The following is a 144,179-nucleotide window of genomic DNA, read 5'->3' as shown; positions in this document are numbered from 1 at the left end:
ATATGTGTGTGTGGGGGACTCTGGCTACAATATGTGTGTGGGGGGGGGGGGCTCTGGCTGCAATATGTGTGGGGGGGAATCTGGCTGCAATATGTGTGGGGGGGGACTCTGGCTGCAATATGTGTGGGGGGGGGCTCTGGCTGCAATATGTGTGGGGGGGGGACTCTGGCTGCAATATGTGTGTGGGGGGGGGGCTCTGGCTGCAATATGTGTGGGGGGGACTCTGGCTGCAATATGTGTGGGGGGAGGACTCTGGCTGCAATATGTGGGGGGGGGGACTCTGGCTGCAATATGTGTGTGGGGGGGGGGGACTCTGGCTGCAATATGTGTGGGGGGGGACTCTGGCTGCAATATATGTGTGGGGGGAGACTCTGGCTGCAATATGTGTGTGGGGGGGGGACTCTGGCTGCAATATGTGTGGGGGGGGGACTCTGGCTGCAATATATGTGTGGGGGGAGACTCTGGCTGCAATATGTGTGGGGGGGGGGAGACTCTGGCTGCAATATGTGTGTGGGGGGGAGACTCTGGCTGCAATATGTGTGGGGGGGGACTCTGGCTGCAATATGTGTGGGGGGGGACTCTGGCTGCAATATGTGTGTGGGGGGGAGACTCTGGCTGCAATATGTGTGGGGGGGGACTCTGGCTGCAATATGTGTGGGGGGGGACTCTGGCTGCAATATGTGTGTGGGGGGGGACTCTGGCTGCAATATGTGTGTGGGGGGGGACTCTGGCTGCAATATGTGTGTGAGGGGGACTCTGGCTGCAATATGTGTGTAGGGGGGGGACTCTGGCTGCAATATATGTGTGGGGGGGACTCTGGCTGCAATATGTGTGGGGGGGGGACTCTGGCTGCAATATGTGTGGGGGGGGGGACTCTGGCTGCAATATGTGTGGGGGGACTCTGGCTGGAAAATGGGGACATTTTGCTGCATTGGTAGACATGGGCAGGCTGAATTTTTGGGCACGGATTAAGTTGTTGTTAATATTTATTACTTAATTATACATAAAACATTTAAGTGTCATTTCATGAGATAATTTATGAGGGCGTGTCTAGGGGCGGGATTAGGGGCGGGACATGGTAGGGGTTGGGCGGGGCAACTGGTGGTGAGTATGCCTTGAGGCCTGGCTAGTAGCTCAGGACTTGAAATGTTGAGCCCTGGTGTATGGTCAGCCTTAGATTTACGAAAAGTATATAATATAAAGACAGAGAAGCAATCTACTCAAATTGTATCCAGGCAGACCCTTCCACTACATACAGGAGTTGATGGCAGATCTGTAACAGATTGTACATTCAGATTGTATGTTAGGGGTTATAATCAGCTTAGGGGGTATATTAATGTTGGGGGTTAGGATTGAAGTTGAGCAGTTATTACATTAGAGGGACCGAGCGAAAAGTATAAATGTATTTAAATTAAAGGGGTTGTAAAGATTTGTTTTTTTTATTTTCTAAATAGGTTCCTTTAACAACTTGCTTACTGGGCACATACACCCCCTTCCTGCCCAGCCGAAATTTCAGCTATCGGCACTGTCACGCTTTGAATGACAATTGCGCGGTCGTTGCGACGTGGCTCCCAAACAAAATTGACGTCCTTTTTTCCCCAAAATAGAGCTTTCTTTTGGTGGTATTTGATCACCTCTGCGGTTTTTAGTTTTTGCGCTATAAACAAAAATTCGAGCGACAATTTTGAAAAAAATGCAATATTTTTTTTACTTTTTGCTATAATAAATATCCCCCAAAAACATATATAACATTTTTTTTCCCTTAGTTTACGTATTATTCTACCTATTTTTGGTCAAAAAAATCGCAATAAGCGTTTATCGATTGGTTTGCGCAAAATTTATAGCGTTTACAAAATAGGGGATATTTTTATTGCATTTTTATTCATTTTTTTTTTTTACTACTAAAGGCGGCAATCAGCGATTTTTTTCGTGACTGCGACATTATGGCGGACACATCGGACAATTTTGACACATTTTTGGGACCATTGTCATTTTCACAGCAAAAAATGCATTGGCCTAAACTGAGGGAAAAAAAATGTTATATATGTTTTTGGGGGATATTTATTATAGCAAAAAGTAAAAAATATTGCATTTTTTTCAAAATTCTCGCTCTATTTTTGCATTGTTTATTGTGAAAATGACAGTTGCAGTTTGGGAGTTAACCACAAGGGGGCGCTGTAGGAGTTAGGGTTCACCTAGTGTGTGTTTACAACTGTAGGGGGGTGTGGCTGTAGGTCTGACATCATCGATCGAGTCTCCCTATAAAAGGTATGACACGATCGATGCAGCCGCCACAGTGAAGAACGGGGAAGCCGCGTTTACATACGGCTCTCCCCGTTCTTCAGCTCCGGGGAGCGATCGCGAGGGGGCGGCTAGAAACGAATAGCCGCCCCCTCATCCCGGATCGCTCCCCGCGGGCGACAATTTTGAAAAAAACACAATATTTTTTAGTTTTTGCTATAATAAATATCCCATTTAAAAAAAATATATATATTTTTTTCAGTTTAGTCTTCTTCTACATATTTTTGGTGAAAAAAATATATAACAATAAGCGTATAGTGATTGGTTTGCGCAAACGTTATAGCGCCTACAAAATAGGGGATAGAACTTTTACTTTTTTATTTATTTATTTATTTATTTTTATTTTTACTAGTAATGGCGGCGATCTGCGATTTCTGTCACGACTGTGACATTGCGGCGGACGTATCGGACACTTTTGACACATTTTTGGGACCATTCACATTTATACAGCGAACAGTGCTATAAAACTGCACTGGTTACTGTATAAATGTGACTGGCAGGGAAGGGGTTAACACTAGGGGGCGAGGAAGGGGTTAAGTATGTACCCTGGGAGTGATTCTTACTGTGGGGGGAGGGGACTGACTGGGGGAGGTGACCGATGGTTGTCCCTGTGTACAAGGGACACACCATTGGTCTCCTCTCCGTGACAGGACGTGGAGCTCTGTGTTTACACACACAGATCCACGTCCCTGGCTCTGTGACTGCCGATTGCGGGTGCCTGGCGGACATTGCGGCCGCCAGGCACGCGCATCCGCACTTTGAGCAGCCATAGAGAAGATAAGACTGCAGATAAACAGGAACACCTTATGTAGGAGGATTTGTTTCCTCCCTGTGTATTACCTGAGGATTGTCACATCGCTGGGTATATGGAGAGTTTACATCCATGTTAAAGATTCTAAACACAAGAATGTTTTTTATGACCTTTTACCCGTCTGACGGCTAAACAGCAGAGATGATGCCGGGTGATTATTCATTTATGTGTTAAAAATGTCATCTGGAAAAGTCCAAATATTTTATTACTTAAAGACCGGACATTTTCTTTACCTCAAAGCGGTATTAATCCCAAAAGTCAGACATTTATTACACGGCAGCTCACCAATTCTTAGATGTGACGGCTGCATTAGTTTTCTTTTATTTATTTGGTGATCTGGCCGGCAAGTCTGTTTTTCAAAAGAACCAATTCTCCTCCGGATGTATCAGTTAGGCCGAGTACTCACGGCAGGACATGTCCGATGAAAACGGTCTGCAGACCGTTTCCATCGGACATGTCTGGCCGGGGACTGCCCGGGGACTTCTGTTCGATGGCTATACACACCATCGAACAGAAGTCCGCGCGTAAACAATACGCGGGGCGTGTCCGCGGTGTCGACGCGGTGTCGCCGCGACAATGACGCGCCGGCGTGGGCGGCGTGCCTTGAAAATGCTTCCACGCATGCGTCGAAGTCATCCGACGCATGCGAGGGATGGCGGGCGGCCGGACATGTACGGTAGGTCTGTACTGACGACCGTACATGTCCGGGCGGACAGGTTTCCAGCGGACTGTTTTAAAGCAAGTCCGGGAAACAGTTGTCCGCTCAGAAACGGTCTGTCAGACAATTGTTTGCTGGAATCCTGTCCGCGCGGCTGTACACACGACGGAACATGTCTGCTGAAATTGGTCTGCGGACCAGTTTCAGCAGACATGTTTGGTCGTGAGTACGGGGCCTCAGAGGGATGAGACAAACCGTTTACTACTGACAGGGGTGCTTACAATGATCAGCTTTTATTTGTGTAAAACCTTTATCCCAGAAGGGGGAAAAAAACTGTTTGCTGTAACTGATTATAAAATATGAGCTGGAGTTTGGCTTCAGTTTGTTAGTGTATCTAATCTGCTAATACAGTTCACACTCCCCCTCCCCCAGACTAACAATGCTGCCGTCCAAAAGTGCCCCCTGTGCACCTTCATCCAGAGTGGGGAGGGGTGCTCTAATACAGGAGGCGTGTTACTAGCCAGATCACCAGGTGAAAACAGAGGGAATAAGGTCTAAAAAAAAGAAAACGAATGCAGCCGCCACATCTAATGATTGGTAAGCAGCAATATGATATATTTTTGGTTTTGGGGTTGATACCGCTTTTATTCATTCTCTACATTAAAGGGTAAGTTCACCTTTACAGAAATATCTACACAGGGCTCCCTCCTCGATTTTTCTGTAAAGGTGAACTTCCCCTTTAAGGTAAAAAAATGTGCCAGTAGTTGTACCTCCCCCTCACCTCCCTATATACTTACCTGAGTCCTCTCTCCATCCAGCGCTGTGCCTGTCTACAGCGGCTCCGCTTTGTGCTCTCTCCTCACAGGACTCAGTGAGAGCAAGAAGAGCCATTGGCTGCTGCTAATCCAATCCTGTGAGGAGGGAGTGGTGAGGGCGGGACCAAGCTGCGCTGTGTGTATCTATGGACGCACACAGTCCGGCTCAGGAGCAAACCCACAGACGTGCCCCCCCATAGCAAGCCACTTTCTCTGGAGCTGACACAAAAGAGGAGGAGCCGAAAGTGGGGGGACCCCAGAAGAGGAGGTTCAATTATATTTTATCCTTTAAATGTGTTATTTTATATATTCAATGTAGTTTAAGGTTTTAGATTTCACTTTTCTGTATTTTATCTTGTCTCTATTTTTTATGCCATTTTATGTCTTGTGATGGGAATATTTTGTGCTGACATTTTATTGTTAAACTTTTATCTTTGGCATTTCAATAAAATTTTCTTGAAACCTTTAAATGTTCAGTTTAGTATTTTGAAGCGTTCATTTTCAGGATTTGGTTACAATAGATCTAAAGTCTTTGGGGTAGATTCAGGTACCTGCGCGCCTAGTTACGGCGGCGCAGCATATTGTATTTACGCTACGCCGACGCAACTTACAGGAGCAAGTGCAGTATTCACAAAGCACTTTCTCCGTAAGTTGCGGCGGCGTAGCGTAAATGGGGCTGGTGTAAGCCCGCGTAATTCAAATGTGGATGAGGGGGCGTGTTTTATGCTAATATGTGATGACCTGACGTGATTGATGTGCTTTACGATGCATGCGCCGTCCGTGTACAAATCCCAGTGTGCATTGCTTCAAATGACGTTGAAAGGACGTCATTGGTTTCGACGTGAACGTAAATTACGTCCAGCCCTATTCGCGAACGACTTACGCAAACGATCAAATTTCGAAGCGGGAACGACGTCCATACTTAACATTGGCTGCGCCACCTAATAGCAGGAGCAACGTTACGCCGAAAAAGCCTTACGCAAACGACGTAAAAAACTACCGCCGGGCGCACGTACGTTTGTGAATCGGCGTAACTAGGTAATTTGCATACTCTACGCCGAAAACGACGGAAGCGCCACCTAGCGGCCAGCGTGAGAATGCACCCTTAGATACGACGGCGTAAGAGTCGTATCTTAGGCTAATGTCGGCGTATCTAGCTTTCTGAATACAGAAAGAAGATACGCCGGCGCAGATTTGAATTTACGCGGCGTATCTATAGATACGCCACGTAAATTCTCTCTGAATCCGGGCCTTTTTTTTTTTTTCAGTTTGGATAGAGTAGGGAAGGGTTAGAACCTTGGTCAGTTTTTACCGTCTGTGCCCCAAACTTTAATTTCCAGTCCCCAGAGACACAGGAAGTGAGAGGAAATCTCTCCATCTCTTAGATCGGTGTCACCGGAACTCATGGTGACATTGGAAGGTTTCCCTCATGTCCTGTTCCAATGGCAGCCATGAAATGTTTGATTTCCAACACTTTCTGTGTCAGTGTCAGTGGTCACCAGGAGAAATAAAGAAGGGGACACTGATAGCAATAAAAACCTGACAGGGGTTCTAACCCATTACCCCCTATTCAATACTATAAACAGTTTGGAGTTTAGATTTAGGGGGCAGAGACACTTAATGTGAACCTGTGGTCAGGCTAGGGACAGCCAATGTTCTTATATATTCCCAACAAGCAGGAAATAGGCCATAAAACAAAACCTCACTGATCTCTGTAGCTGCAGGGACTGTGGGACAATTCATCCTCAAAGTTCATGTAGCCACCCTGCCATATGCAGGAGTGCCTCCTAAATCTGGTCTGCATGGCCAGTGCTGATTTGTAGTTTTATCTTGCTCAGTTACCCCTAGGTGCAATCTGGCTGCCAGTTCTCCCTCCGGCCACTAGGTGTCACCAGTACCTCTGGCACAAGTAGGAGGGATCACTGGGAGTCTGACACCAATAAAAACCTGTTCCAACCCATTCAAAACATAGCCTGGGGCCTAGAACAGCAGGGTCCTAGTCCTGGTGGAAGAGACCCAGCCTGGAGGGGGCTGTATGCCCCTCTGGGCAGATTACCTGTAGACTGTAGGAGGTTTAACAAGGTCTTCGCTCAGGGAGAAGTGGGGGGCCTAGTGCTAAAGCTGCTGAGAACAGTTGGGAGAGAGTCTGCTGAGGATCTGGACTGGAGGCTCACAGGGTCTGGCTGACACTGGAAGGAGGGATCCATGTACACAGGAACACAATGGGCCAGATTCAGAAAGGAGATACGACGGCGTATCTCCAGGATACGCCGTCGTATCTCTGAGTGTGCGTGGTCGTAACTATGTGTCTTACACCGTCGTATCTTAGGCTGCATATTTACGCTGGCCGCTAGGTGGCGCTTCCGTATAGTTACGCGATGAATATGCTAATTAGTTAGATACGCAGATTCAGAAACGTACGTCCGGCCGAGGCATTTTTTTACGTCGTTTGCGTTCGGCTTTTTCCGGCGTAAAGTTACCCCTGCTATATGAGGCGTAGCTAATGTTAAGTATGGACGTCGTTCCCGCGTCGAGTTTTGAAAATTTTACGTCGTTTGCGTAAGTCGTTCGCCAATAGGGCTGTACGTAAGTTACGTTCACGTCAAAAGCAATGACGATTTGTGGCGTAATTTCGAGCATGCGCACTGGGATTTTTCACGAACGGCGCATGCGCCGTTCGTAAAATACGTCAAATACGCGGGGTCACCATTAATTTAAATAAAACACGCCCACATCATCCACATTTGAATTAGGCGGGCTTACGCCGGACAACATACGTTACGCCGCCGTAACTAAGGGCGCAAGTTCTTTCTGCATACGGAACTTGCACCCAAAGTTACGGCGGCGTAACGTATCTGAGATACGTTACGCCCGCCAATAGATAGACAATTCTAAGTAGAGGCCTGGGAGAGAGAGATCCTGGAGAGACTGGGCTGGATTCAGGTAGGGGCGCACATAGTTACGGCAGCGCAGCGTATTGTATTTACGCTACGCCGACGCAACTTACAGGAGCAAGTGCAGTATTCACAAAGCACTTGTTCCGTAAGTTGCGGCGGCGTAGATGGGGTCGGCGTAATCGCGCGTAATTCAAATGTGGAAGGGGGGGCGTGTTTTATGTAAATATATGATGACCTGATGTGATTGACGTTTTTTACGGACGGCGCATGTGCCGTCCGTGTACATATCCAGCCCTATTCGTGAACGACTTACGCAAACAACGTAAAAAATTAAAATTTTGAAGCGGGAACAACGTCCATACTTAACATTGGCTGCGACTCCTAATAGCAGGAACAACTTTACGCTGAAAAAGCCTAACGTAAACGACGTAAATAAATTGCGCCGGGCGTACGTACGTTTGTGAATCGGCGTATCTAGGTAATTTGCATATTCTACGCCAACAACAAAGGAAGCGCCCCTAGCGGCCAGCGTCAGAATGCACCCTAAGATACGACGGCGTAAGAGACTTATGCCAGTCGTATCTTAGGCTAATGTCGGAGTATCTAGCTTTCTGAATACAGAAAGTAGATACGCCGGCGCAGCTCTGAAATTACGCGGCGTATCTATGGATACGCCGGCGTAATTCTTTTCTGAATCTACCCCACTGTTGATGCTTAACTTCTGTTTGAGAGACTGTTCCAGAGTTGCTGTCTCAGGGCTGCTTCCAAGGTGAGAGTCCCATGACTTGAATGTCCAATGTTCAGGCCTATCCTGAAGAGTTTACCTACTACCAGAGAGTGTCTTCTGTTAAAGTTTGCACTGGAGCGTCCATAAAGGGCGGAGTAGCGCCGCCCCCCTCTCCTGTCACTCTCTAATGCATTGCATGAATCTATCTATGGTCGTGCCGACACCCCCTATTCAGGTGTCCGGCCCCTTTTCGGTCACCAGGCACCCGAATTACAGTGCTGGGGGTGTTTTTTGGAAGCACTTTATTATAGCCTTTCGCTCTAATAGGCATCCAAAAAAGTGAGAAGCGGGCACAACGCTGTGCGTTCCTTCTCACTCAGCTCAATGTTAGCAAAGCCGAAGGAATTTGCTTTGCTAACATTGACCCGCCTCTCAACCAGGTTGCTACCAGTCACCTGCTACAGTAAGAAGAACCAGGAAATCATCTGCCAGGGGATGAACATGACATCTTAAGTAGAGGTCGACCGATATGGGTTTTTCTCTGGCCGATGCCGATATTTAGAAATCAGGGCGGCCGGTGGCCGATATATAACAGATGACAGATGGCACTGGTTGGCACTGGCATATGGCACTGATTGGCACATGGCACTGGCAGGTGGCACCAACAGGTGACACTGGCAAGTGCCACTGGTTGGCACTGACTGGCAGGTGGCACTAATTGGCACTGGATGGCAATAGTTATCACTGGTCGGCATTGGCAGGTGGCACTGATGGCTTTAGTTGGCACTGGTAGGTGGCACTGGATGGCACTGGCAGGTGGCACTGGATGGAAGGTGGCACTAATTGGCACTGGATGTGGCACTGGTATTGGCACTGGCAGGTGGCATTGGCAGATGGCACTGGATGGAAGGTGGCACTAATTGGCACTGGATGGTGGCACTGGTATTGGCACTGGCAGGTAGCATTGGCAGATGGCACTGGGTGGCAAGTGGCACTAATTGGCACTGGCAATTAGTGCCACTAATTGGCACTGGCAAATAGTATCACCCCCCTCAGTACAGACCCCCTCTCCCTCCAGTATAGACACCCCCCCTCCTCAGTACAGACCCCCCTGCCCCTGTAGTACAGACACCAGAGAGCGGTGTGTGTCCCACGAGCGTGGGCCCCTCCTCCTCTGTGGGTGTAAACAGAGAGGAGGGCCGCCGCGCTGGGTGTACCAAGATGGCCGCAGCTCCGGAGCTCGGCTGAAGCCACGGCCTTTCCTGATGCTGTGACCGCGGTCACAGCATCAGGAAAGGCCACGGCTTCGGCCTAGCTCCGGATCCGTGGCAGCGCTAGCGGCCATGTTAAATATCGGCCTAATCTGGATAAAAATCGGCTGATGCCGATTTCTCCAAAACGGGCAAATATCGCCCGATATATCGGCCTGCCGATATATCGGTCGACCTCTAGTCTTAAGATTGACACATAACAGGAGCCATGATGGTCCATCTGAGAAGGTTTATTAACTGATTTAGGTCAATATTTTAACCTTTTATATTTCCTTCTCTTTTTGGTGTATTATATAAAGAATATGTCAGTAAATCTCAGTGATGGTCCATATATCTGTATAAATTCACCAATACAAATATCAGAAGAGATTGGGCGCAATTCATAAAAGATACTGGAGGCCATATTTGCATCACATGACACATTTTTTTCAAAATATCTCATTCCATACTGAAAATGTCAATTCACTATTCCTCAAAAAACAAAGGCGCTTGGTAAATACCACATAAAGCGGTGTTTTAACCATTTGACCTCCGGAAGGTTTTACCTCCTTCATGACCAGGGCATTTTTTGTTATTCAGCACGGCGCTGCTTTAACTGTCAATTGCACGGTCATGGGACGATGTACCCAAATGACATTTACAGTGGGTGACCACGATATTCTGTCAATCTCGCTCCCTTTCTCGGCGAGATTGACCACCTAGAAGCCCCATCGCGGGAGCCAGCGCCGAGCCTGCTCGCCGCGATGGGGAAAAAGCCGTCATAGAAGCGACGGGGATCCGACTTGGATTCCCGCCAATTCTAGCCGTGGTGTTTGGTATGAATCATGAGGGGGAACTCCACGCTGAATTTTAAATAAAAAAACGGCATGGGTTTCCCCCCAGGGGCATACCAGGCCCTTAAGTCTGGTATGGGTTATAAGGAGAACCCCCCCTACACCGAAAAAACGGCGTGGGGGTCCCCCTACAATCCATACCAGACCCGTATTCAAAGCACGCCACCCGGTTGGTCAGGAAAGGAGTGGGGATGAGCGAGCGCCCCCCCTTCTGAGCCGTACCAGGTCGTATGCCCTTAACATGGCGGGTTGGGTGCTCTGGGGCAGGGGGGCGCACTCTGGCCCCCCCACCCCAGAGCACCCTGTCCCCATGTTGATAAGGACAGGGCCTCTTCCCGACAACCCTGGCCGTTGGTTGTCGGGGTCTGCGGGCGGGAGGCTTATCGGAATCTGGGAGCCCCAGATACCGGCCCCCCACCCTAGGTAAATGAATATGGGGTACATCGTACCCCTACCCATTCACCTGGAGGCAAAGTGTCAATAAAAATAAACACACGACACAGGGTTTTTAAAATAATTATTTAGTCAGCTCCGGGGGTCCTTTCCGCTCTCCAGGGGGGTCTTCTTTCATCTTCTCCTCTCTCCGCTGTCGTCTCGGCGCTCCCCGGTTCTTCTCCTGCTCGCTCTCCGGTGCCTTCTTCGGGGCTGGCCGCCGATATCTTCTTTTTAGCTCAATTAGTAGCGGCGGCGCAAGCCCGCTCTTCTTTGCCGTCTTCTGCCTTCTTCTCTTCTTCCGATGTTGACGCAACGCATCTTCCTGCTGTAATGCCAGGTGCGCGGCTCGCACCGATTTATATAGGCCTCTTATGATGTCACAGTCCCATCATGCTCCGGTGGGTACCCACATGGTGTCATGTGACTCTTTAGTGTTACAAGGTCTCAGGTGTGAATGGGGAGCAGGTGTTAAATTTGAAGTTATCGCTCTCACTCTCTCATACTGGTCACTTGAAGTACAACATGGCCCCTCATGGCAAAGAACTCTCTGAGGATCTGAACAAAAAGAATTGTTGCTCTACATGTAGATGGCCTAGGCAGTGGCGGAATTATCAGTGTCGCCGTTGCGACTGGGCCCTTTAATTCCGCCAAGTACGGGGGGGGCCCGCCACCCGCCCGTGTGAGGTGCCCAACCGCCGCTGGTGCGTGCTGTTCGTTCCAGGGATCGGGTGCTGGCCGAGTTGGATGAAGGGAGTCCCGGCCGTCATGCTCCTCCAGCCTGGTGGCAGAGCAGGCCCCGTTGGCTGGGAAGGCAGCAGGGGGTGGTGCTTCTGCCTCCTCAGCCAATCGCTACACAAAGTGCACTCAAATTAATCCGAGGGCTTCCAGACGCATGAGAAGTTCCTGCAATGATCGAGGTGAGAGAGGAGAAAAGTTACGTTCACTTTCTTCTGATGCATCTTTCACCCCAGCTTTACTTCCCTTCCCTCCGTGTACTACATGCTCCACTGCCTACACATGTTCCCCGTAAGACTAGTGATCAGACACTCACACACCGATCCCCACCCCCTCTCCTTTCCAGTTCACTATCTCCTGTTACTTTCTGCTCTCCCCTCACATAAATCTGCACTGAACACATCCTGCAGCCTCCAGTCTCAGATTTGGGAATTACAAACTAGTAGTCCACACACTGACTGTCTGCCTGACACCCTTTCCATCCCAGCCTCAGTCCAACTGTTCTGCAGCCTGATACATTGGGCCAGATTCAAGAAGCACTTGCGCCCGTGCAACCATAGGTTGCGCGGCGCAAGGGCTTACTTGCTCCGGTGTAACGAGTGCTCCTGATTCAGGAACCTCGTTACACCGACTGCAGCCTAGGATGTGACAGACATAAGCCTCCTTATGCCTTCACATCCCAGGCTGCATTCTTGCGTTGGCCGCTAGGGGGCGCGGCCTTTGTGATCGGCGTATAGTATGCAAATTGCATACTACCACCGATTCACAAAAGTTGCGCGGGCCCTGCGCACGCAAGGTACGGAGTTTCCGTACGGCGACTTTAGCATAAGGCTGCTCCTGCTAATAGCAGGCGCAACCAATGCTAAAGTATAGCTGCGCTTCCCGCTCGCGACGTTCAAATTTAACGTCGTTTACGTAAGTGAACCGTGAATGGCGCTGGACGCCATTCACGTTCACTTAGAAGCAAATGACGTCCTTGCGACGTCATTTGCCGCAATGCACGTCGGGAAAGTTTCCCGACGGAGCATGCGCTGTTCGCTCGGCGCGGGAGCGCGCCTAATTTAAATGATTCCCGCCCCCGGCGGGATCATTTACATTAGGCAGCCTTAGGCACGGCTGATTAACATATCGCCCGCGCAATTTACGGAGCAATTGCTCCGTGAATCGCGGGCAAAGCGCAATATTTGCGTGGGCGCAGAGAAAAATATTTGCTCTTTGCCCACGCAAATATTGCGCGATTCTACCTGAATCTGGGCCATTGTTTACAGTGCTTAAAGGGGTGGTTCCTCTAAAAATAAACTTTTGACATTGCATTTGCTACATTAATGACAATTAGAATCGGCTGGTTTTATTGAAAAAATACCTCCGTACGTAGCGTTTGCTATATTCGTTCCCACCGCCACTTCCGGGTACGATGCTGGCGGTGGGCGTTCCTAATTGATGGACAGGCATCCGACCGACGCATCCATCGCGTCACGAGATGCCGAAAGAAGCCGAACGTCGGTGCGGCTCTATGCGGCGCATGCGAACCGACGTTCGGCTTCTTTCGGCATCTCGTGACGCGATGGATGCGTCGGTCGGATGCCTGTCCACCAATTAGGAACGCCCACCGCCAGCATCGTACCCGGAAGTGGCGGTGGGAACGAATATAGCAAACGCTACGTACGGAGGTATTTTTTCAATAAAACCAGCCGATTCTAATTGTAATTAATGTAGCAAATGCAATGTCAAAAGTTTATTTTTAGGGGAACCACCCCTTTAAATGTTTTTTTTTCTTCCAGCCAGCAGGCTAGTATAGTACTGAATTGAGACGCAGACTGCAGTGGTTGCTATAGTATACTGTTACTACTTTTGACAAGAGTAGTAAAAGTATACAGTGCAAACTTTGTCTGCAGCCATGAAAGATACAGCCACAGCACCTGTGATCATCATTATCATGCTGATGATCACACTGTACAGCCTATATATAGTACAGTCACATGAAGTACAGTGTAATAATCATCAGCATGATAATGATGATCACAGGTGCTGTGGCTGTATCTTTCATTGGTGTAGACAGTGTTTGCACTGTATACTTTTACTCCAGGCTTTTTTTCAGCAGAAATTTGGCACTTCTGACATCTGCACTCGGTACGTAGCACACCCCGGACTCTGCACGTAGCACACCCCGGACTCTGCACGTAGCACACCCCGGACTCTGCACGTAGCACACCCCGGACTCTGCACGTAGCACACCCCGGACTCTGCACGTAGCACACCCCGGACTCTGCACGTAGCACACCCCGGACTCTGCACGTAGCACACCCCGGACTAGGTACGTAGCACACCCCGGACTCTGCACGTAGCACACCCCGGACTCTGCACGTAGCACACCCCGGACTCTGCACGTAGCACACCCCGGACTCTGCACGTAGCACACCCCGGACTCTGCATGTAGCACACCCCGGACTCTGCACGTAGCACACCTTTAACCAGTGGCGGAATTATCAGTGTCTCAGCAGTCATCATTTCGCTTGGGCCCTGTAATTCAGCCAAGTCTGGGGGGGCCTTCACCCGCTCGTGTGAGGTGCCCGACTGCCGCCCGCCAGTGTGAGGGGTCCACCTGACTGTCATGTCACTGTGGAGGGGGGGCCCTTTATGATTTCTTGTACCGGGGCCCTGAAGTCTCTAGTTACGCCACTGGGCCTAGGCTATAAGAAGCAGGGGCAGACTGACCATTGAGGCACTCGGGGCACTGCCCGAGGGCCCCATGCCAGAGACCGAGACTATACAGCGGTATAACAGGACATGTTCCACTCAGAACAGGCCTCGCCGTGGTCCACCAAAGAAGTTGAGGTCACGTGCTCAGCGTCATATCCAGAGGTTGTCTTTGGAAAATAGACGTATGAGTTCTGCCAGCATTGCTGCAGAGGTTGAAGGGGTGGGGGGTCAACCTATCAATTGGTCTGTATGGCTGTTGTCCCAGAAGGAAACCTCTTCTATAGATGGTGCACAAGAAAAGAAAGCCGGCAACCAGTTTGCTGAAGACAAGCAGACTAGGGATATGGAATACGGTAAATGTGCCACCCAAAACAACCAGCAGCTCCTCCAGGGGTAATGCTACAGTACTTTAACTATGGGTATCTGAAGGGTAATATTCCCCCAAATGATGTCTGCCTGGTTACCAAATATTTTTCAAAGTCAAAGAACTTCACTTTCAGTGAACCAGAAGACGTGTCTGACATTTTTCTGCACAGGGTGGGGCTGAACTGGTCTTACAACTTATATCTGCAGGTAGTATGTGAAGAAAGTGAATGTCTATAAATTGAAGTGACATTTACAGTAAATGAGTGTTCTGGTCAAATGATGTAGTGACTGTTTCCTTGTTTGCATCTTTTGAAATGAGAACCTGATTCGGCGTAAATACCTAGGGCCAGATTCAGAACGGAGATACGACGGCGTATCTCCGGATACGCCGTCGTATCTCTGAGTGAGCGGGGTCGTATCTATGCACCTGATTCAGAGAATCAGTTACGCATAGATTTCCCTAAGATCCGACTGGTGTAAGTATCTTACACCGTCGTATCTTAGGCTGCTTATTCACGCTGGCCGCTAGGTGGCGCTTCCGTATAGTTACGCGAGGAATATGCAAATTAGGTATTTACGCCGATTCAGAAACGAACGACCGCCCGCACATACCCCTGCTATATGAGGGGTATGTGCGGCGTATCCTATGTTAGGTATGGCCGTCGTTCCCGCGTCGAATTTTGAAAATTTTACGTCGTTTGCGTAAGTCGTTCGCGAATAGGGCTTTGCGTAAGTTACGTTCACGTCGAAACCAATGAGGCTTTGCGGCGTAATTTCGAGCATGCGCACTGGGTTTCTTTCACGAACGGCGGGTGCGCCGTTCACAAAAAACGTAAAATACGCGGGGTCATGTTAAATTTTAATAAAACACGCCCACAACATCCCCATTTGAATTAGGCGGGCTTACGCCGGCCCACATACGTTACGCCGCCGTAACTTAGGGCGCAAGTTCCAATGGGGCCAGGCAGTGAGACCAGGCGACGATATTCCACTATATTGACATCAATGGGTATCCACCATAGGTTTAAGCAACGTTACTTCATACACAAATCCTCCCAGTGTAACATATATTAAGGAGAAAAATTGGGCCACATAGTATAATTCAGTTTAAAAAGTGGTAATTTATTAAATAAAATATAAAATGGTCACTCACATTTGAGAAGACAAGTAAAAGCAAATAGGATCAAAATAACGCAGTGGCATCAGCAGAGCCCTTCCCGACGCGTTTCTCCTAATAAGGCATCATCTGGGGTGCTGGTCCACTGCGTATTTATAGGTATAGAGGTACCCCCTAATGAGAGCCAGCTCCACGATTGCCACAGACATAAACAAACTACTTCCTGTTTGTAAAGATGGCACCCATGGCTTGCACCTCAAGCCTCATTCTGATATGTGGCTCAAGCCTCGATCCTAAACCATAAAATTGTATAATATATATATATATATAGTATGACCAGACCCCTCTGGCTGGACAGAAAGCATGTGCTACCACTAGGCGGATTAGGCAGCCGCCTAGAGCGCAGCCATGGCCAGTCACCTACTCATCCCTGCTGGATATAACCTCTGGAGCGGTGCGTTGCGGTGCGGTCCCTGTGCGGTCCCTGTGCGGTGTGTCTTTAGGAGTGTGCACTGTACTGGAGCGGTCCAGAGGAGAGGAAATGTCTACTGCCGGGGATAGTGGAGGGGCGCGGGGAGGGAACTTTCACATCAACATGCAGTACACACTGATAGATCCCTCCCCCGGCTCCCACAGCGGCAGAGTTCTTCAGCGGCTCAGGGCTCTAAAGCCGAAGAGCTGGGCCGCCTCCTTCATGGTCACTGGTCGGGACTCGTGAATGGGTGTGGCCAGCCAAGGGATGATCCCGCCTGTCACTGGGGGACAGAGAACGGAGTGGGCGGCCTCAGGGATGATCGCAGGTCTTTCTGGGCAGAGCAGCAGGTAAAAAAGAATGGTTCTAAAAATGCTGTTTTGTTTTTGATGAAGCCACTGGACTAGGAGAAATTGAGTTTAAAATTGCTCAGTCAGGACAGGGCTACAGGAAAACACAGATATCATCTTGATCTTTGTCAACTGTATGACTTATATCTTTAGACTTTTACATAGAAGTAAAAAGTGCTATTAGCTGACAAAGATCAAGATGGTATCTGGTATCTACTGACTGAGCAATTTTCAACTCAATTTCTCCCAGTCCTCTGCCCTGCTGTCACCCAGTCCTCTGCCATGCTGTCACCCAGTCCTCTGCCCTGCTGTCACCCAGTCCTCCGCCTTGCTGTCACCCACTCCTTTGCCTTGCTGTCACCCACTCCTCTGCCCTGCTGTCACCCACTCCTCCGCCCTGCTGTCACCCAGTCCTCAGCCATGCTGTCACCCAGTCCTCAGCCATGCTGTCACCCAGTCCTCTCCTCTGCCCTGCTGTCACCCAGTCCTCAGCCTTGCTGTCACCCAGTCCTCTGCCCTGCTGTCACCCAGTTCTCTGCCCTGCTGTCACCCACTCCTCCGCCCTGCTGTCACCCACTCCTCCGCCCTGCTGTCACCCACTCCTCCGCCCTGCTGTCACCCAGTCCTCAGCCATGCTGTCACCCAATCCCCTGCCCTGCTCTCACCCAGTCCCCTCCCCTGCTGTCACCCAGTCCTCTCCTCCGCCCTGCTGTCACCCAGTCCTCTGCCCTGCTGTCACCCAGTCATCTGCCTTGCTGTTACCCAGTCCTCTCCTCTGCCCTGCTGTCACCCAGTCCTCAGCCTTGCGGTCACCCAGTCCTCCGCCCTGCTGTCACCCAGTCCTCCGCCCTGCTGTCACCCAGTTCTCTGCCCTGCTGTCACCCAGTCCTCCGCCTTGCTGTCACCCACTCCTTTGCCTTGCTGTCACCCACTCCTCTGCCCTGCTGTCACCCACTCCTCCGCCCTGCTGTCATCCAGTCCTCAGCCATGCTGTCACCCAGTCCTCAGCCATGCTGTCACCCAGTCCTCTCCTCTGCCCTGCTGTCACCCAGTCCTCAGCCTTGCTGTCACCCAGTCCTCCGCCCTGCTGTCACCCAGTTCTCTGCCCTGCTGTCACCCAGTCCTCTGCCCTGTTGTCACCCACTCCTCCGCCCTGCTGTCACCCACTCCTCCGCCCTGCTGTCACCCAGTCCTCAGCCATGCTGTCACCCAGTCCTCAGCCATGCTGTCACCCAGTCCTCTCCTCTGCCCTGCTGTCACCCAGTCCTCTGCCCTGCTGTCACACAGTCCTCTGCCATGCTGTCACACAGTCCTCTGCCATGCTGTCACCCAGTCCTCAGCCATGCTGTCACCCAGTCCTCTCCTCTGCCCTGCTGTCACCCAGTCCTCTGCCCTGCTGTCACACAGTCCTCTGCCATGCTGTCACACAGTCCTCCGCCATACTGTCAGACAGCTCTCTGCTGTCATCCTGTCCCCTGCTGTCACCCAGTTCTCTCTAAAAAATAAATAAAAAAATTGTTGGCAACTATGCTCGCTGTGTACGGCAGTTCAATGCGGGTCAACAAACATCACAGGGGGTATAGACAGGGCTGGTGCTAGACGTTTGCGCCCTTTCTATACCTTATAGAGATATAGATATTATATTTTAGCAGTATAGAAGTTTTATTTATTTTTTATTCTTTTGGGGGGGGGGGGGGCGCAAGTAGCTGGTCTCGCCTAGGGCGCAAAAAAGTCTAACACCGGCCCTGACTATCATTACCATATTTATCTGCCTATGGCGCGCACCAGCGTATAGCGTGCACCCCTAATGTAGAAGGGAAATGCTTGAAAAAAAAAATGAATTACTTACAGTTTTGGTGTCTTGCCTGGCGTCCATCGGAGGCCTTGTCCGGTCCGTCGTCCGTCTGCGGCCCTGGTGGTGTCCTCCCCGCTTCTCCCGCGCTGTTTCTGAGTCGATCCCCGCTTCCTGCGCTGTGTTTGAACGCCGCCGCCGACATATACCGAGCGCAGTACACTCGGGCATGCTCGGCCACGCTCGGCTCCTCTCGCATAAAGGCTAGGAGGCGGCACAGGGCGTGACCGCGAGTGGAGCCAAGCCTGGCCGAATGTACCCGAGTGTACTGCGCTCGGTATATGTCGGCGGCAAGGTTCAAACAGCGCGGGAAGCCGGTATTGGCGTATATTGTGCACCCACGATTTCCCCCTTATTTTAAGGGGAAAAAAGTGCGCGGTATACGCCGATAAATACGGTAACTATCATTAACGTCAGGAATTGCCTGAACGATCATTTTATTGAGTAGCTTTCACCAATCACATTTATTTTTAAAAAACACAGATCAAACGATATGAATACAGACTCACGGACAGATCCACAAAGATTTTACGCCGGCGTATCTCTTGATACACTGCGTAATTGCAAATTTTGCGCGTCGTATCTTTGTTTTGTATCCACAAAACAAGATAGGACGGCATCTCGGCTAGATCTGACAGGCGTACGTCTTAGTACGTCGTCAGATCTAAGCTGCAATTTTTCAGTGGCCACTAGGTGCCGTTTCCGTCGAACTCCGCGTCGAGTATGCAAATTAGCTAGTTACGGCGATCCACGAACGTACGTCCGGCCAGCGCATTGTTTTTACGTCGTTTGCGTTCGGCTTTTTTCCGGCGTATAGTTAAAGCTGCTATTCTGAGGCGTACTCAATGTTAAGTATGGCCGTCATTCCCGCGTACAATTTTGAATTTTTTACATTGTTTGCGTAAGTCGTTTGCGTAGAATGACGTCACCGTCGTAAGCATTGGCTGGTTCCGGTTTAATTTCGAGCATGCGCACTGGGATACCCCCACGGACGGCGCATGCACAGTTAAAAAAAAACGTTGTTTACGTCGGGTCACAATGTATTTACATAAAACACGGCCCCATTACATCCATTTGAATTCCGCGCCCTTACGCCGCCAGAGATACACTACGCCGCCGTAACTTACAGCGCAAATTCTTTGAGGATTCGAAATAAAATAAATAAGTTACGGCGGCGTAGTGTATCTTAGATACGCTGCGCCAGGCGCAAAGGTACGTGGATCTACCCCTAAATTGGGAATATTTATTCACTAGCCATCTATTCACAATAAATAGTTAGATTTATGGATGGACATAAATTAAATGATACATAAAATTCAAAATTATTATGCAGCACTCGCTAATGGGTTTTTCTATGCAATATGAATGTAACGAAAGGATTCATTTCTTCCCATGGAAACAATAACCATGTACAGTATATATAATTAACTATCAGACAATAGTCTACATTTTACGAAGCCAACAGTTACCCCCCCCTCTGCAGAAGGAGCGAGTGTTAAACAAGTTTTAAACTACGCTACTATAGTGCCAAACAAAAGAGGATTAAAATTGAAAAAACAAAAATAAAGTTGAAGAAAAATCTAAAATGGTTATTACATCGGAGAACGTACAATCTAAATATCACGAGAAATCAATAATAGGTATATTCAAATAATCAAAGAATCAGGAAAAGATCAATATAACTCCAAAGACATGCTGGTAGGTTAATTGGCTTCTGTCTAAATTGGCCCTAGTATATGAATGTGAGTTAAAGGGGTTGTAAAGGTACAATTTTTTTTCCTAAACAGATTCCTTTACCTTAGTGCAGTCCTCCTTCACTTACCTCATCCTTCCATTTTGCTTTTAAATGTCCTTATTTCTTCTGAGAAATCCTCACTTCCTGTTCTTCTGTCTGTAACTACACACAGTAATGCAAGGCTTTATCCCTGGTGTGGAGTGTCGTGTTCGCCCCCTCCCTTGGACTACAGGAGAGAAGGGAGAGTATGGAGTGCTGCTTAGTTCACAGCACCCCATACTGCTTTTAATTTTGTCATGTGATCACTTTTATTCATTTGTCATTTTTTGTATGACCCTTTTTATAAATAGTGTTGCTCACGAATATTCGTATTGCGAATATTCGGCTCGAATATGGCATATTCGAGTATTCGCGTTATATTTCGAATTTCGCGGTGAATATTCGCTATTCCGAATATTCAAATTTTTTCAATTTTATTTTTAGAACAGATCACATCCTAGTGATCTCCATCGACGTCTAAAAGCATTGCTGGTATGATTAGAGACACTGGGCCAAGTAGCTGAAGCGATCATTTTATCTTGCCGAAAAATCGCAATGCGATTATTCGGCAATCGGAATATCGCGCGATTATTTTCTCCGCCCTTCTTTTGCATCAGAGCCAATCAGAGTGCTCCTACCGCAGTTGTCGAAATTCCGCAATAAATATCGCATTCGCATTTTGCGAAATTTCGATAAAATATCAGGAATATTCGATTTCATAATGAGCCAATCAGAGTGCTCCTACCGCAGTTGTCGAAATTCCGCAATCAATTTCGCATTCGCATTTTGCGAAATTTCGATAAAATATCACGAATATTCTGAGCCAATCAGAGGGCTCCTACCGCAGTTGTCGAAATTCCGCAATAAATATCGCATTCGCATTTTGCGAAATTTCAATAAAATATCAGGAATATTCGATTTCATAATGAGCCAATCAGAGTGCTCCTACCGCAGTTGTCGAAATTCCGTAATCAATTTCGCATTCGCATTTTGCGAAATTTCAATAAAATATCACGAATATTCTGAGCCAATCAGAGGGCTCCTACCGCAGTTGTCGAAATTCCGCAATAAATATCGCATTCGCATTTTGCGAAATTTCGATAAAATATCACAAATATTCTGAGCCAATCAGAGGGCTCCTACCGCAGTTGTCGAAATTCCGCAATAAATATCGCATTCGCATTTTGCGAAATTTCGATAAAATATCACGAATATTCTGAGCCAATCAGAGTGCTCCTACCGCAGTTGTCGAAATTTCGCAATTATTTTCGCATTCGCAATAGCGAAATTTCGCAAACATTTCATTTCGATAAAATATCACGAATATTCGAATTTAGCGAATATTTCTCGAATATTCGGCTATATATTCGTGATATATCGCGAAATCGAATATGGCGTATTCTGCTCAAAACTATTTATAAATAAAACCTTGAGGTTTGTTTGACCTGCACCATCCGGAGCACTCTTTTTTTCTTTTGTTTCTTATACCCTCCGGAGCCTGTAAGAATTGGTTTATACTGATCCTGCACAGAAGGTCTTTTGGTCCATCTTCATAGTTCCTGGGATCCATCCCACTGGAGCCTCTGAGACTGCAACGTCAACTTGGGAGATCCTGCTGAATCGATTGAGGTCTTTTGAGACCATAAGTGCATCAGACTAAAGCCTCGTACACACGACTGAACATGTCCGCTGAAACTGGTCCGGCGGACCAGTTTCCGCGGACATGTTCGGTCGTGTGTACAGCCGACCGGACAATTTTCCAGCGGATCGGACAGGTTTCCAGCGGACAAATGTTTCTTAGCATGATAAGAAACATGTCCGCTGGAAGCCTGTCCGTCGGACATGTTCGGTCGTCTGTACAGACTCACCGGACATGTCCGATCGGCCGAAAGCCCTCGCATGCGTCGAAGTGATTCAACGCATGCATGGAAGCATTGACCTTCCAGGGTCGCGCACGTCGCCGCGTCATCATCGCGACTACGGCGCGGCCACGTCACCGCGTATCCTGTCCGCTGGAAATTTGGTCTGATGGTGTGTACAGCCATCAGACCAAATGATCCCAGCGGACATGTCCGATGAAAACGGTCCGCGGACCGTTTTCATCGGACAGATCTGGTCGTGTGTACGAGGCCTCACTGTTGCAAAACAGCTGAGTCCACACCGTCTGGTAAGAGTACCTTATTTCGTCCATGTGTGATGTTTCGTGATACAGGCAATCAGTTATTCACCCTCCATTGCTGGTATTCGGAAGGAAAGATATTTTCACATGGTGTGATCACTGCACATAGACATTTAGTAGTTGCACATATTGGCCCGGATTCACAGACAGCGGCGCACATTTATGCCGCTGTAGCGTATCTCCTGTACGCTACGCCGACGCAGCGCAGAGAGGCAAGCACTAAATTCAGAAAGCCAGTGCTCCCAAAACTGCGCTGGGTTTCCTCCCCACCCCATGCACTTGGCGTGAATCGCCGTATCTCCCTCATTTGCATATTTGAATAGAAAATCAATGGGAGCGCCACATGCGTCCAGCGTAAATATGCGCCCATGCACTTGGCGTGAATCGCCGTATCTCCCTCATTTGCATATTTGAATAGAAAATCAATGGGAGCGCCACATGCGTCCAGCGTAAATATGCGCCCATGCACTTGGCGTGAATCGCCGTATCTCCCTCATTTGCATATTTGAATAGAAAATCAATGGGAGCGCCACATGCGTCCAGCGTAAATATGCGCCCACTCTACGCCGGCGTAGGCAAGTTACGTCGGTGGGGCCTGTTTTTAGGCGTATCTTAGTATGTGGGTCCGGCGCACAGATACGACGGCGCATATTTGCACTTACGCGGCGTATCTGGAGATACGTCGGCGCAAGTGCTTTGTGAATCCTGGCCTTTTATTCTGTGCACATTTTATTTATTTAGCACTGTATTAATTCACGCTATGCGATACCACACATGGTCTTTACATGATTGCATTTAACTGTGGTTTTGCAGTTATCACGTATGATTTTTTTGTTACTGTAATATTTGTTGTTTGATCCATTTAGCGCTGCACTATTATTATATACACACAGTAATGCGAGGCTTTCTCCCTGGTGTGGAGAAAGCCTCTTGAGGGGGGAGGGGGCGAGCAGGAGTGTCAGGACGCCCACTAACACACAGCTCCTTTCTCTATCTGCAAAGTAGAGAGGGCCAGATTCATGTACAAATCCGGCGGCGTAACGTATCCCATTTACGTTACACCGCCGCAAGTTTTCAGCGCAATTGCTTGATTCACAAAGCACTTGCCTGTAAACTTGCGGCAGCGTAGCGTAAATCCGTCCGGCGCAAGCCCGCCTAATTCAAATGGGGCGTGTATATCATTTAAATTAGGCGCGTTCCCGCGCCGAACGTACTGCGCATGCTCTGTTTTGTAATTTCCCACCGTGCTTTGCGCGAAATGACGTCGCACTGACGTAATTTTTTTGAACGGCGACGTGCGTTACGTCCTTTCCTATTCCCGGACGACTTACGCAAAAAAAAAAAATTCAAAATTTGACGCGGGAACGACGGCCATACTTTAACATGGCTGGTCTAAATATAAGCCATTGAAATAGCATCCGTAACTTTACGACAGGAAAAACCGACATAAGAGAATGCGACGAGCGCACGTAGCTTCGTGGATAGCCGTAAACAGCTAATTAGCATACCCGACGCGGAAAACGATGCAAACTCCACCCAGCGGGCGCCGAAGTATTGCATCTTAAGATCCGAAGGCGTACGCCTGTCGGATCTTACCCAAATGCTGTTGTATCTTTGTTTGAGGATTCAAACTAAAGATATGACGCAGGAAATTTGAAAATACGCCGGAGTATCAGCAGATACGCCGGTGTATTTCATCTGTGAATCTGGCCCAGAGTGTCCTGACTTGCCTGCTCGCCCCCTCAAAAGGCTTTCTCCACACCAGGGAGAAAGCCTCACATTACTGTGTGGAGTTACAGACAGAAGAACAGGAAGTGAGGATTTCTCAGAAGAAATAAGGACATTTAAAAGCAAAATGGAAGGATGAGGTAAGTGAAGGAGGACTGCACTAAGGTAGAGGAAGCTATTTAGGGGAAAACTTTTTTTCCTTTACAACCCCTTTAATTTCAGTGATTTTTTTTTTGCCAAAATTCTGAAAAAAATTGACTTTTAGGTTTACACTGCAGCAATAAAAAAAAGTTTTCTATGCAGCCTGGGTTCACACTGTAGCGATGCAGGATCCAGTGCAATTCCAGCGCCAGTTCCCGCATCGCGTCTCACTCAAAGGCAGTTCGCACTGCCCTCTGCGAACCACTGCGGGTGGCAATACAATGTCAATGACACCCGCAGATCGGTTCACAGATCGCAGTGAGAACACCCATGCGATCCGATTCCAGTGCGGGGGGAATAAAAATAAGTCTCTGCCATTCCAATGTGAGTTCAGCCATACAAGTGTATGACTGAACTCACATCGCACAGACATCGCATGTGATTCGCTCCTGGGGTGCGGGTGTGAATCACATGCAATGTCTGAGATCGCTATAGTGTGAACCTGGGCTAAAAGTTATCTCTGAATAGTTTCCATCAGTTTTTTACGAGAAAATAGTCAATTTTTTTCTCCTCCTGACCTGTACGGCCATCAATTGTCACAGAGTATCAATCATCACATCACAGCAATCTCTTCTGATAATTTTATTGGTGAATTTATACAGATATATGAACCATCACGAGATTTACTAACATAGTGGGGTAGATTCAGAGAGCAATTACGCCGGCGTATCCATAGATACGCCGCGTAATTGCTTAGTTGCGCCGGCGTATCTACTTTCTGTATTCAGAAAGCTAGATACGCTGACTTTAGCCTAAGATACGACTGGCATAATTCTCTTACGCCGTCGTATCTTAGGGTGCATTCTGACGCTGGCCGCTAGGTGGCGCTTCCGTAGTTGTCAGCGTACAGTATGCAAATTACATACTTATGCCGATTCACAAACGTACGTGCGCCCGGCGGTAGTTTTTTACGTCGTTTGCGTACGTCGTTTTCTGCGTAAGGCTGCTCCTGCTATTAGGAGGGGCAGCCAATGTTAAGTATGGACGTCGTTCCTGCGTCGCGATTTGAAAATTTTACGTCATTTGCGACGTCATTTACCGCAATGCACGTCGGGAAATCTTAGGGACGCTCCCCGCGGGATCATTTGAATTACGCGCGCTTACGCCGGCCCCTTTTACGCTACGCCGCCGCAACTTTACAGGCAAGTGCTTTGTGAAGCAAGCACTTGCCCGTAAAACTTGCGGAGGCGTAACGTAAATGTCATACGTTACGCCGCCGCAGTTTTGCGCACCCCTACCTGAATCCACCCCATTGTTTATATGATATGGGATGTATAATACACAATAAAGAGGAGAAATATAAGAGATTCTAAAATCAAAATCTATCAGATAATATACCAGCATCATGGCTCCTTGAAAAAGTATTCATACCCCTTAAAATTTCCCACATGTTATCATGTTACAACCAAAATGTAAATGTATTTTATTGGGATTTTATGTGATAGACCAACACAAAGCGGCACATAATTGTGAAGTGGAAGGAAAATGATAAATGGTTGTCAAATTGGTTTTACAAATAAATATCTGGAATGTGTAGAGTGCATTTGTATGGCGCCCCCCTGAGTCCATACTTTGTAGAACCTCCTTTCTCTGCAATTACAGCTGCAAGTCTATTTGAGGATGTCTCTACCAGCTTTGCACATCTGGACCCCACGCCGTTTTTTTTTTTTCACAATTTTTTTTTTTTTGCCACCAACTTTTTTTTACATTCAGCGGGGAAGCCTGCTGACAGCTGATGACTCATCGGTTGTTAAGGATGCGGCGGCCGACTTCCTGGCCCCCCCTCCTTAGCAACCAGTTATATATAGTGAAAGTACAGCTAAAAACACAAATCGCAGCAAATGCGCATTAAAATCCATTGAAGTTACATGCACAACGCTGAATTTTGTGGGGAAAAAAAGTCCCTGACCCTTTCCAAAAACGCAGAGGCACAAAAATGTATTGATGTGAACATGTTCAATAGGAACCCATGTTAAAAAAAAATTCCCTGCATTTCTGCAAAAATGTGAAGTGCCACCAGAAGCTTCAGTGGGGTAGAATTGTGAGGTTTTTGCCCCCGCAAAATGTGTGTATCATATGTTTTTGCACATTCTCATTAAAGTCAATGGGGCCGATGACAGCAATGCAATGACATCACAAATAGAGATAACTAACAAATATTATCTCTGATCTTATCACAAAATAAAACATGAAATGTGATCTGTACATCTCGATGTATCGGACTCCTCATTGATCAGTGATCTGATGGTGAATATTTTTTTTCCTATAACATGAACATTTGTATTTATTTTGGGTCTTGTGTCTACAAAGGGGCTGAAAGGAAAGTTTTCTGTGTTGCCATTAGGGCTGCAACTAACGATTATTTTCATAATCGATTAGTTGGCCGATTATTGTTTCGATTAATCGATTAATCAGATTATAGCCTTAAACAAAACAAAAACAATTGCATTTTTAAATTTTTGGGCCAATTTGTTGTTGGGCAGATTACAAAACACAAATTGCCACAAAAACACATTACATGCTTTTCTGCAGATTCTCCATTGAAGTATATTGAACCAAAAAAATAATAAAAATAGCACCGTTTTGCATTAAAAAGTCCTTGCCCTTTCCAAATACGCAGCAGCTGAAAAAAAAAATCATGGATGTGAACATGTCCCATAGGAAAACATGTAAATGAACTGTAGTATGTTTCTGCAAAAAGCACCAAAAAACAGAGGTGTGACCCCGGCCTGAGATGTTTAGTAACATAATGGGGTTAAAAAAACTAAAATAAGTACAAAACGAGCAAATAATCGCTACTGTAAGGCCGTGTACACACCAGCAAACATGTACGATGAAACCGGTCCGCCGGACCGTTTTCACCGTACATGTCTGCCCGGGGCTTTCTGTACGATGGCTGTACTAACCATCATACAGAAATCCGCGCGGAAACAATACGCGGGGCGTGTCCGCGGTGTCGCCGCGTCGATGTGGGCGGGCCTGCCAGTTAAATGCTTCCACGCATGCGTTGAAGTCATTCGACGCATGCGAGGGATGGCGGGCGCTCGGACATGTACGGTAGGTCTGTACAGACGACCGAACATGTCCGAGCGGGCAGGATTCCAGCGGACTGTTTTAAAACACGTCCAGGAATATTTGTTCACTGGGAAAAGGCCCGGCGGGCAAATGTTTGCTGGAATCCTGCCCGCTCGGGCCTACACACGACCGAACATGTCTGCTGAAACTGGCCCGCAGACCAGTTTCGGCAGACATGTTTGGTCGTCTGTACGGGGCCTCAGGGGTTCATTTTTTTACTGTGGGACAGTGAAAGTAATATTTACAGTAGCGATTTGCTTTTTTGTACTATAAAGGGCTAATTGTATTTTTTTTAACCCCATTATGTTACTGGCCGATTAATCGATTATGAAAATTGTAATCGATTAATTTCATAATCAATTAGTTGTCGATTAATCGATTAGTTGTTTCGGCCTTAGTTGCCATTATCAGATTTCAGGCATTATATTTCTAGTAATGGTTGGAAAATAAAAGGGGGAATCTGATTGGTTGTTATGTGAAAAGCAAGACAGGGCACCTTATCTATACATTAGAGCTGCACGATTAAGCTGCGTACACACGATCCGTCAAAACCGATGAAAACGGACTGAAGGTCCGTTTCATCGGTCCAAACCGATCGCGTGTGGGCGCCATCGGTCAGTTATCCATCGGTCAAAAAAAAGAGAACTTGCTTTAAAATTGAACCGATGGACGCCTGACCAATGGGTCAAAACCGATCGTTAGTATGCAAAGGCAACGGTCAAAGGGCTGCGCATGCTCAGAATCAAGTTGACGCATGCTTGGAAGCATTGAACTTCGTTTTTTTCAGCACGTCGTGTGTTTTACGTGACCGCGTTCTGAAACGATCGTTTTTTTAACCGATGGTGTGTAGGCACATCAGACCATCAGGCCTTAATCCTTAAAGAATAAAAATTGTGATTCTACTCCCCTCCTGATCTTAAGACCGCATTTCCCGATTCTATGCAACAAGTGCAGAAAGTTCTCTGCTCACTTCTGACAGCTGACCAAAAGAAAATTAAAAATCACACAGCCTGCCAAGTTTATCTTAACATCAGCTAGACCTAAAAACAAAGTAACATTTTGTTCTTAGATCAAAATAATGAACTTGGTCTGTAGATGAGGGAAGTTTAACCACTTAAAGCGGAGGTTCACCCTCAAAATGAAGTTTACATCAATCATATCGGTAAGCACAATAAAGGATTCTAGCGTTGAAATTTTTTGGCCAATCTGTACCCTTACCTGTAATCCGCTCGACTTCCGGGTCTTCTTCCCTGCGGAGAGTGGGCGTGTCGCTCCTTTCCCCGACGGCTCTATGCATTATGGGGTGCTGCTCGCAAGGTCTCCAGTGAGTGACGTATAAGCCAATCAGAGAAGACCATCGGAAATAGCTAGGCGTGTATTCTCGCGCTAGCTGGACTGTCACGTGACGCGGGTCACATGACTCGCAAAGCGCGTCATGTGACGAGGGCGGATACTTATTCGCCATTTTAATTAAGGGAAATATAGACCAAATCGCCATTACACACCTGGACACCTTGGAAAACGGATGGACCATCTGTAAAAAAGAACAGCGGATCGAAATATTTATTTTCTTCCTAAGTTCACATCGAATGTAAGTTAAATAATTTTGAGTACTATATTCACTGAACGAAGTATAAAGTTTATGTACTGTATTTTAAACATGTCAGTGATTTTTGAGGTATCTTCAATTGATTATAGTCAACGCATGATGACTACATGATGACCGTTGTGATGGCAACTGGGCAGTGTTGACGGCGCGGCTGCGCGGTGAATGCTGGGACATCAGCATTCACCGCATCCCGGAAGTAAATATCGGAGGGCTTCAGAGTGCCCACAATTAAGATGGCAATGTCCATCTTACAGTTTTATAAAATATCCTTTTCGGGGAAATGAACATCCTGACGGCTGCAAGAACGGGACTGGTAAGTAAACGTGTTGCTATCAGAACAGCAGCAGATTAATCTTAAAAAAAAAACGTTTTCCCGCGAAACCCCCGCTTTAAAGACTAAACCTTTTTCTGGCACTTTCTGTTTACAAGTTAAAATCAGTATTTTTTACTAGAAAATTACTCAGAACCTCCAAGCATTATATATATTTTTTTTGCAGTGACCCTAGAGAAAAAATGGCAATCATTGCAATAATTTATGTCACACGGTATTTGCGCAGCGGTCTTTCAAACACAATTTATTTGGAAAATTACACTTTAATGAATAAAAAAAAAAAACGAAACAGTAAAGTTAGCCCAATTTTTTTATAATGTGAAAGATGTTACGCCGCGAGAATCATGATCTTTATTCCATGCAAAAAAATTGTGATTCTCATTTTATCCGGAACTGTGAAGCTCTACTATACATGAGCCCTCTGTCTATTATATAGGGCAAAGTAAAGTATCTGATCCACTATATCACCTTCATTAAAAATATATTCAGTTCTAATAATTGAGTAAATCAATTCAATAACAAAAATTGCCTTATTTATCAAAGTAACAATAATAAATGGTTAATTGTCACAGAAACAAACCGAAAATGACAGTGAACCATTGGCAGTCAAGTATACATTTGCTCTTCATAAGCAGCAAATAATCTTTAAAACAATCCCCCACTGACCTCTGTAGCTGCAGACACTGGGGAAGATTTGATTCCCAAATTTCCCAGCAGAAGCATTGAAATCCTAATCTAAGCCCGTTCATTTTGCTGAAAATGAACGTTTCAAAATACAAAACTGAACACTCAACTCTAAATCGTAATGTAGAACAAAAGGCAAAACTTTTTTGTATAGAGCAGTGGCCTCCAAACTGCGGCTCGGGGGCAGATGCCGCCCTTTGCATAGCTTTATCCGGCCCTTGGGGCACTTTTTCATCTACATATATCAACAATGGGACATAATTCCCCCCACTGACACCAATGATGGGGCACAATTCTTCCTAATGACACCAACGATCAGGCACAATTCTTTATATTAACACCAAAGATGGGGCACTCTTTTTATTCCCACTGACGTTGGAACCTTTCCTACTCTCAATAGCCGCAGTCCAGCCCCCTAAAGTTTGAAGGACCATAAACTGGCCCTTTGTTTAGAAAGTATGGGGACCCCTGGTATAGAGTAAGAGTAATGCTTTGTACACAAAATCGGATTTTCCATCGGAATAAACTCAGACGGATTTTTCCAACCGAATTCCGTTCAAGCTGTCTTCCATAAACACTGTCACACCAAATCAAAAACGCGGTGACGTACAACACTACGACAAGCCAAGAAAAATAATGTTCAATGCTTCCGAGCATGCGTCGACTTGATTCTGAGCATGCATGGATTTTTTTCCGTCGGCGTTCCATGCAGACAAACGGAATTTCCGATAGGAATTTTTTTCATCAGAAAAAAAGAGAACATGTTCTCTTACTAACTCCGTTGGAATTTCCAATGGGAAAAGTCCGATGGGGCATACACACAGTTGGAATATCCGATGATAAAATTCCATCTGACGTGTACGGGGCATTGGATCAAGATAAAGTAATGCCCCGTACACACGATCAGAATTTCCGACATGATAAACTCAGATGGAATTTTCGTTCAGAATTCCGTTCAAGCTGTCTTGCATACACACTGTCATGCCAAATTCCGACCTTCCAAAAGGCGGTGACGTACAACACTACGACGAGCCAAGAACGAGCGTCGACTTGATTCTGACAGACGATCGGAAAAAAATAAAACATGTTCTATTTCTAAACTCCGATGGAAAAAAAGTCCGATGGGGCCCACACACGGTCGGAATAGCCGATGAAAAAATTCCGTCTGACTTTTTTAGTCAAAAAATCCGATTGTGTGTACAGGGCATAAGAGTAACCTCTGTCAGTTTTTTTTTTTTTTTGCCATCTGTTTCCAATTAGGGGGATTTCCTTTCACTTCTTGACCCATAGACAAAACAGGGAGTGGTGGAAAATTCCTGAGGGAGGGAAACCCCTGGTTGTCACCACTGGTTCCAAAATTTGTAAAGAAGGTTATTCCTTTAGATATACTTTAATTAACCACTTCCCGCCTGGTCAATGGTCAATTGACGTCCGGGAAGTGGTTCTGAAATCCTGACTGGACGTCTATTGACGTCCTGCAGGATTACATGCCGACGCACGCCCGTGGGGGCGCGCAGCGCGGCGATCGGTGATGCGGGGTGTCAATCTGACACCCTGCATCTCCGATCTCGGTAAAGAGCCTCCAGCGGAGGCTCTTTACCACGTGATCAGCCGTGTCCAATCACGGCTGATCACGATGTAAACAGGAAGACCTGTTGATCGGCTCTTCCTCAGGAGAGGAGAGCCGATCGGCGGCTCTCATGACAGGGGGGGTTCACGCTAATTGTTTATCAGCGCAGCCCCCCCTCAGATGCCAACACTGGACCACCAGGGAGTGCCCCCCGGTGCTCAATAGAGCAAAAATAGCCCAAAAAAAAGACAATAAAATTTTTTTAATTAAATTAATCACAATCAATGCCAATCAGTGCCCACAAATGGGCACTGACTGGCAACATGGGCACTGACTGTAATGCTGCCCAGAAGTGCCATCAGTGCCACCTCTCAGTGTCCATCTATGCCCAGTGCCCACCTATCAGTGCCCATCTGTGCCACCCATAAGTGCCCATCAGTGTCACCCATAAGTGCAACCATAAGTGCCCATCAGTGGCGCCAAAGAGTGCCAAGTGCCCCCTATGAGTGCCCATCAGTGCTGCCTATGAGTCCCCATAAGTGCCGCCTATCGGTGCCCATCAGTGCCACCTCATTGGTGCCCATCAGTGCCACCTCATCGGTGCCCATCAGTGCCGCCATATCAGTGCCCAGAATTGAAGAAGAAAACTTACATATTTACAAAAAAAATTAACAGAAAAAAATAAAAACGTAATTTTTTTCAAACATTTCGGTCTTTTTTTAGTTGTTGCGCAAAAAAAAAATCGCATAGGTGATCAAATACCACCAAAAGAAAGCTCTATTTGTGGGAACAAAATGATAAAAAAATTATTTGGGTACAGTGTAGCATGACCGCGCAATTGTCATTCAAATTGCAACAGTGCTGAAAGCTGAAAATTGGCTTGGACAAGAAGGTGCGTAAGTGCCCGGTATGGAAGTGGTTAAACCCTTCAAATTAATCTTTAACACCTTGTCTCTCTAATGTAATAACTCCTTAAATTTAACTTTAACCCCTAATCTTGCCATAACCCCTAAAGATGATTGTACAATCTATTTTCGATCTACCAACAACTATGTAGTACAAGTATATAGAGGTACTAATGCGCAAACCACAAACAAATAAGCTGCCAACATAAAAGGGTGTTCTCACACTAAAAATCAATAAAAAAGTAGAAAGATGTGATGCCTACTTAATAATCAATAAAGTGCAATAATTCTAGAGGACACTTTTCATAAGAAGAAAAAACAATGCATTGTTTTTCCTTCTTATGAAAAGTGTCCTCTAGAATTATTTCACTTTATTAATTATTAATTAAGTAAGCACAACATCTTTCTACTCTTTTATGTAGTACAAGTACTTGCCGGGATACAATTTGAATGGATAATGTATGTGTGTCATTATATTTTTGTTAAATCTAAAGCCGACAACCTGGCCATTCACTATACAACCAAACGTCCTTTAGCTGACCCCCCAGATAGCTTTATAGAACCTTTTCCTACCCATAACACAGCATGGAGAGGCTCAGTGAAGGTGGTGGTGAAGGTGTGGAGGTGTCTGATCGGGTCACACAGATCATAAAAGGACAGCTGCCCGGCCTCATAATCCACATAGATCCTGACTCTGTTACTGGAGAGATCGGGAGATGTGATTTTTTTATTGTCATGAAATAGAAAACACCTACCACTATACCTGCATATACCCCAAGACTTGTTATTATATCCAATCAGTGACTGGTATACTCCTCCTCCTCTCCTCTCTATACTGGGATAACACATCCCGACTATGCAATTTTCTGACTCACTGATATCCACTTCCCAGTAATGTCGCCCCGAGGAAAATCTCTGACTGCTTAATACCTGGGGCCACCGCTGAAATCTCTCCGATGTTTCTGGACGATTCTGCTCTATATCTGACCTGGATACAGTTTTCATGTCATCTGATATCTGTAGATTATTATTAGCTGTGTTCACATCCAGTAATATGTCTGAAGCTTCCTGTATATAGAAGATTACATTTACCTCTTTTATCATATCAGATAACCCTGTGTGTAATGTGTGTGAGATTCCAGACACATCCAGATCCCCTCCATCATGGAGGAGTCTATCATGTCTCTCTCTGTCCTCATTATCTCCCTCCTCAGTATCACACAAGTCCCCTGTGTCTGATTCCTGTAGGACAGTCAGCAGGTCAGTCATGTTACACAGCTCCTCAATGTCCTCCATCTTCCTGGACAGATCCTCCTTCTTTATTTCCAGCTGATGGATCAGATCAGACAATGAGATTCTCTCTTCCTGGCTGGAGATGTTCCTCCGGACTCTCTTCTCCAGGTCCTCCAGATGTCTCCTGAGCTCTATGAACAGGGCAGTGACTCTCTCTGTTAGACCGGCTGATTTCTCTTGTACTTTTCTCCTGCGATCCTGCAGACTCTGGACTATTTTCTCTGTCTCCTCTCTCTCTGTCATCAGTTTCTGCAGAACATTTCTCAGTTTCTGTTTTTTATTCTCAGAGGCCTCATCCAGAGTCTCCACCTTGTGTCCCCGGTGTTCTCCATCCAGCCTGCAGGAAACACAGATACAGGCAGAGTCCTCAGTGCAGTAATATTTAAGAAGTTCTCTATGGATGGAGCATTTTCTGTTCTCCATGGAAGTGGTGGGATCGGTTAGGACATGTTCTGGTGCCTTGCTGTGGACTCTCAGGTGATTATCACACAGAGAAGCTTCACACATCAGACAGGATATAACAGCAGGTACAGGAGAGTGATAGCAGTAAGTACAGAAGATTCCAGTCTTCTTCTGATCTGGCTGAGTAGATCGGAAAGCCTCCACTATGTTACGTAGTGTTATGTTCCTCTGCAGTACAGGACGACTCCTAGACCTTTTTCTGCACTCAGGACAGGAATATCCTCCAGACCCCTCCTGTGTATCCAACACACGATCAATACAGACCCGGCAGAAGTTGTGTCCACATCTCAGGTTTACAGGATCTTTATAGATTTCCAGACAGATGGAACAGTCCAGCTCCTGTCTCACATCAGCAGACGCCATCGCTGACAGCAGAAGAGAGAAATGAAAGTGAAAGTTTCCGACAAAAAACAAAGGACACGTCTCACATTTCTCTGCACAGGGTGGGGCTGCCTGCAGGAAGTATGTGAATAAAGTGAGTGTCTACAGTAGAAGTTGAAGTGATGTTTCCAAACAGGGGAGTGTTCTGGTTACATGATGTAGTGACTGTTATGCCGCGTACACACGATCGGAATTTCAGATGAATAAAGTCAGATGGACTTTTTTCATCGGAAATTCAGATCATGTGTGGGCCCCATCAGGCTTTTTTTCGTCGGTGTTTAGAAATAGAACATGTTTTATTTTTTTCCGATGGAAAAAAAAAACGATAGGAAATTCCTATCGTCTGTGTGCAACTCCGATGGAGAAAAAGCCCACGCATGCTCAGAATCAAGTCGACTTTATTTTTCTTGGCTCGTCGTAGTGTTTTACGTCACTGCGTTTTGGACAGTCGCAATTTGGTCTGACAGTGTGTATGTAAGACAGCTTAAACAGAATTCCGACGAGAAAATTCCATCGGATTTTAGGCCATGGGAAATTCCGATCGTGTGTAATGGTGATTTGAATCTTTTGAATTAAGAACTTCAGACAAAGGTGTCCGTTTGTCTCCAAAGCACACCAGCTCTAGCACCGCATGGCATCTCTTGGCCTGCATTCCTGCGTAGCCCCTTGTACGCCTACGGAGCACGGCTGGTTCTGAGGAAACATCACCACAGGAAGAGGCCACAGAGGAAGAAGAAGAGGAGGGGGTGGAGGAGAGAGGTGTGTCACAAGCAGTAGTAGTGTTTTGGAGGCGTGGTGGCGGAACAACCCCCAAAACTACTGTACCTTGCCCTGCGTCCTTCCCAGCTGCCAGCAGAGTCACCCAATGGGCCGTAAAAGACAGGTAATGTCCCTGTCCATGCCTGCTGGACCATGAGTCAGTGGTAAGATGCACCTTACCACTGACCGCCCTGTCCAGCAAGGCATGGACATTGCCTTCCACATGCCGGTAGAGAGCCGGAATCGCCTTTCGTGAGAAAAAGTGGCGTTTGGGTACTTGCCACTGAGGTACTGCACATTCCACAAACTCACGGAAGGGGGCAGAATCTACCAACTGAAAAGGTAACAGTTGAAGTGCTAGCAATTTTGCTAAGCTAGCATTCAACCGCTGGGCATGAGGATGGCTGGGAGTGTACTTCTTTCGGCGCTGCAGCAGCTGGGGCAGGGAAATTTGTCTGGTACTATCAGTAGATTGCCCGCATGTACTACCACTACTACGTTGTGACACACCTATTTCTACAACTTCAGTGCAGGCTTCAGAGAGGACTGGGGGTCTAGTGGGGTTGGAGGTCACAGAAGGGCAAGGGGAGGTCCGCTTTGGTCTTTGGTGTGGGTCTTTCTGGTATGCTTGCCAACGAGCTGCATGGCAGCTCGACATATGTCTGGACAAGCATGTGGTGCCCAAGCGGGTGATGTTTTGGCCACGCGAGATACGCTTGAGACATATGTTGCAAACAGCAAAGGTACGATCTGATGGACATGTTTCAAAAAAGGCTCACACCAAAGAACTTTTGCTGTACCGTTGTGACACAGCAGTGCCACGTAATGCAGTTGGTGTGCTGCCCTTAAGCTGACCCCTGGAAGGCATCCTGCCTCTTTGGAGATGTGCCTGTGCCTCGTCCTCCTCCTCCTCTCTCCTATCAGGCACCCAGGTAGAGTCAGTGACCTCATCATCCCCTCCCTCCTTATCATCACTGTCGACAACCTGGCAGTATGCTCCAGCTGGGGGAACATCACCCAGATTGTTGTCCCTCTCGGCCACCCCCTCTCCCTGGTCTCACATCAATGCCTTCCTCTATCTGTGTTCCGTCATCGGAGTCTTCAAAACGCTGCGCATCTTCATGCAGCATGTACCCAACACTGTGTTGAAACAGTTCGGGGGACTCCTCAGGAGGACACGGTGGGACTAGGGAAGGATTGTGTGAAGCCATTGTGCAGAGGGAAGAGGACGCCTTGGCAGCTGCTTTGCCAGACAAACTATGATCAGTCTGTGTGAGAGAGGATGAGGAGGATGAGGACGGCTTGGTCATCCACTCCACTAATTTCTCTGCATGTTGAGGCTCAACACGGCCAGCTCCCGAAAAGAAGGACGATCGGCCACGGCCATGTGCTGAAGAGGATGCACCACATCCACCACCAGCGTTACCTCTAGATGCAGAGCCTGCTTGCCCTCGTGACTCTCTGCCTCTCTTTGTCCTTCCAGCCATATTTATGCGTTCAGGTGCTATGTAACTGCACACGCGCAGTAAGAGCGACTGCGTTCAGGTACTATGTAACAAAACAGACGCAGTCACACCAACTGCATTCAGGTGTTAGTAAACTGCACACGCGCAGTAAGAGCGACTGCGTTCAGGTGCTATGTAACAAAATAGACGCAGTGACACCAACTGTGTTCAGGTGGTATTAAACTGCACACGCGCAGTAAGAGCGACTGCATTCAGGTGCTATGTAACAAAACAGACGCAGTCACACCAACTGCGTTCATGTGGTATTAAACTGCACACACGCAGTAAGAGCGACTGCGTTCAAGTGCTATGTAACTGCACACACACAGTGACACCAACTGCGTTTAGGTGGTATTAAACAGCACCCGCGCAGTAAGAGCGACTGCGTTCAAGTGCTATGTAACAAAACAGAAGCAGTGACACCAACTGCGTTCAGGTGTTAGTAAACTGCACACGCGCAGTAAGAGCGACTGCGTTCAGGTGCTATGTAACAAAATAGACGCAGTGACACCAACTGCGTTCAGGTGGTATTAAACTGCACACGCGCAGTAAGAGCGACTGCGTTCAGGTGCTATGTAACAAAACAGACGCAGTCACACCAACTGCGTTCAGGTGGTATTAAACTGCACACGCGCAGTAAGAGCGACTGCGTTCAGGTGCTATGTAACAAAACAGACGCAGTGACACCAACTGCGTTTCGGTGTTAGTAAACTGCACACGCGCAGTAAGAGCGACTGCGTTCAGGTGCTATGTAACAAAATAGACGCAGTGACACCAACTGCGTTCAGGTGGTATTAAACTGCACACGCGTAGTAAGAGCGACTGCGTTCAGGTGCTATGTAACAAAACAGACGCAGTGACACCAACTGTGTTTAGGTGGTATTAAACAGCACCCGCGCAGTAAGAGCGACTGCGTTCAAGTGCTATGTAGCAGCACACACGCAGTGACACCAACTGCGTTTAGGTGGTATTAAACAGCACCCGCGCAGTAAGAGCGACTGCGTTCAGGTGCTATGTAACAGCACACACGCAGTGACACCAACTGCGTTTAGTTGCTATTAAACAGCACACACGCAGTAAGAGTGACTGCGTTTCTGTGCAATTCAATAGCCCACTTGCATTAACAGCGACTGCGTTTCTGTGCAAATAAATTGCACACGTGCAGTAACAGGTAATGCGTGTATGTGCAATTAACTAGCACACGTTGAATAACACGGAGTACTATGTTTAAGCTAATCCCTAATGCAGGCAATACAACACGTTAGAGCACTGCATGAAGAACAATCTCCTGCCTGACAGATACTAATAGCAGATCTAGCTGAGCTATACAGTTTATAAATATATTGACAACTCCTAGGGATGTGAATATATTCTCTACAAACTGTAGATTTACCTATACTGACTAGCCTTCCTGCTCTATCTATCTATCTATCTGGTAGAAAAGACACTGTGGGCCAAATCCACAAAAACCCGGCGCAAAGTAACTTTTTCAATTTAAGTTACACGGCCGGAAAATTTCTACCTAAGTGCCCGATCCACAAAGCACTTACCTAGAAATTTTCGGCTGTGTAACTTAAATCCGTCCGGCGCAAGGCGTTCCTATTCAAATGGGGCGAGTCCCATCTAAATTAGGCGCGCTCCCGCGCCGGCCGTACTGCGCATGCTCACGACGTCATTTTCCCGACGTGCTTTGCGCGGTTTTACGTTGCGCCGGGTTTTGAGAATCGCGACGGGCGTAAACAAAAAAAATACGAGTTGCGGCGGAAAAAAAAAATTTTGAAAAAAAAAAGACGGCGACGCGGGATAGAAGGGTCTACTTTTACAAGGCCTAAACAGTTTAGGCCTTGTAAAAGCAACCCTAATTTTACGATTGCAAACTAATACTTACAGAGAAAAAACGAAGCTGAAAAGCTTCGTGGATCTCCGTAAGTGCTAATTTGCATACCCGAAGCGGCATTTCGACTCGAAATGCCCCCAGCGGCGGATGCGGTACTGCATCCTAAGATCCGACAGTGTAAGTCCCTTACACATGTCGGATCTTCTGCCTATCTATTGGAAACTGATTCTGTGGATCAGTTCCAAAGATAGAAACAGGGATACGACGGCGTATCAGTAGATACGCCGTCGTATCCCTTTTGTGGATCTGGCCCTGTGTCTCTATCTATCTATCTCTCTCTCTCTAACTGTCTGACTGCTCCTCTCTTTCACAAAGCCGGAACACACTACACAAGGCCGCCTTGCAGGCTGCCTTTTATAGTGTGGGGCGTGTACTAAACCCCCCTGAGCCATAATTGGCCAAAGCCAGCCTGGCTTTGGCCAATTATGGCTCTGTGTTTTTTGCGCGCTGTGATTGGCCAAGCATGCGGAACATACAGCATGCTTGGCCAATCATCAGCGCTCAACGTTGCAGTGAATTATGGGATGTTTTGCTTCATTCGAATTTGGCGCGAACGACCCATTTTGTTCGAGTTTCGACGAACGGGAGAACGACCGATGTTCGAGTCGAACATACGTTCGTATCGAACGCTAAGCTCATCCCTAATCCCCTGTAAGAATGGAGAGCTGCCTTGTTTTCTTCGGCAGATCCCCGTTCTGTCACTGCAGGGGAATGATCAAGGGCAGCCGGCGGACATAGAGTCTTCTGGACCTGCTGATTGTCTCCCCCACAGATCGCTGTGTACTTGCCCCACATACACCAATGGCAGACCAATGGCAACTCACTTGTTTAACTACTCACTCCCCTCACTATAGCTGTCTTTTGGCTTAGTTTGCCAGCAGGGCGTCCATGAACGTCCTCTCGTGATCGCGCTGCCCACATGCCTATTGAGTCAGCTGTTTACAGTCGGGGTAAAGGCAGTGGCGGAATTATCATGGTCGCAACAGTCGCACTTGCGACTTGGTCCTGTAGTTCCGCCACTTCAGGGGGGCCCGCCTGCCGCCCGCGTGAGGTGCCCGCCTGCCGCCTGCGTGAGATGCCCGCCTGACTGTGTGGTTTGTTCCGCCGCGGGGAGAGGGGCTTTCGCCCGCTGGGAAGAGAGAGAGAGAAAGCAGAGGCAGCACAGCATTGCGAGACTGTGTACCGCCCGTCCCAGCCTATCCAGAGACAGAGAGAATGAAGGGGGCGGACACTGAAAAACACCTATTGAGTGAAGGCGGGGGAGGAGCTCTCCCCTCTGCGACTGCATCGACTACCTGTCCCGTCGTACCCATGAGGCAAGGCATTCCTGGAGGAGGCACAGTGACAGATTTCTGAGGGGGAATCGATTGATTACTGGTAAGTCCTGTCAAGTGGCATTTTGCACTGCAATCGATCCCATCCCCCCACCACCGCAGATCTCATCCCTATCCCCCCCATCATCACTACAACAGAGGTGATAAAGGGGGGGGGGTGGGATCAGTAAGAGGTGGTGGTGGTTTGAGGATGGCACTACCACTGCTACCACCCCCCCTCGAGTACCACTGCCCCCACAACACTACTGCTGCCACCCCCAATACCACCGCTGCCACCCCCCTCAACACCACCGCTGCCACCCCCTCAACACCGCCGCTGTCAACCCCCCTCAACACCACCGCTGCCAACCCCCCTCAACACCACCGCTGCCAACCCCCCTCAACACCACCGCTGCCACCCCCGTCAATACCACCACTGCCACCCCCCACAACACTATTGCTGCCCCCCCCCCCCCCCCAACACCACCGCTGCCATCCCCCCAACACTACCGTTGCCACCCCCCTCAATACCACCGCTGCCACCCCCCCAACACTACCGCTGTCACCCCCCTCAACACCACCGCTTCTATCTCCCCCAACACCACCGTTTCCACCCCTTCAACACCACCGCTGCCACCCCTTCAACACCACCGCTGACACTGATGGGGGGGCCCTTCATGATTTCTTGCACTGGGGCCCTGAAGTTTCTAGTTACGCCTCTGGGTAAAGGGCCAATCACAGCGGTCCTTTACTACATGACCAGCCGTGTCCAATGACAGCTGATCACAGGATTTAACACAAGTCGGTTATCCGCTTTTCTTTCTGTATTCTGACAGTGTGAGAAGAGAAGAAGAAAGCCAATAACTGGCTTGTGTTAAAAGGACATCAGCCCTGATAATCAGTGTCCTGATTATCAGTGCAGTTCCAGTGCCCACCAGTGCTCATTAGTGCCACCTATCAGTGCCACCTTATCAATGTCACATATCAGTGTCCATCAGTGCCCATCAGTTCCGCCAATCAGTTGCACCTCTGTGCCACCTCATCAGTGCCCTTCAGTGCCACCTATCCATGCCCATAAGTGCAGCCCAGCAGTGCCTCATTAGCGTGCATCAGTAAAGACAAAAAAATTCACTGTTTGCAAAATTATGTGAAAATTTGTTTTTCTAAATTTTATTTTTTCATTTGTTTATCAAAAAATAAAAACCCAGCAGTGATTAAATGCTACCAAAAGAATATTCTATCTGTGTGATTTTTTTTTTTATAAAAATGTCATATGGGTACAGCATTGCATGACCGCGTAATTGCCATTCAAAGTGTGACAGCACTGAAAGCTGAAAATTGGCATGGGCAGGAAGGGGGTGAAAGTGCCCGGTAGGCAATGGTTAAAATCAATAAGTAGCTCATAGAATCCGACTTACCATCATGTGGATCAGCCTGACGGTGTACTAGTAGAGGCTAAAGAGCCAATGACAGAAGTCCCGGATCCACCTTGGAGCTCCGGGTGTAAGACCGGATGTGACGTCACACCTGGGAGGAACAGAATCAGGGGGGGGGGGCGAGGCTACGCATTTCGGAGTGTTACAGCTCCTTTCTCAAGCCATAGGGATGCGTGGGGGAAACACTATTTATAGTTTTTAGTTCTACAAGGCTTGGCAAGACCCAAATGATTATCAAAGTACAAATTAAGCATGAACAAAAAAAATTTATGTACATTATAATATAAAACCAGTAAAAGCATAAAACAATACATTTTGGCATATTAAATCTGTATACGCATACACGTTCCAAATGTTGTCATAAAACAAAAAATAAATAAAAAATTGTGTACAGTCACCACTGTTCATTAAACCTTATAGTACTGATTGGGGAATGACAACAGAAATAAAAGAAAAAGGGCAAAATAAAATATATGAAAATACTCACGGGAGTGGTGATTATAAAACAATAATAAAATGATGACATAATGATGACATAATATGGTGTGTTGCACAGGCCCAACGGGTGGTAAAAGATTAAGGGGTAGATCCACAAAAGCGAGTACGCCGGCGTATCTACTGATACGCCGGTGTACTTTCAAATTTCCTGCGTCGTATCGTTGTTTTGAATCCTTAAAACAAGATACGACGGCTTCTGGGTTAGATCCGACAGGTGTACGTCTTCGTACGCCTTCGGATTTAAGATGCAATACTTCGGCGTCCGCTGGGTGGCGTTCACGTCGTTTTCCGCGTTGGGTATGCAAATTAGCTATTTCCGACGATCCACGAACGTACGAGCGGCCGGCGCATTTTTTTACGTCGTCTGTAGTCGGCTTTTTCCGGCGTATAGTTAAAGCTGGTATTTCGTTGCGTATAGTTAGATTTGCCATGTTAAGTATGGCCGTCGTTCCCGCGTTTCATTTGATTTTTTTTTTTTTGCGTAAGGCCTCGTACACACGGATGGACAGTCCGCTGAAAACGGTCCGCCGGACTGTTTTCAGCGGACATGTCCGCCCGGAAAATTCTGTCTGATGGTTGTACACACCATCAGACAGAAATCCGCGCGTAAACAATACGCGGGGACGTGGCCGCGCCGTCGCCGCGTCATCGTCGCGCGGCCCTGGAAGTTCAAAGCTTCCACGCATGCGTCGAATCAGTACGACGCATGCGAGGGATGGCGGTCGATCTGACATGTACGGTGAGTCTGTACAGACGAGCGAACATGTCCGACGGACAGGCTTCCAGCGGACATGTTTCTTAGCATGCTAAGAAACATTTGTCCGCTGGAAAACGGTCGGCTGGACAAATGTTCGCTGGAAACCTGTCCGGTCGGCCGTACACACGACCGAACATGTCTGCTGAAACATGTTCGGTCGTGTGTACGGGGCGTGAGTCGTCCGTGAATCGGGATGGACGTAATTCACGTCTATGTTAAAAAAAATGACGTCCTTGCGATGTCATTTAGCGCAAAGCACGGCGGGAAATTTATGGACGGCGCATGCGCAGTTCATTTGGCGCGGGGACGCGCTTCATTTACGCCGCTTAGGATACAGTACGCCGCCGTAACTTACGGCGCAAATTCTTTGGGGATTCGAACCGGCCTAATGTAAGTTAAAGCGGCATAGCGTATCTCACATACGCTGTGCCGATCTAATTGTATGTGGATCTACCCCTAAAACCGTATTACTAAGAGACGTGTCTATCTCCACACGTACATACAAACATGTGCACAAATAAACCAAAAGGTGCACATATATAGATAAACACGCATATGTAAAAACATATACAGTACTGTGAACACGGTTTACTCGCGTAAAAAAAAAACTTGAAATGTAAGAATGCTTTCAAAAATATATGTTTTAATTGTTTATTTGTATCAATTTACAAAATTACAAAAGTGAGTGAACAGAAAAGTGACCCCCCTTTGGCTTCATGTCAGGATCAATTCTTATGCCGTGTACACACGATCATTTTTCGGCATGGAAAAAAAACAACCTTTTTTAAAAACGTAATTTAAAATGATCGTGTAATTTAAAATACATCGTTTTCCATCTTCTGAAAAACGACCCCAAAAAAATTCGAACATGCTGCATTTTTTAACGTCGTTTTAAACGATGTCGTTTTTCGGGTTGTAAAAAAACAACGTTTTAAACCCGCGCATGCTCAGAAGCAAGTTATGAGATGGGAGCACTCGTTCTGGTAAAACTACCATTCATAATGGAGTAAGCACATTCATCACGCTGTAACAGACAGAAAAGCGCGAATCATCTTTTACTAACAAGGAATCAGCTAAAGCAGCCCAAAGGCGAATAGAACTTCCCTGTTAGAGTGCCGTCGTACGTGTTGTACGTCACCGCGCTTTATTCATAATTTTTTTTAAACGATGGTGTGTGGGCAATGTCGTTTTTAATGATGAAGTTGGAAAAACTTTGGCCCAGATTCAGTAAGAATTGCGCTTTTTTTACGGAGGCGCAGGGCAACGTTTTTGCCCTGCGCCCCGCAATTTTTTTGCGCTGCCCTCGATTCACGGAGCAGAAGCTCCGTAAATTGCGTGGGCGCGCCGGCAAAATGCCCGGCGCAAGCGCGCGCAATTTAAATGATCCCGTAGGGGGCAGGAATCATTTAAATTAGGCGCGTTCCCGCGCCGATCGCAGAGCGCATGCTCCGTCGAGAAACTTTCCCGACGTGCATTGCGGCAAATGACGTCGCAAGGACGTCATTTGCTTCAAAGTGAACGTGAATGGCGTCCAGCGCCATTCACGAATCACTTACGCAAAGTACGTAAAATTCAAATTTCGCGACGCGGGAACGACGGGTATACGTAACATTGGCTTCCGCTGTACGGAAACTGTGAAATTGCGTACGCAGGGCTCGCGCAACGTTGTGAATTGGCGTTAGTATGCAATTTGCATACTATACGCTGAGCACAACGGGAACGCCACCTAGCGGCCATCGCAAGAATGCAGCCTAAGATATGCGGGCATAAGAGCCTTATGCCACGCATATCTTAGGCTGCAGTCGGCGTAACAAGGTTCCTGAATCAGGAGCACTCGTTACGCCAGGGCAAGTAAGCAATTGCGCTGTGTAACCTATGGTTACACAGGCGCAATTGCTTCTTGAATCCAGGCCTTTGTTTTTTGAACATGCTGAAAAACAACGTTTTTTTTTTAATGCCGAAAAATGATCGTGTGTACGCGGCATTACACTTGCACATGTTGTATAGTTGCACAAAGTCAAGGATTTTGCAGGAATAGTCATTTGTATGATTAACCAATTATATCAAGCAGGTGCCAATAATCATCATTTTTATATGTAGGTTGAAACACAGTCATTAACTGAAACAACTGTGTAGGGGGAGGGGGGGTTAAAATTGGGTGAGGAACAGCCAAACTCTGCTCCTAAAGTGAGATTGTGGAAGACATTTTTCATGTCACAGGTCATACACCATGGCGAGACTGAGCACAGTTGTTGCAAAAAAATGAAATATCAAGCATTTAAAATGCATAAAATTATCACAATAAAACACAAATGTGCTAGTAATAATAATGGCACATAAAGAAAAACAGTCTCTTTACACTGGTGGTCAAAAAAGAAATGCCCCCTTACTCTGGTGCTCACTGGAAAAAGTGCCCCCCTTACATTAGTGGTTGGTGCAGAAGTGCCCGTGGCATTGGTGGACAGTAGAGAAATGCCCTTTTACAGTGGAGGTCACTAAGAAGTACCCCTTGTTGTTGAACAAGGGGTCTCCTTACAATGGTGGTCAGTGGAGAAGTGTGGAATGAGAAAGGTGCATTAGTGTCCAGTTAAAAGAATGCCCCCTTACATTGGTGGTCAATGGGAAGAATTCCCCCTACAGGCAAGCAAGTGGACTGTTGGTGTCAGCGTTTATTGTTGGCACCACCAAGTGACACTGGTGTCAGAACTATGTAGGTGCCATCAAGTGGCAGGTCACCTCTTGTGACCTCTAGAGATTAAGGAAGATCAATTTAAAAGCCGATTTAAACCTTACAATGTGAATCTACATGTATATACAGTATACTGCCTATCCTATACTGCCCCCAGATCTCCTTTCATTCTATATTTGCCCAAATTATCACTTAAAAGATCCTTTACCTCACCCTTGGTTTAGAAATGCTTTACGGAAAATCAAAGTTTTGGCATGTGATTACTTGGTGGGTAATGCTCGAGGTACAGCACACAGCTGGGCATTAGACGTAATGTCACGTTTATTAGCATTCAGCCATTTGGAGTCCCGGCGCTCAGATCCCGGGGGCAGCTTGAAGGTGAATTTCTGGAGCAGAGCAGAGAGGAGAAGGAAGAGCTCCATTCGGACCAAATTCTCTCCGGGACAAACACGCTTTCCTGTAGAAGGGTTGAAGAATATTTTCATGTGAGGTAGAGCTTTAAATCCATATGAGCAACACAGCTTTACGTTAAAAGCAAAAAGCATCACTTTAAATTGTCAATAGGTAGATTCAGTAAGAGTTAGGCCGGCTTATCAGTAGATAAGCCGGCCTAACTCAGAATCTACGCCGGCGTATGTTTAAGCGTATGCTCAAACAGAGATACGCTTAAACAAAGCTAAGATAGGACAGCTTGCGCCGTTCTATCTTAGCTTGCGATTTTTCGGATGGCCGCTAGGTGGCGCTTCCATTGCGGGCAGCGTAGAATATGTAAATTAGCTTGTACGCCGATTCCCGAACTTACGCCAGCCCGCGTAGTTTCCGTAAGGCCTTAAAGTTATTCCATCTATTAGGTGGAATAACAATGTTAAAGTATGGCCGCCGTTCCCACCGCGAGGTTCGAATTTTTTACGTTGTTTGCGTAAGTCGTCCGCGAATCGGGATTTACGTCGTTTACGTCCACGTCGAAATCAATAGGCCCGCACGGCGTACTTAGCCGCAATGCGCACTGGGAAATGTAGGCGCCCGGCGCATGCGCAGAAGCAAAAAACGTCAAAAAACGTGAGGTCAAGCCTCATTTCCATACAACACGCCCCCCTCCAACCAATTTGAATTAGGCGCCCTTACGCCCGCTCGTTTTAGGCTACGCCGCCGTAGATTAGCAGGTAAGTTGATTTAGAATCATTACTAGCCTAGCTAATTTACGGCGGTGTAGCCAAAAAAGGCTAAGCTACGCCGCCGCAAGTTTAATCCTATCTACCTGAATCTACCTAAAAGAGTGTAATATTTAGGTGTACCAAACACCAAGCAGAAGACTTTATTAATGACAGTGGGTAAAAATATTTATTCAGTCCAAATAGGTATATAGAAATTGAAATAAAAAAATCTGCTAGTACATCTGTAATTCTACGGTCCAAAAATGGGTCCCTTGTGCTCCACCATCCAGATGGGGGCTTTCTAATAGGGATGAGCCGACCCCCGCCCCCCCCCCCCCCCCCCCCCGGGTTTGGTTCCCATCCAGAACATGCAAACGGACCAAAAGTTTGCGCAAACTTTCGAACCCCGTTAAAGTCTATGGAACTCGAATGTGAGAAATCAAAAGTGCAAATTTTAAAGGCTACTATGCAAGTTATTGTCCTAAAAGAACAAAGAACAATTGTCACAAAACTTGATGGAAAAGTTCTCTCTATTTCATCATGCCGTCTTGCAAATTACCACACCCATTGGTCCTACAACTTACCGTATATACTCTAATATAAGCCGAGTTTTTTAGCACATTTTTTTGTGCTGAAAATGCCCCCCTCGGCTTATACACGAGTCACTTTTTTGCGCCTGAACTCCCGGACTTTGGGGACCCGGTATCGGCCGGCCAAACTTGGCACACATGTAGCCCCACTCTTCCTCTACAAGTGTGCAAAGTTCGTTTTCCGGGGGGCCTACTGCCGATTTTTCAAAGCTGGGCACCCCTTCCATAGACTTCCATGTTAAAAGGTCATTTCTCCGGTGACTTTGGGGACCCGTAACTTGGCACACATGTAGCCCCCTTTCTCCTCTATAAGTGTGCAATGGTTTTTGTCTGGGGGACCCATGGCCGGGGAGCACCGATTTTTTCAAAGCCGGGCACCCCTTCCATAGACTCCCATGTTAAACGTCAGTCTAGTCATGGACACAGTGTGAGGCATGGGTACAGTGAGGCATGGGCACAGTGAGACATGGACACAGTGAGGCATGGACACAGTGAGGCATGGACACAGTGAGGCATGGACACAGTGAGGCATGGGCTCAGTGAGGCATGGGCACAGTGAGGCATGGACACAGTGAGGCATGGACACAGTGAGGCATGGACACAGTAAGGCATGGACACAGTAAGGCATGGACACAGTGAGGTAAAGTGAGGCACAGTGAGGCATTAGATGGACACCCTAGGCTTTTATACTCGAGTCAATACGTTTTCCCATTTTTTTGTGGTAAAATTAGGTGCCTCGGCTTATACTCGAGTATATATACGGTAATTCAATCATGGCAATGGGCCAATAACATGGAGGTTCACATGACAAGGATAGGTCAGAAGGCACTTCCAGAACACTGTAAACTCCATTCCTCAAAAGAATTGTCCACTTTGTCCAAAAAAAAAAAAAAAAAAAAACAGGAGGTGATCTTTTCTTCAGGCATACTGTATGCTGAAAATATGATTGCGGGCAACAAGAAGATTTTTTGGTGCAAGCGGCCTGGCACATCATTTCCTGGATGAAAAACAAAAGACCTGAGCTGGGTTCTCAACCTATGTATTTTAGGGCTTATTTTTCCATTTTTAATAAAGTATTTATTTAAGGAAACTCCGGCCCTTTGTCTATATAGAGCAAAGTGACAGGGTCTCTTTAAAGATCACTTTAGAACAACTTTATACCCATCTTCAACGTCCTTTTCTACCGATCCTTTTTCTTTTGCTGCCACCAAAAAATACCCAGCGCTTCCAGGTATGGGAAAATGTGATCTGCACCCGTGATCCAGTGCTTGGGCCCCACTTTTATGTGACAGAAGGGCGATATCAGCACCCCATGTAAGCTCCAACAAGGAGTATTTTGAAGGGGCTATGACAGAGGGAGAAGACAGTATAAAGTGTCAGTTTAAGGTGTTGGTACAGTATGTCTCCTTGGAACGAATAGGAACGGTGACAGGGATGTTTTAAAGCGGATCTCCGCTGGAAAAAAAAAATATTAAAAGCCAGCAGCTACAAATACTGCAGCTGCTGACTTTTAATATTAGGACACTTACCTGTCCTGGAGTCCAGCGCCGTCGGCAGCAGAGGATGAGCGATCGCTCGTCACCCTGCTGCTCCCCCCTCCATCCACGGTGAGGGAACCAGGAAGTGAAGCATTGCGGCTTCACTGGCCGGTTCACTACGGCGCATGCGCGAGTCGTGTGCGCCGTGCTCACTGGTCCCTGCTGTGTTCTGGGAGCCGTGTGTTTCCCAGACCCCCAGGGGGGGGGCGGTATCTGACATCCAGCCCACAGTCTACCCACAGACTGTGTAGCTGGAAGTGGGTGCAAATACCTGTCTTTAGACAGGTATCTGCACCCCCCTCCCCCTGAAAGGTGTCAAATGTGACACCGGAGGGGGGGGAGGGTTTCGATGAGCGGAAGTTCCACTTTAGGGTGGAGCTCCGCTTTAAGAACTCTAAAAGAAGTCAGACCTGCGGATACGTTTGCGATACATTTACAATTATTACAGCGAAATAACTGTTTAGTTCACCCCCAGCTGGGCACTGACAAAATAATGTTGTGTATTTCTTACCGGCTGAGAATGGCATGAAGGCCACCCGATTGCGGAACTTGCCCTCCTCATCCAGGAAGTGCCCGGGGTTGAACCGTTCCGGCGTCTCCCATTGAGAGGGGTCATTAAGCACCGATGTCAGGAATGGGATGATGGTGGTGCCCTGGTAAAAGAAAGAGCGAGAGTCATTGTTATACTGTACATAAGTACAATCTCATCATACAGGTTCTGACAACCCGTATACACAAATAGAACTTATCTGACAGTGATTGTTGGTATAATACAAATGAGTGAATAGGGGGATATACAGGTGCCCAGACAGGAAGAGAAAATTGTTTATTTTTTGCTTTTCTACACAGCAGTATATTTTGCTAAGGTAATATTAAAAGAGACAAACTCTGAATGATCAGGCTGCATGACATCCAACTGTTAGCTGGCCATGTGCAGTACAAGGTAAGTGGTCACTTTTGTTAATGGCAGAAATATGGCATGTGCCTATACTTTCCTACAGATATAAATTCTCAACAAAATTTGAGTTGTTAAAACCCCTATTTTTATTGTCATCATGATTTATTAAAACAGTGCCTATACGCTCATACCCTAAAACTTTCCATTTTCATATATACATACACATGTAGCAGCCTGCTACTTTCTTAGCTGGCGCTGCCTTAAATTTAGAGGGTAGTCAGAGATTTAACTACCTCTGACTGTATTATTTTGTCAAATTTGGGCCTTTGTTCCAGCCATGGCTGTACTGTGATTAACCACTATTGTTGTCTGGGCTGTTGGTACCACCCCAGGCCGAGGGTGGCAGCAGTCAGGTCAAGGCATATTGGGTGTTCTTCCTCGGCAGCCAATCAGTGAGAGTTGATCGTCTCGCTGTGCATGCTGGAGGAGAGTACTTAAGGGACAGACGTCATTAGTTTGGGGTCGTCGTCCTTGAGTGAGTGAGAAACTTATATAGCGCAACACACGTGAACTGAATCGCCTCTGGGCGCTTAGTATCCTTTCCCTACTGTACTTTTGCCCTCAGAATAGGTGGGTTTTGAGTTTTTTTCTGAAGGCCAGGTGATTCACCTCCAACCGGATGCTGGTTGGTAGAGCGTTCCATAGTCTAGGTCCTTGGACTGCAAATCTTCGTTCTCCTTTGGACTTGTATCTGGCTTTGGGTATCTGGAGTAGATTTTGGTTGGTGGATCGGAGAACGCGATTGGGGTTGTGACTTTTTAATTTTTCGCATAGATATTGGGGGGCATTTCCTTGAACACACTTATGTGTCAGACAAAGTGCCTTAAAAGTAATTCTGTCTTTTACTGGCAACCAATGAAGGGATCTTAGGGATCCTTCCCTGGTCAGTCGTCCCACCACCCCCGTGAGTGACCCTCCTGGCCGGGGATGCGTGTTCAAGTGTTCCTGGCTCCGGGACCACGTTAATCCGGGGTTGTGATCTACTAAGTAGGCCCGGTAGTCAGACTGGGTCTACGTTTGCAGAGTGGTCCTGTGCTGTCCGTCCTGAGGGAGGAAGCCACTTAATGAAGCACTTGTTCTTGAGAGCACCGAGCACAAGGCTGGTACGCTCAGGCGAGGCCTTGAACTTCATTGAAGGACACACTTTTACTGAGAGGCTGAGTGATGTTCGCCTGTCAGTTCTGAGTTCACAAGAATTTATTCAATAAGAGATCCAGGTGCTTAATCCTGTGTTGAGAGGATTCTGAACCCAACACATCTCCATCTTTGGGAAGGTCTGTGGCAGAGACTTTACCAAGTTTTCCATGTGACATCCTGGCTGCTAGGCTAGTGAGAGAGTCCTATCCAGGTGCGCAATACCCACTCTGGCTAGAGTGACGACGAAAGCTATATCGCTGGAAGCAGGAGTGTTTCCAATCAAAAGTTATACACCTGAACCTACTATCTATTACCCTTCCACCTCTTCAACCACTACTTTTATTCTTTTACCACGTTTGGTAAATAAAGCAAAGAAAAAGAAGTGCAACGTGTGGATATTTAACTTTCTTTCAGCTCTCATCAAGTACTCTAGACGGTGAAGGAACAGAGGTAACATGCCGCCAAAAACAAACCAGCAGCTCCTTCGGGGGTAGTGCTACACACATATACATACACACACAAACATAGTTCTATACCTTTGGAATTGTGTGTCCACGGAACTGGATGTCCTTGGTCACGGCGTGAAAGAAAGCTGTTGGCGCCAGGTCTAGAACTCTCTGTATTTCATGGATAGTGGCATTGGTGTATGGCAGTTGTGGTCTGTCTCCGATCGTTGGTGGGCGCAGTGACTGCGTCACCTCATCAATCTCCTGTTGGACCTTTGCTGAAATGTGAAAGGAGTTTCTTGTGATTTCCTAAAAGATCTACTGTGTTTCCCTGAAAATAAGACATACCCCAAAAATTTGGATCGCAACTCAAATGTCCATCGAACATGTACATATATGTGGAATGATACTGCCATCATCATAAGTGCAATATCCCACCCCTGAAGAATAGGTTCTACAAACAACATAAGCCTTGAAACTTTGGGTTTCCTGTCTCGCTTTATAGACAGCATTGGGTCCTGCATTTTTATTGTTATTTCATGTTTGTTATCTGTTATTTGTCATTTTTTTGCCTATGCTTTTTCTCATTTTGCTTCCCACATTCATCCTGATGTGCTTTGAATGGTGAAAATAGCCGTTCATCCATGTACCTATTTAGTTATTTTTCTAATAAATTATGCTTTTTTTTAACCTTTTTGGTCCGCACCTTGTTACTTAGCCATTTAGTCATTCCAATCTAAAGTCCCAACTGAGGAAACACACTCTTCAGGGTGTATCTCTATATTCTGTATTTAGGGATGTGGTCTGACTAATGTTTATATCCTATGCATTTTGGAACACCATCTCTTGTATACCCCAAAAATAAGACGTTATTTTCCAGGAGGGCTGCAATATAAGCCCTACCCTGAAAATAAGCCCTAGTTTAAAAATGCTTGTAAAATCCTATGATCCACTCTATTACAGTATTATATAATGTACAATGTGTGTGTTTCTGTAATATAATTGCAGGGAAGAGAGCTCCGGCGGGTCACAGTGTCATGGATATGTAATAGTCTGGCAGCTTACCTGTTTTTCCATCTGTTCATTAGAGGACTGACCCTGTTCTGGTTCCCTTTTTTATCACTTCCTCTTCCTGTATGGCCCCACCCAGGCCATCCCAGGAAGTCTATATTAACTGTTACACTGCAGGTCTGCAGTGCTGTTCAATAGTGTAGTTTGCCAGTTCCTGTTTGCAGTGTGCTACGATCATGGCTGCTTCCCCTCTCTCCCTGCAGAGTGTGACCTAGGGGATCCCGGGGGTCGCGACCTGGATTCAGTTGCGGCCAAGGCCATCCTCACCACTAGAGGCTCTGGTGAACACAAAACTGGGTCTTAGACTCCGTGCCCTGGGTGATCTTGGGTTCACGCTTCCTCTCTGCTAGCAGCAGTCGGCTATAGGGTTCACTATCCTGTGGTGCATCCTTGACCCCAACGGGGTGCACTTGTCACCTGGCCACGGGTGACCTGACACACAGAAACGAAGAGCAACACTATAACAAAGGTATTTGGTACAATTATATTACAGAAACACACACATTCTACATTATATAATACTGTAATAGAGTGGATTATAGGATTTTACATGCATTTAAACTCACACTGGGGATTCCTGTCAGGCAGGGAGAGAGAAGGGGAGAGAAGACAGCACATTACACGGTAAGATCTCCCCCGAAAATAAGCCCTTCTGTTTCTTTTGTTGCCAAAATTAATATAAGACCCGGGCTTATTTTTGGGGAAACACGGTATGTTAAAGGGAATTGGTGGACTTTGTTTAGGATCTACATTGAGGATGAATGCTTCCAGCAAGATGGATGGCCAATACTAGCTGGAGTCTGGAAAAAGAAGGGGAGAACACTATTGTAATGTTGGGTGATTACTGAATAATTATAGTACCACTCACCCTATTCAGTACTTGGCAACACTCACAGCTCCATCAGTTGTCTTCATGTAGCCATCAAACAACTAGCCTGTGAGCTAGCCTAGCACTGTGCAGTTGTTGGACGGAAACAGTCTCAGGATTTTGCTAGGCTAAAGGGATGTTTAGAAGAGACATTTGTGGTCGATGGAGGATGTGGCCAGGGGGTTCCACGAAACGTGTAGGTATAAATATATATATTTTTAGGTTATCAATCGCCACTTAAGGCTCGGTTCACACCTAGGCGAACTGAATGCACGTTTCCCCGCATAGACTGGCTCTCTATGGAGCCGGTTCACATATCTCCGTCCGGTGCGATGTGCAGGAAAAATGTTTAATTTTTTTGGTGCGTTTTTAGGTCGGAATTCAGCCCAAAATTCTGGCTGAAATCGGCCCTGAAACAGCAAACCAGCACGCACCGGAACCCCTGCTGTGCAACTGGTGTGGCGATGGTGTGAACTGAGCCTAAATGTCTTCTCAGAGCGCCTCCAAGGTCATACAAAATTTCAGGCAGTTTTTGTTTGCTATGAAGTGTTGGACAAAGTGGGGAATATCTGAAAAACATAACTGGTGGATATGCTGTAGCGCTGGACCATACTGAGACTTGTTTTTGCTGTGAATCCCATATTCATTTAAGGAGGTAGACCCGTGATACCAGTCGATGTTAGGGTTGCCAACCACCTGTAAATTTACAGGCAGTCTGTAAAAATCGGTCGATTTTTACCTGTTGGGAAATGTCTGGGAATGGCAACAGCTGCCTGTAAAAAATAAAAAGATAACTGCGGGTCAGCTTTGGAACTGCGCATGTGGGGGGGGCGGGAGTTGTCCGGTCGCCATGGGAGACACCTGTCAAAGTGGGCCAGTCTGGATGAAGTCCAGGGCCAAATTTTTGCCCCAGTCCAGCCCTGTAACAGAGTGAAAAATTTAAGGAGGTCGGAATACTTTCCGCACCCACTGTATATTACACATTTTGTGGGGTTATTATATATTCAGATAACTTTTTGGTATTATTATATTTATATATATATACGTTACGCCGCCGCAAGTTTAAGTGGCAAGTGCCTGATTCCCAAACCACTTACCTGTAAACTTGCGGCGGCGTCGCGTAAAGTCCACCCGCGCAAGCCCTCCTAATTCAAATGATCCTGGTAGGGGGCGTGGATCATTTAAATTTGGCGCGCTCCCGCGCCGATCGTAATGCGCATGCTCCGTCGGGTAAATTACCCGACGTGCATTGCGCTAAATGACGTCTCACGGACGTCATTTGTTTTGACTGTAACGTAAATTGCGTCCAGCGGCATTCACGGACGACTTACGCAAACGACGTTAAATTTTCAAATTTCGACACGGGATCGACGGCCATACTTAACATTGAGTACGCCACCTAGGGGGCATGTTTATCTTTACGCCGCGTATCGCTTACGGAAACGATGTTAAAACACTACGGCGGGCAAGCGTACGTTAGAGAATCGGCGTGACTAGTCATTTGCATATTCTACGCTGACCGTCGTATCTTAGGCATGTTTAAGTGTATCTCAGTTTGAGAATACACTTAAACATAGGATCGGACTTACGTCGGCGTATCTGCCGATAGGCCGGCGTAAATTATTTTGAGAATATGGCCCTATATTCTTATTATTCCTTACACGTTAGCCCTGAAGAAGAAGGGGAAGTCCATTCCCCATTTTCTCCCGAATCTTCTCCATTCCCTCAAAACGCTGACATTTCTGTTTAATAAGCAGTTTAAACAATCTTTCAAACAGGGAACCATTTCTTACCAGGTGCTCCTAACTACATATCCAAAAAAAACGAAAAAAATGATCATCCCGCATTCTGCAAGGGGCAAGGGTTAATTGTGATCTTACCCTGGACATCCGGATAGTGAGCCAAAACCACCAGGCAGAACTTTGAGGTGGAAGTAGTAGACTCAGAACCTCCTCCCAGTAGCCCCACTACAATATTCAGGAGACTCAAGTCACAGAAATCAGGGTCTTCTTCATGCTCAACCTAAAGAGACGGGGGAATGTCAGGTGAAATGAGGAACAAACATAAGCCAAATGCTACATCACGGTTACTGCAAGGATATTGAAGTTGCTATATATATATATATATATATATATATATATATATATATATATATATATATATATATATATATATATATATATATATATATATATATATATTAGTGCTGTCAAGCGATTAAAATTTCTAATCGCGATTAATCGCATTAATGTCATAGTTAACTCACGATTAATCGCGCGATTCAGGAGGTTCACCCTTAAAAACATTTTTTTTTTTGTTTTCTTATTTTTTTTATTTTTTTTTATAATATTAAATTGTGTTTTTTTATTTTTTTACATTTTGATCACTTTTATTGCTGTCACAAGGAATGTAAACATCCCTTGTGACAGCAATAGGTGGTGACAGGTACTCTTTATGGAGGGATCGGGGTCTAAAAGACCTCCGAGCCCTCCTTTGCACTTCAAAGTATTCAGATCGCCGAAAACGGCGATTCTGAATACTGTGTACTTTTTTAAATCCGGCGCCATTGGCAGCCGAGAAACCCGGAAGTGACGTCATGACGCCGCTTCCGTGGTTTCAATGCGGAGACTGAATCAAAGCCGTTTACGGCTTAGTGACTTCCTTACTGGTCACTTCCCCCTTCCCACCCAGACCAATTTTGAGCTTTCAGCGCTGATGCATTTTGAATGACAATTGCGCGGTCATGCAACACTTTAACCAAATTATATTTGTATCATTTTTTTCCCACAAATAGAGCTTTCTTTTGGTGGTATTTGATCATCTCTGCGGTTTTTATTTTTTGCGCTATAAACAAAAAAAGACCGAAAATTTGGAAAAAAACACAATATTTTTTTACTTTTTGTTATAATATTATCCCAATTAAAAAAAAAAATATATATATATTTTCCTCAGTTTAGGCCGATACGTATTCTTCTACATATTTTTGGTAAAAAAAAATCGCAATAAGCGTATATTGATTGGTTTGCGCAAAAGTTATAGCGCCTACAAAATATGGGATTTTTTTTTCTTTTTTTACTAATAATGGCAGCGATCTGCGATTTTTGTCAGGCCTGCGATATTGCGGCGGACATATCGGACACTTTTGACACTATTTTGGGACCATTCACATTTATACAGCGAACAGTGCTATAAATATGCACTGATTACTGTATAAATGTGACTGGCAGGCAAGGGGTTAACACTAGGGGGCGAGGAAGGGGTTAAATGTATTCCCTGGGAGTGATTCTTAGGCTGCATTCACACCTGAGCATTTTGTCGCCTGAAGCGCGACGCCCCAAAAGCTAGAGGGGAAAAAATACATTATTCTCTATGGAGATGGTTCACATCTCCACTCCAAAACGCCTGACGCCGAACGCCTGAAGCCCAAACAAGTTCTGGACCCTTTTTTGTCGCTCGAATTTGGGCGTTTGGGCGTTTTACATTGGTAACCCTAGACCTGTAAAAAATCGCGGTAAAAAACACTGCGTTTTGTCGCATCAAATCGCGGTAAAAAACGCAGCAAAACGCTACGCTCAGGTGTGAATGCAGCCTTACTGTGGGGGAAGGATACTGACTGGGGGAGGTGACCGATCTGTGTCTCTATGTACAAGGGACACACCATCGGTCTCCTCTCTCCCTGACAGGACGTGGAGCTCTGTGATTACACACACACAGCTCCACGTCCTTGCTCTGTCACTGCCGATCGCGGGTACCTGGCGGACATCGCGGACACCAGGCACGCGCATCGGCATCATGTGAAACCCTGGGCACAGTTTTTCCCCGCTGTGCGCCCTCAGCGGCGTGCGTGGGGAATGTAAATAGAAGTACGTCCAGGGACATCCTCCCGGCAGTTGAGAGCCGCGCTGTGGACGTCTTTCGTCTACCGCGCGGGTCTCAAGTGGTTAAAATGAACAGAAGAGAAATCCAAATCAAAATTGATACTTGGTGTGACCACCTTTTGCCTTTAAATCAGCAGTTCTTCTAGGTACACTTGCACACAGAGCGGACGGGCGTTCGCCAGCCGTCCGGCTAATTGTATCTCTATTGCTGTTTTTATCCATGAGCCTTCTTTATTCTCGGTAACCGCTGACTTCCCTGCACGATACCTGGCTCAATACAAGCACCCAGTTTTCCATCTACTATCCCTGTGTACCTACTGTTACGGAAAGTTCCAGTTTAAAGGCACTGGCTGGGGTTTGCAGCCGCAAGCTCATCTTGCTTGCCGTGTGGTAAGCATAGGTGTGCGCAGCCTATTGCATTAGGGTGTGCACCCCAAAGCTCAAACACACACTACCGATCACTCACCGTGTTCATTCAGAAAGGGAAGGGGCTGATAAATACATATTTGCTGGTCCTTTCCCTCACTCATCCTAAAACATCTCCGCAGCAACATCCGGCGGAAGCAGAGGGAAGCAGGAGGTGCTGCAGAGGGAAGGAGTGGGGAGCCAGGGCGGTAGGGGGAATCTGTGCTGCACAGAATAATTACAGTGTGCCTGGGCACACCCGGCACACCCTGTGCGCACGCCTATGGTGGTAAGCATGCAATCTCTACAGTGCTAGCACTTTTTGGTGGTGGAAATTAATTATTGAAGTCACTTATTTATTTAAGAATCTGCTGAATTCAACTTCACTGTTTGATTCCTGTTTTACATTGGACTTATCATTTGACTTTCTTTTGATCATTTTGCACATCAAGGTTCAATTGAATCCAGACACTTGTTACTACTCAATTGTGGTTTACACAGATCACTGTTTATGTGGGGTATATTTTATAGGTTGGGTCAACGCGGCTACATATCTTTTCATTTGTCTACTAGTGTGTATTTCCACTGTATAGCTGCTGCTTACAGTAATTTTGGTGTAATTTTTTAGCTAGCGCGGTAATATTTTCCTTTTTATTTTTACACTTGCACACAGTTTTTGAAGGAACTCGGAAGGTAGGTTATTCCAAACATCTTGGAGAACTAAGCACAGATCTTCTGTGAATGTCGGCTGCCTCAAATCCTTCTGTCTCTTCACATAATCCCAGACAGACCTCCATAGTGGCAAGATCAGGGCTGTGTGGGGGCCAAACCATTAATTCCAGGGCTCCTTGTTCTTGTTAAAGATCTCCTTGTTAAAGCGGATGTGCCACTAAAAAAATATGTTAAAAGCCAGCAGCTACAAATACTGCAGCTGCTGACTTTTAATATTAGGACACTTACCTGTCCTGGAGTCCAGCGGTGATCGCAGCAGATGACGAGCCGATCGCTCGTCACCCTGCTGCTCCCCCCTCCATCCACGGTGAGGGAACCAGAAAGTGAAGCGCTCCGGCTTCACTGCCCGGTTCCCTACGGCGCATGTGCGAGTCGCGCTGCGCCCGCCGATTGGCTCCCGCTGTGTGCTGGGAGCCGAGTGTTCCCAGCATACAACGGGGGACGGACGGGATGCCAGGAAAAAACCCGGCTTTTGCCCGTGTCGTTTGGCCGGAAGTGGGTGCAAATACCTGTCTGTAGACAGGTATCTGCACCCCCCTCCCCCTTGAAAGGTGTCAAATGTGACACCGGAGGGGGGGAGGGTGCCGATCAGCGCGACTTCACTTTGGAGATCCGCTTTAAGACTTCTTGTTCTACCAAATATAGTTCTTAATGACATTGGCTGTATGTTTGGGATCATTGTCCTGCTGCAGAATACATTTGGGGCCAATCGCACACCTTCCTGATGGTATGGCATCATGGAGAAGTATCTGCCTGTATTTCTCAGCATTGAGGACGCCATTTATTCTGACAAAATCTCCAACTCTATTTGTAGAAGTGAATCCCCCAAACTTGCATGGAACCTCCACCATGCTTCACTGCCTGCAGACAGTCATTATTATACCCCTCTCCAGCCCTTAGCCAACAAACTGCCTCCTGCTACAGCCAAATATTTAAAATTTTTAGTTATCAGTTCAGAGTACCTGCTGCCGTTTTTCTGTACTCCAGTTCCTAGGTTTTCGTGCATAGTTGAGTTGCTTAGCCTTGTTTCCATGTAGGAGGTATGGCTTTTTAGCCCATATTCCATGTAGACTGTGACAGACTCACCCGGGACAGAGGCTTTTGGAGGGGACTAAATGCTGGCCTCTTGCCTTGCGATCATGGGCCCTGGCATTTGGGGGAACGGTGCTCTTTGTGAGCTGTATGCCTGGGGACCCTGTATATGCCATTAGAGTGACTGATTCATACTGTTGGGACATACAGTGTAAGGAGATGCTAATGCCATCCCCTCCAGCCATCTGTCTGTTCTCTGTGCTAATTAACCCGGCTATTGTGTGAAGATGTCCGGTGTTTACACTTATGATAATGTTCATTGTATAGCAGGTGAGCGAGGAGACGTGACGTCTACCCTGAAATGTCATATCTATGAGTCGCCTAGTCTGGGTAAATGATTAGTTAATTAGCTCATGTTAATTTATGTTCTGGTTACCTCCTCTTTAAACTGTATATAAGGTTGTATTCTTGGTTCTATTAAACACTCCATGTTCAGCAGACAAACAAGTCTCATCTCGTTGTGTGCTTGTGAGCAGCTGGAATATCTGATATCTATATCCAGACTGATAGGAAGCGGTATATGACGGAAGCACTCAAGCGGAGTGTGGGACGTTCTGTTACATAGACCATATCAGGCCAGACTTCTGCAGACAGTAGATGGGTGTACCTGGGTCCCACTGGTTTGCACCAGTTATGTGCTGATGGCACTGCTGGACATCATCCGAAGGAAGGAAAGTGGAAGGGAAGTAAGCATGACGTGTCTTTCATCTGCTGCATTAAGTTTCCTTGGCCGACCACTGTGCTTACGGTCCTCAATGTCGCCCATTTCTTTACGATTCTTCAAAAGAGCTTGAACAGCACATCTTGAAACCCCATTCTGCTTTGAAATCTTTGGAGAGACCTTGGGGATGCAGTATGACCATCTTGTGTCTTGTTTCTGTCCTCAGTCTTGCCATGGTTTACGACATGTGACATGAAACGGTCTTCCACAATCTCACCTAAGTAGCAGAGTTTGGCTGTTCTTCACCCAGTTTTAAGCCTCCCAACAGTGGTTTCTGTTTCAGTTAATGACCGTTTCAGCCTACATATGACATTGATGATCATTAGCACCTGGTATAATTGGTTAATCATAAACTTCACTCTAATCTCTACAAAATCCCTGACTTTGTGCAAGTTTAGAAACTGATTTGAAGCCAAGTGTAGTCACACCAAATATTGATTTGAGTTAGATTTGTTTCTGTTCCCTCACTTTGCATTCTGTAAACTGGTAAAAACAAACAAACAATTAAAATATATTTTTGACAGCATTCTTAGGCCCCATACTCACGAGCAAACATGTCTGCTGAAACTGGCCCGCAGGCCAGTTTCAGCAGACATGTTTGGTCGTGTGTGGGCGCGAGCGGGCCGAATTCCAGCAAACATTTGCCCGCCGGGCCTTTTCCCAGCGGACAAATATTCCTGGACTTGTTTTAAAACAGTCCGCTGGAATCCTGCCCGCTCGGACATGTACGGTCGTCAGTACAGACCTACTGTACATGTCCAGGCGCCCGCCGTCCCTCGCATGCGTCGAATGACTTCGACGCATGCGTGGAAGCATTTTAAAGGCGGGCCGCCCACGTCGCCGCGTCATTGTCGCGGCGACACCGCGTCATCGACGCGGCGACACCGCGGACACGCCCCGCGTATTGTTTACGCGCGGACTTCTGTACGATGGTGTGTACAACCATCGTACAGAAGCCCTCTGGCAGACATGTATGGTGAAAACGGTCCGACGGACCGCTTTCACCATACATGTTTGGTCGTGAGTACCCGGCCTTACTTTACAGCATTTCCTCGCACCTGCCTAGATTTTTTAGCCAGTGGCTGTAGTTCTTCAGTAGAGCAAAGAAAGGACTCACTGCCCACCAGGTTAGTATTAATCAGCTTTTTTGCATGGTACTTTAAAAAAAATGGGGGCCAGGTTGCATTAAAATGAGGAGGAAAAGAAAGGAAAAGAAAATTAGGATAGGAGAGGAAGAGGACTAAGAAGAAAGAAACGATGGGATGAAAGACAAGGAATAAAAAGGAAGATGAGAGGAAAGAAAATGTATAGGAGGGGGTAGTGGAGAAGGAGGAGAAGAGTGTGGGGCAGATCCTCAAAGATCTGCACCGGCGCAGAGTATCTGAGATACGCTACGCCGCCGTAACTTACCTGGCTTTGGTCTGAATCCAGAAAGAATTTGCGCCGTAAGTTACGGCGGCGTAGTGTATTTCTCGCAGCGTAAGGGCGCGGAATTCAAATGCGGCGAGTAGGGGGCGTGTTTCATTTAAATGAACCGCGTCCCCGCGCCGAACGAACTGCGCATGCCCCGTCCATCAAAACTCCCAGGGTGCATTGCTCCAAATGACGTCGCAAGGACGTCATTGTTTTCGTCCAGCCCCATTCACGGACGACTTCCGCAAACGCAATTTTCAAAATGATACGCGGGAACGACGGCCATACTTAACATTGAGTACGCCACCAGATAGCAGCTTTAACTATACGCCGGAAAAAGCCGAACGGAAACAACGTAAAAGAATGCGACGGCCGCTCGTACGTTCGTGGATCGTCGGAAAAAGCAAATTTGCATACTCAACGCGGATTACGACGTGAACGCCACCCAGCGGCCGCCGGAAAATTGCATCTTAGATCCGATGGCGTACTAAGGCGTACGCCTGTCGGATCTAACACAGATGCCGTCGTATCTTGTTTGGTGGATACCAAGACAAAGATACGATGCGCAAAATTTGAAATTACGCGGCGTATCAACAGATACGCCGGCGTAATTTCTTTGAGGATCTGCCCCTGTGTGTGTGTTTGTGTGGTCTGAGGCCCCGTACACACGACCGAACATGTCTGCTGAAACTGGTCCGCGGACCAGTTTCAGCAGACATGTTCGGTCGTGTGTAGGCCCGAGCAGACAGGATTCCAGCGTACATTTGCCCGCCGGGCCTTTTTCCAGCGGGCAAATATTTCTGAACATGTTTTAAAACATGCCTGCTGGAATCCTGCCCGTCGGACATGTTCGGTCGTCTGTACAGACCTACCGTACATGTCCGAGCGGCCGCCATCCCTCGCATGCGTCGAATGACTTTGACGCATGCGTGAAATCATTGAACTGGCAGGGCCGCGGCCGCGTCATCGTCGCGGCGACGGTGCGCCCCCCCGCGTATTGTTTACGCGCGGATTTCTGTATGATGGTGAGTACAGCCATCATACAGAAATCCCCGGGCAGACATGTACGGTGAAAACGGTCCGGCGGACCGGTTTCATTGTACATGTATGCTCGTCTGTACAAGGCCTAAGAGAGGGCTTCAGGAGAGGAGCAGAATAGAAATCATAGGTTTGGGGAGAAATGAGGAGGGGGTAGAAGGGAGAAACATGAGGCGGACAGGATAGGGGAGAAGAAAGGGAATGGCAGAATCCAGGAGAGAAGAAAGACTAATCAGAGGAGTAAAGAGGAAAGGAGGGGAGAAGGAAGGAAAGAGAGGAGAAAAGAGGGCAGAACAGAGAACAAAAGGCAGAGGAAAAGAAAGTGAAGGGCGGGGAGGAAGGAAGGAATGTTGAGGAGAGAAGAAAGGAAGGGAGAAAAGGAGACAGGAGAGAAGAAAGGAAGAGAGAAAAGGAGAGAGGAGAGAAGAAAGGAAGAGAGAAAACGAGGAGAGGAGAGAAAAAAGGAAGGGATAAAAGGAGAGAGAAGAAGAGAGAAGAAAGGAAGGGAGAAAAGGGGAGAGGAGAGAAGAAAGGAAGGGAGGGAGAAAAGGAGAGGAGAGAAGAAAGGGAAAGAGGAGAGAAGAGGGGAGAAGAAATGAAGGGAGAAAAGGAGAGAGGAGAAGAAAGGAAGAGAGAAAAGGGGAGAGGAGAGAAGAAAGGAAGGGAGAAAAGGGGAGAGGAGAGAAGAAAGGAAGAGAGAAAAGGAGAGAGGATAGAAGAAAGAAAGGGAGAAAAGGAGAGAGGAGAGGAGAAAGGAAGGGAGAAAAGGAGAGGAGAGAAGAAAGGAAGGGAGAAAATGAGAGAGGAGAGAAGAAAGGAAGGGAGAAAAGGAAAGGTGATGAGAGAGGAGCAAAAGAAGGCAGATAAGAGGAGAAAAAAGGGGAGAGGAGAGAAAAAGGGCAGCAGAGAGAAGAGAAGAAGAGGAGAGAGGGGAAAAAAATAAAGTAAAAGAAAGAATAATAAAATGGGCCATTGCACTCTAATGTAACGCATTGTAGTCCATTGTATGCTACACAGATAGCTACCTAAAACTGGAATTTTAGTTAGAGTCTAAGGCTGCATTCACACCTGAGCGTTTTGTCGCCTGAAGAGCGACGCCCCAAAACGCTAGAGGGGAATAAATACATTATTCTCTATGGAGATGGTTCACATCTCCACTACAAAACGCCTGACGCGGAACGCCTGAAGCCCAAACAAGTTCTGGACCCTTTTTTGTCGCTCGAATTGAGCGTATTTGGGAGTTTTACATTGGTGACCCTAGACCTGTACAAAATCGCGGTAAAAAACGCAGTGTTTTGTCGCGGCAAATCGCGCTAAAAAACGCTGCGTTGTGTCGCCACAAACCGTGGTAAAAACCGCCGCAAAACGCTACGCTCAGGTGTGAATGCAGCCTAAGACCTGTACATGGTTATTGAGTAGCAGAGGCCTAAACTCGGCTTTGGATAGAGATGCTGAGAGCAGTCATAGGTGAACATACTATCTATTGTTCTCGGTTTATTCACCATTAGTATATCTGGCAGGGTGGGCTGAGCAATTCTGTTTCTCACTGGCTGGATAAGACCAATGTTTAGCAATGATAATTAATATGATGAGATTGAGTGTATGTACCTCTTTTATCTTCAGCAAAAAATAATCAATAAAATCTCGGGGGGCCTCAGGCTTCAGGGTGCATTTGTGCTCCTTAATGTAATCCAGCACAAAGTTCTGCAGGTAGAAGTTTTCCTTAAAGACAGCCTTTGGTACTAATGGTAGTTTGAGGAGGAATGGGAAGACATTGCAGACCTGACCGGTGGAGACAGAAGGGGAAAACACTTAGAAGTCTATTTATAAAACAGGAATTGTTAAAAGTAAAGTGTATACATTGAGGCATGATGCCAAACATACTGTACTTAAAAATTAATTTGGGGTTTACACATACTTTAACCTCAGTCAAAACTCTAAACCTAACCATTAAACTCTGGTTAATTCCTAAACATTAAAATCATATATTAACACCCGATCAAAAAAGAGAATTTAATGTATATGCTGCATCGAAACTATATTTATAGTATAATTATGGGACTTTTAAGGCATAGCATCTAGTAGAAAAACAACATTTATTTCATTCAGTTAAACAGTTAGACAATATTGGTCCATACAGTAGCAGACTGTACCTATGCGAAAAAATACAAATGTACAATCCCAATCGCATTCTGCGATCCACCGACCAAAATCTGCTCCAGATGCCCAAAGCCAGATACAAATCCAAAGGGGAAAGAAGATTTGCGTTCCAAGGCCCCAGGCTATGGAACGCTTTACCAACCAGCATTCGGTTGGAGGAGAACCACTTGGCCTTCAGAAGTAAGATCAAAACTCATCTCTTTTGATCTCAAAGGAGAAAGGAACAACAAGCGCCCAGAGGCGATTTAGTTCGCATGTGCTGCGCTATATAAGTTTCTCACTCACTCACTCACTCACTCACTCACTCAGACTATACTAAAATATACTACAATTGTAAAACAATCGATCCAAAATACTGTGATAATTGCATAGAATAGTGATTCGAGCTCAACAAATTTCTTGGACATGGTCCTCTTCATCAGAAGCCATCAGTGTAGACTTTTAGCCAGATTCAGAAAGCACTTACGCCGAGGTATCTACTGATACGCCGCGTAAGTGCACGGATGCGCCGTCGTATCTATGCGCCTGATTCAGCAAGTTAGATACGCCTGAATTTTGGCTTCATACGACCGACGTAAGTATCCTACGCCGTCGTATCTTGTGCGCATATTTATGCTGGCCGCAAGGGGCGCTTCCATTGATTTACGCATCGAATATGCAAATGACCGAGATACGCCGATTCACGAACGTACTTGCGCCCGTCGCATGAGTATACGCCGTTTACGTAAGGCGTACGTCTTGCCTTAAGTTAAAACACCTATAGGAAGGCGCAACCCATGCAAAGGTATGGACGACGGAACAGCCGTCGGATTTTACGTCGTTTACGTAGTACTACGTGAATAGGGCTGGGCGTAGGTTACGTTCAGTGATTCGACGTATCTTAAGCGTTCGATCCGACGTGATTCTGAGCATGCGCACTGGGAAGCGTCCACGGGACGGCGCATGCACCGTTCGTTCGGCCCTTCATTTGCATGGGGTCACGGTTAATTTAAATGTATCACTCCCACTACCTTCCTACTTTGAATTAGGCGGGCTTACGTCGGCCAATTTACGTTACGCTGGCGCAACGTAGGGAGCGAGTGCTTTGTGAATACTGCTCTTGCCTCTCAGAGTTACGGCGGCGTAGCGCATATGAGATGCGCTACACCGGCACAAAGATGCGCCGATCTACCTGAATCTGGCCCTTTATGTTTATGTTTTAGTGATATATAGAAAAAATATAACAGAAATTCACACACTGTGTAATAGCATTTCCCAGGGGATTTCCGCATGTGGGCCTGGACAATTTCTATTCATTGAGAGAGAGAGAGATCGGTTTGTGGGACCCCTGGGAGATGCGAGTCCAATGAATAGGAATTGTCCAGGCCCACATGCGGAAGTCCCTGGGAAATGCTATTACACAGTGTGTTAAATTTTGTTATATTTTTTCTATATACATCAGTAAAACTTGTCATTTCATGTAGATGGCACAAATAAAGTCTACATTGATAGCTCCTGATGAAGAGGACCATGTCCAAGAAACGTGTTGAGCTTGAATGACTATTATATGCAATTATCACAGTACTTGGGATAGATTGTTTTTACAATTGTAGTATATTTTAGTATAGTCTGCTACTGTATGGACCAATATTGTCTAATTTTAACTGAATAAAAAAAAAAATGTTATTTTTCTACTAAATGCTATGCCTAAAAGTCCCATAATTATACTATAAATATAGTTTCAATGCATACATTAGCACCCAAAATTCTAATGCCGGGTACACACGAGAGGATTTATCTGCAGGTACGGTCCACCGGACCGTATCCGCGGATAAATCCTCTCGAGGATTTCCGCGGATTTTGATCCGATGGAGTGTACTCACCATCGGATCGAAATCCGCGGCGAAATCCCATCGCGATGACGTGTCGCGCCGTCGCCGCGATGATGACGCGGCGACGTGCGCGACGCTGTCATATAAGGAATTCCACGCATGTGTCGAATCATTACGACGCATGCGGGGGATTCATTCGGACGGATTGATCCGGTGAGTCTGTACAGACCAGCGGATCAATTCGTTGGGATGGATTCAAGCGGATAGATTTTAAAGCATGTCTTATGCCGGGTACAGATGAGAGGATTGATCCGCAGATACGGTCCGCCGGACCGTATCCGCGGATAAATCCTCTCGAGGATTTCCGCGGATTTGGATCCGATGGAGTGTACTCACCATCAGATCGAAATCCGCGCCGAAATCCCATCGCGATGACGTGTCGTGCCGTCGCCGCGATGATGACGCAGCGACGTGCGCGACGCTGTCATATAAGGAATTCCACGCATGCGTCGAATCATTACGACGCATGCGGGGGATTCATTCGGACGGATTGATCCGGTGAGTCTGTACAGACCAGCGGATCAATCCATTGGGATGGATTCAAGCGGATAGATTTTAAAGCATGTCTTAAAATTTGTATCCGCTGGAAATCCATCCCCGGGGATAAAAATCAGCGGAAACAGATCCGCTGGATTGTACACACCAGGGGATCTATCCGCTGGAGCCGGTCCGCGGATCAATTCCAGCGGATGGATCCTCTCGTGTGTACGGGGCCTAAGGCTAGTATATCATTGCATTACCTAGAAACAGTTTACGTTACAATTCAATATTTTTTGACAAATAAGTAATTCAAGAAAACGACATACATGGAAGTACTAGTGTAATTCACTATCCACTATACAAGGGAGACAAACCCCCCACTGATGAAAACCTACTGCATACATCCGGGATGTAATATTCCTATTGTGACGGGCCGTGTGAGATATCAGATCTTGTAACTTTGGGTCTTTGTAGTCAAAATGTTCTCCAAACAACACAGAACTGATAATATTTGCAAGAGCGCTGGACAGAATCATAAATGGATTGAATGGTTTTCCTGAAATAAAAAAAGGGGGGGGGGGGAAACAGCTAAAACAAAGATTGGTTTTACAATTTCTTTAAATTTATGAGATTGCAAAAAAAATGGTTTAAGCCAAATTCCAGCCAAAATAACAAGAAAAATATAAATAAATAGACAAAAATGAAAAAAAAAAAGCTGATTTTTATGCACTTTAAATCCAAAGCTGCCTCTTTTCAGTACCCCTTTTACATCACTAGATATGTCTTAAAGGGGTTGTAAAGGATTTTTTTCCCCCTAAATAGCTTCCTTTACCTTAGTACAGTCCAGAACAGTACAATTTTTACAGACGTGGTTAGCCATGCTATATTCTGGTATCAAAGGTGTATATAGAGGGCGCTGAACCACATTTAGTGTTAATAGCACACAATGAAAATGTATCCCCTATACCCTGTTTCTCCGAAAATAAGCCCTACCCCGAAAATAAGACCTAGCGTGAGTTTCTGAGATGGTTGCAATATAAGCCCTACCCCAAAAATAAGCCCTAGTTACAGTCCTTGTAAAAACATGTAATCCGTTCTGTAAAAAGATTATATAATGTGTGTCTCCCTTTTGTAACTTTATTGTGGAAAATACCTTATTTACAGCACTGCTGGGCACTCACGTGACCTGCCGGAGCTCTTCTCCTCTCCTCCCGGCTGATGTCAGCTGTTTTTTTTTTCAATAAAACTTTATTAAGCCCCTACCCACTGCAGTACTCAAAGTGGGGCTGATGTAATTGGGGATCTTGACCCCTCCCTCTGCAGTATTTGGAGTAGGGAAGAAGAGCTCCAGCGGGTCACGTGAGCGGCAAGCGGCACTGTAAATAAGGTATTTTCCACAATAATGTTACACAATGAGACACACTGCACATGATATTATCTTTTTACAGAACGGATTACATCATTTTATAAGGTCTTTAAACAAAGGTTTATTTTTGGGATTACAGAATTTCACAATGCTGACTCCAGAGCTGACAGGGGGAGAAACTTTTTTGTACATACCATAAATAAATAAGACATCCCCTGAAAATAAGCCCTAGTGTGTTTTTTGTAGCCAGAATTAATATAAGACCCGGTCTTATTTTCGGGGAAACACGGTAGTTGTGCAGATAAGGAAATTATACCAATAATAACTTCAATATAAACAAAAAATCTATATTAATAAATACTAAATGATTACAGTGCTACAACAAAATAGCAGATACGCCGTCGTAAGTCCGATTGGCCGCCGTCGTATCTATGCGCCTGATTCATAGAATCAGTTACCCATAGATTTGGCCAAGATACAAGTCTCCTACGCCGTCGTATCTTAGGGTGCATATTTACGCTGGCCGCTAGGTGGCGCTTCCGTTGATTTCCGCGTTGAATATGTTAATGAGCAAGATACGCCGATTCACGAACGTACGTACGCCCGTTGCAATTAGTTACACCGTTTACGTAAGACATACGCCGGCGTAAAGATAAAGCTGGTCTCTAGGTGGCGCAGCCCATGCAAGGTATGGACGTCGGAACAAGCGTATCTTTTTACGTCGTTTACGTAAGTCGTACGCGAATAGGGCTGTGCGTAAGTTACGTTCACGTCGTAGGCAATGTTCGACGTTTCTTAGGCATTCTATCCGACGCATACGCACTGGGATACGTCCACGGACGGCGCATGCGCCGTTCATTCAAAACGTCATTTACGTGGGGTCATGCTTTATTTACATAAAACACGCCCACCTCTTCACAATTTGAATTAGGCGCGCTTATGCCGGCACATTTACGATACGCCGCCGTAACTTAGGAAGCTAGGGCCAGATTCACAAAAGGGATATGACGGCGTATCTCCTGATACGCCGTCGTATCTCTGTTTCTATCTATGCGACTGATTCATAGAATCAGTTACGCATAGATATCCATAAGATCCGACAGGTGTAATTGTTTTACACTGTCGGATCTTAGGATGCAGTACCGCGGCCGCCGCTGGGGGGAGTTTGCGTCGTAAACCAGCGTCAGGTATGGAAATTAGGAGTTACGGCGATCCACAACGGATTTTCGCGTTCGCTACGTCGCCGCTAGTCTAGTTTCCCGTTACAAAGTTAGTCGTCGTTTTGGGTGCCCTAACTTTAGTCAGCAAACGTATTGCTGTCTAAAGTATGGCCGTCGTTCCCGCGTCGAAATTTAAAAATGAACGTCGTTTGCGTAAGCCGTCCGGGAATACGGAATTACGCTACGCGTGTTGCCGTTCGAAAAAATGACGTCACGGCGCGCAAAGCACAACGGGAATTGCGCAACTGAGCATGCGCAGTAGGTCCGGCGCGGGAGCACGCCTAATTTAAATGGCACACGCCCATTTGAATTGGCCCGCATTGCGCCGGAGGCCGCCGGCGTAGTTTTCATCGCAAGTGCTCTGTGAATCAGGCACTTGTGATGAAAACTTGCGGCGGTGTAACGTATCTACGTATCTACGATACGTTACGCCGCCGCTCACCTACGTGAATCTGGCCCCAAGTGCTTTGTGAATACAGCACTTGCCTCTCTAAGTTGCGGCGGCGTAGCGTAAATACGATACGCTACGCCCGCTCAATGTAACGCCGCCCTACGTGAATCTGGGCCTAAGTGTCTCTTTGACATATAGTCCCAATCTGTGAGTAACAGTGAAATTGTTAATCCAATCTTCTTAACCACTGTAATCTTGTTTAAGTGATAATGCCACCACCACACTTAGTGTTTCTTCTTTCACCCAAAAACGTGCTGAAGAAAATGGATGCGCTTACCAGAAGTATTTGACTACTTTACCGAAAAATATAGTCAAATAAAGCTTTAGCAGGATTGTGCCTGCACACATGCTGACAGGAAAATGACTCGTTTAACCTCATTTCCAGCAAGATGTATATAAAAAACAGAAGGAAAATCCAATAGTGTAATAATGTTTTATTTGTTAAAATACATGAAAAAAAGGGGAAAGCCAAATGGCCTCTTACTTTAAAAGTGCCTCCCGGCACTGGGGCTGCAGACACGTCACCGCTGTAATGCGGTTAGTAGTTGGGGCGGCTGGATCTGTTGCCACCTCCGTGGGGAACACACAGGTTCCCGGCTGCTAGCTCCACAGGTTGGAGAGGACGTCACGTGACCAGGCACCGCCGCCGACGTACGTTTCGTTGGTTAACATCTTCAGGGGGCGTTATATTCTGGTATCACATATTTTGGATACTTGGCTTGAATACAGCAGCAGCACTTGAGTCTGATTCATTTCATCTTGCTTTTTTTAGGTAATTTGGGCCACAACACCTTGTTATCCAGAGAATAAAAAAAAAGAAAGCCCTCAACATTGCACAAATTGGCAAGTGGAAGACGATGTGATTAAAACAAGTAGGTGGAAGACTTCTGGCTTACGCTACTTTTGCCTATTGGAACGCGTGTCGGCTCCCATGTGAGCTGGAGTGCCGGCGTCTCTATAGAGAATATTGCCAGACTATTCTGGGTGCTGGGACGGGCACCATAAATTGTGAGTGTGATATTTTAGATTTGCATTTGTTTAATTAAACGGCATCACCCTATGAGATCTTTCTTCAGAAAATGTGGATTTGAGAACCATCATGAGTATATAACACCCAGCATGGTTGATGGTATAATACACAGCGGGGCTGTGTTATAAGCCCTCATTGACCTCCCTTGGCATAAGCTTAGGGAGTCAACAACTTCTGGTGAGTTTGTACTTTATAGGGGACACGAGTGGACACTTGGGAGTGGATCTTGAAGTAAAACTGCACAGAGCACGCACTACAGTTTTTTTTGTTTTGTTTTTAACAAGAATTGCACAACATCCTTTTGTACTTTTTTGGCACAATAGCACTTTAAATTTGGACTGTTTATAATAAATACTGGATACTTTGGCACTTTTTTTCAGAACTACAGCACTTTCATTTTGACTGACTTGTGGATTGTAATGAGGAGTTATGCACTTCTTATGCCGCGTACACACGGCCGGAGTTTTCAATGGAAAAAGTCTGATGGTAGCTTTTCATCGGATATTCCGACCGTGAATATGCCCCATTGGACTTTTTCCATCGGAAATTCTGACAGACTTAGATAGTTCTCTATTTTTCCGTCGGAATTCCGACGGAGTTTTGGTCGGTCAAAAGTCCGGCCGTGTGTACAGGGCATAAATGTGTTTTTTTACTAGAGTTGGTAGGGCAAGCACAGCTTTTTTCTTTTATACCCTTTCTTTTTATACTCTTTTATACATTAAAGCAGCAGCTACCCTAATTCATATTTATTTTTTTAGAGCCGAACTCGGGTCCAGAACTATCTATTTTCCTACCCACCATATCTATTTATTTATGTGTTTTTTTTTTTTTTATACATTTACATATTCAAATTCATTATTTTTTTTATAAAATGTTCATTGTTTTGACTTTCTTTAATTTATATATTTTCTTCCTGTTAAGATTGTCCTTGTCCAAGTCAAGTAAAAACAGGTAGCGACAGCAAGGTTATAACTAAAAAGCTTACAAGCCATCAGATCCATGGACTACTTTGATCGATACATTGAATATTGCATTGTATATCGCTGTGTGTTGTGGTAGTTAAAGTGGAGGCTCACCCTTTAAAAACATTTCTGACTTCACACGGAGTCGCGCCATCCTACCGACAGAATGCCGGTGTTTTTTTTTTTTCCTCAGCACATACCTCTTAATCCCGATTTTCACCTCACGGCAATCCCGCGGGAGTGGGCATTCCCAAACACTGCCTGTGATTGACAGGCTTCCGAACGGCGCATACTGCGCGCCACAGGTTGCCGACAGAACCCGAACGTCGGTGCGCAGGCACCGTATAGAGCCGCACCGACTTTCGTTTTTTTTTGGGCAACCTGTGACGTGCACTATGCGCCATTCGGAAGCCTGTCAGTCACAGGCAGTGCTTGGGAACGCCCACTCCCGCGGGATTGCTGTGAGGTGAAAATCAAGATTAAGAGGTATGTGCTGATAAAAAAACAAACCACCGACATTCTGTCGGTAGGATGGCGCGACTCTGTGTGATGTCAGAATTTTTTTTGAGGGTGAACCTCCACTTTAAGGTACCCATTTTGAAATTATCAATGCTCCCTGCTCATACCACTGCTTGTGGAAGACAATTCCACATTCTTACCGCTCTGACAATAAAGAACCCTCTATGCAGTTTAAGGTTAAATCGCTTCTCTTCTAATTTTACTGAATGGCCGCGTGTCTTTTTACATTCCCTTTCACTGAAATTTTTTTTCCCTGTGCTAGGGTCGCCAGTACGATTTTTGTACATTGATATCATATCCCCCCTCAAGCGTCTCCTCTCCAGAGAAGAAAAGTTCAATGCTTGTGGTATTTCCCCATAGCTGAGGTCCTCCATTTATTAGCTTTGTAGCTCTTTTCTGGACTCTCTCCACCTCAAGCACATCCCTCCCGAGGACTAGTGCCCAGAACTGGATGTCATACTCCAGATGTGGCCAGACCAGAGTCTTGTAGAGTGGGTGAATCCCCTTTTTAATGCATGCCAATATTCTGTTGGCTTTGCTTGCAGTAGCTTGTCATTGCATGCTATTGCCGAGCCTGTCATCTACTAGGACCCCCAGATCCTTTTCCATCCTATATTGACCCAGAGGTTCTCCCCCTAGCAAGTAACTTGCATTCATATTTTTGGCACCCAAATCCATTACTTTACATTAAACCTCATTTTTAATGTAGTTGCCCACCCCATTAATTTGTTTAGGACTTCTTGCAAGGTTTCCCCATCCTGCGTAGAAGTTATTGCCCTGCTTAACTTTGTATCATCCGCAAATACTGATTGAGCTGTTTATCTTATCCTCCAGATTGTTTATGAATAAATTAAACAGGATTGGTCCCAGGACAGATCCCTGGGGGACCCCACTTTCCGCACTAGACCATTTATCACCACCCTCTGAACTCGCCCTTGTAGCCAGTTTTCAATACAGTTTCAGTCCATGCCGGTGATCTGCCGTGCTGGTTCCAGGTGTCCTGGAAGTTCCAGCGCATGCGCAAACTGATGCGCTGAGCTGGTTCCAGCTATCGGGAAAGTTCCTTCAAGCACTGCGCAGGTGCAAACTTGCTGACGGAAATTCCCGAACCGCGGCCGGCATCCAGGGCGACGTGGATTTTGAGGTAAGTGGCCAGTCGGCCTCACGTCCTCGCTGCGCTCGGCCTCCTGGCTCTTTTTTTAACATCCTCCAATCCACGGGGATGTTAAAGAATGAGCCTGGATGCCGGGCGAGGTTCGGGGATTTCCGTCGGGAAGTTTGCGCCTGCGCAGTCAGTGAAGGAACTTCCCCCACAGTGGAACATTGAGGACAATACACCGGCAGACCTTAGTTTGTAACATAAAGATTTGTGGGGAACTGTATTAAATGGATTTTGCAAAGCCAGATACACCAAATCCACAGGCCTTCCTTTATATAGACGCAAGCTCACTTCTTCATAGAAGGTTAATAGATTGGTTTGGCATGAACGATTCTTCATGAATCCATGCTGATTACCACTAATGATACTGTTCTCATTACTAAAATCTTGTATATAGGAAAAACAAAAGGGCTTTGGGACTTTGAGTGAAGCATGCAAAAAGGAGGCAAAAATGCACTGTGTGTCTGTAAAGAATTTATTTTATATAACAATACAGATAAATACATACACAATGCAAGTATAAAATATACATAAATACATGGGGTACATTCATATATATATATATACAGGGTGGGCCATTTATATGGATACACCTTAATAAAATGGGAATGGTTGGTGATATTAACTTCCTGTTTGTGGCACATTAGTATATGTGAGGGGGGGAAACTTTTCAAGATGGGTGGTGACCATGGCGGCCATTTTGAAGTTGGCCATTTTGAATCCAACTTTTGTTTTTTCAATAGGAAGAGGGTCATGTGACACATCAAACTTATTCGAAACTTCACAAGAAAAACAATGATGTGCTTGGTTTTAACGTAACTTTATTCTTTCATGAGTTCCTGAGGAAGTCACGTGTAGTGACGAATACGCGTAAGAGTACACCAAGAGGTACCGGAGGATGACGTTGGCGAACTACTTCCCCCTTTCTATATGCCTGATTTTATCTTGAGCTATGTGAGTACCCTTATGTAGTCTTTCTGTTGAATAAACTTTTTTAAAACGGTATCACACTATTGGTGCTTTATCCCTCTGGGTGCGAGTCATTGGCAATCCTGAGACGTGACTACCAAGAGGGACCTGCGTTTGTGTGAATTACAGTCCATTCGGATAACCACCCATACAGATACGATTAGAAAGTGTGTTTTGGATCTATATGCAGCAGTAAGATAAGGGAACATCCTCACTCACCTGAAGGGATCACTGGATATCCATCCTTTCTTCACGCTATATGTTGGGATCTACACCAGCACTTTTAATTTTGGACTTTGATCATTATTCAAGTTTCCGTTCTTATCATACCATTAAGCTCTGCTGCATGGACTTTTTAGCTTATTCCAATCACTTGGGTGTTGTGTTATGCACATTGTATATCTTTATTTGCATTATTTATCACTTATTTTATTATTTATTTCACTTTACCTCAGAAGATCTCATGAAGTTATATTTTTTTAGCACTTTTGTTTAGAATTGATACACCTTTGTTAGTCAGTCCACTGATCATTTTCTGATGCCTTTTTTGTTTGTACTGTTTTAACCACAGACAGATCATCTTATACTTCCTCTACACACCTTTCCCATCCCCCACTCACAGCACAGCACTACCTTCTCTTTTTTGCTAATATTTTATGGTCTGATACACCTTTCAGTGCTGCAGCTGTATCCCCTCCCCTCCCCCCCACTTCTTGGTAGCCCGGTAATACCCACTCCTTCACATTATGGTTATATGTGGTTGAAGTGTACCTGGGGGGAGAGTGTGCGAAATTGTGGGTGCACAGTTTATTTTTTTTTTTTAAAGGATGCAGTGAGGTGCTATGAAATGGGGTAGCTCTTGAATTGACTGTCAGCAACAAGCTATAATAAAAAATAAAAAAAGAGAGAGGAAAACCACATTTAATTAAAAAGTAGCCAGCGGCTAGTGTTTGTGAACAGAAACAGGCCATGAGAAAAGTCAAGCCAGCAAGAATCAGGATATATGCCCCATGAAAAAACACATGCAGCCTGTGATGACTGTAGTGCATGCAGATGGGCATAGGCTGTAAAAAAGCTGCAAAAGCTGCAAGACACTATTAGCGATGAAGATTAAAACCCCTCCCACCCCAAATTCCCCCAAGATACGCAATATTTTGCTACCTTCAAGACAGTCAACAAGAGTTTACATCTACTATAACACACTAAACTCTATTAGTATCACTCCTTAAAGGGGTTGTAAAGGTACAATTTTTTCCTCCTAAATATCTTCCTTTACCTTAGTGCAGTCCTCCTTCACTTACCTCATCCTTCCATTTTGCTTTTAAATGTCCTTATTTCTTCTGAGAAATCCTCACTTCCTGTTCTTCTGTCTGTAACTCCACACAGTAATGCAAGACTTTCTCCCTGGTGTGGAGTGTTGTGCTCGCCCCCTCCCTTGGACTACAGGAGAGTCAGGACACCCACTAACACACAGCTCCTTTCTCTATCTGCAACGTAGAGAGCGTCCTGACTCTCCTGTAGTCCAAGGGGGGGGGGGCGAGCACAACACTCCACACCAGGGAGAAAGCCTCGCATTACTGTGTGGAGTTACAGACAGAAGAAGAGGAACTGAGTATTTCTCAGAAGAAATAAAGACATTTAAAGGGGTTGTAAAGGAAAAAATATTTTCCCTAAATAGCTTCCTTTACCTTAGTGCAGTCCTCCTTCACTTACCTCATCCTTCCATTTTGCTTTTAAATGTCCTTATTTCTTCTGAGAAATCCTCACTTCCTGTTCTTTATCCACACCAGGGAGAAAGCCTCGCATTATTGTGTGGAGTTACAGACAGAAGAACAGGAAGTGAGGATTTCTCAGAAGAAATAAGGACATTTAAAAGCAAAATGGAAGGATGAGGTAAGTGAAGGAGAACTGCACTAAGGTAAAGGAAGCTATTTAGGGAAAAAAATGTTTTCCTTTACAACCCCTTTAAATGTCCTTATTTCTTCTGAGAAATACTCAGTTCCTCTTCTTCTGTCTGTAACTCCACACAGTAATGAAAGGCTTTCTCCCTAATTCTCCCTTTACGAAAAAAAAATTGTAAGCTTTCCCTATGACAATATAACTGTTGGTAACCCAACCTTTTTCAGTGAGGGGACTGGTTTATCCAAAAGCCCCCTTAATACCCCATGACCCGATTTAAATGATTTAGGCAGAGGTTAAAAAAATGGCTTATATTGGTTAATAGACAGATTAATAATATGCAACTACGTAATTATTGCTAAATTCAATAAGTAAAGCCTTCTCTGTTTGCAAAGATTTGTGGCAGGCCTAATATACCAATTCCAGTTTCCAATATTCACCCAACTGGACATAGGGGGCACCAAACACCAGGGCATATGCATACCTCCCAACTTTCTGAGATGCAAATGAGGAACACCTATCGGCAAAAGTATGCAGCCATAGGACACACCCCTTGCCACGACCCCTTAAAGGAGAATTGTACAAAAACATACGATTGGTTAAGTGCATTTTTACCACTACTATTCCTTTATATTGGCTCTTGGAATTTAAAAATTCAGCAATTTAGAAATCAGATGAAAGGTTTAGCACTGGAAAACACTTTTTGGTAGATAAAAAGTGCATTTTATATACATCTATATAGAACAGACCAAAATGAGGGACAAATGAGGAGAATGAGGGACAGAGGGACATTGCTCCAAATCAGGGACAGTCCCTCAAAATCAGGGACAGTTGGGAGGTATGCATATGTTTGCCTTTACGGTTCCTACATGGCAACACATTTCACATAAGTAGCAGACAGAAGGACCCAGATTCTCGTAGATGGGCGTAAAACTGCGGCGGCGTAACGTATGTCATTTACGTTACGCCGCCGCAAGTTTTACAGGCAAGTGCTTTATTCACAAAGAACTTGCCTGTAAAGTTGCGGCGGCGTAGCGTAAATCCCCCGGCGCAAGCCCGCCTAATTCAAATGAGCCGGGTAGTGGGCGTAGAGCATTTAAATTAGGCGCGTTCCCACGCCGAGCGTACTACGCATGCGCCGTCCCTAAAATTTCCCGACGTGCATTGCACTAAATGACGTCGCAAGGACGTCATTGGTTTCGACGTGAACGTAAATGGCGTCCAGCCCCATTCACGGACGACTTGCGCAAACGACGTAAATTTTTAAATTTCGACGCAGGAACGACGGCCATACTTAACATTGGTTGCCCCTCATATAGCAGGGGCAACTTTACGCGTCGCATATCTAACGTAAACGTCGTAACTTCATTGCGTCGTCCGCGCGTACGTTCGGGAATTCGCGTATTTTGCTAATTTGCATACTCGACGGGGAAACCGACGGAGGCGACACCTAGCGGCGGAAAATAAATGCATTTAAGATCCGACAGCGTAAGAGCCTTACGCCTGTCGGATCTAATGGATATCTATGCGTAACTGATTCTAAGAATCAGTCGCATAGATACGACGGCCCAGATTAGGACTTACGACGGCGTACATTGCGTTGCGCCATCGTAAGGTGTCCAGTTTCAGAAGTCCTGATGCAGTGCTACGTTCTACGCCAATCTTACCTTCAAGTTTCTGACCAACCAGTCCTTCTAACTGTATATGTATTTTTTCTGTGTTGTAGTGAACTGCATCCGTTTATTATTCTCTCTCAGTATATTGACATCTAGTGGCGGTTTAGGGCCACTACAACTTGTTTAATTTGACTTGCTATGCCCCTCTGTTCCGTCCCCCTCTTTGGCTTAGTGCTACTTAGTTCAGACTCTCCCTGTTTCTTCCATGCTCCCTCAATCGGTGTTAGTTCTTCTCGTATTTCGGCAGAAGTTACGTTCACAACACTGGCCCAGATTCAAGAAGCACTTGCGCCCGCGCAACCATAGTTGCGCGGCGCAAGTGCTTACTTGCTCCAGTGTAACGAGTGCTCCTGATTCAGGAACCTCGTTACACCGAATGCAGCCTAGGATGTGACAAACATAAGCCTCCTTATGCCTTCACATCCCAGGCTGCATTCTTGCGTTGGTCGCTAGGGGGCGCGGCCTTTGTGATCGGCGTGTAGTATGCAAATTGCATACTACCACCGATTCACAAAAGTTGCGCGGGCCCTGCGTACGCAAGGTACGGAGTTTCCGTACGGCGCCTTTAGCATAAGGTTGCTCCTGCTAATAGCAGGCGCAGCCAATGCTAAAGTATAGCTGCGCATCCCGCTCGCGACGTTCAAATTTCACGTCGTTTACGTAAGTGAACCGTGAATGGCGCTGGACGCCATTCACGTTCACTTACAAGCAAATGACGTCCTTGCGACGTCATTTGCCGCAATGCACGTCGGGAAAGTTTCCCGACGGAGCATGCGCTGTTCGCTCGGCGTGGAAGCGCGCCTAATTTAAATGATTCCCGCCCCCGGCGGGATCATTTACATTAGGCAGCCTTGCGCCCGGCTGCTTAGCATATTGCCCGCGCAATTTACGGAGCAACTGCTCCGTGAATCGCGGGCAAAGCGCAATATTTGCGTGGGCGCAGAGAAAAAAATTTGCTCTTTGCCCACGCAAATATTGCGCGATTCTACTTGAATCTGGGCCACTGAATTTAAAAATCAAGCAGATTGGTACCACTCGCTCCTCCACTATACAGCTAGTGTTGTAATGCTGAAGGTGCTATCATTCCCAGCTGCAAGCCTCAAATCACATTAGATGGACAATAAGAGCCGGTTTACACTGGGGCGGTACGACTTCGGGGGCGACTCGGCAAGGCGTCCTGAAGACGACTTCATAGACGACTTGCAAAATGACTTCTGTATAGAAGTCAATGCAAGACGCCCCGAGTCGCCCCCAAAGTCGTACAAGAACCTTTTTCTAAGTCGGAGTGACTTGTGTCGCTCCTATTAGAACGGTTCTATTGAATAGAATGGGACGCGACTTGTCAGACGGCTGAGTCGCCCCAGTGTGAACCGGCTCTCAGGTCCCATGTTATGTTTTCTTACCATGTGAGCTTCTATTTTTTTATACTCAGTTTCAAAATAAATAAAAATAATTTCTCCCACCTTCCGTCTCAGACACCGCGTGGGTGAGATAAGTCGCCTCCTCAAGCACCCGGGATTCCATGGTCTTCTTCCCCATCCAGAAGTTCCTCAGAGAGGAGATGGTGAATCGGCGCAAGGGACGCCACCGGGGGCCGTTAATAGCTGCAGAGAATAATCATCAGCTTCACAAATGCATCACAAAAAGAAGAAAAAAAGCAAATGGAAAATTAATAAAAGCTTAAAGCGGAGGTTCACCCAAAAAACAAGTATATAACATTACATTCTGTATACCTCAAACATGTACAGTATGCTGTTTTTTTTTGGGGGGGTGTACATACGATATTATCGCTATTTTTCACCTGGCTTCCGGGTACTCGCTCCCGCGGGAGTAGGCGTTCCTATGCAGTGGCGCAATTTCCTCTGGGACTTAGCCCAGATGATTGACGTGCCTGGCAAAAACTTCCCCCCGGCGGATAAGGCGCGTCACGAGTTTCCGTAACTAGCCGAACTGCGAGTCGGCTCTATACGGCGCCTGCGCAGTCAGCTATACACGGCTTCTAGTCGGTGCGCAGGCGCCATATAGCGCCGTATAGAGCTGACTCGCAGTTCGGCTAGTTTCGGAAACTTGTGACGTGCCTTATCCGCCGGGGGGAAGTTTTTGTCAGGCACGTCAATCATCTGGGCGAAGTCCCAGAGGAGATTGCGCCACTGCATAGGAACGCCTACTCCCACGGGAGCTAGTACCCGGAAGCCAGGTTAAAAATAGCGATAATACCGTATGTACACCCCCAAAAAAAATAACGGCATACTGTACATGTTTGAGGTATACAGAATGTAATGTTATATACTTGTTTTTTGGGTGAACCTCCACTTTAAACGCTTAACGACCGCCGCATGTATATGTACGTCCACAGAATGGTCGGCGGTCGGAAACCCGCGGGGAGCGATCTGGGACAAGGGCGCGTCTATTCGTTTTTAGCCGCCCCCTCGCGATCGCTCCCTGGAGCTGAAGAACGGGGAGAGCCGTATGTAAACATGGCTTCCCCGTGCTTCACTGTGGCGGCGCATCGATCGAGTGATCCCTTTTATAGGGAGACTCGATCGATGACGTCAGACCTACAGCCACACCCCCCTACAGTTGTAAACACACACTAGGTGAACCCTAACTCCTACAGCGCCCCCTGTGGTTAACTCCCAAACTGCAACTGTCATTTTCACAATAAACAAAGCAATTTAAATGCATTTTTTGCTGTGAAAATGACAATGGTCCCAAAAATGTGTCAAAATTGTCCGATGTGTCCGCCATAATGTCGCAGTCATGAAAAAAATCGCTGATAGCCGCCATTAGTAGTAAAAAAAAAAATTAATAAAAATGCAATAAAACTATCCCCTATTTTGTAAACGCTATAAATTTTGCGCAAACCAATCGATAAACGCTTATTGTGATTTTTTTTACCAAAAATAGGTAGAATAATACGTATCGGCCTAAACTGAGGAAAAAATTATTTTATATATGTTTTTGGGGGATATTTATTATAGCAAAAATTAAAAAATATTGCATTTTTTTCAAAATTGTCGCTCTATTTTTGTTTATAGCGCAAAAAATAAAAACCGCAGAGGTGATCAAATACCACCAAAAGAAAGCTCTATTTGTGGGAAAAAAAGGACATCAATTTTGTTTGGGAGCCACGTCGCACGACCGCGCAATTGTCTGTTAAAGTGACGCAGTGTCGAATTGTAAAAACGCCTTTGGGAATTTAGCAGCATATTGGTCCGGGTCTTAAGTGGTTAATAAATGATTAATTAGGAATACAGTTTGTTTATTTTATTTCTTATAGTTTCCTATTCTGTATATAGAAAAGTACTTTGCATTGTTTGTGATGTCCTCGATCTTGTTCTGGAATGGGCACACTTTTGCTAGATTCTGTAATGTATAGCAGTGCAGGTTCTGACAATCTTACCGTATCCTTTGGTGGGGATGTGCACGGTGGGTAGAAATGGGCGGGCACTAAACTCCTCGGCGCGGTTCAGCAGGGCATCCTTCACCGTCTCATAACCGCAGAGGACCACCACCGGTTCCGTCTGTTTCCAGAGGGTGAATATCGAGCCGTACTTTTGGCTGAGCTTTCATAGTTAAAAGAAACAAAGAAAGTCAGAGGTCAACATTGACTCATGCCTTGTTATTGTCAAGTAATATACTATAGCCCCAAAAGTTTTGGGACACCTGCCTTAATACGCACATATAGCTGGATTCAGAAAGCCCGCCCTAACTTTGCGGCGGCGTAGTGTATCGTGTTTACACTACGCCGCCGTAAGTTAGCGAGGCAAGTACATGATTCACAAAGTACTTGCCTGCTAAGTTACGGCGGCGTAGCGTAAATCGGGCGCCTAATTCAAATTTAGCTGAGGGGCATGTTTTATGGTAATGGGGGTGACCTTACGTGATTGCCGTATTTTACGAACGGCGCATGCAGAGGGGTGGACGTGGTATACTTGGACAGAGGGGTGGATGTGGTATACTTGGACAGAGGGGTGGCGGTGGACGTGGTATCCTTGGACAAAGGGGTGGATGTGGTATACTTGGACAGAGGGGTGGATGTGGACATGGTATACTTGGACAGAGGGGTGGCTGTGGATGTGGTATACTTGGACAGGGGGGTGGATGTGGACGTGGTATACTTGGACAGAGGGGTGGCTGTGGACGTGGTATACTTGGGTTTTGCAAAAGTCCAGATACAGTTCCCCACACACGGCTCATGTGTAAGGTAAAGTCTACAGGCTTGAAAAGAACAATTTGTAAATGGATAGACAACTCCAGAGATTCGTGGTTAATGATTCTTATTCTGAATGATCTGAGGTCAAAAGTAACATTTCTGTCTTTGCAGATGACACCAGGCTATGCAGTGGAATAACGTCCTTACAGGATGTCTCCAATTTACAAGCCGACCTCAATGCTCTGTCTAATTGGGCGACTAAGTGGCAGATGAGGTTTAATGTTGAAAAATGTAAAGTTCTGCACTTTGGGTCTAAGAATGTGCATCATACATACTAGGGGGAGTACAACTGGGGGGATCTGTAGTGGAGGAGGATCTGGGGGTTTTGGTTGATCATAAGCTCAATAAAAACATGCAATGCCAAGCTGCGGTTTCCAAAGCGAGCAAAGTCCTTTCTTGTATGAGAGAGAAAGAGAGGGAGAGAAAGAGAGAGAGAGAAGGAGAGAAAGAGGGAGAGAGAAGGAGAGAGAGAAAGAGAGAGAGAAGGAGAGAGAGAGATAGAGAGAGAAGGAGAGAAAGAGAGAGAGAGAGAAAGAGAGAAAAAGAGAGGAAGAGAGAGAAAGAAACAGAAAGAAAAAGAGGGAGAAATAGAGAGAGAACGAGAGAAAGAGGGAGAAAGAGAGAGAGAAAGAGAGAGAGAGAGAAAGAGAGAGAAAGAAAGAGAGATAGAAAGAGAGAGAGAAAGAAAGAGAGAGAGAGAGTGAGAGAGAGAATGAAAGAAAGGGAGAGAGAGAAGGAAAGAGAGAGAGAAGGAAAGAGAGAGGGAGAGAAAGAGAGAGAGAGAAGGAGAGAGAGAGAGAGAGAGAAGGAGAGAAAGAGAGAGAGAGAGAAGGAGAGAAAGAGAGAGAGAGAGAAAGAAACAGAAAAAAAGAGAGGGAGAAATAGCTAGCGAGAGAGAGAAAGAGGGAAAAATAGAGAGAGAGAGAAAGAAACAGAAAAAAAGAGAGGGAGAAATAGCTAGCGAGAGAGAGAAAGAGGGAGAGAGGGAAAAATAGAGAGAGAAAGAGAGAGAAAGAGGGAGAAAGAGAGAGAGAAAGAAAAAGAAAGAGAGAGAAAGAGAGAGAAAGAGAGAGAAAGAAAGAGAGATTGAAAGAGAGAGAGAGAGTGAGGGAGAGAAGGAAAGAAAGAAAGGGAGAGAGAGAAGGAAAGAGAGAGAAGGAAAGAGAGGGAAAGAGAGAGATAGAGAGAAAGAGAGAGGGATATATATATATATATATATATATATATATATATATATATATATATATATATATATATATGAGAGAGAGAGAGAGTGTGAGATAAAGAAAGAGAGAGAGAGAAAGAGACAGAAAGGGAGGGAGAAAGAAAGAGAGGGAAATAGAGGGAAAGAAAGAGAGAGAGAGAAGGAGAGAAAGAGCCTCATCTGGAATATGCAGTTCAGTTTTGGGCACCAGTTTGAACGAGAGAAAGATGGAGAAAGAGAGAGAGAAAGAAAGAGAGAGAAAGAAAGAGAGATAGAAAGAGAGAGAGAGTGAGGGAGAGAAGGAAAGGAAGAAAGGGAGAGAGAGAAGGAAAGAGAGGGAAAGAGAGAGAGAGAAAGAGAGATAGAAAGAGAGAGAGTGAGGGAGAGAAGGAAAGAAAGAAAGGGAGAGAGAGAAGGAAAGAGAGGGAAAAAGAGAGAGAGAGAGAGGGAGAGAGAGAGAGAAAGAGGGAGATATATATATATATATATATATATATATATATATATGAGAGAGAGTGTGAGATAAAGAAAGAGAGAGAGAAAGAGACAGAAAGGGAGGGAGAAAGAGAGAGAAAGAGAGGGGAATAGAGGGAAATAGAGGGAAAGAAAGAAAGAGAGAGAGAGAGAGAGAGAGAGAGAGAGAGAGAGAGAGAGAGAGAGAGAACAAGAGAAAGAGCCTCATCTGGAATATGCAGTTCAGTTTTGGGCATCAGTTCTCAAAAAGAATAAAATTGGGGAACTGGAGAAAGTGCAGAGAATAGCAACCAAACTGATTATCTGAGTTCATCATAGAACTCAAAGATACTAAACCAACACTTTTCATGGGTTATAAAGTACCTCCCTTCATCATCGGGGCAAAAAGAATATCGACAGTGTATATGTAAATAATCTCATCATGATGACAGAAATTCTAGACCTAAAAATAAAGGAAAGTATGAATAAGACTGATCACATATTAAAAATAAAATACATTTAAACTTTAAAATGTATTTGGACTTGTATATGAAATGGTTCAATTATATTTCTAACAGACAGTAGTAGAATAAGATACTCTAAAAAAGCTTCCAAGTCTGTTTGCCGTATTGATTTTCGAAATCGCTGTTATATTATCCCGTTCTGCTTTTCTGCTTTCCGGTTCAGATTTTCACTTGAAAAAAAATTTGCCATCCAAAAAGCTGCCAATTCCAAATGTCTGTACTAGACAATGGAACCTTATTGGATGCTCACTGAGGAGGTCTGCTGCTATAGATGGTGATTTATCTGTCAGCAGGTTCAAGAAAGAAATTTTGCACAACCACCAAGTACAGTTTCTCAGACGCTGGTTAGATCCTAACCGTTTGTTTTCGTTCCGAATTAAAATGCGGACACATTTGTTGTTATTCGGATGTATCCAAATTTTTGAATTACAAAAAGGTAACAAACTTAAACAAATCCAAAATAATGGATTACATTTCAGACAAAATTTGAATAGTTTTTGAATTTCTGAAGAGGTTAAAATAATGGAATACAAGAGAAAAATAATAGAATAGAATAGAGTAAAACAGAACAGAATGCAAACTAAAAGAATAGAAATTCTTTCCGAAATTAAAATTTTGAATAGAATAAATTTGAATAGAAAAGAAAATAGAATAGATCAGAATAAGAAATTGAATTTTAGAAGATGGTTATATTCTTTCGATTCCATTATATTTGTTCTATTCCATTTTTTTCCTATTCTATTCTATTTTATTTTTTATTCGAGTTTATTCTATTCAAAATTGTAATTTCGGAAAGCGATTATATTGTTACCGTATATACTTGAGTATAAGCCGAGTTTTTCAGCACATTTTTGTGTGCTGAAAATGCCCCCCTCGGCTTATACTCGAGTCACCTTTTTGCGCCTGATCTCCTGGACTTTGGGGAAGCGGTACCGGCCGGCCGTAGGTCCCCTGGACCCCAAACTTGACATACATGTAGCCCCATTTCTCCTCTTCAAGTGTGCAAAATGTGTTGTCTAGGGGACCTACGACTGGGGAGCACCGATTTTTCAAAGCCGGGCACCCCTTCCATAGACTCCCATGTTAAACGTCAGTCTAGTCATGGACACAGTGAGGCATGGAAACAGTGAGGCATGAGCACAGTGAGGCAAAGTGAGGCACAGTGAGGCATGCAGATGAACACCCTAGGCTTATACTCGAGTCAATAGGGGGTAGATTCACGTACATTGCCGCAACTTTGCGGCGGCGCAGCTTAAGGAATTTAAGCTACGCCGCCGTAAGTTAGCGAGGCAAGTACATGATTCACAATGTACTTGCCTGCTAAGTTACGGCGGCGTAGCCTAAATCGGCGGGCGTAAGGGCGCCTAATTCAAATGTTTTTGAGGGGGGCGTGTTTTATGTTATTGGGGCTTGACCTCACGTTTTTCCCTTTTTTTTTATTACTGCACATGCGCCGGGCGCCTACATTTCCCAGTGTGCATTGCGGCTAAGTAAAATTTGAATTCCGACTCGGAAACGGAGGCCATACTTGACATTACTATTCCAACTAGGGCCTAGCTCTAACTTTACGCGGCCTATCTCTTACGTAAACGGCGTAAAAGTACTGCGTCGGCCGGTCTACTAATTTGCATATTCTACGCCGACCGCAATGGAAGCGCCACCTAGCGGCCATCCGGAATATTGCAATCTAAGATAGGACGGCGCAAGCCATCGTATCTTAGATATGTTTAAGCGTATCTCTGTTTGAGCATACGCTTAAACATACGTCGGCGTAGATTCTGAGTTGGGCCGGCTTATCTACTGATAAGCCGGCCTAACTCTTTCTGAATCTACCTATAAGTTTTCCCAATTTTTTGTGGTAAAATTAGGTACCTCGGCTTATATTCGGGTCGGCTTATACTTGAGTATTTACGGTATATTCTTTCTATTTTATTCTATTCTTTTCTATTCTCATTTTCTATTCTATTCAAATGTATTCTATTCAAAAATGTTATTTCAGAAGATGGTTATATTCTTTCAATTCCATTTTATTTTTTCTATTCTAATTTTGAATAGAATTTGATTCTAATTCTAATGGAGTTCAAAACATTTGAATTGATTTGAATTTGAATAAATTAAATTAATTACAAAAAAACAATTAAACAAGTTTAACTAAATTAATGAAACTAACGAATCAAAACAAAACAAAGCGAAACACATTTTTTCGTTCTGTACAGCTACTTACCAAGGTGTAATCTTTATCGGCAGTTAGCGGATCCATATACATCGGGGTGCCAAGGAAGGGCAGCGGGGTGGGTCCGGGGGGCAGTGACCTGTATCGTCTGTGCTGTCTCCACCATGATATGATAAAGTGGATGGTGATGAAGACCAACAGAGCGAGGATTGTGGAGAATCCCATTTTCTGGAACAGACATGTTGATATCGCCTATTATAGCGGTCTGTGACTCAAATTCTTTACTTAACCACTTCAGCCCCGGACCATTTTGTAGCTAAAGGACCGGGCCACTTTTTGCGATTCAGCACTGCGTCGCTTTAACTGACAATTGCGCGGTCGTGCGACGTGGCTCCCAAACAAAATTGGCGTCCTTTTTTTCCCACACACATAGAGCTTTCTTTTGGTGGTATTTGATCACCTTTGCAGTTTTTGTTTTTTGCGCTATAAACAAAAATAGAGCGACAATTTTGAAAAAAATTGAATATTTTTTACTTTTTGCTATATTAAATGTCCCCCAAAAATATCTAAAAAAAATTTTTTTCACAGTTTAGGCCGATACGTATTCTTCTACATATTTTTGGTAAAAAAAAAATCGCAATAAATGTATATTGATTGGTTTATGCAAAAGTTATAGGCCCGGATTCACAGAGACTTACGCCGACGTATCAGTAGATACGCCGTCGTAAGTCCGAATGTGCGCCGTCGTATCTATGCGCTCATCCTTAAAATGAGATACACCTGAATTTTGCCAAGATACGACCGACGTAAGTCTCCTACGCCGTCGTATCTTGGGTGCATATTTACGCTGGCCGCAAGGGGCGCTTCCGTTGATTTACGCGTCGAATATGTAAATGAGCTAGATACGCCGATTCACGAACGTACTTGCGCCCGTCGCTGTAATCTACGTGGTTTACGTAAGGCGTTTTTCCGGCGTAAAGTTAAACCACCAAAAAGGTGGTCTAAGTCGTTTAGGGTATGGACGACGGAAGTGCCGTCGGATTTTACGTAGTTTACGTAAGTCGTACGTGAATGGGGCTGGGCGTAAGTTAGGTTCACGTCGTACGCATTGAGACGTCGTATCGTAGGGAGTATTTGCGACGTGATTCTGAGCATGCGCGTTCATGCGCCGTTCTTTCGGCCATGCATTCACATGGGGTCACGATTCATTTCAATACAACACGCCCACTACCAGCCTACTTTGAATTACGCGGGCTTACGCCGGCCCATTTACGCTATGCCGCCGTAACTTAGGGAGTAGGGCCCAGATTCACAAAGGAGATACGACGGAGTATCTCAGATACTCCGTCGTATCTCTCAGAGTATCTATGCGGCTGATTCATAGAATCAGTTACGCATAGATAGCCCTAAGATCCGACAGGTGTAATTGTTTTACACTGTCGGATCTTAGGATGCAGTACCGCGGCCGCCGCTGGGGGGAGTTTGCGTCGTAAACCAGCGTCGGGTATGCAAATTAGGAGTTACGGCGATCCACGACGGTTTTTCGCGTTCGCTACGTCGCTGCTAGTCTAGTTTCCCGTCGCAAATTTAGTCGTCGTTTTGGGTGCCCTAACTTTACACAGCACACGTATGTGCTGTATAAAGTATGGTCGTCGTTCCCGCGTCGAAATTTAAAAATTCACGTAGTTTGCGTAAGACGTCCGGGAATACGGAAGTACGCTACGCACGTCGCCGTTCGAAAAAATGACGTCAGTTCGCGCAAAGCACGGCAGGAATTTCAGAACGGAGCATGCGCAGTAGGTCCGGCGAGGGAGTGCGCCTACTTTAAATGGCACACGCCCCTTTGAATTACGCGGGCTTATGCCTGAGGCCGCCAGCGTAGGTTTTCATTGCAAGTGCTTTGTGAATCAGGCACTTGCGACTTCTACGTGAATCTGGCCCCAAGTGCTTAGTGAATACTGTACTTTCCTCTCTATGTTACGTCGGCGTAGTGCATATGAGATGCGCTGCACCCGCTTAAACATACGCCGCTCTACGTGAATCTGGCTGATAGCGTCTACAAAATAGGGGATAGATTTATGGCATTTTTATGAATAATTTTTTTACCAGGATAGGTTCTCCCTTGGTCTCCTTCATCAAGTGGCTTCCTCCCGCAGGACGGACAGCACAGGATCACCTCTGCAGTACGGGCCCCAGTCAGACAACTGGACCCCCAGACGAAAGCACAGCCCTGGGCCAACGTGGTCCAGGAGCTAGAATTCACAACACGCACCTCCGGCCAGGCAGGCCACGAGGCGCGAACGGACCCCAAACCAATGGCGTCTGTCCCTTAAATACGCCTCCCAGCATGCACAGCGGGGTAACCACTCCCACTAATTCATTACTGAGGGGGACACTCAATATACCATGACCTGGCTGCTGCCACCCTTGGCCTAGGGTGGTAATAACACCCCCAGGCGATCAATGGTGGATCACTCCCAGCACAGCCATGCCTAGAACAGAGGCTAAATTGCCTTTAATCACTCTGGTCTGAGCCAAATAACAGCTCAGACTCCCATTAAATTTTAGGCAGCGCCTGTTCATCAGGAGCAGGGCGCTACAACTGTATAAAGTATATATGCTGTACATTACAAAGACTACAATTGCTCTTCAATTGATTTTTTGGAGACCACACACATGGATTGGAGGAATACACAGTAAATGATCACCTAAAGTGATGAACTGAACAACATCAGGAATTCGGTGTTAATGCCGTTATAAAACTGGAATAGTATGTAGCGCCTGGTTACTTCCAAGTACCGGTACCATTTAAATGTAGAGGGGGATCAGAGCGTTAATTGACTCTGATCCAGTTAATGTGTTCAAAACAGGGTCTCTGTCTCAGCTTGACTGTGCTGTGGGCTCATTCTGTTGTTCCACCGCAGGACGACAGATGGCAACAGTGGAGTCGAGACTTGGGTGCTCTTCCCTAGCAGCCAATCAGGAGGGAGTTTCCTCGCTGTGCATGCTGGGGGAGGGTATTTATGGGGCAGACGCCATTTAGTCTGGGTTCGTCTTCTTCTTCTTCAAGTGCGGCCAGGGCCGCCATCAGGAATTTTGGGGCCCCTTACACAGCTTCAGGCATGGGCCCCCTGGAGCAGAGAACCGAGGGGGGGGTGCTGCCGCCTAAGGGGGTTGCCATCCGGGCCCCTGGGGATCTTCGGGCCCCTTACAGGTGTACTGCCTGTACCCCCCTGATGGCGGCCCTGATTGCGCCACTCACCTTTAGGGTGACTACATCACGGCGCCCCGGGGTTATGGCCTACCAGGCCGGGGCGTGCGTGCCACGTGGTGTTCCTGGTTCCGGGACCATGTTGGTCCGGGAACATTTAAGCTGTGGCGGGGAGCCCAGTAGTCGGCTGGGTTCCCATCTGAAGATCCCAAGCGGTATAGCTGTTCGGAAGGGAGTCCATCTGAGGAGAGCCAATGAGAGGCTGGCGATCCAAAAGGATCTCGACAAACCACCGGGGATCAAGGTAGCTGGACACCACTCAGTCGGAACACTGTCAGAAGGAGATCCAGGCTTAATTCTATCAAGGAGGATCGTCTCGGTAATTACAAGCACAGAGAGGGCCTGTGGCAGAGACTTTTCCCTAAAGGATCGAGTGATACTCTGGCTGCCAGGTCAGTGAGAGAGGCCTGTCCAGATACGCTAAGTCTACTCAAGCAGGAGTGGCGCAGAAAGAGAGGCACGGAGCAAACAAAGTTTGGGGGAGGGGCGGCATGACAGGGTGGGACTGGCCGCAAGTGATAGGCTCCTCTAGAAGGAGAAGAGGGGCTGGCTGTTAGTGGGGCGGGGGCGGTAGAGGTCTCTGGCGTGGAGGAAGTGACGTTTCGTCACTCCTCCATTTACAAGCAAAGGAAGAAGCTGCCCACCCACCCTCCCTGGTTTTAGGCCTTTTAGCAGGCGGTTTTGGGTCTCTGTAAAACGAGAAAAGGCTGGAAGTTGGGGTAGGAAAAGGTTGTACCCATAAGTGGTATGGGGGTTATTGGGTACCTTTCGGTTGACGTGGGTTAACCAGGAAGGGGTTAAAGTGTTAGGCCCCATACACACGAGAGGATTTATCCGCGGATACGGTCCAGCGGACCGTTTCCACGGATAAATCCTCTCGAGGATTTGCGCGGATTTCCATGCGATGGAGTGTACTCACCATCGAATCGAAATCCGCGCCGAAATCCTCTGGCGATGACGTGTCGCGCCGTCGCCGCGATTATGACGCGGCGACGTGCGCGACGCTGTCATATAAGGAATTCCACGCATGCGTTCAATCATTACGACGCATGCGGGGGATCCCTTCGGACGGATGGATCCGGTGAGTCTGTACAGACCAGCGGATCCATCCGTTGGGATGGATTCCAGCGGATAGATTTGATAGCATGTCATCAAATATTTATCCGCTGGAAATCCATCCCAGGGGATAAATATCCACGGATACAGATCCGCTGGAGTGTACACACCATAGGATCTATCCGCTGAAACCCATTCGCTGGGATTTTTCAGCGGATGGATTCTATCGTGTGTATGGGGCCTTGGGTCACTGAGGACGGTTATACTGCCTCTGAGTCGGTGTCTCGCGACTGAGGCCTAGGTAATAATTGTTGTCCCAGTGTCCAAGTTGAGAGGGGTGGTCTTCTAGACCACCAAGTGTTTGAAAATGTGTATATAGTTATTTAAAAGTTAATTAAACGGTTATTTATGTTAAAGTTTTATATGGTTAAATAAAGAAGGCCGGAAGGCCAATTTTACTCCACAACGCGGTCCCTTGTATCATTGGGTTTGTGGGGTAAGTTATAAGGGGGTTGGGGTATGGTAGATAGTGGGTAAAGCGTCACTAGTATCGGTCCTTAACATGTCAAGTGTTACACGTGGGAGCAGGACTGTTACCAAATACTACGCCTGAATCTGCTGTTCTCCTTCTTCCTTCAACTCTATCCTTTCACCACAAGTTTACCCGGCTGGGTAATAAAGAGCACAGAAAAGACACCTGTCGTGGACATTCCTTTACTGCTATATGCACCATACACCCCTAAGACGGCGGAGGAGCCATAAGGTAACATGCCACCCAAAAACAACCAGCAGCTCCTTGGGGGGTAGTGCTACAAGTAGGTACAGTATGGTCACCTTCCATAAAGAATGCAATTACCTGCTCTTCAGTAGAGGCCGGATCCTTGGAAACCTTGAATGGTCAGTACTTCGCCCGTGTCTTCTTTGCTGGGGGCTTGATGCGAATGGTCCTGGCTGCTCTCACTGGAGCTCTTCATCGTGAACAGCTTGTTCCAAATCCTCCCAACAGACCCAGCTAATGATTAAACCCTGTTAACAGCATTTGATTGCAAACATTCTTGTATCTGGTCTCGTCTTGTGCAATGTGTTGGCAGGTGCCAACTGTTACACTGGATGTTTATGTTTGTTAATGCCTGGGAGCTATGGGGTCAACTGCGTGCAGTGGTGTGTTTAGAGATGCTGTTATAAATCTTGGGGCCCCAAACAGCCTACTTAACAGGGCCCCCCCCCCCCTTCCTGGCCAAAAGGGAAGCTGGAAGTTCTGCGGGGGGAAAGGGGGAAATGGGGGACTCATAAATCGGATGGAAGAGGTGCATGTCCTAGGACCTATCCACCTGCAGTGCTGCTGAAGGGCGAAAGAGGAAGAGAAGCTGGCAGTGCTGCAGGGGGAGACAGAAGAGGAATGGTGGCTGCAATGGGACAGCACAGTGGGCCCCCGCTGCTCGGGCCCCCCTTTTTAACTGATGGTGCCCAGGCCTGGTATAGGAGGGCTGGCTGTACTGTCTTATTAGCAGCCCTGGGTGTGTTAGCCCTTAGCTGACTCATGTCCTGTTAGAGGGGTATAAAAGCATTGGGAGTAGTGTACTGAGAGTGGTTGGAAGCCACGGGAAGTAGAGCATTTTCACACACGCTAAGATGTAGAAGTGCAAGATCAGGTGCATTGACCCAAGATGGTACCCAATGTGGGTATCGTAAAAGAGCTTTGGGTGAGGCCCTGACCTCCCACAATTACACTATATTACCTACTTGTCTAGCTAAAACCTCCAACTTCTCAAGTAGGGTTGAGGTTTTCGGGTTCAAGAGGCCTGTGAACTTAACTTTGAGCTTAAAGAGGAAGTAAACCCTGATGGGTTTTACTTCCTCTTTAGCCCCCTGCAAAGCCTGCAAATGAAAAGCATAATGGGCTAGTATGCACCGCATTCTAGACCATTATGTGCCACTTACCTGCAAAAGAATCCAGCGATGTCCCTAGAGTAGGCAGCGTCCGTCTTCTGGCCCCTCTTCCTTCCGGGCCACGGACTCCGGCTCTGTGATTCACCGGAGCCGCGTGACATCACAGGAGCCATGATTCACGGCACAAGCTAGGAAAGAAACGGCACTTACTTTAGTTTCTTCCCCGCGCATGCGCTATTGGTATTTACGACAGACTACAAGTGAAATAACTCCTAATCGGTGCACGTTTAGGAGATATTTCCACAACCTATAGGTAAGCCTTATTCTATGCTTACCTATAGGCAGTAGTCCATAAAGTGGGTTTACAACCACTTTAACCCCTTCCCGACCGCCGCATGTACATATACGTCGGCAGAATGGCACGGACAGGCACATTGGCGTACCTGTACATCCCTGCCTTTCCGCGGGTCGGGTGTCCGATCGGGACCCCCCCCCCCCCCACGACATGCGGCGGTCGGGTTCCCGCGGGGAGCGATCCGGGACGACGGCGCGGCTATTCGTTTATAGCCGCTCCGTCGCGATCGCTCCCCGGAGCTGAAGAACGGGGAGAGCCGTATGTAAACACGGCTTCCCCGTGCTTCACTGTGGCGGCGCATCGATCGAGTGATCCCTTTTATTAGGGAGACTCGATCGATGATGTCAGTCCTACAGCCACACCCCCCTACAGTTGTAAACACACACTAGGTGAACCCTAACTCCTACAGCGCCACCTGTGTTTAACTCCCAAACTGCAACTGTCATTTTCACAATAAACAATGCAATTTAAATGCATTTTTTGCTGTGAAAATGACAATGGTCCCAAAAATGTGTCAAAATTGTCCGAAGTGTCCGCCATAATGTCGCAGTCACGAAAAAAATCACTGATCGCCGCCATTAGTAGTAAAAAAAATAAAAAAAATAAAAATACAATAAAACTATCCCCTATTTTGTAAACGCTATACATTTTGAGCAAACCAACCGATAAACGATTATTGCGATTTTTTTTTACCAAAAATAGGTAGAAGAATACGCATCGGCCTAAACTGAGGAAAAAAAAATTATATATGTTTTTGGGGGATATTTATTATAGCAAAAAGTAAAATATTTTGCATTTTTTTCAAAATTGTCGTTCTATTTTTGTTTATAGCGCAAAAACTAAAAACCGCAGAGGTGATCAAATACAACCAAAAGAAAGCTCTATTTGTGGGGAAAAAAGGACGCCAAATTTGTTTGGGAGCCACGTCGCACGGCCGCGCAATTGTCTGTTAAAGCGACGCAGTCCCGAACTGTAAAAACACCTTGGGTCTTTAGGCAGCATATTGGTCCGGTCCTTAAGTGGTTAAAGGAGTTGTAAAGCCACATTGTTTTTAATCCTAATGCATTCTATGAATTAAGATAAAAAAAAAGTGTGTAGCAGCCCCCCCAGCACCCCCTAATACTTTCCCTAAACCCCCTCTCTATCCAGCAATGTCCACAATTCCCTCAGCCGTCTGGGACTCTGCTGCTGATTGGCTGGGGAACAGCCGCTGTGCCATTGGCTCCCGCGGCTGTCAAAGTCAGTTAGCCAATCGGGGGAGAGGGGGCGGGGCCGAACAGCAGCTGCATGTCTGAATGGACATACGGAGCTGCAGCTCAGCTCGGGTGCCCCCATAGCAAGCTGCTGGGCTGGACTGCCAATACTGAAGACTATATTGATGGGACATTGTCTGGACATCTTGGAAATATTGTCAAATGGTGTAATATGGTGTAATGTGGTGGAACGGGTTGATGAATTACTTGGAGGGACTGGGCATCACCCAGCTGTCTTGGTCTACGTTTGAAACAATGACAGAATATATGGAAGGTGGAGGATTCTTAAAAAACAATTTAAAGAACTAGACTGCAAGTTGAAGAGAAGGACCTCCAAGGTGATATTTTCTGAAATATTGCCCGTGCCATGTGCAACACAGGAAAGACTGGTTGTGATTAGAGAGCTGAATGCATGGCTAAAGACCTTGTGTTACCAGGCGGTATTTGCGGCTTCACAGCCAGGTGCACACTGGACATCTGCGATGCGCCTCCTCAGTGGCCAGGCAATCTTCTGGGACCTGTGACGTGTCTCAGGAAATTGCAGGGTGGGAGAGGGAGAGGAGGAGTCACCTAAGTGGCCAAGTGGAAGTGGGAGCTGGGTACCTGTCAAAACTAGGTACCTGCTCCCCACCCCAAAAAAAATGTGGCATGTAAGGGGGTGAGGAGTGCTTAAAGCGGAAGTTCCACATTTGGGTTGAGGTCTGCTTTAAAGAGAATCAAAAAGCTGCCATTGAGGACCTCAATTATTCAAATATTAGTTGCCTGGTTGTCATGCAGCTTTCTGAATCAAGCAGACAGTTTTGTGCCTTGTCTGCAGATGCAATTTAAAGTTTAAAATCAAGTCAATGTGTAAAAAAAAGCGGAGATGTATTCACAAATGTAAGATTAAATCCCTTTAATTTATAAACATTTTCTTTTTCTACTAACTTCCTCAATATAAAAGCTGCAAGACCAGCTCAGCCCCACCCTGTGCCGAGAAATGTGAGACGACCTTTAGATTTTCGTTGTCGGAGACTTTTTAGTTTCATTTCTCTCTGCTATCAGCGATGGCGTCTGCTGATCTGAGACAGGAACTGGACTGTTCCATCTGTCTGAACATTTATACAGATCCTGTAAACCTGAGATGTGGCCACAACTTCTGCCGGGTCTGTATTGATCGTGTGTTGGATACACAGGAGGGGTCTGGAGGATATTCCTGTCCTGAGTGCAGAGAAGAGTTCCGGGATCGGCCTGTACTGCAGAGGAACATAACACTACGTAACATAGTGGGGGCTTTCCGATCTACTCAGCTGGAAGAAGGGAAGACTGAAATCTTCTGTACTTACTGCTATCACTCTCCTGTGCCTGCTGTTAAATCCTGTCTGATGTGTGAAGCTTCTCTGTGTGATAATCACCTGAGAGTCCACAGAAAGGCACCAGAACATGTCCTAACTGATCCCACCACTTCCATGGAGAACAGGAAATGCTCCATCCACAGAAAACTTCTTGAATATTACTGCAATGTGGAGTCTGTCTGTATCTGTGTGTCCTGCAGTTTGGCCGGAGAACACCGGGGACACAAGGTGGAGACTCTGGATGAGGCCTCTGAGAAGAAGAAACAGGAACTGAGAAATGTTCTGCAGAAACTGATGACAGAGAGAGAGGAGACGGAGAAAAGAGTCCAGAGTCTGCAGGACCGCAGGAGAAAAGTACAAGAAAAATCAGCCGGTCTAACAGAGAGAGTCACTGCCCTGTTCATAGAGCTCAGGAGACATCTGGATGACCTGGAGAAGAGAGTGCGGAGGAACATCTCCAGCCAGGAAGAGCGGATCTCATTGTCTGATCTGATCCATCAGCTGGAAATAAAGAAGGAGGATCTGTCCAGGAAGATGGAGGACATTGAGAAGCTGTGTAACATGACTGACCCACTGACTGTCCTACAGGAATCAGACACAGGGGACTTGTGTGATACTGAGGAGGGAGATAATGAGGACAGAGAGAGACATGATAGACTCCTCCATGATGGAGGGGATCTGGATGTGTCTGGAATCTCACACACCTTACATAAAGGGTTATCTGATATAATAAAAGAGGTAAATGTATCCTTCTATATACAGGAAGCTTCAGACATATTACTGGATGTGAACACAGCTCATAATAAGCTACAGATATCAGATGACATGAAAACTGTATCCTGGTCAGATATAAAGCAGAATCGTCCAGAAACACCGGAGAGATTTCAGGGTTGGTCCCAGGTATTAAGCAGTCAGAATTTTTCCTCTGGGCGACATTACTGGGAAGTGGATGTCAGAAAGTCCGAAAATTGCATTGTTGGGATGTGTTATTCCAGTATAGCGAGGAGAGGAGGAGTAGAGCAGTCAGGGATTGGATATAATAACAAGTCCTGGGGGTTGTTCAGGTATAGTGGTGGGTGTTTTCTATTTCATGACAATAAAAAAATTATCATATCTCCCGATCTCTCCAGTAACAGAGTCAGGATCTATGTGGATTATGAGGCCGGGCAGCTGTCCTTTTATGATCTGTGTGACCCGATCAGACATCTCCACACCTTCACCACCACCTTCACTGAGCCCCTCCATGTTGGGTTATGTGTATTGAAAGGTCGTATAAAGATCTCTGGGGGGTTTAGGAGACGTGTAAAATGATCGTATTACAGGAAATCTGAGCAGAATCTGGTAAAATATGGTGAGAAATGTGAATCTGGTTCATAGGATGACACAGTTTGTACAGATAACATATTTCTTCAATCAATCACTTATTTCTGATTATATGTACCGTATATACTGGAGTATAAGCCAAGTTTTTCAGCACATTTTTTGTGCTGAAAATGCCCCCCTCGGCTTATAATTGAGTCACCTTTTTGCACCTGATCTACCCGGACTTTGGGGACCCAGTACCCCAAACTTGGCACACATATAGCCCCACTCTTCCTCTATAAGTATGCAAAGATTGTTGTCCATGGGACCTACGGCCGGGAAGCACCGATTTTTCAAAGTTGGCCACCCCTTCCATAGACTCTTCTGTTAAACGGTAATTTCTCTGGTAAATTTGGGGACCCTGTACCGACCTGGACCCCAAACTTGGCACACATATAGCGCCACTCTTCCTCTACAAGTGTGCAAAGTTTGCTGTGTGGGGGACCTACGGCCAGGGAGCACCCATTTTTCAAAGCTAGGCATCTCTTCTATATACTCCCATGTTAAACGTATGTCTAGTCATGGACACAGTGAGGCATGGGCACAGTGAGGCATGGGCACAGTGAGGCATGGACACAGTGAGGCATGGACACAGTGAGGCATGGACACGCAGACAAGCAGATGGACACCCTAGGCTTATACTTGAGTCAATACGTTTTCCCATTTTTTTGTGGTAAAATTAGGTGCCTCAGCTTAGATTCGGGTCGGCTTATACTCGAGTATATATACGGTATATTTTTTGAAATACACACAGGTGCACTATTATGAACACCATTAATGCTCCTAAATCAATCTCATCCAAGTAAACATTCCATCTAAACCTGAGTGTATTTTACATTCAAACTTTCAGGTAAAACATTTATATCCACATTATTGGTCAGGACCCTAACAAAGGGTATGAAAAGTGTTATATATAATTTGACATCATGTTTATTTTGTTATAGACCACCTTATATACCGAGGGGTTAATGATTATTAGTTCATATTGCCACTTTCTGATGCCTTTGGAATGGAATGGATATATCTCCATAGGAGGTAGAATTAATATGCATACTTGTATCTTGAATATTACTTATCACCCGGCTATATTATATATAAGTCAGGAGGAATATATCAATATATTGATACATATGAAATCATTTTATTAATTTAGAATTTATCATCGGAATCGTATATTATAGTGTGAGTTCCCGTGCCCTCCGGGATGGGCCACCCTCCTGATCCATCTATCGGTATTTCATGGCGCAGTGCCCACGGTGAGATCACGGGGTGGACTGGGCTTGGTTCATGGGATGGATGCACATCCTTTTTATAAAAAGTGTAGTCCATTATCCACTTGCTCACCTTAGGACGTCCATGGACGTCCTCGACTTTGCGCGGTGATATCTGGATGATGCCTGCAGCCACAGGCATCATTCAGATATCGCCGTCTTCAGATATCGCCGTCTTCAGCCGGCGATTCTGTGCACCATAAAAATGATCAAAGCGGCGTTTCCACCGCTTAATCGTTCTTATAGCCTCCCGCCGCCATCCGGTGCTTCTCCGGGCTCTCCCGTGCCATCGGGGGCCCGGAGAACGAATCGGCCGGCGTTCACTGCAGAACCATAGAGATGATTGGTGACCAGATGGTCACAGTCATCTCTATGACCGTCGGAGGACCGGGCGCGACGTTATGACGTCACGCCTGGTACCCAGAATGTAAATACAGCCGCAATCGCGGCTGAAAGCATTAGATCGGTGAATTTTTTTTCACGATCTAATGCTTTCCAGCCTGGAGGAGAGATGTGGGGTCTTATTGACCCCACATCTCTCCATAAAGAGGACCTGTCACAGTGATTCCTATTACAAGGCATGTTTACATTCCTTGTAATAGGCATAAAACTGATCAATTTTTTTTTTTTTTTAAAGTGTAAAAGTAAAAAAATTAAGTAAAAAAGAATAATAATAATAATAATAATAATAATAATAATAATAATAATAATAATAATAAAAAAAATTAAAACGCCCCTGTCCCGGTCGCTCACATGCAGAAGCGAACATGCATGCAAGTCCCGCCCACATAGGTAAACACTGTTCGAACCCCACATGTGAGGTATCATCGCGAGCGTTAGAGCGTGTGCAACAATTCTAGCACTAGACCTCCTCTGTAACTCAAAAATAGTAACCTGTAAAAAATGTTAAAACGTCACCTATGGAGATTTTTAGGTAACGAAGTTTGGCGCCATTTCATGAGTGTGCGCAATTTTAAAGCGTGACATGTTAGGTATCTATTTACTCGGCGTAACATCGTCTTTCACATTATACAAAAAAATGGGCTAACTTTACTGTTTTGTTATTTTTTAATTCACGAAACAGTTTTTTTCCCTAAAAAAAGGCGTTTGAAAAATTATTGCGCAAATACCGTGCAAGAAAAAAAGTTGCAATGACCGCCATTTTATTCCCTAGGGTGTCTGCTAAAAAAAATATATATATATAATGTTTGGGGGTTCTGATTAATTTTCTAGCAAAAAAATTGTGATTTTTTACATGAAGGAAAGAAGTGCCAAAATAGGCCTGGTGATTAAGTGGTTATATTATATATCCAAAATGTATAATGATACTAATGATGCCTTTTTCATTTATAGTTCATGTGACAAAATTCGTGCATATCCCTTGACAAATCTATATATGTATCTAGCTCCTGAGGAAGCGGATTTTATGGAATAAATCCGCGAAACATGTAGAGCCTCTGTATCTTGTATTGTTGATAAGTGGATATTTCATTGGTAACAATAAAATGTCTATAATGAGCTATTGCATAATTGTCACACTAAAATAATTTTTATTTTATTGTACATCAATTTTCTCTATCTTTTGTAATAACAATTATTTTATACTATATCCTTGACTGATTATCAGTTTTTCCTACGGTGCCATTAAACAGTTAAGACCCAGATCAATATGCAGGTTAAGGACCAGGCCCCTTTTTGCGATTCGGCACTGTGTCACTTTAACCGACAATTGCGCGGTCGTGCGACGTGGCTCCCTAACAAAATTGGCGTCCTTTTTTCCCCACAAATAGAGCTTTCTTTTGGTGGTATTTGATCACCTCTGTGGTTTTTATTTTTTGCGCTATAAACAAAAAAAGAGCGACAATTTTGAAAAAAATTCAATATTTTTTTACTTTTTGCTATAATAAATATCCCCAAAAAAGATATAACATTTTTCCTCAGTTTAGGCCGATACGTATTCTTCTACCTATTTTTGGTAAAAAAAAATTTGCAATAAGCGTTTATCGATTGGTTTGCACAAAATTTATAGCGTTTACAAAATAGGGCATGGGTGCTCAACCTGTGGCTCTCCAGCTGTTGCAGAACTTCAAGTCCCATCATGCCTCTGCCTTTGGGAGTCATGCTTGTAACAGTCAGTAGCTTGCAATGCCTCATGGGAATTGTAGTTCTGAAACAGCTGGAGAGCCACAGGTTGAGCACCCATGAAATAGGGGATAGTTTTATGGCATTTTTATTAATATTTTTTCTTTTACTACTAATGGCGGCGATCAGCGATTTTTTTACGTGACTGTGACATCATGGCGGACACATCGGACACTTTTGACAAATTTTTGGGACCATTGTCATTTTCACAGCGAAAAGTGCTATAAAAATGCACTGAATACTGTGAAAATGACAATGGTAGTGAAGGGTTTAACCACCAGGGGGCACTGTAGGGGTTAAGTGTGACCTCATGTGTGTTTCTAACTGTAGGGGGGCAGGGCTGGACGTGTGACGTCAGTGATCGTCTTTCCCTATATCAGGGAACAGACGTTTACTGACACTGCCACAGAGAAGAATGGGGAAGGTTTGTTTACACTCACCTCTCCCCGTTCTTCAGCTCCTGTGATCCGATCGCGGGACACCCGCGGCAATCAGGTCCGTCGGTCCCGCAGGGACTGGTCACGGAGCTTCGAACCAGGTCGCGAGCGCGCCGTCAGCGGCGAGCTTGCGACCCATGGCTGGGCTCTTAAAGGGGACGTATAGATACGTCCCTGTGCCCAGCTGTGCCATTCTGCCGACGTATATGGTCGTGCGGCGGTCCTAAAGTGATTAAAGTCCACCTAAGCCTCTTTCTTTCATCCAATTTTTTGATGGGACGAAGGCACCAATTTAAATAATTTTCTTATATTTATAGCACTTCTACATACATATTTCTTCAACCGGTGGATCTGGTAGATCTCAGCACAGGAGATTCCCCTCTATCATCCATCACTTCCACACCTAATGGGGGAGATTTACTAAAACGGGTGCAAAATCTGGTGCAGCTCTGCATAGAAACCAATCAGCTTCCAGGTTTTTTTTTTTTTTTCAAAGTAAGAAGCTGATTGGCTCCCATGCAGAGCTACACCAGATTTTGCACTCTCCAGTTTTATCAACCACTTCAGCCCCTGAAGAATTGGCTGCTGAATGACCGGGCCATTTTTTTGCGATTTGGCACTGCGTCGCTTTAACTGACAATTGCGCGGTTGTGCAACGCTGTACCCAAACAAAATTGACGTCCTTTTTTCCCACAAATAGAGCTTTCTTTTGGTGGTATTTGATCACCTCTGCAGTTTTTATTTTTTGCGCTATAAAAAAAAAAACACAATGGGCCGGATTCAGATACGAGATACGAGAGATACCAGATACGAGATATGACGGCGTATCTCCAGATACGCTGTCGTATCTCTGAGTGCGGGCCGTCGTATCTATGCGCCTGATTCAGAGAATCAGTTACGCATAGATTTCCCTAAGATCCGACCGGCGTAAGTGTCTTACACCGTCGTATCTTAGGCTGCATATTTACGCTGGCCGCTAGGTGGCGCTTCCGTATAGTTACGCGAGGAATATGCGAATTAGGTATTTACGCTGATTCAGAAACGTACGTCCGGCCGGCGCATTTTCTTTACGCCATTTACGTTAGGCTTTTTCCGGCATAAAGTTACCCCTGCTATATGAGGTGTAGCTAATGTTAAGTATGGACGTCGTTCCCGCGCCGAGTTTTGGAAATTTTACGTCGTTTGCGAATAGGGCTTTGCGTAAGTTACGTTCACGTCGAAACCAATGAGGCTTTGCGGCGTAATTTCGAGCATGCGCACTGGGATTCTTTCACGAACGGCACATGCGCCGCTCAAAAAAAACGTAAAATACGCGGGGTCTTCTTAAATTTAAATAAAACACGCCCCCAAAACATCTCCATTTGAATTAGGCGGGCTTACGCCGCCACACATAGGTTACGCCGCCGTAACTAAGGGCGCAAGTTCTTTCTGCATACGGAACTTACGCCCAAAGTTACGGCGGTGTAACGTATCTGACATACGTTACGCCGCGCCGGCAGATACTGCAATGTATCTGAATCCGGCCCAATAGTTTTTACTTTTTGCTATAATAAATATCCCCAAAAAATATATTAAAAAAACAAACTTTTTCCTCAATTTAGGCCGATACGTATTCATCTAAATATTATTGGTAAAAATAAAATCCCAATAAGCGTATATTGATTGCTTTGCGCAAAAGTTATAGCGTCTACAAAATAGGGGATAGTTTATGGCATTTTTATTATTCTTTTTTTTATTAGTAATGGCGGCGATCAGTGATTTTATCACTTTATCACTGACTGCGACATTATGGCGGACACATCGGACACTTTTGATGCTATTTTGCGACCATTGTCATTTATACAGCAAACAGTGCTATAAAAATGCACTGATTACTGTGTAAATAACACTGGCAGGGAAGGGGTTAACCACTAGGGGGCGAGGAAGGGGTTAAGTGTGTCCTAGGGAGTGATTCTAACTGTGTGGGGGCTGGGCTACCAGTGACACGACACTGATCACTGCTCCCGATGAGAGGGAGCAGTAGATCAGTGTCCTGTCACAAGGCAGAACAAGGAAATACCTTGTTTACACAGGTAGACATCAAGTCCGTGCACGGTCACGGAGCTTGCGGGCCCGCACGGCACAGAATTCAAAGCGGCGTACAAGTATGTTGCTTTGCGCAGCCGTGCCATTCTGCCGACGTATATGTGCGTGAACCAGTCTGCAAGCAGTTAAATCAACCTCAAGGAAGGATTTTTTTTTGGGGGGGGGGGGGGTTATTAAGCATTACGCTGACCATACGCTATATAATCTGATTGTACAATCTCCATTAGATCTACCTTTAGCGGTGGAGAATACGGGCCGGCCTGATATCGATTACCTCAGTCTAAGTAGTCTAAAATCAGGTCGGCCCGTATACTAAGTTTGTTTTTATATGACATAGCTTGGGTAAAACTAAAGGAGATTTGGTTGTATAGTGTATGTGTCAGCCTTAGATTTATGAAAAGTATATAATATAAAGACAGAGAAGCAATCTACTCAAATTGTATCGAGGCAGACCCTTCCACTACATACAGGCCCGTCGCAACAGGACAGGCAAGCCAAGCAATTGCTTGGGGCCCCGAGCTAGTAAGGGGCCCCCAAGCTGGCTCATCTGTCTTCCTGCTGCTATGTTCACAGGCTCCCCGCGAGCCCCCCTCTTCCCGCACGGAGAGCCGCACAGCTGAAAGTTGCACTGAACTCCAGGATTCAGCTGTGCGGCTCTCCGTGCGGGAGGAGGGGGGTTTGCGGGGGGAGGGGGCATTTCGCCGCCCCCCACAAAGTGGCGCGGTCACCCGAGACATTTGCCGCCCGGGGTCCCGCAGCATCATTTGGCTACAGTGCAGCCGTCCCTCTCTCTCCACTGACTGCAATACACAGTCAGTCAGTCACACTTCGGCTCCTCCCCCCCTCTTGGCTCAATGTGTACACAGCCAGGAGGAGGAGCCGAGGAGAGACACGAGTGACTGAGAGAGCCATGCTGCACACAGTAACCAGGAGGTAAGGGGGGGGGGCAGATTCGAGGTGAATGAATGAAGTTATGGGAGAGGAGAGGGTGGTATGGGGATATGTGCTGTCCGATTCCCCCCCCCCCACTAGCACATATCATCTTCCCTCTCAAATCACTCCCCAGCACATATCCCCATACCACCCTCCCCCCCCAAATTAAGATGCTCTGTCCCCCCTGTGCTCATCCCACCCTGTCCCTATCCCACCCTGTGCTCATCCCACCCTGTTCCCATCCCACCCTGTCCCCATCCCACCCTGTCCTCATCCCACCCTGTCCCCATCCCACCCTGTCCCCATCCCACCCTGTGCTCATGCTCATGCCACCCTGTATTCATCCCACCCTGTATTCATCCCACCCTGTGCCCATCCCACCCTGTGCCCATCCCACCCTGTGCTCATCCCACCCTGTACTCATCCCACCCTATGCTCACCCCACCCTGTCCCCCTGTGCTCACCCCACCCTGCCCCCCTGTGCTCACCCCACCCTGTCCCCCTGTGCTCACCCCACCCTGTCCCCCTGTGCTCATCCCATAAAAATGACAGGACGAGTTTTAAAAAGGAAGGGGTGCGCAAGTTTCACCAGGCCTAGGGCAGCACAAAACCTAAATACACCCCTGGGCGAGTCTGTCCCGGACTTCGGTAAGATCACCGCTACCGTCGGTCTGTATCCATGCACCGCTCGTGTCCTGCCTGGCTCCCTCTCCCCTACTCCTCCCTCCCTCACAGTCCGGAGCCGCCAGGAGGAGGCCGCCCACCGGTTCCTGTAGGCTTTGTGTGCGTGCAGGGGGGGGGGGTTGGGGGTCCACCTATGTCCATTTTGCTTGGGGCCCCCAAATTCCTTCAAACGGCCCTGACTACATACAGTAGTTGATTGCAGATCTGTAACAGATTGTACATTCAGTTTGTACAGTGTATGGTCAGCTTTAGGAGTTATAATCAGGTTAGGAGGTATATTAATAATAGGGGTTAAGATTAAAGCTGAGCAGTTATTACATTAGAGGGACCGGGTGAAAAGTATAAATGTGTTAATAAAATAAATCAATGGCAGCCCAGGAGACGGGACTTCTTATTACAGGCGCCGACGAGTAAACAGGAGATTCTCCTGTATGTAATCTGACGGCGCTCGTCCCGCCCCCTCCGAGGCAGCACCGATAAATACGGTATATATCTTTTGTGGCACTGGGGGCCACAAAAGATATACAGTGGGGATCGAAAGTTTGGGCACCCCAGGTAAAAATATGTATTAATGTGCATAACGAAGCCAAGGAAAGATGGAAAAATCTCCAAAAGGCATCAAATTACAGATTAGACTTTCTTATAATATGTCAAAAAAAGTTAGATTTTATCTCCATCATTTACACTTTCAAAATTACAGAAAATAAAAATGGCGTCTGCAAAAGTTTGGGCACCCTGCAGAGTTAATATCTTGTACTGCCCCCTTTGGCAAGTATCACAGCTTGTAAACACTTTTTGTAGCCAGCCAAGGGTCTTCCAATTCTTGTTTGAGGGATCTTTGCCTATTCTTCCTTACAAAAGTCTTCCAGTTCTTTGAGATTTCTGGGCTGTCTGTCACGCACTGCTCTTTTAAGGTCTATCTATAGATTTTCAATTATGTTGAGGTCAGGAGATTGTGAAGGCCATGGCAAAACCTTCAGTTTACGCCTCTTGATGTAATCCCCTGTAGATTTTGAGGTGTGTTTAGGATCATTATCCATTTGTAGAAGCCATCCTCTCTTTAACTTCAGCTTTTCCACAGATGGCATCAAGTTACCATTCCAAAATTTGTTGAAATTGGACGAGAGGAAATCCGTGATAGGCGGAACACTGAACAGAGGCTCTGCTGGGAAAATTAGTGTTCCGCCTATCACGGAACAGCCTGAGGAGGCGCGGATTTTGAATAATGGACGCCCGCAGCCTGAGAAACTCTGCAAACAGGAGAAGGTAGGAAGATCGTTGAGGCAGGCATACTGGCACAGTGAGGCAGGCATACTGGCACAGTGAGGCAGGCATTCTAGCACAGTGAGGCAGGCATTCTGGCACAGTGAGGCAGGCATTCTGGCACAGTGAGGCAGGCATTCTGGCACAGTGAGGCAGGCATACTGGCACAGTGAGGCATGTATAATGACACAGTGAGGCATGTAATAATGGCACAGTGAGGGGTCGTCTTATATGGTGAGTATATCCCAAAACCAGCATTTTAGCTGGAAAATTAGGGGGTCGTCTTATACGCCGGCAAATACGGTAGTATGCATTGCAATACACATGTGTAACATAAAATTTCAAAAAGAAAAACAAAATCGGCCGGGGTTTACTTCCTCTTTAAGGCATCATATATTTGAACTAGGGGTGTAACGGATCAAAAAACTCACGGATTGGATCGATCCTCGGATCAGGAGTCACGGATCGGATCATTTTCGGATCAGCGCAAAAAAAAAAAAAAAAAGGGTGTTTTCATTGGTCCAAAAAAAAAAATGTGTGTGTGTGTATATATATATATATATATATATATATATATATATATATATATATACACACATACACATACATTTCAGGGGTGGATTAAAGAGGAAGCAGGTGAGGCTGTTTGGGACTTGTTAAAAGTACAATCTTGATGTTTTTACAGATATATATATATATATATATATATATATATATATATATATATATATGTAAAAACATCAAGATTGTACTTTTAACAAGTCCCAAACAGCCTCACCTGCTTCCTCTTTGGCCGGGTACACACGAACAAACATGTATGGTGAAAGCGGTCCGTCGGACCGTTTTCACCATACATGTCTGCCAGAGGGCTTCTGTACGATGGTTGTACACACCATCGTACAGAAGTCCGCGCGTAAACAATACGCGGGGCGTGTCCGCGGTGTCGCCGCGTCGATGACGCGGTGTCGCCGCGACAATGACGCAGCGACGTGGGCGGCCCGCCTTTAAAATGCTTCCACGCATGCGTCGAAGTCATTCGACGCATGCGAGGGACGGCGGGCGCCTGGACATGTACGGTAGGTCTGTACTGACGACCGTACATGTCCGAGCGGGCAGGATTCCAGCGGACGGTTTTAAAACACGTCCAGGAATATTTGTCTGCTGGGAAAAGGCCCGGCGGGCAAATGTTTGCTGGAATTCGGCCCGCTCGCGCCCACACACGACCGAACATGTTTGCTGAAACTGGCCCGCGGACCAGTTTCAGCAGACATGTTTGGTCGTGAGTATGGGGCCTTAAATCCACCCCTGAAATGTGCTCTATTTCCCCCCCCCCCCCCTCTCACACCAGTGCTTCTCTGCTAATATTCCCTCTTCATGTCGGCTTGCCAGAGCCCAGTGCACAGCGTGACACGCCTCCCCGGGGAGGCGTGTCACGCTGGGCTCTGGCAGCAGACTGGCCGCCGCTCCGGAGCTAGGCCGAAGCCGGGGACTTTCCTAGGCCTAGGCTCCGGAGCGCTCCGCGGATCGCAGGGTGTGCCGATCCGAACGGGGTGGCCCGTTCGGATCACGGATCAGTGACGATCCGTTGCACCCCTAATTTGAACCAATCACAAGGAGACAACTCAATGGCCCAGATTCAGGTAGCAATTGCGCCTGCGTAACCATAGTTACGCAGCGCAATTGCTGACTTGCGCCGGCGTAACGAGTTCTCCTGATTCAGAGAACTCATTACGCCGACTGCAGCCTAAAATCTGCGTGGCATAAGGCTCTTATGCCACGCAGATTTTAGGCTGTATTCTGGCGATGACCGCTAGGGGGCGCTCCCATTGTAATCTGTGTATAGTATGCAAATTGCATACTAACACCGATTCACAACGTTGCGCGAGCCCTGCGTACGCAAATTATGTAGTTTGCGTACGTCGGGTTTCGTGTAAGGTTACACATCCTAATAGCAGGCGCAGCTGAAATCGCATCACATTCGGACCAAACATGCACAGGACCCTTTTTTGGTCCGCACCAGAATCGCATGCGATCCGATTCATGTCCAAACTGTCAGTTCGCAGTGCGATATGCGAGCTGAAATGGGGGTGTCATTACCATTGTATGACACTCCCCAGCAGTTTTGCATATGGCAGTGTGAACTGCCGTGCGAGTCGGGTGCGATGTGGGAACCCGCAGTGGATTTGCAGGGTTCTTGAATCGCACCAGTGTGAACCAAGCCTCAAAGCATACAGCCTACAAATGTCACCTGACTGCTCCCACCAAGGCTCGGTTCACACTGGTGCGATTCGGGAAACCTGCGAATCCACTGCGGGTTCGCACATCGCACCCGACTCGCACGGCAGTTCACACTGCCATATGTGAACTGCTGGGGATTGTCATACAATGATAATGATACCCCCATTTCAGCTCGTATATCGCACTGCGAACTGACAGGACATGAATCAGATCGCATTGGGTGTGAACACCCATGCGATTCTGGTGTGGACCAAAAAAAGGGCCCTGTGCTTGTTTGGTCCGAATGAGATGCAATTTCAGCCATACAGTTTGTATGACTGAAATCGCATTGCACAGACATCGCATGTGATCTGAACAGCAGCCCGACTCGCACGGCAGTTCACACTGCCATATGCAAAACTGCTGGGGAGTGTCATACAATGGTAATGACACCCCCATTTCAGCTCGCATATCGCACTGCGAACTGACAGTTTGGACATGAATCGGATCGCATGCGATTCTGGTGCGGACCAAAAAAAGGGTCCTGTGTGTGTTTGGTCCAAATGTGATGCGATTTCAGCCATACAGTTTGTATGGCTGAAATCGCTTTTCACAGACATCGCATGTGATCTGAACAGCAATGCGGTGCGAATCACAGGAATGCGGAGTGTACAGTGGTGGGTAGTACGTGCAGGATGGTGTCAGGATAGTGGACAGTGTCAGATATTTTTTTTATTTTACAATGTCGAATAGAGGTAACATGTCGCCCAAAACTAACCAGCAGCTCCTCCGGGGGTAGTGCTACATTTGCAACATCCATGGTTTACAACCACATTCAATGCTGAACTTGAGGGACACAGAAAAATATCATTTATTTGCAATTATGTAATAATTAAAAAGATCATTTTTTTTTTAGATATGTGTAGCGCTACCCCCTCAGGAGCCGCTGATTGTTTTGGGATCGGCGTATTAAGTTACCTCTATGTGTTATCTAGGAGCGAAGGTAGTGAGTAGAGCAATAAGCCAATGTCCAGTTCGTAGATAAGGTTTTCTGAATGCTTTATTCCTTGGCCCAACACGACCAATATCAACATGAGGTAGACAGAAAAGGTTGATGAAGCACAGGAACTTTGCGGTATCAGGCTTGGATAGAAGGGAAGCAATCCTGCTTTCAGCAATAGTTGTACAGTTCGTCGCCACTCCAGCCAGAGTGGGTAAGCTGCTGGGAGGGACAGGTCTCTGCCACAGACCTGGCTCTGGTGGGGCCTCTGCCACAGGCCTAGAACTTGGATGAGCTAAATAGTTGAGCTAATCCTCCCAGTAAATCGTGCTAGGGTCACCGGTTGACAGTGGAAGTGTACCTGTCAATGTTCCGGTCACCAGATCCCCGATGGTTCGTTCAAGCCCTCTTGGATAACCTGCCTCCGGGTTCTCCTCAAGCCAAACCCCCACCATGGGATCTCCTTAGTAGAAGGGGGGACCCAGTCAGTCACTGGGGCCCCTTTGTGGCATCAGTTGCTCCAGGCCAGAAGGGCCCAGAGTCAAGAACTCCGCGTAGCGCGCGACCCCAGGCCAGGTAGGCCATAGTGGTGGGGCCCGCTTGGTGCGCACACCCTAAAGGTGGGTGCCGCACCTGGAACCCGCGAAGAACCCAGAACAACGGCCTCCGCCACAGAAATACTCCTCCCCAGCATGCCCCATGAGGGAAAACTCCTCTAATTGGCTGCTGAGAAGAAGCGGCTCCGCCTGGACCTTTCTGGCGCCACCTGCCGCCCAGGGATGGTACCGCATCCCTAGAATGCAGCCTGACCCACAGAACAAATCCAGACAGACAAATTTAACAAAATCAAGGATAAGAGCAACTTATCTCTCTCATCCTCCCACTAACTTTAGCGTAGTTCCCTTACTGAAAGTAAAGGGGGCGCTGTAGCGCCGGGTTACTTCTAAGTACCGGTGCTTGAGAAATTTAGAGGGTGATCAGAGTGTAAGGACTCTGATTTCAATTGTAATGTTTAAATTTGGGTCTCTGTCCCAGCTTGGCTGTGCTGTGGGCTCATTCTGTTGCTTCTGGGGTGCTGATGCCACCCCAGGATGACAGGTGGCAGCAGTGGAGTTGAGGTCCGGGTGCTTTTCCCCAGCAGCCTATCGGGAGGGGTTTTTCCTCGCTGTGCATGCTGGGGGAGGGGATATATGGGACAGACGCCATTTTGGTCTACGTCTTCTTCACATGTGGCGCCCACCTTTAGGGTGGCCATACAACGGCGCCCTGGCAAAATGGCCTTCCAGGCCGGGGTGTGCGTGCTACGCGGAGTTCCATGTTCTGGGGCCGTGTTGGCCTGGAGCATTTTGGCTGTGGATGGGGCCCAGTGATTGACTGGGTCCCAAATCTGAAGAGGTCCCAAGCATTGTTCTGTAAGAAAAAGCTGTTCGGTGGAGAGTCTGCCTGAGGATTACAAAGAAAGGCTGGTGTTCCAGGAGGGTTCTGACCATCCACCGGGTACCAAGGTAACCGTGTGCTGAGAGGCTGGACGTCGGTCGCCTATCAGCCAGTAACCCACTGAACTGCCTGAAGGAGATTCAGGTGCCGAATCTCCATGTTTGCAGCCGATGGGAGGGTCTGTGGCAGAGACCTATTCCCAAGTACCAAGTGACGCTCTGGCTGCCAGGCTTGTGCGAGAGGCCTGTCCAGGTGCATTATACCCATTCCGGCTGGAGTGGCGAGAGAAGAAGTTGTCGTTGGCAGCAGGACTTATTATTCACGCCTGAATCTGATGTTCCTCATTTCTACTATTTCTACATTCCTCACCAAGTTTTACTGTTTTTGCCCGGCTGGGTAATAAAAGCACAAGAAAAAGACACCTGCTGTGTGGACATTCTATTACTACAACTCTCATCAACTACCCTAGACGGCGGAGTCACAGAGGTAGTATGCCACCCAAAACAAACTAGCAGCTCCTTCGGGGGTACCGCTACATATACATATGTAGCACTACCCCCGAAGGAGCTGCTGGTTTGTTTTGACTCCTCTGTGACTCCACCGTCTAGGGTAGTTGATGAGAGCCGTAGTAATGGAATGTCTTTTTCTTGTGATTTTATTTACCCAACAAGGTAAAAACAGGTGAACTTGGTGAAGAATAGAGGAATAGTAGAAATGGAGAACACAGATTCAGGTGTATGTAAAAGGGAAACAGACAAACTTTCACTTCGCCACTCCAGCTGGAATAGGTATAGCGCACCTGGGCAGGCCTCTCACAAACCTGGCAGCCAGAATGACACTCGAACTTGGGGTTAAGTCTCTGCCACAGACCCTCCCAATGGTTGCAGAAAATTATAGTCCAGGGTCCTCTTGACTGGAATCAACAACTGGATCTCCTTCAGGTAGTTTAAATTAGGTTACCGACTGACAGGTGACCAACATTTAGCCTCTCAGTGTCTGGTTCCCCTAGTTAGTCAGGCCCCTATTGGAACACCAGCCTCTCTCGGCACTCCTCAGGCAGACTCTCCACCGAACAGCTTCTTCCAACAGGACGAACAGCCTAGGACCTCTTTAGATGGGGGACCCAGTCGATTACTGGGTCTCAAGCATTAGATCAGGTTCTCCGGGCCAACGTGGTCCCGTAGCCAGGATCTCTGCGTAGCACGGGCATCCCGGCCCGGAAAGGCCATTTGCCGGGGGAAACCGTAGAATGGCTACCCTGAAGGTGGACGCCACACGAGGAGAAGACCCAGGAAGATGGCGTCTGCCTCATAAATACCCCTCCCCAGCATGCACAGCGAGGAAGCCTTCTCCTGATAGGCTGCTGTAAAAAGGCATCCAGTCCTTGACTCCACTGCTGCCACCTGCTGACCTGGGGTGGCACTGCACCCCAGGAACAACAGCATGAGTCCACAGCACAGCCAAGCTGGGACAGAAGCTCCAAAATGTGAACTAATTAACATGGTCAGAGTCACTTAACTCTCTGACCCCCTTCTAAATTTCACTAGCACCAGTTCTGAAAAGTAACCAGGCGCTACACATAGAACTGAGTCTGTCCTGATACCTCTTCCTGTAATCACCTACACAGCAGCACTATGAGTCAATTAGGGATTAGAGGCTGTGTACAGTTCTGTCAAACAACAATGAAAATAACAATGAAAATTACAATAGACTTCAATTATATAGCGATAGATTGCTACGAGTTTCAAACATCCACCAAATCACCCTGCAGGCAGACCCCCATATATCACCTCTGAGACAATGAGCAGTCATTTGCGTAGTTTTGTTGCGTTTATTGTGGGATACAACTTGGTTGGGGTAAAGGAAGATATGGGATGCCCATAGCACGTATTGAATTTCCATAACATTTGTAGAACATTGGTTAGTAGATTTAGCCCTGAAAATTATGCACTTCTAACATTCACCGTCTCTTCCCCTGCATAACTTCACTGCAGACTGTTGCTCCTCCTCCTCCTCTGCACTGGCTCCGGCAGAGTATCACTCCTATAGATTCCTCTCCTCCCGTACAAGTACTTTGCTGCAAACTGTTAGGCCCCGTACACACGACCGGATCTGTCCGCTGAGATTTATCCGCGGATCAGTTCCAGCAGACAAATCCGGTCGTGTGTACGGCCTATCGGACATTTTCCAGCGGACATTTGTCCAGCCGACCGTTTTCCAGCGGACAAAAATTTCTTAGCATGCTAAGAAATCTGTCCGCTGGAAACCTGTCCGTCGGACAAATCCGGTCGTCTGTACAGACTCACAGGACTTGTCCGACCGACCGCCATCCCTCGCATGCGTCTAAGTGATTCGACGCATGCGTGGAAGTATTTACCTTCCAGGGTCGCGCACGTCGCCGCATCCACGTCGCGACACGTCACTGCGTATGTTTTCCGCTGGGATTTTGGTCTGATGGTGTGTACAACCATCAGACCAAAATCCGGCAGCAGACATATCCGATGGAAACGGTCCGGCGGACTGTTTTCATCGGATAATCCGGTCGTGTGTACAAGGCCTAAGATTCCTGTTGCTTCACTTCCAGTAAGACAAAAAGGGATCACTCTGAATAACCCACAGCTTGCTGGCTGTACTTTGTTAATGTAATAAAGTCTCTTGAATGGTGTTCCTTGAGCAAATCACTAAGCCAGAGGCATACAATACCTCTCCCCGGAGGCTCAGTGAGTTTGAAAGCTACACAGTATCTTGGATGGTATTACCTGACTGCTTTACCAGGCCAGAGATACAAGGTACCTCTTGCCGATGGCCTAGCAATGGCAGCACACGGCAATAAGCGGACTACTGTTCCCAGCCAGTCTATAACTGCAAACGCTGCGTTCCCCGGCCACAGCATTCTGCACTACTCTCAACAATCCTCCTCGTGCTTCTTCCACACTGACCTTCTCCAAAGTGCAAGTCCTGTGTTCCCCGGTCACAGGAGCCTGACACTATCTCCATGGTGAAAATCTTTATCGAGGAATACATCCTAGCAGCTCCTCCTGCCCTCCTCTAAGCTTGGCGCGTCCCTCCATTCTTCTTTCTCCGGCACCAACAGAATCCCCTAGCAGTATGTGACCTCAGCTTATATGGGAGGCCTGCCCCCTGCCAATACCGAATAGGGATTGTTTAGAGCTCCTTACATGAGCTGCCTGTCACTCAGTACTTCAGGTCCAGCCCCTATTCCAGAACAATCTTCCTGAAAGCAGGGGAGGCATCTTTGAGTCAGAGAACAGGTGATCACCCACTACTGCACTAAACACTCCCAGCCCCAGATCAAAACAATGAGGCCCAGCCTAGAGCACAGGCCTGCCTAAATTTGCCTGCACTGATATCCTAAACATAGAAAAATCCTATTCTAGCACCTACCTAAAGGTAGAGGGTGCTACAATTATTTGCTCCATTTTGGTCTGTTAAACATACAACTGACAAAATACTGTTATATCTATTGAATAAGTGCACAAAATACCTGTGCATCCGGCCAGAAATCCAGTATTGTCCTGTGCACTCTGGGGACTTCTAAAGACCACAGAACACCTCCCCCACATATTATGGAGATAAGGATAGGGGGAGGTGTCCCATAATCCTGTTCTAAGGTGACAATATTGCTTTTCCATTAATACAGTACAGCGAGTGAGCGTTGTCACCTTAGGAAGTGTGTTAATGGAAGGATCACTAGGTAAAAACAGAAGGAAAAAAAGCATGAATGAAGAAAACCAATGCAGTCAGAACATCTAAGGATTAGAATAATAATCAGTTACAATGTAAATCAATACTTTACCCTATGAATCTTAAAGGGGTTGTAAAGGTTCATCTTTTATTTTCTAAATTGGTTCCTTTAAGCTAGTGCATTGTTGGTTCAGTTACCTTTTTCTTCGATTTCCCTTCTGAGGCCTCGTACACACGACCGTTTTCCCTCGATAGAATCCATCAAGAAACTTGGTGGCAGAGCTTCTTTGCTGAGGAAAACGGTCGTGTGTATGTTTTTCATCGAGGAAACTGTCGAGTAACTCGACGAGGAAAATAGAGAACAAGTTCTCTTTTTCCTCGATGGGAGTCTCAATTTCCTCGTTGTGTTCCTAGTTGGGCTGGTTTTCGACGAGAAACGCGAGCGTGTGTATGCTAAGAAACCCACGCATGCTCAGAATAAAGTATGAGACGGGAGCGCACCTTCAGTAAAAGTAGCGTTTGTAATGGAAAAAACACATTTGTCACGCTGTAACAGACTGAAAAGTGCAAATCGACTCTTACCAAACTTTTACTTAACACGCAGTAACATGAGATTAGCAAAAGCAGCCCCAAGGGTTGTGCCAGTGGAATCGAACTTCCCCTGCCATTGTATGTGTTGTACGTCACCGCGTTTGAGAACAACGGGATTTTGTCTTGACAGTGTGTACGCAAAGCAAGCTTGTCGAGTTCCTCGACAAGCCTAACAAGGAACTCGTCGAGGAAAACGATGTGTATTTTCCGACAAGTTCCTCGGTCGTGTGTACGAGGCCTGAATGTTTTTTTTCTTTGTTTGAATTTCTCACTTCCTGTTTCTCCTGAGTAAGCTTTCCACCATCATCTGAGCGGTGGAAAGTCATTTAGAACAGCTTACTGAACACCTTACTGAGGAGGAACAGGAAGTGAGAAATTCAGACAAAGAAAAAAAAAACATTTAGAAGGGAAATTGAAGGAAAAGGTAAGTGAACCAACAATGCACAAGCTTAAAGCGGAGGTTCACCCATAAAAACGACTTTCCCCTATTACACTGCCCCCCCGCATTACAATACGAATATGCCATTAATTTTTTTTTGGCTGCTGTACATACCTGGGTACAGCTATTCACCCGTGTCCTCCGGGTTGCGAGTCCCGCGGGAGTGGGCGTTCCTACCATGGCGATGATTGACGTTTTGACTAAAAAACGAGCTCCCCCCGTCGCATAAGAAGCGTCACGATTGGCGGAAGGAGCCGAACGGCGAGTCGGCGCTATACTGCGCCTGCGCATCGCAGTTCGGCTTCTTTCGCCAGTCGTGACGCGGCTTACGCGACGGGGGGGAGCTCATTTTTTTGTCAAAACGTCAATCACCGCCATGGTAGAAACACCCACTCCCGCGGGACTCGCAACCCGGAGGACACGGGTGAATAGCTGTACCCAGGTATGTACAGCAGCCAAAAAAAAATTAATGGCATATTCGTATTGTAATGCGGGGGGGCAGTGTAATAGGGGGAAGTCGTTTTTATGGGTGAACCACCGCTTTAAAGTAACCTATTTAGAAAATTCAAAACTAACCTTTACAACCCCTTTAACTCTTTTCTACTAGTCTTATCCTGACCACTAGCATTTAATGAACCCCTGAAACCCCTAACAATTGTCATTGTCACCATAAGAGTATAATTCACACTTTCCTGTGCTGAGATTTCCCAGTGCTCGGATTGTTTGTTTCAGGAACCTCAGATTTATAAAATATGGAAGCTGCACCCACTACATCATTCCAATTGTTAAAAATCATGAAGATTCAGATTTCTATGTCAGAAGATTTTGGGTGGATTTCCTGTTATATGATAAATACTCAAATCTCCTGACCCCCCCCAGATATAGTTATAGAACCGCTCGCTAAAGCTAATGCAGCATGGAGGGGCTCAGTGAAGGTGGTGGTAAATGTGTGGAGGTGTCTGATCGGGTTACACAGATCGTAAAAGGACAGCTGCCCGGCCTCATAATCCACATAGATCCTGACTCTGTTACTGGAGAGATTGTCAGCCAACTGGATCTCTTTATGGTCATGTTTCATGGAATACTGATTTTTTGTCCTGTACAACCCCCAGGACTTCTTATTCTTTCCAACCCCTGACTGGTCTCCTCTCCTCTCTATACTGGGATAACACATCCCAACCATCCAGCACTCTAATTTACAGACATCCACTTCCCAGTAATGTCGTCCTGAGGAAAATCCCCTGCTGCTTAATACCTTAAGTGTATCCTGAAATCTCTCCGGTGTTTCTGGATGATCCTGCCATATATCTGACCAGGATACAGTTTTCATGTCATCTGATATCTGTAGATTCTTATGAGCTGTGTTCACATCCAGTAATATGTCTGAAGCTTCCTGTATATTGAAGAATACATATACCCCTTTCCTCATATCAGATAACCCTGTGTGTAATATGTGTGATATTCCAGCCACATCCAGATCCCCTCCATCATGGAGGAGTCTATCATGTCTCTCTCTGTCCTCATTATCTCCCTCCTCAGTATCACACAAGTCCCCTGTGTCTGATTCCTGTAGGACAGTCAGTGGGTCAGTCATGTTACACAGCTCCTCAATGTCCTCCATCTTCCTGGACAGATCCTCCTTCTTTATTTCCAGCTGATGGATCAGATCAGACAATGAATGTGAGATCCGCTCTTCCTGGCTGGAGATGTTCCTCAGGGCTCTCTTCTTCAGGTCCTCCAGATGTCTCCTGAGCTCGATGAACAGGGCAGTGACTCTCTCTCTTTTACCAGCCGATTTTTCTTTTACTTTTCCCTTATGTTCCTTAAGATTCTGGACTCTTTGATCAATCTCCTCTCGGTGGGCAATCAGTTTCTGCAGAACATTTTTGAGTTTTTGTTTTTTGTTCTCAGAGGCCTCATCCAGAGTCTCCACCTTGTGTCCCCGGTGTTCTCCATCCAGCCTGCAGGACACACAGATACAGACAGAGTCCTCAGTGCAGTAATATTTAAGAAGTTCTCTATGGATGGAGCATTTTCTGTTCTCCATGGAAGTGGTGGGATCAGTTAGGACATGTTCTGGTGACTTGCTGTGGACTCTCAGGTGATTATCACACAGAGAAGCTTCACACATCAGACAGGATATAACAGCAGGTACAGGAGAGTGATAGCAGTAAGTACAGAAGATTTCAGTCTTTCCTTCTTCCAGCTGAGTAGATCGGAAAGTCTCCACTATGTTGAGTAGTGTTATGCTCCTGTGCAGTACAGGCCGATCCCGGAACTCTTCTCTGCACTCAGGACAGGAATATCCTCCAGACCCCTCCTGTGTATCCAACACACGATCAATACAGACCCGGCAGAAGTTGTGGCCACATCTCAGGTTTACAGGATCTGTATATGTGGTCAGACAGATGGAACAGTCCAGCTCCTGTCTCAGATCAGCAGACGCCATCGCTGAAAGCAGAAGAGAGAAATGAAAGTGAAAGGCTCAGGTTTCGAAACTTCAAAGGGCGTCTTACGTTTCTCTGGAAAGGGTGTGGCTCAGTTGGTCATACAGAGTTCATATTGCAGAAGTTTGTGCATAAAGCATCTGCAGACAAGGCAGACAAGGCACACAGCCAAGTTATATAATGCAGTGTGAATAGCTATTTGCGGGATTATGCTCTTTGGTGTCTGTTTGTTTATGAAGCAGTAGTAAATCAGTTATGAACCTGTGTAGGTCGATTCTCTGCAGGCGAAGAGAAGCGATCTACTAACATCCAGGACCTTCACTGTGAGTGCAAGACTGTAGTCTCATGAGAAATCCAGAGATTATAGTCTCGTTAAATCAAAGTGAAAGTAAAACACCAAGCAGCACAAATAAAATAAAGAAATAAAGTCCACCAATCACAAATATACACCCCCTTTATGGTGTAGCACTACCCCCGCAGGAGCTGCTGAGAATTTCAGGCGGCATGTTACCTCTATTTTCTCGCTGTCCAGGGTAGTAAAAGAGAGTTGAAAAAGTTCAATGTCCACACTTTACACTTCTTTGTCTAGAATTTATTTGCAGAACTTTGGTAGAAAAGAAGAAATTGTTGGAGGGGTGGAAGGGTAAATAGGTAGATAGGTTCAGGTGCATAATCTCAATTAGGAAACACTCCTGCTTCCAGCAAACAGTTCTCGTCACCACTCTAGCCAGAGTGGGTATTGCTCACCCGGATAGGTCCCTTTCCCTGGCCGAGCAACCCGAATGGCACACGGAATAAAGTACAGTCTCTGCCACAGACCTTCCTTTATAAGGAGACACTTTCGGTCCAGAATCCCCTGCCACAGGATTCAGCACCCGGATCTCTCCAGATTAACTTCTGTGGAACTCAGATCTGACATCACCATCAAGCCTCTCAAATGGTGTGTAGCGCCCCCTTACTTTCACTTTTAGTGTGGGCACTACGCTAAAGTTAGTGGGGAATGGGAGAGTTATTTTTGCTCCCATTCACAATTTTCTAAATTGGGCTGCTGTCATTCATGGGCTGTCCTGTGGGTCAGTCTGCGCTCCAGGGGTGTTGTTTCCACCCCTGGGTGACGGTTGGCGCTGGAGGGGTTCTGGCAGAGCCGCTTTTCCCCAGCAGCCAATTGGGGGAGTTTTTCCCTCGCGGGGCATGCTGATGGAGGGTGTATCTGTGGCGGACGCCATTTTTTGAGGTCCTTCGTGGGTTTGAGGTTCCAGGTGCGGCACCCACCTTCAGGGTGATGGCCTACCGGGCCGGGGTCATACGCTATGCGGAGCTCCACGTTCCTGATAGGGACCCCAGTGACTTACTGGGTTCCCAATTCTTTTGAGGAGATCCCAGGCAGGATGCCGCTCGATGGGGGGTTGGCTTGAGGAGAACCCGGAGGCAGGTTGTCCAACAGGGCTTGAACGAACCATCGGGGATCTGGTGACTGGAATGTTGACAGGTACACTATTGCTGTCATCTGGTGACCTATGCTTGATCTACTGGAAGGATTCGCTCAATCTAAATCTGTTCATTTAGCTCTGTAGCGCCCCCTTACTTTCAGTATGGGCCCTACGCTAAAGTTAGTGGGGAATGGGAGAGTTATTCTTTCTCCCATTCACAATTTGTCAAATTTGGGCTGCTGTCATTCCAGAAATGTCCTGTAGGTCAGCCTGCGCTCCAGGGGTGTTGTTTCCACCCCTGGGCGACAGGTGGCGCTAGAGGGGTTCTGGCAGAGCAATTTTCCCCAGCAGCCAATTAGAGGAGTTTTCCCTCGCGCGGCATGCTGGGGGAGAGTATATCTGTGGCAGACGCCATCTTTATTGGTTCTTCCTGCGGGTTCCGGGTTCCAGGTGCGGTATCCACCTTTAGGGTGCGCGCATCCAACGGACCCCGGCGATGGCCTTCCAGGCCGGGGTCAAATGCTACTCGGAGCTCTATGTTGCCGAGAGGGGCCCCAGTGACTTACTGGGTCCCCAGTTCTATTGAGAGGATCCCAGGCTGGATGCCGTTCGATTGGGGGGTCGGCTTGAGGAGAACCCGGAGGCAGGTTGTCCAATAGGGCTTGAACGAACCAATCGGGCATCTGGAAACCGGAATGCTGACAGGTACGCTTTGCTGTCATCCGGTGACCTATGCTAAAACCTACTGGGAGGATTCGCTCAATTCGTCCATTTAGCTCATCCAAAGTAATTGGCCTGTGGCAGAGGCCTTGAGCCAGGTCTGTGAGAGAGATCTGTTCCTCCCAGCAATTTAAAGTGACACTTCGGCTGCCAGGCTTGTGACAGGAGTCTGTCCGGGGGCACTTCACCCACTCTGGCTAGAGTGGCGACAAACTGTAATTTGGTACTACTGAGAGCAGGATTGCTCGGTTCATATCCAGGCCTGATACTGCAAAGTTCTCCCTCTTTCTTCATCAACCTTTTCTTCCTATTTGATGTTGATGTTGACCGTGTTGGCCTGGAAATAAAGCATTGGAAAACCTCTATTCCTTGCCTGGACATTCACTCTGTTTTCCAACTGCACCCGTAGACAGCACTAAGGTAACTTATTACGCCGATCCCAACAACAAATCAGCGGCTTCTGAGGGAGTAGCGCTACACGTGGGGGCTCGTCCGGGATTTCGGCTGTTACCATTGACAACTGAGATTGTGAGTAGTCATTTATTAACCACTTCCATACAGGGCTCTTATACACACCTCAATACCGGGCCTATTCTGGCACTTCTCTCCTACATGTACAAATCATAATTTTTTTGCTAGAAAATTACTCAGAACCCCCAAACATTATATATGTTTTTTTAGCAGACACCCTAGGGAATAAAACGGCGGTCATTGCAAAGGTTTATCTTGTACGGTATTTGCGCAATAATTTTTCAAACGCCTTTTTTGGGGAAAAAAATTGTTTCATGAATTAAAAAAATAACAAAACAGTAAAGTTAGCCCAATTTTTTTGTAAAATATGAAAGATTAGGTTACACCGAGTAAATAGATACCTAACATGTCACGCTTTAAAATTGCGCACCCTCATGGAATGGCGCCAAACTTTGGTACTTAAAAATCTCCATAGGCAAGGCTTTGACATTTTTTACAGGTTACCAGTTTAGATTTACAGAGGAGATCTAGTGCTAGAATTGTTGCTGCCACTCTAACGCACGCGACGATACCTCACATATGTGGTTTAAACGGCGTTTACATGACTTGCGTGTGCGTTCGCTTCTGCGCGCGAGCTACCGGGGACAGGGGTGTTTTAATTTTTTTTTATTATTATTATTTATTTATTTTACATATTTATTTATTTTTTTACACTTTTTTTATTTATTTTTTATTATTTTATTACTTTTATTCCTATTACAAGGAATGTAAACATCCCTTGTAATAGGAATGTGTGTGACAGGTCCTCTTTATGGAGAGATGCGGGGTCAATAAGACCCCACATCTCTCCTCCAGGCTGGAAACCATGAGATCGGTGAAAAAAATTCACTGATCTCATGAATACTGTGGCTTACAGCCGCAATGGCGGCTTTGTTTACTTACAGGACCCGGGCGTGACGTCATCACATCGCGCCCGGGTCCTCCGACGGTCATAGAGATGACTGGTGACCATCTGGTCACCAGTCATCTCTATACTTCCTGCCAGCGCCGTACGATTCTTTCTCCGGGCCCCCGTGGCACGGGAGAGCCTGGAGAAGCACCGGATGGCGGCGGGAGGGGGGGATGTCCCCTCCCGCCGCCTGTAAGAACGATCTAGCGGCGGAACCGCCACTATGATCGTTCTTACGTTGTGCAGAATCGCCGGCACAAGAGATAGATATCTGGATGATGCCTCTCGCTGCAGGCATCATTCAGATATCCCCCTTCAAAGTCCAGGACGTCATATGACGTCCACTCTGGACGGTAGAGACACTTTGTGGACGTCATATGACGGCGGCTGGTATGGAAGTGGTTAAGGAGCGAAGAGTGTTCGGTGTCGTGTGTTTGAACTGTCCGGCTACAAGGGAGTTTTTTGTGTGACCGAGTGGGCCAGAGGGTGTGTTGCCTGGCCTACTTACCTTGAACAGAATTTTGGACAACGATTTTTGCCCTGTTCAGTTTTTTTCCAAGTTTCCCTCTTCCCCCCCTTCTCCTCCAGATCCACATGGACATTTTTGTGCAGAACTCTTGGGAGGGGTTTGGGTTCAGTCAGTTATAGAGGGGGTCCTTGCCAACTTCTTTGCAGCAATATAGGAAGACTGTACAAGAAAGGAAATGTTTCATTTTTTTTCTCTTCCCTTTTGCAGACTCAGTCCACTGCTTCCGCAGGTCCCCCAAGGTCTGGAATCGGTCCTTGTCCACAATCTTCCTCAGGGTCCGGTCACCTCTTCTCGTTGTGCAGCGTTTTCTGCCACACTTTTTCCTTCCCACAGACTTCCCACTGAGGTGCCTTGATACAGCACTCTGGGAACAGCCTATTCGTTCAGAAATTTCTTTCTGTGTCTTACCCTCTTGCTTGAGGGTGTCAATGATGGCCTTCTGGACAGCAGTCAGGTCGGCAGTCTTACCCATGATTGCGGTTTGGAGTAATGAACCAGGCTGGGAGTTTTTAAAAGCCTCGGGAATCTTTTGCAGGTGTTTAGAGTTAATTCGTTGATTTAGATGATTAGGTTAAGAGCTCGTTTAGAGAACTTTTTCATGATATGCTAATTTTTGGAGATAGGAATTTTGGGTTTTCATGAGCTGTATGCCAAAATCATCAATATTAAAACAATAAAAGGCTTGAACTACTTCAGTTGTGTGTAATGAATCTAAAATATATGAAAGTCTAATGTTTATCAGTACATTACAGAAAATAATGAACTTTATCACAATATGCAAATTTTTTGAGAATGACCTGTACATACATAGAAAATTATATTGATACATCAGGATTAGGGATGAGCTTCGAGTTCGACTGGAACATTGCCTGTTCGCCTGTTCGGCGAACAACGAACAATTAGGGGTGTTCGCGGCAAATTCGAAAAGCCGCGGAACACCCTGTTAAAGTCTATGGGAGAAATCTAAAGTGCTAATTTTAAAGGCTAATATGCAATTTATTGTCCTAAAAAGTGTTTGGGGACCTGGGTCCTGTCCCAGGGGACATGTATCAATGCAAAAAAAAGTTTTAAAAACTTCTGTTTTTTCAGGAGCAGTGAATTTAATAATGCTAAAAGTGAAACAATAAAAGTGAAATATTACTTTAAATTTCGTACCTAGGGGGGGTGTAAAGTTAGCATGTGAAATATTGCATGTTTCCCGTACATAGAACTGTCCCTGCACAAAGTGTCATTTCTCAAAGGAAAAAAAGTATTTTAAAACCGGACTTGCGGCTATAATGAATTGTTGGCTCTGGCAATTCAGAGCGAATTCATTCATAAAAAAAAAGCGTGGGGATCCCCCCAAATTCCATTACCAGGCCCTTCAGGTCTGGAATGGATATTAAGGGGAACCCTGCCGTCAATTTGAAAAAAAAAAATGACGTGGGGTTCCCCCCCAAATATCCATTCCAGACCCTTCAGGTCTGGCGTGGAGTTCCCCCAAAAATTCACACCAGACCCCTTATCCAAACACGTTAACCTGGCCGGCCGCAGAAAAGAGAATGCGACAGAGTGCGCCCCCCCCCTGTCATGAACCGTACCAGGCCACATGCCCTCAACATGGGGAGGATGTCCCCATGTTGATGGGGACAAGGGCCTCATCCCCCACAACCCTTGCCCGGTGGTTGTGGAGGTCTGCGGGCGGGGGGCTTATCAGAATTTGGAAGACCCCTTTAACAAAGGGGACCCCCAGATCCTGCCCCCCCTATGTGAATTGTACCCCTACCATTTCACGAAGGAAGTGTAAATAGTTGGAAAAAACACACACACACCGTAGAAAAAAGTCCTTTATTAATAAAAAATAAATTTAAAAAAAAACAGCGGTGGTAATCTACTCGGTCCCAGCTCCCTGCTCCAACGTTGTCTGTATCCAGCGACAGTTGATCTCCGGTCCAGCGATGAGAAGATCCATCCATCCAGAGCGCAGCCACGCCGACCTAGTCTCTCTGCTGGACACAGCCCAGCGAATGACGCGGCTGAAGTTGTGACATTTCTTCTATAGGGGAGGCGGAGACACCCGTCACGTGACCCCGCCCCGTCACTGTGAGGTAGCAGAGGGGGCGGGTCACGTGATGGGTGGCCCCGCCTCCCCTATATAAGAAATGTCAAAGCTACAGCGCGTCATTCACTGGGCTGTGTCCAGCGGAGAGAGGAGGTCGGCATGGCTGCGCTCTGGATGGATGGATCTTCTCATCGCTGGACCGGAGATCAACCGTCTGGATACAGACAACGTTGGAGCAGGGAGCTGGGACCGAATAGATTACCACCGCTGGATTTTTTTTATTAATAAATGACTTTTTTCTACGGTGTGTGTGTGTTTTTTCCAACTATTTACACTTCCTTCGTGAAATGGTAAGGGTACAATGTACCCCATTATCAATTCACATAGGGGGGGCCAGGATCTGGGGGTCCCCTTTGTTAAAGGGGTCTTCCAGATTCTGATAAGCCCCCCGCCCGCAGACCCCCACAACCACCGGGCAAGGGTTGTGGGGATGAGGCCCTTGTCCCCATCAACATGGGGACATCCTCCCCATGTTGAGGGCATGTGGCCTGGTACGGTTCAGGAGAGGGGGGGCCGCACTCTGTCCCCCCTCTTTTCTGTGGCTGGCCAGGTTAACGTGCTCGGATAAGGGGTCTGGTGTGAATTTTTGGGGGAACTCCACGCCATTTTTAAAAAAAAATTTGGGGTGGAGTTCCCATTAAAATCCACACCAGACCTGAAGGGTCTGGAATGGATATTTGGGGGGAACCCCACGTAATTTTTTTTTTTAATTGACGGCGGGGTTCCCCTTAATATCCATTCCAGATCTGAAGGGCCTGGTAATGGAATTTGGGGGGACCCCCACGCTATTTTTTATTTTTATTTTGAATGAATTTGCTCTGAATTGCCAGAGCCGACAATTCATTATAGCCGCAAGTCCGGTTTTAAAATACTTTTTTTTCCTTTCAGAAATGACACTTTGTGCAGGGACAGTTCTATGTACGGGAAACATGCGCTATTTCACATGCTAACTTTACACCCCCCCCTAGGTACGAAATTTAAAGGAATATTTCACTTTTATTGTTTCACTTTTAGCATTATTAAATTCACTGCTCCCGAAAAAACTGACGTTTTTAAAACTTTTTTTTGCATTGATACATGTTTCCTGGGACAGGACCCAGGTCCCCAAACACTTTTTAGGACAATAACTTGCTTTTAAAATTAGCACTTTAGATTTCAAATGTTCGAGTCCCATAGACTTTAAAGGGGTTCTAAAGTTCACATGAACATTTGGTGTGTTCGCAAGTTCTGGTGCGAACCGAACAGGGGGGTGTTCGGCTCATCCCTACTAAGGAGTGATACTCGGACACACTTGACCCCACTGCTTCCACCTACCGTCCACGGGTGACAGGAGCCCCCGGACAAAAGAACCAGGCCCGTCGGAACTAGAGAGGGAATGCAAGCAACTGCTGGGGGCCCCGAGCTGGCCAGGGGCCCCCAAGCAGGAGCCCGTTCGTTCCGCTGCAGGGATGGGGGCTTTAGTTTGCTGAGGGGAGAGAAGCAGGGGCAGAATGGGCTGTGTGGCTGCCGGATATTTAATACCAGAGATTTACAGCCGCAGCGATGTCTTTTACTTTAACTTCTTTTTTTATTTTTTTTTGGCAGTGACCAATTCTCCCCCTCTGGTTGGTTGAGCAGATCAGTGTCTCAAAGCTCCTCCCCTCCTCAGTCCGTTTTGTAAACACACACAAGGAGGAAGAAGAGGAGGGGGGAGAAGGGACCTTCTGATCAGGTCTGCTCTAAAGTTTTTATTATGCTCTGTAGATGGAGGAGGAAGGGGGGAGACTGTCTGTCTGGAAAGGAGGACAAGTTAGATCTCATGTGAGTGATCGAGGGGTTAGGAGGATATGTGCTGGCAGGGGAAAGCCAATGCTAGAACTTCAGTGTGGATTAGATTTGAAATTTGACAACCCCTCTCTTCCTTCCAAAAACACCCCTCCAGCACATATCCTACCCCCTACCTATTCCCCTTGCACTGGTTCCTTTCTCTCACAAACCCCCCCAGCACATATCCGACCCCCCAAGCACATGTGGGCACAGTGGCTGCATATGATGGGGCACAGTGGCTGCATATGATGGGGCACAGTGGCTGCATATGATGGGGCACAGCGGCTGCATATGATGGGGCACGGCGGCTGCATTTGATGGGGCACGGCGGCTGCATTTGATGGGGCACGGCGGCTGCATTTGATGGGGCACGGTGGCTGCATTTGATGGGGCACGGTGGCTGCATTTGATGGGGCACAGTGGCTGCATTTGATGGGGCACAGTGGCTGCATATGATGTTTCTTTTTTTTAGAATCAGTTTGCGCCCCCCCAAACAAATTTGAGCACCGACCGCCTCTGCCCCCAGCACATATCTATCTCTCCCCTCTCTAGCACTAGCCCTCTCGCCAGGACATATCTATCCCCTGCATTCCATGCAGAACACCCGCAATTCAGCTACACGCGTTTGCTGCGGCACATTATATGCAACAGCAGTATTTGCACTGTAAACATTTTTTATTTAACGTGTGGGTGAACTTAAACTGTATCGCTATGCTGTGGTTCCTGTAGGCTGTGCGTGTGGGGGGGGGGGGCTGGGGCTTGGGGGCCTCCATGTCCATTTTGCTTGGGGCCCCCAAATTCCTTCAAACGGCCCTGAAAAGGACAGCCCACAGTACAGCCAAGCTAGAGTAGAGACCCAAATTTAAACAATCAAATTAGTTCAGAGCCAACTATTTCTCTGAACTTTCCCTCTAAATCTCAAATCGCACCAGTTCTGATAATAGCCAGGCGCTACAATAATATATCCAAAAATTCTCCTCGCTAAATCCTCTCCTTGATGTCGGTGGACAAATGAGAACCAAGAGGAGACAAGATGCATGGCAACGCTTCCTTTCTACACATTTCAGGAACATTAGTGTTTTGTAAAGGAACAATATTAGCTGTAGAAGAAAGCTGTGATTTAGCCAAGAGCATTATCGTCACTAGATGGCGCCCAAACCATGGCCACAGTTTCCTCACAAGCAGATGAGATTGCAGACAAAGGAGAAGTATTGATCAAAACAGGAGCAGGTAGCACTATGGGAGTTCTTCACTTCCTATAATACAGGTGGGAGGAGAGGCATATCCCATATATATATAAACTCCTTTCGTCTTTTCCGCTTCAAACCAAAACTTTGAATATGATTAAATGGGAAAAGGATCTATCCCAAACCTTTACGTGGGAAGAGTGGCAGAAAGCCATTCATATTAATAGTTCCTCTTCTTCATGTGTAGAACACTGGGAAAATGCCCAGAAAATACTAAACCGCTGGTATCTGACCCCTTACAGACTCTCTAAAATATTCCCTAACTCCTCCCCCTTATGTTGGAGATGTGATTCCTATACAGGCAACTTACTACACACTCTTTGGGACTGTAGAGCCTTATCAAGCTTTTGGAATAATGTATCCTCCTTCATCGCGACTTTCACCGGTAATCTAAAATTACTTATACCTGAAGTGGCCTTATTAGGTCTAAAACTATGGGGCAAATTCTCAAAAGAGATACGCGGACTTAACTAAAGTTTTCTGAATTTACACGGCGCGTATCTTTGCGCCCGATCTTCAAAACGAGTTAAGCCTAGATTTCCAGATTTTCCGTCCTACCTAAAAAAAATACACCTGCGCATCCCCGGGCGCAAATTACGCTAGTCACGCCGCTGTTTTTGATAGGCAAAGATGCAAATGAGGGAGATAGGGCGATTCACAACATTAAGTGTGTGCGCCGTAGATTACGCCCTGTGCGCACCTGTTAGTTTCCCTGGGCAAATTTACACATTATAAAAGCAGACCTAATTTTACACATGCCGTGTAAGGGTCTGCTCAAGCAACTGAATAGAGGTAGAGCTGACAACACATCTCTGCAGGACAACAATCTGACTGCCAAAATGCCCGGCACATCAATGATTGTAACGGCACTCGCCACTTTACAGGCACAAAGAAGGAGGAGGGCACAGAGGAGGAGGATGCGGGCACAGGAGAGGGTTTACCGCCCACGGCGCGATCTGTTTGCCATGCCTGATTATGAGGTGTATGGCAACTTCAGATTTGACAGGGAAGCCATCCTGGAGCTCACCCAAATACTTCAGGAGGATCTCACCACCCCAACCAAACGATCCCATGCCCTGCCACCTCTACAAAAAGTTATGGCAACCCTTCATTTTTTGGCCACTGGGTCTTTCCAGCGTGCATCTGGAGGTCTGGCTGGGATGGTGCAGTCGACAATGAGCCGATGTGTCCATCAGGTGGTCCCTGCCATACTGCGGCGCATTGGGCAACCAGTTTGAAAAGCCCACCCAGGAGGAGCAGCGTCTGCAAGCCATGACTGACTTCTACAACATTGGTGGCTTCCCACGGACCATCAGGGCGATAGACTGCACCCATGTGGCACTACAGCCCCCCCATGAAACTGAGCACCTGTTCAGGAACAGAAAAGGCTGGCATTCGATCAACGTCCAAGCTATTGTAGATGCTCATGGCCTCATCTGGCACGTTTGTGCCAAATTTCCAGGGTCGTGCCACGACAGTTTCATTCTCCGGCAGACCAAGATCTACCAAGACTTGGAGCAGAATGTGTATGGAGACAGCTGGCTGATTGGTGAGTGACATTGGTGTCAGGTATGCCCCCCCCCATGATGCAGACATCACAAGGGGCACATGCATGACTAATATCCTCCTGTCTTTTCCCTTACAGGTGACTCTGGATATGCCTTGGGACCCCACCTAATGACACCATTTAGGAACCCCCAAACACCAGGAGAACACAAATATAATGAGGTGCACATTCGCACCCGTTCAATTGTAGAGCGGACATTCGGGCTTCTCAAGTCCCGCTTCAGATGCCTTGACAAGACTGGGGGTACACTCTTGTATTCCCCAGACTTTGTCTGTCAAATAATTGGGGCATGTTGCATACTACACAATTTTGCAATGAGAAGGGGCCTGCATATTGAGTTATGTCCTGACCTGACCCCCCACCCAGGCAATCCCCCCCCCCCCCCAACCACATCTACCCGGTCTGCTGAGGGCACAGCAATAAGGAGACGACTTGCTGAAGGCATCTTTTCCCAGTAAATGGTACTTCATTATCTCACTTTATTGTTTGGTTTTACACCATAAACGCACAGATATTATGTGACATTTAAAATGTTTCTTTGCACAGTAAATGCACATTAATTATATGACAATGAGAATGTCTTTTTTCACAGAAAACGCACATTAATTATCTCACAATGAGAATGCATGAATGCACACCACTGTGGTCCCTAGCACAGACACATCACATGCACATCGAATTGGATTAGATCCAAGTACCCCCCCCCCCCTTTGGTACTTGGGAGCAGTAACGCCCTGCCACGGCTCCAATTATGTCACTGTGCATTCATACACCATTCAGGAACCTGGGAACACTTCTCCCTGGTCCTGGGGATCCCTACTCCACCAAAACTGAGGGTGACACCCTTATGTTATCAGGAATGCCACCCCCCCCCACATTCACACATCATTCACACACATAAACCAAATCATAAGTACAGTATAAAAGTACCCCTGCAACTTAGTGATGTTGCCGAGTGCTCCTTCTGGGCTGACCACGGGCACGGGCACGTCCACGGCCAACTGGAGGATCTTCACGGGGGGGGGCTGTGCAGGGGAGGGAGTATCTTCACGGGGGGGTCTGTGCAGGGGAAGAAGGAGCCTCCCCTGGTGTCTGTCCTCCTGCTGGCCTGCCCTCCAAGGCCACGGCTATCCTTGTCAGACAGCCAGTGATGTCAGCCGTATTAGCCTGGCCAGCCCGGGTATTGTCCTGCACAGCCCGGGTATTGGCCTGCACAGCCTGGGTCAGGGCAGTCACCTCCTGGGCCACGCCTGTTGTGGCGTTCTTCAGGTCCCACAAACAGGTGATGACCCCCACTGAGTTGGTGGCCACATCACCCAGTGAATCCCTCATTAAACCCAGGCTGTGCTCCACCTTGGTCATTGTTTTTTTAATTTCACCCAGACTGCGGGTCTGCTGGGCATTGTCCCTCAGCAGACTGACCGGCAGACGCTCAAACCCCCCCCTGGTTTCCGGGGTCGGCCTCCTACTTGCCCCTGAGGCTTGTGGCCTTGGAGGAGGGGTTGGAGTGACCCATGGGGGTTGCTGCATGTTGGAGGAGGGTTGGGAGGGGCCACCCCTGATGGTGGTCTGACTGCTGGGAGCCTCTGGGGTACCCTCAGGGGATGACTCAAAGGTCCTATCTTGGCCCATCAGGATTTGCCGGCCAATCACAATATTTTCATCCTCCTCCCCCTCATCCTCCTCCCACTCAACATCCAAATTAGGGGAGTTGTGGGCACTCCCCTCCCATGGCGAATCCTTCCCTTCTTGAGACTCAGCATCAGCCTGTCTTGGGGGTGGTGCAGCAGCCTGCCCTGATGGGCCACCAACCTCCTGCCCTGATGGGGCAGCAACCTCCTGCCCTGATGGGGCAGCAACCTTCTGCCCTGATGGGGCTGCCACCTCCTGGGCTGATGACCCAGCAACCTCCTGGGCTGATGGGACTGCCACCTCCTGGGCTGATGACCCAGCAACCTCCTGGGCTGATGGGGCTGCAACCTCCTGGCCATCTGGGGAGGACACAAAACAATCACAGGTTGGTGGATCCACACACTTGGCACATCTTCCCTTCCCCCACCCACACATGCTAATCACCAGATAGAAAAAAATAAAAACTTACCTGTCCTCACAGGAGCATCAGAGTCAAAGCCAGGCAGGCCCACCACCTGCTGTGGGTGGAAACACTGGGCCACTGCCCATTCCTCCTCACTCATCCTGACTGGGCAGGGTCCCCCTCCTCCAGTGCCCCTGGTATGGGCATGCAGCGTTGCCAGCTTGTTCCGGGACACGCTCTTTAAATCGTTAATTTTTTTTTGGATGCCAGCGATGGTCCTGGTCCCCCCCCCGACGCATTGATCCGATCGGTGATCTTTTTAAGGATCTCCTTCCTCCTGGCCGGGGTGGTGTTCTGGCTCTCAGGGCCATGGAGAAAACGACCATATTTTATGATGCCCTGAGCAAGAATATGCTTCTCTGCCACTGAAAAATTTAGCTTCCTGCGCTTGGGGGCCATCACAGACACCACCCAGCAACAGGAAACTCACCCAAAAAACAATCAACAATACACACACAACAAAGAAAAAAAATCACAGCAAAAAAATAAATAAACACAAACAGACAGCTACTATAAATTCAAAAACAAACAGGCAAAAAAGGGAAACAAAAAACAATCACACACCAAAAAACAAACACTTATCAAAAACAAACAGGCAAAAAATCAAAACAAATAACAAATTATCAAAAACAAACACCAACTATACACTACAAGTCCTCAACAACTTTTCTCACAAACAAATCTTACCAACAAACACTGACAAACGTTCAAAGCAGAAGCAACTTGCTTTAGGAAGGGAACACAGGGAAATACTTTTGCAAGGGAAGTGTGTTTGACTGGGGCTATTTAGACACAGGGCGATCCTCAAACTAAGTACGCTTGGGCTTTTACCTATCTCACTGATTGCGATGAGCAAAGTTCTGCACATGCCCAGTGAGGTCCAGATTCGTGCGCGCATGCGCAGTACGGCCGGCCCTTCATTTGCATGGGGTCACGGCTCATTACAATGAAGCACGCCCACTTCCTTCCCACTTGCCATAACCACGCCTTATGCCTCGGAATTTAGGTTACGGATGGCGCAATTTTGTGCGCAAATGCGCTGTGGATACGGCACTTACTACACCAACTTAGGGCGCCGTAACTTAAATGACATAAGTTAGGTAATACTAAATTTGCACAGCTTTTTGAGAATTTGGCCCTAGATGTCTATCCCCCTCAGTTTAGAACTATAGTCGTCAACTTCCTTACAGCAGCGAGACTCACCATAATGAAATTATGGAAATCTATCCTAGCACCTAATTTATCTGATGTTATCCAGAGACTCAATACTCAAGCTCACTATGAGCTAATATTAGCACACAAAAAAGGATCCATAACTAAATTCATTAAAAATTGGAATGACTGGATCACACATCCTAGGGCCTCAAATTTTCTGAAGAATCCTGATAACTATTAAATATACTCCCGAACGATTAAGCTCTCAAAAGTGACCAGACATAAAAAATAACTTCCATCTCACTTTGCCTTCCCCTCCCTCCCTTTGTTACCTCTTTATGTTAATTTTGGTTCTATATTATACTACTTTGAATCATAATCCCTTGTTTACAGTATGATCCTGATGGGGTAAACAGGGATTGGTAGTTACTTGATCAAGCAGTTGACCACTGTCCATTTGGACAAAGTCCTTTGTTGTCATTGTTTAGTATATTGGCATTTTGATGCCTACCCAGGCATACTGGTGATAATATTGTATGATTAAGAAATTGTATTATTATTACTTTCTTCTTGTTTTCTTTTGAAAATACAATAAAAAATATTTTTGAAAAAAAAAAAACAGGAGCAGGTAAATTAACCTCTGAACTCTCTCTAACTTAGGGCTCTTTCACACGTCCGTTCCGTTCGTCCGTTTTTTGAACGTCCGTTAACGGACCGCAATGCTTCCCTATGGGTTAACGTCCGTTAGCGGATGAGCATCCGCTAACGTCCGTTAGCATCCGTCTGCGTTAAGTTCCGTTTTTTTGGACGGAAGAAAACCCTATTTTTCTTCCGTCAAAAAAACGGAACTGACGAAAAACGGACGTTAGCGGATGATCCGTTTACCATCCGATCCGCTAACATCCGTTTTTCATCAAAATATGTAAAAAGCCCCAAAAAAAAAAAAAAAAAACGGATGGAAAAACTGATGGAAAAACTGATGAAAAACTGACGTAAAACGGACGTAAAACGGACGAAAAACTGATGGAAAAACGGATCAACTGATGAAAAAAAAACTGATCTAAAAAACTGAGCTGACGTGTGAAAGAGCCCTTAGGGTGACCAGACATCCCCAGTTTCAGGGGACAGTGCCCTGATTGAGGACACTGTCCCCGGACCAAGTCTGTCCCTGGTTTTGTCCCCAGATTGGATCTAATAGGGGACAGGGGCAATTTCAAAGGCAGTCAGTGCAGAATTAAAATAATGCTGTGCCTACTAGCATAGGGGGGTTGTATTTTTCCCATTATCTGTGTCCCCTTCTGATGATCATGTGCTGGTCGGAGCGAAGGGAATATTTCTTCTGTTTCGGGCGCATGCCCATTCAGCTCCGCTCACATGTTCTTCTGCCTTGGCTCAAATCCTGGCCAGCCACCTGCCTATCTCCTTGCCTTCCCTGGCAGAGTGATCTTCCTCCGCTCCCCATCCAGTAGTAGCCGGGGCCCGAAGAGTAAGACTTGAGAGGCTGTGAGGCGGGCGGCAATGGCCAGAGAGCCGCTGATTGTTGCCATTACTAGTAAAGAAAAAATATGTCCCCAGATTTCATTTTAAAAATCTGGTCACCTTACTCTAACTGCATTCAATTCCCGTAACAGGCCTGACTAGAACTGAGGAGAATAATTTAATTAAATGCAGGTCAAATTTACCAGTGCCAGGTACATCAGCAGCAGCACCTACCTGTTGATCATTTGAAGTGCATACCACCAGGTTAGGATTTCATTGGGGTTGTTGCCCAACCTGCAGAGGGGCATGACACGCTGGCCGGGATCCTCTCTCTTCCAGCGCCCCTTGTGACCTGGGTGGTACTGTTCTCGCTGGGCTCCTTCTTCTTGCATTGCACTCCCCCACCATGCTTCCAGTCATGCTACCCTTGGGGACCCCCGACACTGTGGTGCGGTAAGGGGGAGTAACGCTGGCTCCTGTAGCCTCTTTGCCGGCCCCCTGACCGGAAGGGAAGAGACACATCAAGCTGACCACCGACCCAGAACTTCCTTCATGGGTGGAACATCCTCTTCCTCTAAACCCACCGCTGGGCTCCAGACTTCTTCCAGAGCCTTGTCTGCTCTGATGGGGCCCCTGGGTGTAGCATCAACGGTGGTGGCTGCGGCGGTGGCTGTTGCAGTGGAGGCAGACCTGCCGACGACGGCCCTGGAAACTTCGGCTGTGACTTGACCCGTAGATCGAGGTAGGTCGGGCATGTTCGGATCCAGTTCTCCCCCGCTTCTTCTCCGGCTCTTTCGATTAGGCGCCTCAGAAGGGACATCTTCTTCAGCCTTAGTAGCGATGTTTGCTCTGAGGAGAGACTCCCTGAACACCACATCTGTTGCTACTGAGGTGAATGAACCTGTGGGGTTCGGAACCCCCTTTTTATTCCACACAGAAAACCCCTTACACTGCCCAGATACAGTGGTCACCTGACCTTCCCAGAGGCCAATGGCCAATGGGAAGTCTTCCCGCAATTTTTAAAAAGTGAGGAGATCTTTTTCAATTCCACACCACAATCCCCGTAAACTAGGGTGACCAGACATCCCCGGTTTCAGGGGACAGTCCCCGGATAGAGGACACTGTCCCTGGACCAAGTCTGTCCCCGGTTTTGTCCCCCGATTGGATTTGAACAGGGGCTGGGGCCATTTCAAAAACAGTCAGTGCAGAACTGAAGAAATAAATTCTGAATTACATACTAGCTTAGGGTAAGGTGACCAGATTTTTAAAATGAAATCCGGGGACATACTAGTCATGGCAGCAATCAGCGACTCTCTGCCCGTCGCTGCCCGCCTCACAGCCTGTCAAGTCTTACTCTTCGGGCCCCGGCTACTACTGGATGGGGAGCGGAGGAATATCACTCTGCCAGGGAAGGCAAGGAGATAGGCAGGTGGCTGGCCAGGATTTGAGCCAAGGCAGAATAACATGTGAGCGGAGCTGAATGGGCATGTGCCCGAAACTGAAGAAATATTCCTGACTGAATATACTGACTTTCTTCGAAATTGCCCCTGCCCCCTATTAAATCCAATCTGGGGACAAAACCAGGGACAGACTTGGTCCGGGGACAGTGTCCTCAATCAGGGGACTGTCCCCTGAAACTGGGGATGTCTGGTCACCCTAGCTTAGGGGGTGTATTTTTTCCATGATCTGTGCCCCTTTCTGATGATCATGTGCTGGTCGGAGTGGAGGGACCATTTCTTCAGTTTCGGGCGCATGCCCATTCAGTTCCGCTCGCATGTTCTTCTGCCTTGTCCCGAACAGCCGCCTGCCTGCTTATCTCCTTGCTGTCCCTGGCGGAGTGATCTTCCTCCGCTCCCCACCCAGTAGTTGCCGGGTGGCTGGAGAGTAATGCGGTAGTTTTTTGTGATGAAAAAAACCGAAATTTTTAAAAACGTCATTTAAAATGACCGTGTGTGGGGAAAGCGTTGTTTTATGTCTTCTGAAAAACGACAAAAAAAAATTCGAACATCGACGTTTAAAACAATGTTCTTAAACCCGCGCATGCTCAGAAGCAAGTTATGACGCAAGCTTGAATGGAACAGAGTGCCGCCGTACATGCTGAACGTAACCGCGCTTTGCTAGAGCATTTTGAAAAAACGATGGTGTGTAGGCAACGTCGTTTTTTAAAATGAAGTTTGAAAAACGTCGTTTTGTTGCATGATAAAAAACGTTTTTTTATTTCATCTGGCTGTGAGGCGGGCGGCGACGGGCAGAAAGTCACTGATTGCCGCCATTACTAGTAAAAAAAAAAAAAAGGTCCCCGGATTTCATTTAAAAAATCTGGTCACCTTACCGTAAACTGCCCAGATACAGTGTCACCTGAACTTTCCAGAGGCCAAGGGCCAATGGGAAGTCTTCCCGCTAATTTTAAACCTGAGGGGATACTAGAAACCCTGCTGCCGCAATTCCATGAGGCAAGGGGGGCTTAAAACAATCTCCCCCCCTTTTTCCTTACATTCCTTCTGTATTGAACTGAGTGGTAATTCTACTGACCCCCTTTATATTGTAAACGCTGCACAAACTGTTGGCGCTATATAAATCCTGTACAATATAATAATCATTTCTATACAGCCCAGCTTCGCATTTTTCCTGTCAGGAATGTCTAATGTTCATATATCAGGTCAGTTTACAGGAGGCCTATGAATCACCTCATGAAGTATATTTATAATTCTATGAGATTGCATTGTGTAATATACGTGTGTATTGGACGATTTTCAGCCTACCCTTTTTCACAGGAGCCATCCCAGATTTTATTCACACAAGTTATTTTCTAGCAAAAATAAATAAATGTGCTGATTTTAACGTGTATGAATTTCAAAACTGCCTCAGACAACATCATATCTGTATGGACTGGAGGTTATTTGGTCTTTTTACAGCAACCATCTCAGATTTTATATGGAGAAGAGAAAACAAAAACAGTACGTATATTATATATCTTTATATACATTGGCTTACAACATACTGTTATGTCTGAACGTATATAACCTTTTTCCTGAATATATACTCGCTAAAATGTGTCAAGTGCATATAAGTGCGAAAACCAGATGAATATGTGTAAAAAGTCTATATAATAAGAGCCGAAGGTCTTCATCCGAATCGCTGTTAAGTGTAGCCACAAGTATCCGCTTAAGACAGGGGTGTCCAAACTTTATCTATGTGCGGCGCGGTCGGGAAAGACTACAGCTATTCAAATGAAAGCTGTAATGTTCCCCGCCCGTATTAACCAAGCGGGGATGCGGCGGGATGCGGCGTAGCGGCGGCGTCGGGGGGGGGAGAAGTATTCTATTTTGGTATCGGGGGTATTTGCGGGAGTACGAGTACTTCCGCAAATACTCGGAATCGGTCCCGATACCGATACTAATATCGGTATCGGGACAACCCTAATAGAAACCGTTGCCTTAGTTGTTGGCTGAGTAACAGGATGTGGAACCCTTCAGGTATAACAGAGACAGAGAAGGGGTGGGAGAGAGAGAAGGGGTGGGAGAGAGAGAAGGGGTGGGAGGGAGAGAGAGAGAGAAGGGGTGGGAGGGAGAGAGAGAGAGAAGGGGTGGGAGAGAGAGAGAAGGGGTGGGAGAGAGAGAGAGAAGGGGTGGGAGAGAGGGAGAGAGAGAAGGGGTGGGAGAGAGAGAGAGAAGGGGTGGGAGAGAGAGAGAGAAGGGGTGGGAGAGAGAGAGAGAAGGGTTGGGAGAGAGAGAAGGGGTGGGAGAGAGAGAGAGAGAAGGGGTGGGAGAGAGAGAGAGAGAAGGGGTGGGAGAGAGAGAGAGAGAAGGGGTGGGAGAGAGAGAGAGAGAAGGGGTGGGAGAGAGAGGAGAGAGAGAGAGAGAGAAGGGGTGAGAGAGAGAAGGGGTGAGAGAGAGAAGGGGTGAGAGAGATAGATAATGGGAGAGAGCGAGAGAGAGGAGAGAAAGCAAGAGAGAGAAAAGGGGTGAGAGAGAGAAGGGATGAGAGAGAGAGAGAAGGGGTGAGAGAGAGAAGGGGTGGGTGGGAGAGAGAGAGAAGGATAGAGAGCGAGAGAAGGGGTGAGAGAGAGAAGGGATGAGAGAGAGAGAGAAGGGGTGAGAGAGAGAAGAGGTGAGAGAGAGAGAAGGGGTGGGTGGGAGAGAGAGAGGGGGGGTGGATGAGAGAGAGGGGGGTGGATGAGAGAGAGGGGGGTGGATGAGAGAGGGGGATGGGAGAGAGAGAGGGGGTGGATAAGAGAGAGAAAGGGGGGATGGAAGAGAGAGAGGGGGGTGGATGAGAGAGAGAGAGGGGGTGGATGAGAGAGAGGGGGGTGGATGAGAGAGAGGGGGGTGGATGAGAGAGAGATGGGAGAGAGAGGAAGATGGAAGAGAGAGAGAGGGGGGGGGTGAGAGAGATGGGAGAGAGAGGGGGTGGATAAGAGAGAGAAAGGGGGGGTGGAAGAGAGAGAGAGGGGGTGGATAAGAGAGAGAGAGGGGGGTGGATGAGAGAGAGAGGGGTGGATGAGAGAGAGGGGGGTGGATGAGAGAGAGATGAGAGAGAGAGAGGGGGATGGAAGAGAGAGAGAGAGGGGGGGTGAGAGAGAGAGAGATGGGAGAGAGAGAGGGGGGATGGAAGAGAGAGATAGAGAGGGGGTGGATGAGAGAGAGAGAGATGGGAGAGAGAGAGGGGGGTGGATTAGAGAGGGGGATGGGAGAGAGAGAGGGGGGATGGAAGAAAGAGAGGGGGGATGGAAGAGAGAGAGGGGGTGGAAGAGAGAGAGAAGGGGTGGGAGAGAGAGAGAGTGGGGTGGATGAGAGAGAGAGAGAGGGGGGTGAATGAGAGAGGGGGATGGGAGAGAGAGAGAGGGGGTGGATGAGAGAGGGGGATGGGAGAGAGAGAGGGGGGATGGAAGAGAGAGAGGGTGTCACGGAACCATGAACCAGACGTACAACAAGAGATAAGTGAAAATAAGAATGCTTTATTGAAAATCAAGCTGTAAAGCAAAAGTCCAAACGGATGGTGAAAACCGAAGCAGAGTCTTTGCGAAGCCAGAGATCAGGAACCGGAAGGGTAGTCAGACGAAGCCAGGATCAGGAACCAGCAGGGTAGTCAGACGAAGCCAGGATCAGGAACCAGCAGGGTAGTCAGACGAAGTCAGGATCAGGAACCAGCAGGGAAGTCAGACGAAGCCAGGATCGGAACCAGAAGCAGCAGTCTTAGAAGCATGTGAACACAGGAGGACCAAGCAAGGAACTGAAGCCACAGACTCCTATATATATGAGCCAGGCATCCAGCTCCTCCCAGTGGGAAGGAGGAGCCGCAGGGTGGGAGGCTACAAGAACCCCAGAAACCAAGATGGCCGCCAGCACATGTCAAACGAAGGAGGACAGCAAGGAGGTAAGACCATGACAGTACCTCCCCCTCAAGGGCCCCTCCTCCGCGGAGCAAAAAACGGTTTCTGAGGGAAGCGTACGTGGAAGGCTCGGAGCAAGGCAGGGGCATGGACATCTGCGGAGGGAACCCAGGAACGCTCCTCTGGACCATACCCACGCCAGTGGACCAAAAACTGCACCCGACCGCGGACCAGGCGTGAGTCCAGGATATTGCTCACCTCATACTCCTCATGATTGCCCACTTGGACCGGACGAGGCCGAGGAACGAGGAAGTGAAGCGATTGCACACCAGTGGCTTCAACAGGGAGACATGAAACACGTTGGAGATCCGCATGCCAGGTGGAAGCGCAAGGGCATAGGCCACCGGGTTTACCCTGCGAAGCACTCGGAAGGGACCAACAAAGCGAGGAGCCAGCTTGGGAGTGGGCACACGAAGGTTGAGGTTGCGGGTGGACAACCATACATGGTCTCCGACCTGGTAGGAAGGAGCAGGCGCTCGTCTGCGATCAGCCTGGAGTTTCTGACGCTGCGCAGAGACCTCAAGGGACTTCTGGATCTGTACCCAAGAAGCACGTAGGACAGAAAGGTGATCCTCCACAGCCGGAATATCCTGGGGAGAGAATGCCTCCGGTAACACGGCAGGTTGGAACCCATAATTGGCCATGAAGGGAGACGTCCCAGAGGAAGAGTTCACCGCCGTGTTCCTGGCAAACTCAGCCCAAGGCAGGAGGTCAACCCAATTGTCTTGGTGATCGGAGACATAGCAACGAAGGAATTGCTCCAAGGCCTGATTGGATCGTTCTGCGGCCCCATTGGACTGAGGGTGGTAGGCCGAGGAGAAGGAGAGATGAATTCCCAACTGGGAGCAAAAGGCGCGCCAGAACCTGGACACAAACTGACTCCCCCGATCCGACACAATCTCCCTGGGCAAACCGTGCAACCGGAAGACCTCCCTGGCAAAAATCGTGGCCAACTCTTGTGCAGAGGGTAACTTCTTGAGAGGAACACAGTGGCACATTTTGGAAAACCGATCCACAATCATGAGAATGACCGTATGGCCTTGGGATGCAGGGAGGTCCACGATGAAATCCATCCCCAGGTGCGACCATGGGCACTCCCCGGTGGCTATGGGTTGCAGAAGGCCCAACGGAAGGTGCCGAGGGGACTTACTCTGGGCACAAACGGAGCATGCCGCTACATATGCGGCGATGTCGGAACGTAGGGAAGGCCACCAGAACAGACGTGAAACAGCCCAGGACAGCTGATTCTTTCCAGGATGCCCCGCGGTCTTGGAGTTATGGTAGGTTCGCAACAACCGAGTGCGCAACTCCTCAGGCACAAAACATCTGCCGTTGGGTCTCCCAGAGGGAGCACCAGATTGAGCCGCCAAAATCTGCTCACCCAGGGGAGAGGTCAGGCTGGTGCGAATGGCGGCCAGGATCTGATTCGGAGGTATGACCGAAGTCGGAATCGATTCCTCCCTGGACAGCTCGGAGTACTGCCGTGATAAGGCATCCACCCTGATGTTCTTGGAACCGGGTAGGTAGGAGACCACGTAATTAAAACGTGACAAGAACAGAGCCCATCTGGCCTGACGTGGTGACAATCTCTTGGCCTCAGAAAGGTAGGTCAGATTCTTGTGGTCTGTCAGGATGAGAACCGGAACCACCGAGCCCTCGAGCAAGTGCCTCCATTCTTTAAGGGCCTGCACGATGGCCAATAACTCCCTGTCACCAATCTGATAGTTGCACTCCGCGGGAGACAGTTTCCGGGAGTAAAACCCACAAGGAAGCAGAGGGCCCTCTGGTGCTCTACGCTGAGACAGAAGAGCGCCTACTCCCGTCTCAGACGCGTCCACCTCGAGGACAAAGGGCAACCCAGGGTTGGGATGCGACAGAATCGGAGCCGACACAAAGGCGGATTTTAGGGCCTCAAAAGCTCGGATGGCCTCGAGCGGCCAGACCTGGGAATTACTGCCCTTCCTGGTCAGATCCGTGAGAGGCTTGGCCAGCATGGAAAAGTCCCTGATGAACTTCCGATAATAATTGGCGAAGCCCAAAAAGCGCTGCAGGGAACGAAGGCCACTGGGCTGGGGCCACTGTAAGACAGCCGAAACCTTCTCAGGATCCATGGAGAACCCCTCAGCGGAAATGATGTAACCTAGGAAGGTTACCTGGGATCGGTGAAATTCGCATTTCTCAAGCTTACCGAACAGCTTGTTCTCTCGTAACCGTTGCAACACTCGTTTGACATCCAGAATGTGGGCCTCCATGGATTCAGAATATACCAAGATGTCATCCAAATAGACCACCACACACTGCTGCAACAGGTCACGGAAAACATCATTGATGAATTCCTGAAAGACTGCGGGCGCATTGCACAACCCAAAGGGCATAACCAAGGATTCATAATGACCGGTCCGGGTGTTAAACGCGGTCTTCCACTCATCGCCCGCCTTGATCCTTACCAGGTTATATGCCGCCCTCAGGTCGAGTTTGGTAAAGACCGTGGCCCCTTTAAGGCGATCGAACAGCTCGGAAATCAAGGGTATCGGGTAAGCGTTCTTGATCGTGATGCGATTGAGACCCCTGTAATCGATGCAAGGCCTCAACTCACCGCCCTTCTTTTTCACAAAGAAAAATCCAGCCCCTGCCGGGGACGAGGATTTGCGAATGTGCCCGCGTGAAAGCGCCTCCATCACGTACTCCTCCATGGCCTCATTCTCCGCTACCGACAGTGGATAGACCCTGCCACGAGGAGGAACGGCACCAGGTTGTAACTCTATGGCACAATCGTATGGGCGGTGCGGAGGTAGAGCAACCGCGCGCACCTTATCGAATACATCCCGGTACTCCTCGTAATCAGGAGGCAACAGAGAGTCCGAGGAAGTACACAGCAACTTGACAGGCCCATGGATGCAACTAGCCCCACACTGCGGTGACCACGAGAGGATCTCGGCCGATCTCCAATCGAAAGTCGGATTATGCTTCTGGAGCCAGGGGTACCCCAAGACCACCGAGTAGTGTGGAGACGAAATAACCTGGAAGCAGACCGACTCTCTGTGAACGGCACCAATGGCTATCCCCACTGGAAGGGTCTCATGAGTCATGTGTGACGGCTGGAGGGGTCTGCCGTCTATCGCCTCAAGAGCCAGCGGAGAACCTCGAGCCTGCAGAGGAATGGAATTGGCGGCAGCGAACACACTATCAATGAACAAACCACCAGCACCAGAGTCCACCAATGCCTGGGTCATCACCGAGCCCCCGACCCAGGAGAGGACAACAGTGATCAGTGGTTTGTCAACACGGGAAACCGGGGACGAGGAGACTCCACCCAAGATCTGCCCCCGACAGGATCTCAGGTGCGAGCGTTTCCCGGACGGTTCGGACATGCCAACCGAAAATGACCACCGAGACCACAGTACATGCATCGGCCCTCGCGTCTCCGGAGTGCCCTCTCCCCTTCGGACAGGCGAGCAAACCCCAGCTGCATGGGTTCACCCCCAGACAAGTCAACCCCAGGAGGCGTGGGAGGAGAGGGAGGCACGGGTGGGACAGCAAACTTAGGCGCCAAACTGTTAGGAGGCCTCCGCAGGCACTCCTTAAAGGAAGGTCTCTCCCTGAGTCTGGTGTCAATCAAAATCAGGAAAGAAATAAGAGCCTCGAGCTCCACTGGTAGGTCCTTAGCTGCAACCTCATCCTTCAAGGCATCCGAGAGACCATGAGAGAAAGCAGCGACCAGAGCCTCATTATTCCAGCCCACCTCTGCTGCCAGGGTACGAAACTCAATGGCGTATTCGGCTACGGATCGTGAACCCTGTCTGACGGACATAAGGAGCTTCGCAGCAGAGGCAGCGCGAGCCGGCACATCGAATACCTTCCGAAGAGAAGCAACAAAACCGGAAAACTCGGCAACCACCGGACTGTTGTTCTCCCATAAAGGGCTGGCCCAGGCCAAGGCCCTGTCCGAGAGCAGCGAGATCAAGAAGCCCACCTTTGATCTCTCAGTAGGAAAGGCATGTGGCAGCAACTCAAAATAAATGCCCACCTGGTTAAGGAAACCTCGGCACTGAGTTGGCTCTCCCCCAAAGCGCTGTGGAAGGGGGGCAGAACCGGTCATACCCCGAAACACCGCAGGCGCAACAACAGGTGTCGGGGTAGACTCTGGCGCAACAACCGGAGCGGCAGTAGGAGCGAGCCCAGGAGCGACCACCGACCCATCGGCAACGGGAGCGAAATGAGCCGTGCGTTCAAGCAGGGTTTGCAACGCCACAGCGAACCGACCCAACAGGTGATCCTGCTGATCAAGTCTGGCAACCAGCGTGGGTAGCGAGGATGGCCCTGTACCGTCAGAATTCATGGCTTGGTCCTAATGTCACGGAACCATGAACCAGACGTACAACAAGAGATAAGTGAAAATAAGAATGCTTTATTGAAAATCAAGCTGTAAAGCAAAAGTCCAAACGGATGGTGAAAACCGAAGCAGAGTCTTTGCAAAGCCAGAGATCAGGAACCGGAAGGGTAGTCAGACGAAGCCAGGATCAGGAACCAGCAGGGTAGTCAGACGAAGCCAGGATCAGGAACCAGCAGGGTAGTCAGACGAAGTCAGGATCAGGAACCAGCAGGGAAGTCAGACGAAGCCAGGATCGGAACCAGAAGCAGCAGTCTTAGAAGCATGTGAACACAGGAGGACCAAGCAAGGAACTGAAGCCACAGACTCCTATATATATGAGCCAGGCATCCAGCTCCTCCCAGTGGGAAGGAGGAGCCGCAGGGTGGGAGGCTACAAGAACCCCAGAAACCAAGATGGCCGCCAGCACATGTCAAACGAAGGAGGACAGCAAGGAGGTAAGACCATGACAGAGGGGGGTGGATGAGAGAGAGAGGGGGGGTGGATGAGAGAGGGAGATGGGAGAGAGAGAGGGGGATGGAAGAGAGAGAGAGGGGGGAGAGTGGATGAGAGAGAGAGATGGGAGAGAGAAGAGGGGGTGGATTAGAGAGGGGGATGGGAGAGAAAGAGGGGGGATGGAAGAGAGAGAAAGAGAGGGGGTGGATGAGAGAGATAGATGGGAGAGAGAGAGGGGGTGGATTAGAGAGGGGGATGGGAGAGAGATAGGGGGGATGGAAGAGAGAGAGGGGGATGGGAGAGAGAGAGGGGGGGTGGTGAGTGAAATTGACCCCCTAAGCTGGCCTGCAGTCCTTCTTGTACACCCTGTCCCAGCCCCTGTCTGTGGGTAGGTGTGTGTGATGCACCTACCTCCAGACCATCCTTGTCCTCTGTCCTCTCTGTCAGCCTATGTTTCTTCTTGATGACAGGCACAGCTGGAG

At 47.0% G+C, this 144,179-nt stretch overlaps 4 protein-coding genes across 6 annotated transcripts; 1 reads left to right on the top strand and 3 right to left on the bottom strand.

Moving 5' to 3' along the window:
* Positions 1–32,777: 32,777 nt before the first annotated feature.
* LOC120941570 (E3 ubiquitin/ISG15 ligase TRIM25-like) lies at positions 32,778–34,708 on the bottom strand. The gene has a single exon (XM_040355050.1). The coding sequence runs from the start codon at positions 34,512–34,514 to the stop codon at positions 32,910–32,912; it is 1,605 nt and encodes a 534-aa protein (XP_040210984.1). The 5' UTR covers positions 34,515–34,708; the 3' UTR covers positions 32,778–32,909.
* Positions 34,709–44,661: 9,953 nt separating this feature from the next.
* Positions 44,662–92,298, bottom strand: LOC120941569 (cytochrome P450 2C29-like). Of its 3 annotated transcripts, XM_040355047.1 has the most exons (11): positions 91,943–92,294; positions 86,811–86,987; positions 81,593–81,755; positions 79,653–79,793; positions 67,334–67,494; positions 64,036–64,209; positions 60,445–60,459; positions 55,029–55,170; positions 51,300–51,487; positions 49,180–49,321; positions 44,662–45,843 (listed from the first exon to the last, which is right to left on the bottom strand). In XM_040355047.1, the coding sequence occupies exons 2-11, from the start codon at positions 86,982–86,984 to the stop codon at positions 45,647–45,649; spliced, it is 1,497 nt and encodes a 498-aa protein (XP_040210981.1). In that variant the 5' UTR covers positions 86,985–86,987; positions 91,943–92,294; the 3' UTR covers positions 44,662–45,646. The 3 variants fall into 3 exon arrangements, with proteins under 3 accessions (XP_040210981.1, XP_040210982.1, XP_040210983.1); XM_040355048.1 differs by lacking the exon at positions 60,445–60,459 and having other exon boundaries at positions 91,943–92,278; XM_040355049.1 differs by lacking the exon at positions 49,180–49,321 and having other exon boundaries at positions 45,628–45,843; positions 91,943–92,298.
* Positions 92,299–95,594: 3,296 nt separating this feature from the next.
* Positions 95,595–97,423, top strand: LOC120941568 (E3 ubiquitin-protein ligase TRIM39-like). The gene has a single exon (XM_040355045.1). The coding sequence runs from the start codon at positions 95,631–95,633 to the stop codon at positions 97,227–97,229; it is 1,599 nt and encodes a 532-aa protein (XP_040210979.1). The 5' UTR covers positions 95,595–95,630; the 3' UTR covers positions 97,230–97,423.
* Positions 97,424–116,037: 18,614 nt separating this feature from the next.
* Positions 116,038–117,971, bottom strand: LOC120941567 (E3 ubiquitin-protein ligase TRIM39-like). The gene has a single exon (XM_040355044.1). The coding sequence runs from the start codon at positions 117,931–117,933 to the stop codon at positions 116,341–116,343; it is 1,593 nt and encodes a 530-aa protein (XP_040210978.1). The 5' UTR covers positions 117,934–117,971; the 3' UTR covers positions 116,038–116,340.
* Between the last annotated feature and the right edge of the window lie 26,208 nt (positions 117,972–144,179).

The sequence above is a fragment of the Rana temporaria genome, chromosome 5 (assembly GCF_905171775.1).
Source record: "Rana temporaria chromosome 5, aRanTem1.1, whole genome shotgun sequence".
NCBI classification, from domain to species: Eukaryota; Metazoa; Chordata; class Amphibia; order Anura; family Ranidae; genus Rana; species Rana temporaria.
This window is presented reverse-complemented; position numbering and strand designations above follow the sequence as displayed.

Coding starts and splice junctions, on each gene's coding strand:
- LOC120941567 (XM_040355044.1), bottom strand. CDS start 117,933: ATGGCGTCTGCTGATCTGAGACAGGAGCTGGACTGTTCCATCTGTCTG.
- LOC120941570 (XM_040355050.1), bottom strand. CDS start 34,514: ATGGCGTCTGCTGATGTGAGACAGGAGCTGGACTGTTCCATCTGTCTG.
- LOC120941569 (XM_040355047.1), bottom strand. CDS start 86,984: ATGGGATTCTCCACAATCCTCGCTCTGTTGGTCTTCATCACCATCCAC. Junction 64,210..67,333: donor TTACATCCCGGATGTATGCA/GTAGGTTTTCAT, acceptor TCCACCGGTCAG/GTCTGCAATGTCTTCCCATT. Junction 45,844..49,179: donor CTTCATGCCATTCTCAGCCG/GTAAGAAATACA, acceptor ACCCTTCTACAG/GAAAGCGTGTTTGTCCCGGA.
- LOC120941568 (XM_040355045.1), top strand. CDS start 95,631: ATGGCGTCTGCTGATCTGAGACAGGAACTGGACTGTTCCATCTGTCTG.